The following is a 141,827-nucleotide window of genomic DNA, read 5'->3' as shown; positions in this document are numbered from 1 at the left end:
GTAAAAGAATTGTCATATTATCAGGTCCAACAATTAATCTCCCACGAAAAAATGGAATTAGTAAAACCTGAAAAGGCATGTTTCTGCTATCTAGCGAAATAGCAGATTCCTTACCAAAAGAGGGCCCAAAAATGTCACTTGTGGTGAAGTGGAAGCTATAGGACATGAGAAGACATACCAACTATTAAATCATTGCCTGCGACGCCCTGCCAATGTATTGTCCAGCCTCCACATTGGTAACCCAAATTGTCAGCATGAGTTCCAGCTACAAGTATCTTTGGTGCTTTCTTTGGAATGGGAAGTAATGGACGACTAGTGCTCTTGCCGTTCTTCAAAAGGACAAGTGATTTCCTTACTGCTTCCCTTGCCAACTCTCGATGCTCCTGCAGAGAGGCGTTGAAGCATAATAGATCACACGTAACAGACTTAGATCCCAAGAATTGAAACAGTTTCTGAATATCAAAGTTACCTGGCTACCAAGTTGGTTTACCAAGCTTAGGTCAGCCAGTGGGTTCTCAAAGAGACCCATGGTAAACTTAACTCTCAATATACGCTTTACTGCATCATCAATTCTGCTCATGGGAATGATATTATCTTTCACTAATCGAGTCAGATCATCAATAAATTCTGCATACTTCTCTGGAATCATAACCTGCAGCATAGATGAAACAATCATATAGAGTAACTAAAACTATCATTTTGATAAAAATGATTCAAGATCAAACATAACAAACCAACCATGTCAATTCCTGCTAAAATTCCAGCTTGAACTGAATAAGTGTAATTATCATGAGGTGGGCTTGTAATCCGGTCAATGCCTTCCGAATCAGAAATGATGAAACCCTGAAAAAGATGCAAGGCCAAAATAGGTGTTATACATGGATATATCCTCACTTGACCTTAACTTACTGATTCTGAATGAGTCGAGCTAATCATTCTTACCCTGAAGTTGAGCTGGTTCTTTAGGTAGCTAGTGACAAGTTTTCGGTTAGCGTGCATCTTTTCCCCATTCAAGCTTGAGTAAGACACCATCACCGTTGAAACACCCTTTATGATGGAATCAATATATGCAGGCATGTGGATGCCATGTAAAGTAGTTGAGTTTATTACAGTGTTATTTTCATCGATTCCCCTCAGTGTGCCTCCATCTCCCACATAATGCTTGGCGCAGGCTGCTACCTTTGACCTTAACCAGTTGAAAGTGCAATCAACCAACTGTTCCACAACAAAGGACGACAAAATATAAACATGTCTAGAACTATTCCAGCACCAAAAAACATTATCTTGAAAATAACTTTTAACTCACTTTAACATCACTTAACAATACTTAAACCATTCAATTATATTTGATACAAAGATAAAGGTCATTGTCAAGATAATTACTATATATAGTTGACCATGATAGGACCAGTTATATGTTGTGACCAACAAGTATTGGTCAATAGGGTTGATTCTTAGATCATCAAATCCAAACTTGCCCAGTATGACAGAAACTTCCATGTGATGTGAATAAATGACACATTGTTACTAAAAAGATCACTAAGTCCCACCAGTCATGTTGCCTTCTCATAAAAAATTTATGCTTATGAAGGAGTTTGTAAGATAATCATCATTTGTTATTTATTTTTTTTGGTTTTTGATGAAGTGATCTTCATTTTCATTTCTAAGCATGCAACTGGTGTAAATCACTAATAGGAACAGGAAAGTAGTGGATGTGAAAATTGATAAAGATTCATACTTTCCTCCAACAAAGGGAACACCCTTGCTAGAATTAGCTGGCACATCTCCTTGTAAACCAGGAATTATCTCTGTCATGGTTTGCACAATTTTGACATCTTCGCTGTAGCTTTCATAACAACGGCCCCACCTAGGGTCTCTGCATACCTAACCATAAATCAGTTATTCAGATAACAAAGAAATTGAAATGCAACTTTACCAAAAAGTTCATTCAAATCATATCATATCAACTTACTGCAATGCAGGGAGCAAAAGCATATGGGATTCCTGTGGCTCTAACTTCAAGTGCAGTTGCAGCACCAATCCGTTTCACAAGATCAGGGTCCCTGCATTAAAGTGAAATTTTTAACTCAAATAGTTGAAAGACAAGCATTAGGAGAAGTTGAAAATACATAACAGGATCATTTTCTTTTTGGAACATAATTGACCTCCTGAGGATCATTTCTTGATCCTAAGGTATCAAATGATTGACAAATGTGAAAACTACCTATCATGAATCTTTATTAATCAAATTTAGGAGATGAGCTCTCACTACATTCTAAAAGCACACAAAATTAGTACTTTCCGATAGTCAGAACAAAAATCAGATGCATAATTTATATACTTGCCTGGTGACACCAAGCCCAATATTGTGAGGAAAGATAGTAGCATTATAGACATTGTTGTGTCCATGAATTGCATCAATCCCATAAATCATTGGAATACCAAGGCGGGTCGAAAGAGCATCCTTTTGAATCTTGTTTACCATATTGACCCAATCCTCAGCAGAGGCCTTAGGTGCAGGAACATTCCCTGGAACACTCAACACACTCCCTGCCAGAAGATTTTTTATAAAAAATGAATTCCATATACACTACAGTAAAAAGCAGATCAACCCCCTTTTTCTTGTATCTATAATATGCATATGTTATTACAAAAAAAAAATCCTCCGTTTTCACGATAAAGCACCCTGATTTAGAATCACTTTTCTGTAAGCTGAATGAGATAACATATGTAGTCAAATATACACCTAAAAACGTGATATTGCTAACACCAAATGAGCAAAGTTCTGGAATATCTAGTGAACATACGAGCACGTTTTTAAGAATGGTCATGTCAATCTAGAGATAAAATGAACTCCAATAAGCAGGATAATAATGGATAAAGAAAGTAGGCCACCCCTTTCCCATGTTCTCTTTAAATACCTTTTTTCCCCCTCAAAATAGGATTTGAAAAAATAAAATCTTTTGGTATAACATTGGCGATTCCTGGTACACAAAGCATTTAGCGTTCACGTAGAGTTCTGGGAAGGGAAGCACCCCAAGGGAGTGCAATGTAGGTGTCCTACCCTGAATCAAGCCTTAATTGCTGAATGCACAGCTTGTGCATCCGGCGTTCATGCATGATCCAGGGAGTGGCCGCACCCAAGGGGGTGTGATGTAGGCAACCTACCTTGAGACAAGCCGTGACTAAATTCATGGTTTGAACCACGTAACGTAGATCACACATAAACAACTTTAGCATTTCTATTCACGGTTCGAACCACGTGACGTAGGTCACACATATACAACTTTATCGTTGTTCCAAGGCTCCATTCAATTAAACGCCAATGTTATTACAAAAGATTCTATCATCCTAGGATCAATCATTTTGATTTAGATCACTTTTCTGTAATCTGTATGACATTTATAACAAACAGCTATACACAATGTAATCCCACAAGCGGGATATGAGGAGGTTAGAATGTATGCAAACTTTACTTCTACTTTTATGGGTTAGAAAGGTTGTTTCCAATTATAATCAGCACTATAAACACAAAGGATGAATTTTTCTAAACATACCAATGAAATATTCCTTCATAACATTAGCTGAGGCAAATCTCTTCTCAATCTGAGTCATCTGACCAATCTTTTCCTCAAGAGTCATCCTTTTCATCAAGTCCTTCATTCTTGTAACCATTGGCTGTTTTGAGTCCTTGTATTTTATGTACTCTGCTTCTGAAATCACTGCCCATAGGCAGAACAACACAAAACCCTTCATGGATATTCAAAATCTTCCCATTCTTTTTGTGCCTTCTTCTTGGACAATCTGGTAAAACTCACAAAAAAATAGCACACATTGAAGAGCATTACAAAAAAAATATGTGAACAAACAAGAAACAAGTTTGTTGAGAAGTATGAAAAAGGAAACAGCTATAAACAAGAAATGGATAACTTACTTGTTGAGCTTCTACTTTGAACAAGCAATTTTGTTGAGAATAAGTAGGTGAGTTGGTCAGTATATATACACATTACACACACCATGCACATTGAGTGACAGGGTACTTGGTAGGGGAGAGTAAGGATTTCACTCTTTTGATTTTTTTTGTTTTCCCACTCGGTGTCCATTACTAGCATTGGAGTCCGACTATTCTGGTTCGCATTGCGTAGGGCCATTCGGGGGGAAGCGCTTCCTACCAAGGATTTTTCCACACTCAAGCTCGAACCCGAGACCTCTAGTTAAGGAAGGAGCAATCAATTTTATGGGTTTTGAAATTACAACTTTAAGTGTTAATAACTGAGTTCTAAATTTAATATTGAAAAAAAAGGCATGATATACTCCTAAACTTTACGATTTAAAATTGATATACTCCTCGTTCAAAAGTGGTTCACATATATCCTTTATTATTATAATGGCTCATAAATACTCTTATCGTTACAAAAGTGACTCACATATACCATTTTCATCTAATGATAATGAAAACATTATTTTTATTTTAAAATTTTTTCATGTAGGGATATATATGATCCTCTAGCAAAGTTTAGGTATATTTGATCTCTTTCACACATGATTTTCTTTTGACTTCTTTGATTTAATGCCTAATTTGAATTTTAAATATCTCCGTTATAGATCTATTTGCTTATCATTATTTGTCTTTCTTATTCTTATTTAATTTTTTTAGTTCATTTTTATTGTAAAAGTATAAGAAAAAAATGATGAATGGAAAAAGAGAAAAAAGTAAGAAAAAATTAAAACTATTTTTTGCGGCTATATTGTGACTTATTTTTTGTATCCATAAAAAAATCTGCTTCCGACCTCTGAGGTGGTCCGTCAAGTCCTCTAGCCTAGGGCAGTCAAAATCTATGATTAATTTTACAAGAAAATGAGCGAAAAATAATTTGACCATCAAAATAATAAATACTAAAATATTTAATTAAAAAATTACATTTAAAATTATTTTTTTCACTCGCCTTAGATCAAATAGGTATATCTGGGCCATTTGTGTAACAACTAACAATAAGGGTATATATGAGTCACTTTTATAACGAAGGATATATCAACTTTAAATCACAAAGTTGAGGAGTATATCATCCGTTTTCCCTATAATATTTATACACATTTAATGAATTTCTTAAAAATGCACTATTTAAACAAAAGCTAATTGATTCGATCGAACCGTACCCAAGCTTCTAGCTCCGTCCATGGTGGGGTAATGGGGGTAGAGTGTGATTAGGGACTTAGTAGGCATTTGGCATGTTCCATTTTGAAAAAAAAATAAAAAATTGTCTTTTTGTTTTCAAAGTGAAAAAAAATGTTTTTTTTGTTTTCAAGAATTTTTCACTTATTTCTGGAAAAAAATAGCTTTTTTATTCACCCCTCCACCCTATGAAAAGTTTAAATTTATCTTGTGTTTTTTATATTAAAAAAAACTACACAAAATAGACCAAGGTAGTAAACTATGTACTTAAGCTGGACCTACCCAACTTGTTTATCCTAATTGGACCAAAGGCCCAAAGTAATTACAGCACTGCCCCGCCCCTTTTTTGGCTCGTGTCTGTTTTCGCGTTACCTTCATAATACTGTCAGAGTATATAGTCAGAGTATATATATACTCTGATGGTAGCAAGAAATAATTGAGCACTGTTTTTACTGCAGTGTTTTCTTTTCATGATACTATCAGAGTATATATACACTCATATATACTTTGATGGTAACAAGAAGTAATTGGGCAGTTTATTCAATGATTAATTATTTTTTGCTCCTTGATAACAGTACAATATATATATACTCTTGAGGTATCAAGGACAGTTAAGCATTTTTCACTGCAGTGTTATTCAGATCTTGATACATTCATGATACTGTCAGAGTATATATATAAATTATGATAGCATCAAGAAATAATTGAACAATGTTTTTTTCTTCATGACACTATCAGAGTGTGTATATATATATTCTGATGGTATTAAGAAGACGCGCGAATTCCTTTTTGGGGGCATGAAAGGAATGGGGGTATTCAATGATAAATAATTTTCCTTTTTGGGGTATAACAATAATTATCCCAAAAAAACCTTAATTGCGTGATACTGGTATCGTCGACAGTTGTCTCTATCTATTAATCGACGACAAATGTGTTATATTTGATGAGGACATATTTGATCCCAATTATTTCCTCTAAGTGAATTGTTGAGTCTTTTTTAATAGTACAAAATAAGTGAATAATTCAAAGTTGAAGAGAATTATAAAAACTTTTTTTCATATTTATACGTTGTTTAATGAAGTTCTTATATTCTGTAAGAGAATAGTTTGATAATCATATTTTCGAAGTCCCTCTAACCATTGGCTGTTTTGGGTCCTTGTACTAAGATACTCTGCCTCTGAAATCACTGCCCAGAGGCAGTACAACACAAAAACCTCATGGGTACTGAAAATCTCCCCATTCTTTTTGTGTGTTCTGCTTGGCCAATTTGGTAAAACTCACAAAAAATATCATCAGGTGTTAAGCTTTCGGCGTTTGAAAATATGGATGAATTTTGCTTATTTTAGATTTTTTTTGGAATATCAGCGGTCAGCCTTTGCTCTACGGGTGAGTATTTTGTATGTACTGGGTAAAATTCTCACTGTGTAATACCCTGCAAACCGCATAGGGAATATAAACCACACCAAACAAGTCCTATGCAACAGACTCGACACAAAAGGGCATTGAGGGGGGAAAAGTAACTACTTGCTTTTGTTATAACAAGATATATGTGACTCCATCTGTTGACGGATGGCAAATGTGTTATATTTGACGCGATATATTTGTTCCTAAGTACTCCCTCCATTCTATATTAGATGGGCATCTTACTAAAAATGTTTGTCCCATATTACTTGATCACTTATTAAATCAAGATAGAATTAATTAAATTTTTCTTATTTTATCCCTACAATTAATATGGCAATTTGAATGTGAACAACTCTCAATACTAGTTATTTTTATACTCTATGTATATTGAATTGATATGAACAAAGGAGAAAATAGTAAAGATAATTAATCTATTAATAATTTCTTAATCACCATATAAAATAGAAAGTGTTCATCTAATATAAGACGGAGGAAATATTATTTATTTTTCATCAAAAAAAAATCTCTTTAAAAAGGAATAGAAATTTGTTTGTAGTAAAGTTTGTGTGACTTTTCGGATATTTTCAGAAAAAGCAATCACGTGACAGAAAAATTGCAAATAAGTCCTTTAAAGTTTCGAAAAGAGAAATAGAACTCTTAAGAATAGGAAAATTGACAAACAAGTTAGACTTATAATTAAAACATGTGTGTCATTTTTTTAGTTGTTGAAGTTCTTAGGGCACAAAGAGTTCATATAATATACTTAATGTTAAAATATTCTTAAACATTACATTGCTAGTGATAGTTAAAGATACTATTTTCATTTTTCATTTATTGATTGAGATGTATTTCAAAATTAAATTGATTTCAATAATAAATTACTTGAAATATTAAATAAGAAAAGTGTATTTTTGATTATCTAGTACAACTTAATATAGTTCGAAGAAAGTACATTACTTGAATTTATTTTATTGAAATTTAAAATAACAAGTAAATAAATAACCTTACAAAAAGTATCCTTGTGAAGTTATGATTTAGTCTCCATATATTTCAATTGGCTAATCCACCATTTCATGGCATTATGTTAATGTACTTATTGACTTTGAAATACGTTGAAGGTTAATTTGGTGTGGAAAACTATCTTACTCTCTTTAGAATTTGAAATAATTTGGTAAGTTGCCTGTTTTTATTCCTCATTTTTAATCCTATCTAAAATGGATTTAAAAAAAAAATTACAGAGAACAGGGGAACAGAGAATGAGGGAGAAGTCAGGTAATCAATCAACTAGCTACTAAAATTCCCCTAGAATGAAACTTAAAAACTTATTGAATTGGTATCTATAATATATAAAATAAAATTACATCGAGAATTGTTCGATACAAGTCATAAATAAAGCTTTTGCTAGTTCCGTCAGGCATTTGCTAATAAAGTTGTATGGACATATATTTTAGGAACTACTTTCGAAGCTTAAATTTTGGATTTGTAGTAATTAGGTAGACTACAGGACAGTACTGAACTAATGCCTGCTCCTTTTTGGTAAACTCTTATATTATGATATTAAATATCCATTTAACAAAGGGACTAAGGCAAGGAGATCCAATGTCTCCTTTTTTATTTGCAATTGTCATGGAGTACCTGAGTAGATGTCTTACCACACCTGATAAGGAGCAGCAATTCAAGTACCATCCCAGATGTGCTAAATTGAAAATTACTCATTTTTGTTTTGCAGATGATTTACTATTATTTTCTAGGGGAGATTATCATTCTGTACAAGCTATGATAGAATGCTTCCAAAACCTTTTCAAGTGCTTCTGGATTACAAGCTAATATGGGAAAAAGTTGTATCTACTTTGGAGGTGTATCACCACAGGAGCAGATTAGGATTCTGCAAATTACTAACTTCATATGTGGTGAACTCCCTTTCAAATATCTTGGAGTCTCTTTGTCCACAAAGAAAATCTCTCTATTGCAATGGCAGCCACTAATCAAAAAGATAATAGGAAAGATTTTTTCCTGGACCTCTAAGAAACTATCATATGCTAGCAGAGCACAATTAGTCCAATCAGTATTATTTGGTATTCAGGCCTACTGGGCTCAGCTATTTGTTCTCCCTGCTAAGGTTATCAAACTAATTGATAGTTACTGCAGAAGCTATCTATGGTCTCCAAGCAATACCATTACTAAGAAGGCTTTGGTTGCATGGTCTAGAGTGTATTCACCTCTTTGCTTTGGAGGACTTAACTTGAGTAATATAAGCATATGGAATAAAGCAGTTATAGCGAAAACTTATTAGGCACTGGCAAAGAAGGAAGACAGATTGTGGATTAGATGGGTTCATAGTTACTACATAAAAGAAAAACAACTGGAGAAAATGAGGATTCCTATGCAAGTGCAACACCCCAAATTTTTTTCACCAAGATTCGAACCATTCTTCATATGTGTGTACACTCAAACTAAATGACATGTAATTTTATTTATGAGTTAGATAAATTCATAAGTATTTGAAGGGTATTAGATGTGATTTCGGGTCATAAGGGATCCCTAAAACCAAGTCAAGTCCAAAGAATTTCTATTGGCTAAGTTTTCGAATGAGTTCGTATAAGGGCCAACTTCAAACGACCATATCTCCTAGAATATAATGAATTGGGTGGTCCAAGACCTATCAAATTATAGGTCTTTGAGTCTTCTTTACAACGCCACCAAGATGTCATTTTTTGGAGTTTGAAGTAAAAAGTTATGATTGTTTTACTGAAACATGTCTGGACAGGACAATTCGGCGAGCTCACCAGCCAATTTGGCGACTCACTGAATAGTTCAGCGAACCATGACCTAGCTCGCCGAATAGTGCCCGAAATCCTTCAGAAACTGTTGTATTGGGAGAGCTAAAGCACCATTTGGCGACTCACCGAATAGGTCGGCGAGGAGACCTCCAGCTCGCCGAAATTGCCGACTGAATTTATTAAAAGGTGACTTTTCTCAATCTTTCAACCTAATAATATTCTTATACGTAGAGATACTCTCAAAATCCCAAATTCTCCTTCTCCCAAAGATCAAGAACTTCAAGAAAGGGATTTCTCCAACTTTAAGTTGATCTAAAGACTCCAAGTTCAAGATCTCCTTCACAAATCCATAGAATAGTTTCTCAACTTCAAGCTACAAGATTTCAAACCCCACTTTTATCCAATAATTCTTAAGATTCAGGTATGTAAGGCTAACACAATGTTGGATCGGGTTCGTCCACGTGTCCCTTCATCTTTATTGATTCAAGTTGAGTTGAGTTAGAGTTTTCGAGTTCCTTGAATTGAATTCTTGAGTTATCTATTGTCTTTTGGATTCCTTGTACATATTTAAAATGTGTATTGATGTTGTTCATGGGTTGAGTATTTGATTTGAATGCATGTTCATGTCTTCATTCACATGACCCCTAATTGAAGATTATGAGCCCGTTTGGATGGATTTTAAGTTGGTTAAAACCAACTTAAAGCCTCTTTTTAGCTTTTGGATGTGTTTGCCTAATGCTAACTTTAAGCCATAAAGTTCTTAAAGTCAGTCAAAAATGAAAAGTTAGAATTCCTAACTTTTTTTTTCTAAGTGCTTAAAGTCATTTTCTTTGACCATGGAAATTACTTTTATATCCCTTATATTTTAACTAAATTCCCAAACTACCCTTTTTATTCTTTTAACCCTAAAATTCACATCATTTTTCTCAGTTAAGCACTTTTATCCAAACACTCAACTGCTTATTTATAAAAATAACTTTCAGCATTTCAAAGTTCTAAAAGCACTTCATACATAAAAGATACTTTTTTAAGCTCATTCAAACGGGCTCTATATTTGAATTTGAGCATTGATTGTACAAGAGTTTGAGTTTTCACATAAGTTGATTTTTTTCATTATTTTGAACATGGATATCTTGAGCATAAATGATGGTTTTAAGACAAAGTTTTAATGAGTTGTGATTGATTTTCAAAAATATACTTCTGAAAGAACTTGATGATTTGAGCATAAGTCGAGCCCAAGTTGAATTGAATGAGTATTTAAGAATTTTAACTGTTTTGATCGTGATTTTGCTATGCATTATTTTGAGTCGAAATTGCATGTTTTAAAAAGATTTAAAAGAGTTGAGTATTTAATCTCAATGAATGGATTTGATTGAGTTCATTTGAAAGAGCATAATGATTGAGATAAGATTGAGTTTCGATAGAAGTCCAATGAAACTAGTCGAAAGTTTTGATTGAACTGATTTGTTTAAGTTGCATGAGCATTTTGAGTTTTGAAAGTAGTATCGAGCACCGAATTGAGCGAGAGTAAAACTCAATAACTACGTAGCCAGCATAGGAGAGGATTGGACCGTTCAAGTCGAATGTTTCCCTATTTCATTGTCCTGAAAAGATAGGACTTGATTGATTGATGGATCCAGATTAGTAGATTTGTCCTTTACCTTGGCAAATATTGGACGGATGTGGCAACGACGTCGGTTCGTTGTATATCACCTACTTATAGGTGGTGGGATTGTTGTCGGTTAAGAGAGACTCCCAGATTGTGCATGAAAGTATATGACATGTTTTCAACAAGTTGCATATTACTGAGTCCTTAAAGCATTGTTATATTTTATACTTGCATATCATACTGAGTTGGGTGAGTTTCATTCTATCTTGAGTTCTTTTGATGTATTGTTATTTCATTTTGTCATATTACATACTTGTACATTCCACGTACTGACGTCCATTTGGTCCTACATCGTTTTATGATGCAGGGATAGGTGTTAGAGATCATCAACAGGCGTTTCGTTGAAGATCTATTTTTTTTTTATAGTGGTAAGACCTTTTTGCCTTTGGAGGGATCATATTCATTCTTTCCATTGCTTATGAGTAATTTTTTTTTCGGTAGCCATGAACTTGTCATTGGCACCATTTAGGTAGTAGAGATAGAGGCTTCATAGACGAGATGGTGATGGATTTATTTTGATGTCTTTAACTCTTGATTAGTTTTCTTTCAAACTATGTTTTTGATTTGAATGATGGAGATTGATGATTGAGTTAGCCCCCTGAGATTTGTTTTTCTCTTAAACTAAGTCTTTCGCTGAATTAGTGAATGTGTGATCAGGCCAAGTGGTTCGCTTGGGAGCCAGCAATGGCTTCTGAGTGCCGACCACGCCTAGAGTACCCTCTCGGGATGTGACAGCAAGCATGCTAGATGATAAGAAAGATAATTGAAGCCAAGAAAGCTCTTATTCAATTCCAGGTTGATACATCTTGTGGACATAACCTGATTAGGCAACTATACATGCACATGCTGAGCCTAGAACCTAGAGTTATATGGAATAACTTAATGTACAAAAATACAGCCAGACCAAGAGCTAAAATTATACTTTGGTTAAACTGCAGAACAAGTTATTAACTACAGATAGACTTATACGGTGGGTAAAAGCTGTATCTCCCACATGTTCATTATGCAATGACCTTACTGAGTCTAGAGACCATATATTTGTATCATGTGTGTATGGAAGAAAACTCTGGAGAATACAACAACAATGGATTCAAGCTAAGCCAAAACACTCCATATCATGGGACCAACACCTTACAGAGGTACTAGTAAATGCAAAAGGAAAGACGAGAGTTGCTCAAATATTCAAGATGGTATACACTAAGTTTGTGCACTGCTTGTGGATAGAACGAAACAGGAGAATTTTTGAAAACAAGAGAAGAGAGCATGAAGTCATAGCTAGGGATATTGCATTTGTTTGTTGTGTCAGAGCTCCAAATAGAATTCGATCTCTTATCTGTAGTTTCAAGCTAGATTAGACATGAGTGTTGTTATGATACATTTAGATAGCTGGCTGTATTAGTCTGCTTTGGTGCTTGTAATCGTTTTCCATTGGTGATTAATGAAAATGTTAGTTACCAAAAAAAAAAAATCCATTTAACCAAAAAAAAAATTATGAAGAATGAGCAGCAAGTGAAACTCCAGAGGAAGAGATGTTAGCCCTTCACAGGCTCGGTAGTGAGACCAAATCCAAAAGGAAACAAAGGATCATAATGTGGATCACCAACATTCATGGGAAGCTGATCAACTGACTTGAACCAAGTGCGCGCAAGTTTGCCTGTGAATCCATAGTCACCAAACAGGACATCAGCAACACCTTGGCCTTCACTTCCCGGAAGCCAAGCAGCCACGAGGGCGTCTATATTTGCAAGATATGGCTCCATCACAACAGGACGCCCAGAAATGACAACTACCACACACTTCACAACCCCACAGACATTGGATATGATGCTCGGACCAGGTTCAGCTATTGTAAGGTTTGCACTATCGCCAAACATCTCTGCGTAGGGTGTCTCACCCACGACAACAATGGCATAGGAGAAGTGGTTGGACTTGACAAAGTTTACATCTGGATTGTCCTGGTACACCACTTGTGTAGATGGATGGACTGTGTTTTTCACAGCATTTAAAATGGTAGTTCCTGTATTCGTCCATATATACATGAGAGCTTGTTCAGTCTGATGCTACAAGAAATGATAATTCTCATTTACAATTTTTGATGATCATCGAGCATGATCTCTAAAATAAATTCAAATGTCGCATTAATCTTTACATGCACAGCTTTGTAGATCATTCTTCAAACAGTGCATAAGTTGCAACTGTTCTGGAAACCAGAAAGATATGGTCTAAGGTTCATAGAAGTAGCCAGGCAATATCCAACTATCCAAGACTGATGCTACCAAAGTTTATTTAATTCACCTTCCCAGTTTACTCCATTCCGAGTTACATTATACATTGCTAAAGAAAAAGCTTCACTATCAGATCTCTTGCTCTCTTTCAGTATATAGAAGGATGTTCCTTTATCTGATGTACTTCTTTTGGTACCTTCATGGTAACTTGCAAAAAAAAAATCTCTACATTTTCATCAAAAAAATAGAAGATGAGTCTATGTTATTATACTCTTGATGTCACCCTTGGGTAAACTTTCACACTATCACCCATTTTTAACCAATACTTTAAACGCATCTTTAACTAATTCCACTAAAAAAATGGTGCTAAGATTCAATAGCCCCACTGAATTAGAGTCCAAGTTGTTCTTTTATCACTTTGGTTGAAGCCACATGTATGTATCTTACAAAAACCTAAGGTGTTGAAAAATCAGTTGCATTTGATGTGCATTACTAAAAATGCACACAATAAAAGTTAAGGTTTATTTGTACTTAGAGGTGACGGATGAAATAAAGACAGAAATCTATCACAAACAAATTAAGTTGCAAAGTGGGATCTCACTAGTTCAACATAACTGATAAGTAAGGTTTATGCAACGACAAGATTTTGATTTGCACTGGCTCAAAAAAACTGTGAAGACTTCTAATTACAAGATAACAGAAAGATACCTGTGGTAAGATCATTGCCTCCAATTCCCTGCCAACTTATAGTCCAGCCTCCGCACTGGTAACCCAGATTGTCAGCGTGACTGCCAGTAACAAGTATCTTTGTCACTTTTTTCGGAAGGGGAAGTAGTGGCTGGCTAGTAACTTTTCCATTCTTCAATAGTACAAGTGATTTCCTCACTGCTTCTCTTGCTAACTCTCTGTGTTCCTACAGATAAAAATTATGTTGAAAAGAAAGGAACCAAGTGAAGGACAAAACAGGTGGAGAGAATTCACATTACACCAGAATGAAAACTTATGATCTTGAAAAAAGTTGTCTCGCATCCCCTTGGGAAGCTTTTCATGATCATTTTTGTGGACGGGGGAATTACCTGGCTTCCTAGTTGGTTTGCTAAGCTGAGATCAGCCAATGGGTTCTCAAAGAGACCCATGACAAACTTAACCCTTAGTATTCTCTTAACTGCATCATCTATCCTGCTCATGGGAATGATATTGTTCCTTACTTGGAAAGCTAGATCATCAAGAAATTCAATCAAGTTTTCCTGACCCATAATCTGCAGTAATAAAAACTAAATACATTAAAAAAGGGCAGCCCGGTGCACTAAAGCTCCCGCTATGCGCGGGGTCCGGGGAAGGGCCTGACCACAAGGGTCTATTGTACGCAGCCTTGCCTTGCATTTCTGCCAGAGGCTGTTTCCAAGGCTTGAACCCGTGACCTCCTGGTCACATGGCAGCAACTTTACCAGTTACTAAATACATTAGGAAGTGAAAAGTAATACAGCTTGAGTTGATTAATGATGATCTAATTGTGTCAGGTGACAAGGTGATAATTTAGAGGGAAAACGAGTAAATACATTTTATAAAACAGACAACTTTGGAATTAATCCTTTAGACTGACCATGTCGAGTCCAGCAAGAATTCCAGTCTGAACAGAGTAAGAGTAATTTGCACGGGGTGGTTCAGTAATCTTGTCAATTGCCTCCCAATCTGATATGACAAAACCCTGAAATAAAGGTAACAGAAATGTGATGATCAGTAATCTCCTCAGTATATTTCGACCAATAGAACTTAAAAGAGAGCTGCTCTTTTACTCTGAACTTGAGCTTTCCCTTGAGAAAGCCAGTGATTAGATCACGGTTTGCATGCATCCTCTTGCCATTCCAGCTTGAGTAAGAGACCATTATTGTGGAAACTCCTTTTAAAATGGAATCAATATAGGCAGGCATGTGGATGTTAAGCAGCCCATTCATATTGATAATAGTGTTATTTTCATCAATGCCCTTGGTAGTGCCACCATCGCCCACAAAGTGCTTAGCACAGGCTGCTACTTTTGTCCTTGAGAACATTTAGAAGCACAATCATGTCATTGGAGAACATATACTAGATAGACGTAAAGGCTAAATTTGGTCGAGGATGTGTAACGAAATGACGAATGTTACAGCTAGATGAAAGTTAAATCACAATTCTTTGCAGTCAAATGAAATTACAAACGGAGTCAGAAAGGACAAAGATGTGAAAGATTACAGAGATGTGAAAGACTCGAGATACGTACTTTCCTGCGACAAAAGGAACACCCTTACGAGAGTTATCTGGAACATCTCCTTGTAAACCAGGAATGATCTCAGTCATTGCCTGAACAATTCTATGATCTTCACTGTAGCTTTCATAGCACCGACCCCATCTTGGATCTCTGCAGACCTGTGATAACACGTATCAAGCAAAGACAAACACCAAGACCTATGATGAAAGCTATCAAATAAAGACAATATGTAAACTGTATATGATGTGATGGTACACACTGCGATGCACGGTGCAAAAGAGTAAGGAATTCCTGTGGCTCTGACTTCAAGGGCAGTCGCAGCTCCAATCCTCTTCACAAGCTGTGGGTCTCTATAGCAAAGTTGAGATTATTCCAAGTATCAGCAAATGAGATGAGAGAACTTCAAGAACAAGTTGTAAAATAACCAACTAAATTGTTAAATCTCTTATATATCAACAAAATATCTCTTATTTGAGTACTATTTTCCCAAATTTCCTGAAAGTAACACTTATGGCAAAATAAATTTCCAGCCAGACTCTTGAAACCATGGGTCCGCCCTTATACCGATCAGCAAAGATAGATAGGGCCGGAAGTCTTAGCATCACCCCCATTTATGTAAGTAAAATTGATCAAAGGTTCAAAGACAAGATTCCTACAGAGGATGTAATTTCAATTTTCCTCAAGAATATGCTAGTAACTATTAGGGTTCAAATACTCATCCTCTCGAACTACTCCTGATGAGAGACTCGGAAATTTTCTAATCAACATTTCAGCCATCTGTCAGCCCATCCCCCATGTTTATGCAATGTGATCTAAGAAATCCACAGCAAAGAGCAATAATGAGAAAAGAACAAAGTTTCAAGCCCTATTGTGTCCAAATATTGAAGTATAGACTATTTATCACAAGCACTAACCTCTGTATGTTTCTTCAAATTTCACAATTGTATAAACATTTCAAAATCTGTGAAGAATGCTGCTGAAATGATCATATGTAACCGCAATTTCGCTTACCTTGTGACTCCAAGGCCAACATTGTGTGGAAAAATTGTTGCTTTGTAGACATTGTTGTGCCCGTGGACTGCATCAATTCCATAAATCATGGGAATACCAAGGCGTGTTGAAAGTGAACCCTTTTGAATCTCATTTACCATCTTCACCCAGTCCGCAGCAGTAGCCTTTGGAAATGGCACACTTCCTCCACCACTCAGTACACTCCCTGCCACAATCAATTCACACTTCACTAAAACCATAAAACAGTAGCCTTTCATTCAACCACCATGACAAAAGAGAATCTAAAAGTTAAAGTACGTGAATGCTGAGTACAACAACACCTAACACTCTTGTGCAGCAATTGATACAAACTTTATATACAAATACATTACAACAACTACCATCTCAATCCCAAGGAACCTAGGTCGGCTATATGAATCCTCACTGACCATGTTGTTCCAATTAAACTCATCTTAGTCCAATATTATACAACAACAACAACATACCAGTGTAATCCCACAAGTAGAAATAACAGTAGTGAGAACATCAGGGCAAAATACTACAGATAGCATAACAAAGCATTCATAAAAGGAATTGAGATGGTAGATAGAATTAATATGACTGCCAATATGGAAGGATAAGCAAGACATTTCTCTACTACCTACTAACAGTCTACCCTGATCTTTGTACTCGGTAAGCTGCAACAGAGTCATATTCCGGTAATTTTATCTATATTATCTACAGGCAATTTTTATCACATACATTTATACACTGCTTCAAATGTATACACTGCTTCAAATGTATAACTTTCATAAAATGATTTCTCCATAAGGGTTTATGTAAAACCTCAAGATTTTTGCTCGTTTGTTTGGGAAATCTTACCAATGAAGTATTTCTTCATGATCTGAGGTGAAGCTACATGTTTCTCAATCTGGGTCATCTGACCTATTTTCTCTTCAAGGCTCATTCTGTTCATCAAGTCCCTGATTCTAACATTCAATGGCTGTTTTGGGTCCTTGTACTTCATGTAAACTGCTTCAGTACAGAAGCATAAAAGAAGAAAACCCATCATTGTTATTGCAAGTTTCCCCATTGTTAATCTGCTTATTCAGCTTTCCACTATGAGTATCTGTAAAAAAATGAAGAGCTGAAATTAGTAGCTTCAACAAATAATAGTAGAAATCATTAGTTCAATAAGAAAAAGGTAGAAGAAATAACTTAAAACAAATGAAAAATCACAGCTATTAGAAGGATTCCATGGATAGGAACTCACTGGAGATCCCAACTCACTGCTACAGTTAGCTCAAATCAGTACAAGTGTAGAACAGCAAGTTAAAAAAAATCTTAATAAAATAAAGAGAGTAATGTTTTTATATTTATTTATTTATTGGAGGGCAACACAATATGAGGAATCATACGGCGAGCCTGTTCTACTTTTAATTAGATTTTTTGAACTTAAATTATGGATATGAAAAAGAAAAATTGTTGAGAATTTTACCTCTAAATAAATTTAATAATTATATATTTTTTTAAATAAAATTAAAAATTCCTCTTAATTATATTTTCTTAAAATAAGTGCACGATAGAAAAGACAGACAATTTGAAAATTAATGTCCTTTTACGTGCAAGAGAGAATTGATATGGAGATCATTAAAAAAAAATGTGATGCACTAGATGGTGTTGCTTTTTTTTTAATTAATTAATTGTAAAGAGTGCTTCCTCTTTATTGGGGCCTTACATTATGTAAATTAGAATTAAGTAGACATTAATTAGAATAGAAAATCAAAAAATTTGACATGGAGGCAATATATGAAGGGCGTGTTTGGTACATAGGAAAATATTTTTTAGAAAATAAATGTATTTTTTATTTATTTATTTATTTTTGGTAGATAATCAAAATTATTGATTTTAATGTATTTATATATAATTTAGACAAATATTATTAATAATAAAAGTGAAGATAATATATGTTGGAGATTGGAAATGACATAATCAATATAAAATATCATAAATAAACCTTATTTTCTCTACTTTATTAAGAAGTTCATTTTTCTAATTATTTCAAAATATTTAATCAATAAAAAAAATTAAAAACATTTTTCGAACACCCAAAAAGCAGAAGAAGAATCAGTTGTGAGTGCTTTTGTGGATATATGTGCATTTTTCCCCAAAATGGAGCCCACTGCCCCACATTTTTAGCTTTCCCCAATAAGGGGCAGTGGGGACTGAATGAGATTTTTGTACTGTAGCTGCTTCACAATATAATTTGCTTTCCTCCGTTTTAAAAAAATAAATTTAATTTAATTTAACATTAAAATTAAAAGGCTAAAGAAAACTTTTTCAATTTTATAACTTTAAACTAAATATAGGTTAAATGTATCATTTTTTAAAAATTTTGAAATATACTAAAAAAAATAGATTTTTTTTTTTTGAAACGGAGAGAGTAAATACTTTTTATATGTGAATCAATGAAAAGTATATTATCAACCCCCTTTAGTATAAGAAGTTTGTGTTCACTTTTTCCTTCAATTCCTCTTGATTTAAAAGCTAACAACAAAGACTTGCAATATCACGAAATATATGTCTCCTAAATCACGTTTAAATTCCAACATCTATAAAGTTATCTTTAATTTTAAGCTAATTGATAATTTATTAAATTTATTAATATGTGTGTCTCCTTCATGTTAATTTTAAAGCTAATTGTTCAAAAATTATGTGTGTCTCCTTCATTTTTGGCAAATATTCTTTGGTATGTGACATACTGACAATTGGTGAACGGAGGTACAGTTCTTTAACCCACGCCCCCGCCCCCACCCACCCCACCCCCACCCAAAAAAAAAATAACAGACCAAAATCAAATGTATAAATCCCATATTTTTTTAAGAAGAGTTTGAAATTGCTAGGTTTACATCATAGTCAATTTGATGGTGCTAAGATAGATTTAGTACATTAATGGAAAAAAGTATTGCAATAATAATTATAATATTAGGTGTCTCATATCCGTGAACAAAGTTTCACATGAAATGTAAAAAATTCTCAAAGAAAATGCTACATATAAGGTCTTTATTTGATAATAACGTGAGATATATTTTATCTTAGAAAAAAAAATGAAGAAAAAATTTCATATATGACAAACTTTTTAAGCATAATAATTTTATATGAATATAAATTTTTTTAATTACTTATAATGACAAATTTATATTTGTTATGATCCATTTAAATTTATATAAATGAAATTTTAAGTTAAAAAATACACAAAATTTATTTTAATGCGCGCGATTATATAAATGATAGTTACAATTATACAAATGAAGAATAGAATGTTTAAAATTCTTGAAAGGCCCTAGCTTTTTACAACTTTGATAAAGAAAGTGAACTTAATATTCGTGGGCCCACATGCTGCTTTTAGCACCATAATGGAGAATTTTCTGATAACTAACTCATTTTCTGAAAAATAAAACAATTGAATCAGTAAATTCAAATATTGAATATTAGAAAATAAAAAATTGTTGGTTAGGATATCTGAATCAACATTGTTGTCTCTGACACTGCTATAAGCTTTGTGGGAAATATTGGGTTGGTTTAATTGGAAAATCCTCCCATCACTAAAAAATGAGGTTTTTACAAGCACTTGAGCTCATAGCCATTTTTTAAAATAGGGCTTTCACTTCAATAATAAATACTCATTTACGTCTGTTTGGAGAGCCACCTAGTAATTAGAATTGATATAATTATTAGAATAGTAATTATCAGTATAGTTATACAATTTAGTAATACAATAATCTGTTTATTTGTCAAAATATAATTACAGTGTAATTATAAGTGCACTGTTTGGTTGCACAAGTATAATCATAAAGTTATATTAAATTTTAAAATTAAAAGTTAATCATTTAAAATTTAAAAATTATATTAGACAAATAAGGACCTTTACAAATGATATTAAATTAAATATTTAAGATATATTTTAATTAATAAACATATGTTCTTAACTAATATTATAAAAATAAATTTATTTATATTTTTTAAACTAGTATATTTTAATTAATTTAATCATAAAAACTAAAAGTATAAGATTTTTATGAACATCATGAAATTTATGTTTGACAAAAATGTTAATATTATAAATATAATGTCATAAAATTTTAAAACATTTGACAAAAAAATAATCTATCAAGTTTAACTAAAAAATAAATGGTTTGCAATGTGAAATATCAAGCCAATACTACTAAAATAAATGAAATTGAAAATATGACATAAATTTTCAATTCAAAACAAAAAATTTAACATAATATTCTTATATCAAATTTCAACACAACGTACAGAAATGTGATTTAAAAGAAAAGGAAAACGTAAGTCTATAACTTTATTTAATAATGAATTCTACTTTAGTTTAAAAATTAGAATACTAACAAAATTATGCAAATAAAAAAATAGAATAATAAAAAAATAATATAAAAAATTGTATGGAATCACACGAAAAAGTAAAAAAAATACATTTTTAAAAATATTAGAATAATAAAAATATTTTATAAATAATAGAAATAAAAATAAATTAAAGTGAAAAAAATATAAATATAAATAAAAGATGAATTTTAAAAAGTTTCATGTAATTACATGGTGTAATTACACCAATTCCTTACCCTCCCTTGAAAATTGAAGAGTGTAATTACTCCCCTTCGATTACACACAATTCCTCTCTTATCAAGTAATTACTTGGTTTACTAAATATGCCAAAGAGTGTAATTACACCAAATCTCAATTACATGGTGACTTTCCAAACATGCCCTAAAAGTTTACTTTTGGGGGTAACTTACCCAAATTTCATTATTTTAGGAGATAATTAGTTAGATTCATATTTGTTTGAAATATTATGAATCTTACTAGATTTTGGACTTCAGATACATATATCCTACGCGTCCAGATACGTTTAAATACATATATCTCGGATTTATAGATTCAAAACTAGGTATAATTTATTTTATATATATTGTATCCAAGTGGATCTACATATATATAACTCTCTCACTTTCCACTCTCCTCTCTCGCTTACCCTCTTCCTCTATCTGGTGTCCCAGATACATGTATCTAGTGTGATTCGCATGTAGCTGAGATAATAAACTATCTCGCTCGCGTCTTTCATATTTAGTATATTTGATAATAAATACATGTATCAGGATATATTTAACTTAATTTCTAATATAAAAATTATTAATAAGTGAGATAATATATAATTATTTCAAATTATAAAAAAAATTAATTAATATAATAAAAATATTTGTTTAATTAGATAATTTTTTGCGGTGGGTGCATAAAATAGTTGTGATTACATTCATAAGGGCTCCAAAGATGTTCGATAAGAGCATGATCTTGATTACTATAAGGGAAGGGTGTAATTTGTATTGAGCTGTCATGTTAATGGTCAAAGATTCAAAGAAGGCCTTACACTTTTTAAAAAATTAATAAATATTTTTCTGAGTCAAATGTAAATTTGCAAATAATTTTCTTTTTAAATCAATTTTTTTAGTAATTTTTTTAATTAATAATAGAATCAATTTATTTAATTTTTTTTGAGACATATTACTGTAAATATGTCAAATTTCATGCCTATATCTAATATAGTTTGTAAAATGTTTGTCCAAACAAATTAGTTGGTAAACACTAGAGGAGTTACCAAAAATTGGATCTTGTCACAAGCTTTTTCTAAGCCTCATCTATTTGCACTTAACGAAGTTATTAATATTAATCATTTAAATTTCAGCCATTAAGTCTGTTTATTTTCGAGGTATGAGTCTTAATTATTTAGATCTTAATTATTAAGTATGTTTTATTTATTTTTTACAATCACTTGTGGATTTGGATATGCCTGAATGATAAAGATATATAACAAAATCTTAAAATATCATTAAGATGTTTATTTAAAAATTTCTACAAAGATACAGTTCACCACTATCAACTATTGTCACCAATAGCCATCATTTGCAATTATCACCACAAATCATTATTATATCCACTAATCACTATCGATAAAAACATCATTAGTCAACATAATATATCGTTAACTGTCGTTATCATTCACCATCACCATTAGTTATTGGTATTATTCCACTACTAATTATCACATCACACCAATAACAATAACGGTCAATAACTATTGTCAACTACTGTACCATAAGATACTACCTACGTCACCATCATCAATCAACATCATTCCAAATTGACACACACAATGACCATCGTTAGTCATCACCATCACTAATTAGATCCATTTAATATTTTATTTAAATGTTATATTTATTATTTTTTTAAATGAAGAAAACTTTTATATGTTCATATGTCGAGAAAACAAACAGTCTTAACTATTAAATATTTAGATCTTAATGCAACATCTGATTATTTAAATGTGTATTATTTAAATTTTGATCTCAAAATTTTAATAAATATCTTAATATTCAAATATATATTTAAATTCAAACGTGTTAATCTTAATGATTGGGCCCAAACCTCCTCAAAGTTCTCCAATCTTTGTATTAGCAACCTACACTCAGAAATACTCATGAAAGCTAGAACACTAGAATTATTGATTTGTTTCTAGATGCATGTATATTAGGAAGTGGAAATAAATGCTTATATATATGTCACTATTATAATTTATATTCCACTTGCATGAGCTTTTTCGTCCTTATTATATTCTGTAAAGACCAGAAAAATCTGTATTTGTCTACATGTTCCCTCATTATTATGAAATTTAAACAAATTATTTCTCGGTGTTAATTTAGTAACATAAATTAAGTCATTGAGGAGAAAATCGATTATTACAGAATCATTTTGTTTTCTCTTTATGCCAAATTAGGCCTATTTTTATTCGATTTCAAAATGATTTGATTTTTTTAAAGATGGATATCATTTTATATCGATCATAAGGTTATTTATACTTAATTATTTGTTTTCCAAAAGTAATCTTGAGAATTTTTTTATTTTTAGAGATGATCAGAATTTCATTTAGATTTGAATTCTAATAAGATGGTTCATTTATTTTCAATGGATTGAATTATTTTTGTCATTATTCATTTTCATGTCGGCAAAGTGAGATTTGGCAATAAACATGACTAACATATGCATTATCACTGTTTCAGTGACTTCTATAATTACTGACCAATTCCACTCATGTGACATGTCCCTTCATCCATTTGTAGCTTTCAAAAAAAAAACAAAAAAAACTTGATAATAATAACCCCCTTTTCACTTCTAGCCTTTTTCTTTGTTGATCTTTTGTCCCTTTTTTACTTTTATTTCTTTTGTTCAACATTATAATACTTGTCATGACACTAGTCACAAGGATATTGAACTCGTATCATCCATTCAAAATTCGATTCAAATTCATGTTTAAATAAATTAATATAAATATGTACATAAATTTGCTCAATAATTTTTGTAATATAAGGATTTTTTTTTATCGTTCATAAGAAATATCAGATATTTATAATAAGTTCTCTTAGGTGAGCCAATTTGACAAGCTTCACCTCCTTCTTTGAATAGCAAATTAAATCCATAAGCTTTAGCATTTATATTTGAATAAAAGTGTGATTGCAACGTAGAATGAGCCACGAACCACAACAATCAAGACTTGGTCCAACTAATGTATATGCTAATTGATTTGGGGAAAAGATTTTCTGAGAAGGATGAGGATGATAATATGTTGGATATGTGTTTTGATAAAGTGGCCACGGATGGCGATGACAAAAAAAAAGTGGAAGCAACAAAAAGACAAATGGACGACAACATATATAGTTGGAATGGCCGGTAAGGTGACTAAGGAATTTATTCCAAGCCTCCTACAAGTGCAACTAACAAAGTAAAATCATGCGACTGGAATTTGCTCTCAAGGAAGATTGGATGTAGGTACCTATTACACAATCTCCAATTTTTCTCTTGACTAGCAATTCTCAAAAGAACGACTAGGGGAATGATGAAAGTGTCAACACTTCAACAAGATCCAATAAATTTAAGAAAAAGTAATGAATTATCTCACGTTGTTGGACAATTTTGAAAAAGTAGGCATGAGAAAAATACTTTTGATTATTTTAGATGGGTAAACTAATTCATATATAAAGTTTGAGGTCTCTTGGCACATTTATATTTGGGTAACTTTTAGAAATCTCACTAGTTTAAAAGTTAATTACTTAGATACATGTTAGTTTACAATATTACCAATCTTACCAGATTTTAATGCAATCAATATGTCTAGATACATGTATCTCGAGATATATGGGGTCAAAATAGGCGTAATTTATTCTAGATACATTTTATCCAAGTAGATTCACATGTATTTGAGATACATAGAGAAATTTCGCTCGCGTTCGTCCTTTTCTCGCAACCTCTTTCCCTATTTCAGTGTATCTGATAGTAAAAACATGTATCTAGATGTATCTAATTGTATGAAATTATTAATTAGTAATATAAAATGTAATTATTTCAAACTATATGGAGTATTAATAAATATGATAGGAGTATTTAATTAGATAGTTTCTCCTTTATATTTTTGAATTATTTAAAAATCCTCATTTATAATATTATCATAAAATGTATTATAAACTCTATAATAATGGTAAAATACCCAATTTTCTCGAACATTTATTTTTTCATACTTGTATCCTCTTTTGGTTGTCTTTATTGAGGTTTTTTAATTTATTATTAATAAAAAAATCGCCAGACACTTTGTTCACTAGTGCATAAATAAATTCGCTAATAAAAGAAAGGAGAAAAGGCATAACCATTAAAAAAAAAGTCCTCAAAGAGTTGTGTCTCTTAAAGACAAATGAAGTTCTAATGTTAGAAAATTCTCTTTTCCTTTCTTTGTAGAAACTTCTTCTTGTGTGAAGAGTCTTGGTGCAAATTGATTCATGAGAAGAATAATATGGTTTTCTAAATTATTGGAATAATCTTTGATACAATTTATGTTTTATATACATGTGATTATAATGATAATTAGTGGGTAGACATAGAAATTTTATACAACTTTATAAGACGAGTCATATTTTAGTTAGAGTTTTTTGAATGATACTATATCTTAAATCCTAATTCATGTTTATATAAATGGTATTATATAAATTTAAAAAGGCATCTCCAAAATTTTACAAATTCATGAAATATTCATAAAAAGATCAAAATATGTTAAACTCTTCTTGATAATCAAATACTTTAAGAAGATGCACAAATCATTTAAATCAAGTTCAAAACATCCTACCTAGTTCGAGAAATACGTCACTCACAACCCTCTAATCACAATACAGATCAAATTCAAATCATTCTAGTTCGAAAAATTATTCTTTTTATTTATTTTGTGATTGCAATATATTTTCACAAATTTGTTGCAAACACGGTGAAATAAATATAATATTTTTTTCAATTACCTTTTTGTTAACGGAGAAGATGAGGGAGGAGCAGAGATATTCTATTCGATTTCAAATGTCAGTCATTTTGGAAACTTATTTTTTTTAAAAAAAAAAAAGGGGGAAGAAGAAGAAGTCATTTTTTACTTCTTTTTTTTTTCCAAATCTATCTTGTTATTTTTGTTAATAGAATATTAATGAAATGAAACGTGTAAGGAAATAATAAATAATTAGTGTATACAAAAACTCTTACAAACCAAGGTTTCTTATGGTACGCAAACGTTAAAAACAAATGCAATTCTGTAGTATGATTGGATGTTGTAGAAATTTTTGCTTTATCATTAAGTTGCACTTGCACGTGTGTAGGTATAGATTAGGTTTAAAACAAAGAAAAATGAAAGGGTATTCATCTATAAATCAATAGTAGAATTTAGGTCGATTCCATCCCATAATTGGTTAAATCATAAATATAACTTGAAAAGTTTGAGATCAGTTATAATAGATGATTGAGATTTTTTTGTTTTTAAGATTTTGAATTCAAATTCATAAAAATAAAAAAAGTTTTAGTACAAACGATATTCTTATAAATAAGTCTTACAATATATAAATCAAAATTTAATTATATTCCCATTCAAATATTAAATATCGAAAAAAAAAACAACCTTAACTTCATCAAGAAAATAAGATAACAACAAAGTAAGACATCCTTTTCCCAATGGCCACAACTTGAAGACTTCCTATTCATTGCATTCCCACTTGAAAAGAAAGTTCATCCATCATGACCCCTTGCCTTCTTGAAAGAAATTCTTCCACCAAATTTTTAAAAAGCACACAAATTTCATAATTACTCACTATTTTTGTATTTCACATACATAAAATATATCAACTTTTTTCATGCTTATTCATGCATCAAGGAGAATGCACCCCCAAAGCTCAAAAGACTCTTTTTTTTTAAAAATTCACATACAATATTTATTTAAAATCATATTAACTCGCTCAATTAAGTGATAAAATATTAATAAGATCTTTAATGAATTTAAAATCTTTTATCTTGCATTTATAATTAGTTAATTTTTGTATTTTTAGAATCATAGCGTAATTATGTATTCACAAGCATAAGACAAAAGAGATTGCTCAGATAACCATCTCCAATGCTAAAATTGTAGATTCGAGTTACTAAGAAAGTAAAAAGGTGGGAGTTTCCGGATAGTAATAAAAAAATCAATTCAAAATGGTCAAATTATTTCTAAATTAAAATGGAGGGGAGTAATATTTTACTTTGCATGAAGGGAGTAAATACATTCACATTCATAATTAAAGTTGTAGTTATATAACGTCCTCCCCCCCCCCCCCCCCCCCCCAATTTCTTACTTATCTTTCTCCTCTGCTTCCATATAGAGTTTAACATAGTCAAATTATTCTCCTAAGTAGACAAAGAGTTGAATATTAGACTTTTGAAAGAAAAAAAGCAAAATCATAAATTCAGGTACTCACATACTAATATTTCTTCGTCTGTTAATTAGTGATCATTAATGGAGTGTAAAGATTTGTGCTTTTGCTTCAAGATTGGATTTTTATGTGTTTATGATACTTGATTATTTATATTTACCTTCTCTTATTGTTTATAAATCAACTGATGAATCCAATATATGAATATATTGTGTATTCAGTGTCTTACCACTACGTAGTTGGGTGAATTACAAGATTCTTTGTACCAAACAACCTATTTTCCTTTCAATTTTTTTTGGGGGGTATTTTTAGATTTCTGTTTGGGGGTTACATTAATATTGATGCTTTAGATCTGGGAAAATATGTCAAATTTTCTTGGATTTTTGGGAGAAATAATTTGTACCAGTTTTCTTGGGGGGAGATAATCTTGGCTTTTTCTTTCATGTGCATAAAGGCCACCTTTTTTCTCCCCTTTTTGCTTTTAGTTTAACTGCCTGTGTATTGAGATATTCACATGTCAACAGTGTTTTGTGTTATTTATTTCTGGAACTTGTTAAAGAGATTTTCTTATTTTCCCTTTAAATGTATTTGCAGGATCAAATATCGCGTAGTTTGGTTGATTTCCATAGATGAAAATTCTAAAGAGGACAGGATAATCTGTGAAAAATTGGGTGTTAGCTGCTAATTTTGTTAAGATTTCTTGTAATTTTTTTTTTTGAGGTGTTGTTTTTGTGAAGATGATGATGTTTGAGGAAATGGGGTTCTGTGGGGATCTTGATTTCTTTCCTGCTCCGCTTAAGGAAGTGGAGGTTGCTGCTCCATACACTGAACCAGAACAGGTGGTGGATGATGATTATAGTGATGAGGATATTGATGTGGATGAGCTAGAGAAGAGAGTGTGGAGGGACAAGATGAAGCTCAAAAGGCTGAAAGAAATGAATCAGGGGAAGGAAGATGTTGATTCTGTGAAACGACGCCAGTCACAGGAGCAGGCAAGGAGGAAGAAGATGTCGAGGGCACAGGATGGGATCTTGAAGTACATGTTGAAAATGATGGAAGTATGTAAAGCTCAAGGTTTTGTTTATGGGATCATTCCGGAAAATGGCAAGCCGGTCGGTGGGGCATCTGATAATCTTAGGGAGTGGTGGAAGGATAAAGTGAGATTTGACCGCAATGGCCCTGCGGCTATAGCCAAATACCAAGCTGAGCATGCCATCCCAGGCAAGAATGAGGTATCAAATCCAGTTGGTCCTACCCCTCACACCTTGCAGGAGCTGCAAGATACCACCCTTGGTTCGTTATTGTCAGCTTTGATGCAGCACTGTGATCCTCCTCAGAGAAGATTTCCATTGGAGAAAGGCGTTTCACCCCCATGGTGGCCTACAGGACAGGAGGATTGGTGGCCTCAATTGGGTTTGCAGAAGGACCAAGGTCCTCCACCTTATAAAAAGCCTCATGATCTGAAGAAGGCTTGGAAGGTTGGTGTCCTCACAGCGGTGATCAAGCACATATCCCCTGATATTGCTAAAATCCGCAAGCTTGTAAGGCAGTCAAAGTGCTTGCAGGATAAGATGACAGCAAAAGAAAGTGCGACTTGGCTTGCTATCATCAATCAGGAGGAAGCTTTGGCTCGAGAACTATACCCTGATCGCTGTCCACCTTTGTCGTCAGCTGGTGGTAGTGGAACTTTCACTGTGAATGACAGCAGTGAATATGATGTTGATGGTGCTCAAGATGAGTGTAACTTTGACGTTCAAGAGCAAAAACCACACCATCTCAATATGTTGAATGTCAGTGTTGAGAGATTCAACGAGAGGTTGCCTCTGCAACAACAGTCTCATCCAATCAAGGATGAAATGATCACCAGCTTAGATTTCACCCGGAAGAGGAAGCAATCCAATGAACAGACTGTTACCATGGCTCAAAAGATCTATACATGTGAGTTTCTTCAATGTCCTTACAGTGAACTTCGCCACGGTTTTCAGGATAGATCTGCAAGAGACAATCATCAATTAGCTTGCCCTTTCAGAAATACTTCTCAATTTGGGGTTTCAAACTTTCACATAAACGAAGTCAAGCCAATTGTCTTCCCTCAACAATATGTCCCGTCAAGTTCAGTTGCTCTGCCTGTTAATCCAAGTCCACCTCCCTTTGATCTATTTGGAGTAGGAGTTCCTGAAGATGGGCAAAGGATGATTGATGACCTTATGTCATTTTATGATTGTAATATACAAGGAAACAAAAACCAAAATACAGGGAATGTTGCAGTGACCAAAGAGCAGCAGCCTCATCAGCAACCTCGTGTTGACCAGGTCAATTACCTACACAGTCGAGGGATAATGGAGGGGAATATCTTCAATGACGTTAATGTTTCCGCAAGTCAGTCTATGCACCCACAAGGCAATCTTGTTGATCAATGCAAGATCCTAAATTCAAGTGACAATTTGCATTGCATGTTTGGGCCTCCGTTTAACTTACAGTCCACCAATTACACCGGAAATCTGCAGCCTGGCATTGGATGTGATACCACAGCGAAGCAAGATATTCCAATTTGGTACTAGCCAGGAGATTGGTGAAACGTATATAGTCAGTCAGGGCTTCAAAGATATAGCTTGTTCTCCGAGATTGGCAGATCCCATTAGAATTGGTCTTCGTTATCAGGTTGATTTTTAATCGCTTACAACTCTCTTAGTCATGATATTTCCTGGTACCATATGTTGTAGAAGGTTGAAAGCTATGTGGCAATGTGTAACAGAGGAGAAGGAGGAGATACCCTCAAGTATTAGCCAATGCTGCTTATAGAATGTATAGATATCTGAGAAATAAGTCAAGACTATCTTGTTATATGTGTTACAATTTTGGTTTAATCCAAGCTTTAGTTATTTTCTCTTTAAGTCTCTTTGATCGTCTGCACGTTAATGTTGATCAAAAGCTTGTCGCTTCTTTCAGCATGGGCAGTATCAGTATGAACTGCTGAATTTATAGGCAGGCGAAGGCCTTCTTGGTCCATACAATTCTCAAGGTTGTTTCATGTTTGAGATTTCTGCCCTTTGTAGCATAGTAGTTGATGTTGTCAAAGCTGTGTAGTGAGTAGTTTTCTTCTATGATCTTTAGCTTAATGTAACATTATTGCTTTTTATGAAATGAACTGTTTGATTTTCTATGCAACAACATGACTTTTTATTAAGTATATGGTTTGCTTTGGTCAAGTTTCTCCAGGCTTGTGATATGCTTGTCTTAATTTCATTTCTATGGACTATGCGGCTAAATTATCCTGCTCATATTTTAACAATCTCGAATTAACGGATACCAGACACCCAAGTGTGTTGCCTAGCAGTCAATGTATGTGAAAATCACGGGAGACCAAAGTTTTAATCACTGCAGAGACAAAAAAGCATTACGTGACTTCTTAGTATTTGTTGAAACCTTGATGGATAAAGTTATCTGATAATGTGCTAGTGGGAGATAGTAGATGCTTGGTAGAATAGTCGAGGTACGTGTAAGTTAGGCAATGAAAGTAATATGACAGGGATCATGTGAATGAGCAGATCACAACTATGTTTATTGCTTCATTTCTAACTTAAGAAGCAACACATAGTATTGGCTGGCTCCTTCACATTCAATTTTCTTGTGATTGATTCTACTTTACTGAACTATGTATTTCTTTAATAAGTCATTAGTTTTGCTTAAGATTTCCATCAACAATAATTGACCATTAAAACTTTGCTTAAATGCTATTCCAATTCCCAAACACTTGAAACAAAAAATATCATTAAGATAGTTACAAGTCTTTAGGAGGCACAAATCTATAATATGAAGCAATCTTTGTGTACCTTTATACATGTACATGCATCTGGTCATTTTCTTTAACAGACTAAATACAGAAATAGAGCAGATAATTTTTTTTTAATAAAAAAAAAATGTAAGGCCAAAGGCAAATGCAATGTACATACAACTATGCATTAAGAACTGTCCCCAAAACACTAGACAACTTTTGTTGATAGGCTAACTGGCTTATCCTATTTTCTTAATAGGAAAAATGAATTTCTTAATTAGTTTGTTCTCTAGCAGTTTTGATGAAATCAAAACAGTTGTTAGTGACCTGACATATAATTTTGTTAATCTTCTACGTGGCGAATAATGAGTGGTTAACACCTTTTGCTTAAATTATTGGAAAAAAATTGTTTGTTCTGACATTTTAAGATTTAAGTTTGTTCAGTTGTTATCTAGTTTAATAGCAGTTATCCTGAGATTTTTTTTGTCTATTGTACAAGAATCTTATGAGGGGAAAAAAAAGGCCAAGTAGAAATTAAATTCTAATAGCCATAAATCTATATCTACTCTTGTCTGGTATAGACTAACCTAATACTTTGTGTTATTGAATACTTGGAAAATAAAATGTGCAAGCAAAGTTAAATTTGAGCAGTTTATATGATATTAACATACTCATTATAATTCCACTGTTTGAGAGAGTGTTGTGTATACCTTGTGAACATAGATAGCTTATTTTTGATAGACCCTCGACTCAGCCATGTTGGAAACAATTAAGAAGAGAATAAGTAACTACAAGCAAAGAAAACATCTTGTAGTACTAAAATCGAAGAATGAGATATAATTTGACCAGTTTATTGTTCAAATTAACTCATAATTTTTATTTTTTTAATCAAACACAACAAATAAAATTTCCAGTCTAGGTGGTTAGAGTTTTCGCGTTTAGAAGATGAGAATTACGGAAATGAGAATGTTTTCAATAAAGGTAAAGATATACTGGAAAAATATTGAGGTAGTTTGCCTTGATCCAAACAATTTTTGAGTGAATATAATAACATTCAAATCACTTACTAGATGACGTTTCTTATTCTTATTATTATTATTATTGGTGGAACAAGAATTTGAGAAAGTTTCTGTTATTTAATTTATTCTTATAGGCTATTTTTGTAATCTTGGAGCTAGGATAATTACTCCAAACGGAAAAAGGTCAAATACGGAAAAGAGTCAAATATACCTCTGTATTAATGAAAATAGTTTAAATATACTTTTTGTTATATTTTCGGGCTAAATATACCCCTCTCTTTATACTTTGGTACAAATCCGCCCTTAATTTTAACGGAAGAATACTTAAAAAACTCAAAATTAAATAACTCAATTCCAATTTTAAATATAATTTTTGTAGGAATAATTAAAATTTACAAATAATAATTTGAGTTCTTTTTTCTTAGAAACCACCAGATGTTCAAGAAATTAAAGATTTTTTTTTAAAAGGGCTCAACCGGGTTCGAACCGGTGACCTCTTGATCTGCAGTCAAATGCTCTACCACTGAGCTATGAACCCAACTCTGTATGACTTATAAAATAAATAATAATTAAATGTATCATTCTCATTATTTTCCTTTTTTGTCTATTAATACCTTTGTTCCGTGTTAGTTGTCCCAAATTATTTATCAATTTATAAAATGAATATAGAATTAATTATATATTTTTTATTTTAACTTTATAATTATTATTTTTTGAAAATATAAATATGTTTATAAAGTTCTAAAACAATTTTTTAAAAGATAAATTAATAAAAACATTTTTCTTATTTATGACTTCTTAAAAAACGTATAAAAAAGAAGGATTAATATTAGCATGAAATTTCACTATTGTAAAGTCTTATAGGGACAATAATTGACCACTTGTAGTGATATATCCAAAGTGTTCCCTCAAAACACACTTGATAATAGCTTCTTTTTCCACTTGTTATTTCACCCTTTTTTCCCACGTTTTTCTATCCTTTGTTTTGTGTGTGTGTGTTTTCCACTATAATACTCATTACTCATTAGTAGTATCTTCTAATAAGAAAAAAAGAAAGATTTACTAAACAAGAAGTTAAGCAAAGATTAAGAAATTAATAGTCAAAAGAATTTGGCCAAAATTAGTCTTGTGTTCAATTATATTGGTCGAAGAATTTATTCATTTCATATATCTTTTCTCTCTCTCTTTAATAAGAAAAGTTAGTAGATATAAATTAAACACTAATACTTTAACTGAACCACTCAAGATATTCTTAAGAAATCAAAATATATAAGTATATAATTAAATATCACAATTATTATGTATATATAGAACCTTTTAAAATGATGGATCAAATAACATACCTAAATTGATCTCCAACAAAGAAAAGAGATATTTTTCAAAACCTTTTAGTAAAAGAATACCTAAAAAGGAGTTGCAAACATTGTAGTTATCTTGAGATATGTAATTGAATAACTATAAGAGAACCGTCGGTCACAAATGGGAATAATCATACGCTAAGATTGCTCGGGGTTGGATAATCTATCAAATGTCCTTTCTAGATGTTTCGACGCTTAATTCTCAAATAGGATTGAATCTAAGATTTTTTTTCGCCATTGCCTTTTTTCCGTTTTTTAAGATTTCTTCCTTTGAAAATTCTCACATTTTACTAATTGTAGCTTAAGAGCACTTAGCCTAAATTTGGAATAATGGATCTTAAAATATCTAGACGTGATTATTTAATAATTAAGAGATTGTAATATAACCAATGATAATGATTTGCCATTTTTTTGAGAGATATTTTTGAAAACTCACAATAAAAGATTATCTAAAAAAAAATTGCAAACATTATCGTTATCTTGAAAAATATCTCAAATTTTAATAATTACAGTTTAAAAAGACATAATTAAAATTTGGAATGATAAATCTCAATATATCGATTTAGACGTGACTGTTTAAAAATTAAAAAAGATACAATTTAAATCAAAATATCAACAATAAAGATGATCTCATGTCTACTACCTTTTAGATTTTTTAAAATTATTATATAAATTTCATTTTTAAAAATCTCAAATTTAAAACTAACATTTAAAGACAAGATACTCATTACATTAGTAGTATCTTTTAATAAGGAAAAAAAAGATTTGCTAAACAAGAAGTTAAGCAAAATCAAGAAATTAGTAGTCAAAAGAATTTGGCCAAATTGTGTTCAATTATAATGTTGGAAGAATTTATTAATGCCATGTGCCTTTTTTCTCTTCTCTAATAAGAAAAGATAGCTCTAATTTTTCTTTTAAAATGAGTTAGTAGATATAAATTAAGATTTTCAAGAAATCTAAATCTGTAACTATAGTTAAATATATAGCCTTTTAAAATAATGGATCAAATAACATAATCTAAATTGATCTCCAACTAGGAAAGAGATATTTTTCAAAACTTCTAGTAAAAGAATACCTAAAAAAGAGTTGCAAACATTGTAGTTATATATATCTCACATTTTACTAATTATAGATTAAGAACTTGGCATAAATTTGGAATAACGAATCTTAAAATATCTAGACATGTTTTTTTAATAGTTAAGAGATTGTTATGTAACAAATGAAATCATTTACCAATTTAAAGAGATATTTTTGAAAGCTCATAATAAAAGATTATCTAAAAAGAGTTGAAAACATATCGTTATCTTGAGAAATATCTCAAATTTTAATAATTACAGTTTAAAAAATACTCTAATTTTAGAATAATAGATCTCAATATATCAATCTAAACGTAACTATTTAAAAGTTACTCTAAGAAATTATAATTTAAATCGTAATATCCACTATAAAGAGAATTTTATGATATCGTCTATCTTTTAGATTTTCTTCGTTTATAGATCTTCCTAAAAAATCTCAAATTTAATACTAACATTTAAACACAAAATATTGGAAATATTTTTAATTTTGAAAATATGTTATACCAAACTATTTGGTTCTTTCCAAACTCTTTAGTAAAAATATCCACCTTTCACCCAAGGACATAAGTCAATTTTTCTTAATTACTTAACCAATTCACACTAAATCACTAGCCATAAATGCTCTTCTACATATTTGGTCAAATGTAACTATCTTGCAAAGTCTTTTTTTTTTGTTTCAATTTAGGTGACACCTATACTAAAAATATATACATTTTAATTTAAATACTAGAAGTCAAATATAGAATATCAAAATATTATTAATAAAACTAGTTTACTAAAATATGTCAAGTAATATACACATCCAAAGACTCAAAAGGAGATAAGACACCATAAGGTAACTGCCAGCTCATTTATTTTTATTTAATAAACAAATCAAGAAAGAAAAAAAAAACTAATTACATTCCTTTCCCAATCACATCCCCACAAACATTTAATTAATTCATTGCATTCTCCCTTGAAAAGAAAAGCTCATTGACCCATAGGGCTTCCCTACCCAAAATACACACAAAAACACACACATATGTTATAGAATTACTCATTATTTTTGACATGGAAAAACACATCATGTCCTATAACTAGCATTTGTCTTAAATATATTCACATAACTATCCAATGTTTTATTCCAAACCTTCTAAAAATACATAAATCCTTATGTTAAATTAAGATCAAGCAAATTTATCATTACAATTATCATAATTAAATCAAAAACTTTCTAATATGAAACATATATTTGTTTGGTACAACCACGAGTAAGTAATTTTTTTCCCTCCCAACATTTTGGTAATATCACTTCACATATCATGGGGGTGGGGTGGAGGTGGGGGTGGGGGGCTTAATTGGATATTTTCTCTGTCTTTTTTTTTAGTTGTCATATATGCTAAAAATATTTATTCCAAAATAATTGTTAATTTAAATAATTAAAAGAGAATTAACTATATTTTTTTAATTTTGCCTTTACCATTAATTATTATAGATTAAGAGACACATACATAAAAAAATAAATATATTAATCAAATAATATTTTTTTTTTTAAGATCATGCCAAACTTTATCATGACACAGAGTAAGTAATGAATTAATTGTCATTTTCCATTCATACCCCACTTTAAGGCACACCTACACTTTAAAGCTCTAAAAAACAACTCCCACATAACTTTGAAAATCCAAATCACAATTGATATATGTTAACTATATGAGAAACATTAATCACAAAGTATATTAAGTTAGACTTATTTTTATTTTCTTGAACATAATACCTTATTTTTTGAATTTTTCTTTTTTCTTTTTGTATGATTGAAATTACTTATATTTCGTAGTTTTTAGAACAATAGCTCACTACACTGTTTTTAAGACCGCTATATTTACTTAAAAATTGAAAGCAAGCAAATAAGTATTAAAAGATTCATATTTTCTCATAATTTTAGCCAACACTATATGTAAAAAATAATAATTGTACTTTATTAACTCATAGTTGATATTTGATAATTAATTAAATTAACGCACACTATGTATATATTCGTTTAAAACACAGTACTATGATCAGTCCTCCACACAATATTATTCCCTCCATTATGTAAACGTGGATAATGATTTACATTACAATTATTAGCTAACAATGATTTTAATTGTAGTTTTGTTAAGATTAATGGAGTAATACAGAGATTGTTTTTCTTAATAAATAAATGATACGTTATAAAAATTTACTTAACTCAATAAATACGTGATATATATATCTTCACGTTCGCTCTTAATGAAACAACTTATTCACACACACTAAGTTTACATTACAAATAATAGTGCAAATATATAACACATATCATCACATTCACCCTTGTAATTTAAATATAATTAATTAGATACATAGTCACAATAATGAAGTAGTATATTTTAATATAAATATCGAATACAAGTAAATTTTTACCAAAAAATTATTACACAACTACAAATCAATAAAATACAAAACTTTTGGGCCATTTCGTAATTAGTTAGAGTTATGCAATTATTAATAATATGGAAATTAGTTATGAGTAATAGTATGTATTATTTTACGCACGTAGTAGTTATTATCGTATTGGTTATTCTACTTTTATTCTGCATAAAATAATACATTTTTTCATAATATATATGTATTAGTTATGTTAGGTTTCTACGTTATAAATTAAACACCATATTAATTTTATACATGAATAATTTACTTTCTAACTAACTACTCGCTATGTCCCAATTTATATGAATTAGTTTTACTTGACATGAAGTTTAAGAAAAAAAGAAAAATTTTTGAAACTTGTAGTCTAAAATAAGTCATAACTATTTCATTAAAAATAAAATAGACATTTTAAAATTAAATTATTAATATATACAGAAATGTATCATTCTTTTTGGTACTACTAAAAAGGAAAGTGAGTAACAAACACAATACTCCCTCTATTCCATAACATTGATTTTTTGAGTCTTTTTTCATAGTTCAAAATAAGTAAATTGTTCAAAGTTTAAGAAAAATATTTGTTTTTATTTTTATTTTTATCTTTCATTTACATTTTATAGGTGATAAGTTTAAGAGAGTTAATTGCTCATATTTATGATTTTACGTTGAATTACTTATATTTTCAAGAATAATATGACAATTACTAAAAGAATAAAAATAAAAAATAATATTTAATTTATATCTAAAAATTTTCTTAATAAATATGCATTATCTCATAAATTCAATAAAATAAAATAAATAAATATTATTTATATAAAATTTAATACCTACCTAACTCATATCTAAATCAATATCAAATGACTGTTTGTGTTTTATAAATAGTCCAAAACTCCCTTCTCTGTCCCATTTATCCAAAAAGACGAAAATCCAAAAAAAGAATAAATAAATAAATAGCAAAAGAAACCAAAGTGAAAAGTTAATTGGCTTGGGTTTTACCAAAGAGCCGACTCTTTTCATCTCCCAATACATATTCCACCATCAAAAAAAGGAATAGTACAAACTCCATTATTAAAATTGTATTATTAGTACTATAATATCCTCCTCCTTCTCTCTTTCCATCTTACTGTCGAAAGGGTCAATTATTATTCTCTAATAAGCAGAGTTCCAGTTGAAACAGAGTTTTCCAACAAGGAAAAAAAAAGTGATCTTTTTTTTGAGGTATACTTCTTCCTTTGTACAACCATTTCTTGAATTTTTTTGCTTTTTTTGTGGTAAAGTTGAAATCTTTACTGGGTTTGGTGTTAGTTTTTCCATCTGTTGTTTTCTTATTCAATATAATTTTTTTTTCATATTTGGATTATTGATCTTTGGCCCTGAGTACTGATGTAAATATTTGAGCTTTTGCTTCAAGATTGGATTTTTTCTCTGTTTTCTGTTCTTGATTTTGTTTAATATAACTTTCTTTTTCCACCCCTTTTAGGATCAGCTGATGAATCCAATTTTTGAAAATCAGTCAGCATGAATATTTGATATTTTAGATCTAGGAAAGTATGCCAAATTCTTGGATTTTTTCTGTTGAGCTTCCAAGAAAATGGGGAACTTAAATTTTCTGGAGACAAATCTTGTGCAAATTTATGCTTCTTTTGATGATTGGTGTCCTTGAACTCCATATGTTTGTAGTGATATTCACTTGTTTATTCTTTTGTGTGATTTCAGTTTAAGGAGATTTCTCATGTTCCTTTTAAATGTATTTGCAGGCTCATGTAATTTGATCAACTTCAATAGATTCTTTCCTGAATATTGGATTTTGGGTATTAGCTGCTTAATCCTGTGGAAGTTGCAAGTAGCTTCACCTTTTTTGAGTGGTTACTCATCTTGTTAAGATGATGATGTTTGAGGAAATGGGGTTCTGTGGAGATCTTGATTTCTTTCCTGCTCCACATAAGGAAGTGGATGTGGCTGCTCCGCAGAGTCAGGTTGAGCCGGATCCTGTGGTGGATGATGATTATAGTGATGAGGAGATTGATGTGGATGAGCTGGAGAGGAGAATGTGGAGGGACAAGATGAAGTATAAAAGGCTGAAAGAAATGAGTAAAAGTAAGGAAGGTGTCGATCCTGCAAAACAACGTCAGTCGCAGGAGCAGGCGAGGAGGAAGAAGATGTCAAGGGCACAGGATGGGATCTTGAAGTACATGTTGAAAATGATGGAAGTATGTAAAGCTCAGGGTTTTGTTTATGGAATCATTCCGGAAAAAGGCAAGCCGGTTAGTGGGGCATCTGATAATCTTAGGGAGTGGTGGAAGGATAAAGTGAGGTTCGATCGAAATGGACCTGCAGCAATAGCCAAATACCAAGCTGATCATGCCATCCCTGGCATGAACGAGGGGTCTAATCCAGTTGGTCCTACCCCTCACACCTTGCAAGAGCTGCAAGATACCACCCTTGGTTCGTTATTATCAGCTTTGATGCAGCACTGTGATCCTCCTCAGAGAAGATTTCCATTGGAGAAAGGTGTTCCACCACCATGGTGGCCCACTGGACAGGAGGATTGGTGGCCTCAATTGGGTTTGCAGAAGGATCAAGGTTCTCTACCTTATAAGAAGCCTCATGATCTGAAGAAGGCGTGGAAGGTTGGTGTCCTCACTGCAGTGATCAAGCACATGTTCCCTGATATTGCTAAAATCCGCAAGCTAGTAAGGCAGTCAAAGTGCTTGCAGGATAAGATGACCGCCAAGGAAAGTGCAACTTGGCTTGCCATCATCAGTCAGGAGGAAGCTTTGGCTCGAGAACTCTATCCTGATCGCTGTCCACCTTTGTCCTCAGCTGGTGTTAGTGGAAATTTCATGTTGAACGACAGCAGTGAGTATGATGTTGAAGGTGCTCAAGATGAGCCTAACTTTGATGTTCATGAGCAAAAACCAAACCATCTCAATTTGTTGAACATCAGTGCTGAGAGATTCAAGGAAACGATGCCTCTTCAGCAACAATCTCATCCAAACAAGGATGAACTGATCACCAACTTAGATTTCAGTCTGAAGAGGAAGCAAGCTAATGAACCGACTGTGATGATGGATCAAAAGATCTACACATGCGAGTTTCTTCAATGCCCTCACAATGAACTTCATCATGGTTTTCAGGACAGATCTTCCAGAGACAATCATCAATTTGCTTGTCCTTACAGAAGTTCTTCCCGGTTTGGAGTTTCACACTTTCAGATTAATGAAGTCAAGCCAGTTGTCTTTCCTCAACAATATGTCCAGCAAAAGTCATCTGCTCTGCCTGTTAATCAAGGTCCACCGTCCTTTGATCTGTCTGGTATAGGAGTTCCTGAAGATGGCAAAAGGATGATTAATGAGCTTATGTCGATCTATGATAGTAATGTACAAGGAAGCAAAAGCCAAATTACGGGGAATGTAGCATTGACCAAAGAGCAGCCTCATCAACAACCTCGTGTCCACCAGGAAAATTACCTGCTCAGCCAAGGGATAATAGAGGGAAATATCTTTAAAAACACTAATATTTCCGCAACTCAGTCTATGCTCCCACAAGTCGATCCATTTGATCAATCCAAGGGTTTAAATTCTGCTTTCAATGTAGGCTCCAATGACAACTTCCATTTCATGTTTGGGTCTCCGTTCAACTTACAATCTACCAATTATAACGGAAATCTGCCTGGCATTGGGTATGATACCACACCAAAGCAAGATGCTCCTATTTGGTACTAGCCAGGAGATTGTTGACATGTTGTATATCAGGTAGTCAGTTTTGGCTTCATAGATATAGCTTTTTCCCATGGGGAAAAGATCCCATGTATTCGTCTGCTTTTTCGGGTGTATTTTTAATCACCTATATCCTCTTGCTCTTAGTTATGGTGTTTCCAGTTACCAATGTGTTGTAAAGGTTGAAGAACTAGGCATGGTGTAACAAACACCCTCATATATTTGCCAATGCTTCTCATAGGACATAGAGATATCTTATAAATAAGTTACTGTTTCATCATGGCCAGTTTTATCAGTCTGTATAAGCTGTTGAATTTATAGGCTGTGGATAAGCCTTAAGGTCTTACTCCTTGTTTTAGTACTTGTTCTCAAGATTGTTGAATTTTAAGTCTTGTACCAATGTTGTTATTGTTGTCAAAGGTAGGTAAATCTTATATGATGTTTTTTTCTGCATTATCCTCTGTTTCAAGGCTTTACAAACCACTTTTTATGGGTCAGTTGATTTCGCGAAAAGTGCAAATGACCCCATCAACAGTAGATAACTCTGTCAACCAAAACTTAAAAAGTTGGAAAGAGATCATCTAGTGCTTTGTCTCCTGTGGATATGCCTTCCTAGGTATTTGACATGGAGCTAAGATAAATTGATAAAATTTCAATAAATTTTTAAATTTGTAATTCTAAAAGAAAAATGAGTTTAGTAGCAAAAATATAAAGATTGAATTCATCTAGTATAACTCTCCTGCACCTCCAACACCCCCACCAACACCCCTACCCCAACAACAAATAATAAGTGATATACTAATAAATAAAAGATTTAAATACCTTCACTCTACCCCCACTCTCCAACTCCCATCCTACTAAATAAATAAATAAATAAATAAAAGATAAGGGACATAAAGTAAAGAAAATGAACCAATAAGACAAAGACCATGTGAGTTAGTAGACGTGATAATTATTATTCTTATTACTTTAGTTTTTTAAAACGGGGATTGGAGACGAGGCAATGAGGAGGAGATTACAAGATGAAAAATTAAACTTTCACCAGTAAGATGAGAGTTCAAGTAACTAATCAATTAAATTATTTATTAATTGGGGTTGAAGAAGGAGAAATGAGAAAAGAAATTACAAAACGAATAATCAAAACATTCCAATTGAGCTAATAAAATTCTCCATTTTTCATATTACTTTGTTTATAACTTACGAATAAAAACGTCATTAGCTGTCTCCTTCACATTCAATTTTCTTATGATCGACTCTATTTGTTCTTTGAATTCTTTTTTTTTTCCATTTAATGATTCGAAAAGATTTGAAACTTGAATTGCAAAAAATAGCATTTGACATTTATGAGTAAGTCATTAGGTTTGCTTAATTAATATTCCCATAAACAATAATTGTAGTTGACAATATTTGTTTAACTATTATCCTAAAGAATCAAAGATATACTGAAAATGAAAGCTGAAATAGGAAACCATTTGACATTTTGACTTGGAAACCTAATTAAAAGCTCTAACTCATATAAATATACTCTTAAATAGTGTGGGTCTTATTTTTTTTTTTTAAAAGCCAAAGTAGATTTATTTTTTTCATTTTATATAATTTGGTAGTTGATACTAGAAAATGACCCAAGAGCTAAAGAATAGTCTGTGAGAGGATTTTTTTTTAATTAGACGTTAGTTGCGTGAGACTTCTTTATAATTTATAATTTGGTGGGATCAATTCTTACATATTTGGGTCGATAAACTTTGGATCTACTAAATTGTGAGACAAAAAGAAGTCTAACACAATAAATATTAATTACGTGAGGCACATAATAAATTTTTCCGACTGAGAGTTCATTAAATAGTCTAGTAAATTCCTGGAAAATACTTAATGCCATGTGATATAAAATAACCTCAAAGTGACTGCTGAAGTCATTTTTCCTTATTGGTGAACATTTTTTCCCTTGGGTAAAAGATTAAAGAAAAATATTCAAGGGACCAAATTCTTGAAATGATTTTATCAAGGAAATATTTTCTCAAATATAAAAAATGACTTAAGCAAAATATTTTTTCAGAAACATTTCCTATCATACCAAACACAGTGAAATACTATGAGAAAAAAATTGAATGTGTCCTCGATCTCTATATGGTATGGCCACAAGAGTTAGAGAGATTTCGAATTCGAGTTCTCAGACTAAATAAAATCATGATAAGGACTAAAGTGGCACTTTTTCTCTCAACGGGTCTTATGTGGTGTGAAAATAGATTTTGTCCTATTTTTAAAAGCCATACAAATATAGCGCCATTGGCATTGACATAATCACATATAGTTCAGGATGATCAGTCAAGACACCCTTCATCAAAAAATTATAATATATAAACATACGAAATATATAGGTCAAAAATTATTATTCATACATATAAGTTAAAGGTTGAACACCCTTAACGAAATTTCTGACTTCGTTATTGGCCATTGGAAACTATTTTTTTCAGACAGAAAATGCGAATGTTGCAACATAGATTCAAATATAATATTTACTTATATATTATTTAATCTTACAAGCAAAATATTACAAGAAAAATATCAAATTGCTGTCTACGTTTATAATGACTTTCAAAAATTTATAATATAAATTAACATTTACTCATAAATCTTTAATTTGCTAAAAAAAGGATTAATTCTTAAATTGTAATCTAAAAAGTCTATAAATTGTTAGTGAAAAAAAAGAATCATATATTAAACAATTTTCTCCAAAAATCATAATTGACAAAAATTTCTCTGTCAATTCAAATTATTCGAAACCTCAAAATAAATATAGATGACAAACAAATTTAGAACGTGAAACATCAATTTTTGTCAAAGAACATGTAGGATTAACAGTAAATTGACTTGTCTTTATGCACCTATCTAATAAACATTGAACCTAGACAATTTTTTTTTTCAACAGATCCAATAACAAAATTACAAAATTATTTTTTTAAAAAAAAACTTATATAATTAAAAGGGTAGTATCCAAGACAAATTCAGTGTATATACAACTATATGCTAAAGGCCTGTCTCAAAAATACTGGACAGTTTATATTGATCGGCTAAATGGTTTAATCATATTTTTTTTTTATTAAGATGTAATTTCAATTAATTAATCACATAGAACTGCGATGAGGTACAGAATATATTGTTATATAATAATATGATTATAAAATATTAAGCCTTGATGTGGCGAATCACGATTAGTTAACGCCTTATGCTAAGAATATTTAAGAAAAATATTATTGTTTCAGTTATCTGGTTTATAGTTACTAGCCGCATCTTTCTGTTGTACAGAATCATATGAAGAAATTAAATAACTGAAAAATAAGAAATGAGAAAAAATAGGAATAATATATTATCAAAAATTACAACTTGATTTTTTTCTCTGAAAAGATAAATAGTACTCAAGTGATTTTGCTTATTTGAAACAAGATATTCATTTCTTAGATGACATTATGTTGAATATATACGAGAATTTTATTAATATATTTACAAAGCACACATTATTGATATTAAAAAAAGGGTCAAAAATATCCATAACGCATTTAAAATGACACATAAATACACTCCTTTATATATTGGATCAAGTTTGCCTCTCATTTCATCAATTGGTTCAAAAATATTCTTAACTTATTAGAAATGACTTTAAAATATCCTTCTTCCGCATATTGGATCAAATTTACCCCCAACATATTAGAGAGACGATTTAAAGTCTTAAAATAATGTTAGGTGCAAATTTTATCTAATAGGTGAAAGAAAGGTATTTTTAAATTATTTCTAATTTGCTAATGGCATTTTGAACTAGTAGGTAGAAGGATGGACAAATTTAAGTTAACGGCTGGAAGGACGACATTTTTGAACCGTTTCTACTACCTTCACTGATTGAAGTAGGAAAAATAAATTTTATTAGGACATTTCAAGTTCATTATCGTCTCCTGATCACCTGTCCAACAAGCAACACCCCTAAACGGCCAACCCCTCCCGTTGACCATCCCCTCCCCCCATTCTCGAACCCCGACTCCTCACTTTATCCCACCTCTATAGTGTTTTGTTAGATTACATATAAATGCTTTTGAGATAATATTTTATTTGGCTTACTTATCGACCACTAAAAAATAAGTAAGAAATCCACTTACATTTCAAGAAAAACATTTTCCTACGTCAAACACACCATTAATCTAATTCCCGATAGAAAAACAAAACTTTATTTTTCTTGACAATATTCAGTCAACAAAGGAAAAAAAATAAAAGCAAATTATGATGTTAATTCCAATTATAGAAAATAAGAAAATAGATATATACCACCCGTTCTTCACACAGAGGGTCGTAAAAAAATTTATAATGTTTTCATGTGGTTGAAGAAAAACAGGTTATATATTCGTGTTTTTTTTTGACTATATAGGAATTATTCTTATACATTCAATTTTTCAATGAAACATTTAAAATGTTTCAGAATTATTGGTGTCCGGCCAAAAAAAAAAAAGAAGAAATTATTCGTGTTGACATTAGTTGCTTACCTACAATATACATAATAATTTCTTATTATATTATATGACCTCTTTCTATTAAAAGTCTAACTAATTAATTATTCTTTTCTAACCAATGAATTTCCTAAAACTTTTAAAAATATAATGTAGGTATATGATGGGTATGCCCTCTTTTTAAAGGTTCTGAAAAAATTACTTAAATACGCTTCTTATTTTATCAGAATCTCTAAAATTTCTTACCATTTTAAAAAAATTCAACAATCCATCTAGCTGATACATCTCTATCCTTCTCTCGGCTACATCCCTCTCCTCTCCGATACATCTCTTCCCTCTCAAGTACATCCCTCCCTTTTCGAATACATCTCTCTTCTCTCGAATACATCCCTCCAATATATATCCGGATGTCCTATCCTCTCTTTGATATATCCCTCCCCTCTAGGATACATCCCTCTCCTATGTAGTCGAATGCATGTTAATATATCCGAAAGTCCAATGATGTATCCGAAATTCATAAATTTTAAGAGATTTTTGTAATTTAAAAAAGTGTAGGAAAATAATGTAATTAATTTTTAACACTATGAAATTTATATAAATTATACTTTTTTATTGTGAATTTTGTTGAGCTGTTGTGTAGTGTGACAAAAGAAAAAACATGAAGTGGGCTCAAACTTGAAGTCCACTGGATCTAATTGGGCTTGTAAAGCTTGGGCAACCTCAATGTTCGCAAAAAATTCAACCAAACAGATTATTATGTGTAAAGAAGAATAAATGAAAAACAAAAAACAAAAAAAACTCAATTCTCTTATTTAATATGAAGCAAAAAGTTCTAAGTAGAAAAATTACAAAAATTGAAGGGCATTTAGGTCCACCTCTCGTTGTTTTCCAATTATCATAGCATGAACAGTCATGTTTATGATCATAAGTTTCAGGAGGCACGCATCAACACTTGAAACAACATTTTTGGCAAAAGAACATGCATGGCCTCTTGTATGCTGTCTTTGAGCAACTAATTGTGCATGCATCCCCAATATGATATGATAAAGATGATGTGTGTTTGGTGTAACCAAATTTAGGAATAAAGTGCGATAAAATAGCCAAATGCCTCTCCAATCACATATCGAATTCTCAACTACATACTTATACGATGATAAACCAAAAGCAATTTCATTATGGTACTTACTACTCCACCATACTTTTGACGGTAAATCTATAATAAAATGCCCCCATTAATATTCTAACTGAGTTATTCTTTTCGTTCGGATACTTATCATTTCGATAATTGGATTTAATTAAAAAAAATAGTATTTTTTAAAATTTAACAGGATAAAATGAAAACAAAAATATAAAAGTGCCCAAAGGTTTGAATCGGTGAGCTTTTGATCTACAGTAAAATGCCCTACAACTGAGCTATGGACGCAGCAGCTAAATATCATGCTTAATAAATGTGTGATTTTAATATGTTGCGAATAACTAAAGTTTGTCATCAATGGTAACATAAAAAGTTTAAAGTTAAAAGACTTCTAAATCTAAAAGATGACATTCTTTTGAAACGTATATACTAAAAAAAAAAGAGTGCCTAATATAAAATAGAAAAGGATGGTATGTTAACTTTAGAGAATTTCAAATTTTCAGCTCCATTTGTAAAGAATTGGTGTCTAATATATTGGATATAGACATTCTTTCATTGTTCAACTTATTATTGAATTTCAAGTCCCTGCAAATTGCTATGAAATGTGACAAGTATTGATCGAATTGATAAACATAAACAATAAAATATTTAATGTAATCTCACAAACAAAGTCTGGGATTAATAGCACGAATCAATGCCAAATTGAAATTGCAACAATTTTAAACAAACAATAGTGACTTCCATAAAATTGAACAATCAGAGCTCCCAAGTTGTATTGATTTGTACAAGTATATTTTGCACAAGACAAACGAGCACGTTATAATTTCATGAGCTAAATTTTCATGTATGGTCACAAGTCTAAAAATTGAGTTAGCACTACTGTACTCGCCAAAGCAATAAACCATTGAGAACTCCAAAACCCGCCTCGTAGTGCAAAGTCCTGCATCGAAAAAAATGAATAATAATTAAAACCATGATAACTATTTCTTGAAATCACTGATAGGTAATCTGACATGGGAAAATACCTTTGATGCTGAAGAAGGCACAAGTCCTCTGAATCCAATTTTATAAGCTATACTTCCATCAGCTTTAAACAATCCAAAATTCCTCTCTGAAGTTGGACCGGGTTTCTGATTTTCATTAAACAAAGCAAATACATAAGCCCTCATCACCATTTTTGGCCTATAAGGTGTCCCTTTTTTCTTCAACAACAGTTTATGCAAATTATTATTATAAGTTCTTGCATTCTTCACGTTTGCACCCGCTTCATTTTCATCCCCTTGTGAAGCCCATCCAGTTTCTGAACAAATTACTGGCATTTTTTCGAACCCCGCCTTCTCCAACGCAAAATATGTTGCATCAATCATAGCCTCAAACATGTTGTCGTAATGCAACTTGGTTTTTGCATCATAGATACCACTCGATTTCTTGAATAATGCATAGTTGAGATCAATGTGACTAGGGTCACTCTTATAAGCCAAAAAAGGGTATGCATTTATGTAAAATGGTGAACCAATTTGTCTTGAGAAATTTAATAGTGGTAACATGTAAGGTAGTATACTTTCTTTAAATACACCAGCTGATGGAGGATATGTGTTCTCAAAAACAGCTTCTGAATGTGGACTTGACACTTCAATTTTGTGTGATAAGTCCAATTTGTCAAGTGCATTGTACACATTTTTAGCAGCAGGGACTAAAACTTCCCACAGTTCAGTATCTCCTCCTCCAAGAATTTCGTTTCCAACTGCTATGCCACGAATTAAAGTACCGGGGAGGTAAGGTTGTACGTTTACTTTCACCCATTCAACAGCGCGATCTTCATTCACACTTATGTCTTTCAGGAATTCATTGCCAAGTCCTATGATGATTTGAATTCCGGAATCTTTAAATGCTGTTAGAACGCCATGATCTGCGTCGTAGATTCTGACATTTTTAATCTTGTTCGCCCTGAGAAGCGTTACAACGCTTTCTGGGGCGGGGATATTGTTTGCTATTCTACCATAATTTATCCCATATGTACCTGTGAATGCACCTGCCACCAAAACTGTGTCCAAAAAATAACAAAAGAAGTATCAATACATCTTGGTAAATGATTAAAAAAAAATTACATTTGAATTCTACTGCTTATTAAATTTCTCATCAAATCAAAAGACGCTTGAAATAGAAAGGATAAACAACTATTATGCCTCAATCCCGAGCAAGTTGGGATTGACTGGCTCCATGAATTCTCACTATCCATGTCGCTCCATTCAAAATATGTTTACACATTTAGGTTTGAACTCTATTAGGCGTGTAAGGGGCAGGTTTAGCATCAATTGGCATGCATATGTTGTAGAATGCATTTTACAACATTAACTTGGCCCCAATCTATTTTCAGAACATTCATCAATTGATGCTAAATTGGCGCCTATTGATCCATCTTAAACCTTATCAATGCTTTTCAGGACATAATCATAACCTTATCAATGTTTTTCAGGACATAAATAAGGGGCATCCCAGTGCACTAAGCTCCCGCTATATGCAGGGTTCAGGAAAGGGTCGGACCACAAAAGTCTATTGTATACAACTTTATCCTGCATTTCTACAAGAGGTTGTTCTATAGCTCAAACCCTCAACCTCATGACCACATGACAATAACTTTACCGGTTACGCAAAGACTCCCTTCAGGACATAGTTAGTACTAGTCAAATTATAGTTTGAGATAATATGACCTATTACAAAAAAAAAACAAAAAAAGAGCAGCAAAACAGGGAGAAAAATACCATTAAAGAGAAGGATGAGACAGAGGAATAAAGACAAAGAGGAAGTCATTTTCTTTGTATGGAAAGGTGAGAGAAAAGTAGTAACATGAAATGTATTCCCAGTTAGTAATATTTGTAACAAAGATGGCAACCAATAGAGGTAACTTGGGATATAATGCTTCTTCATTAGGCAAATATGGCATAGTTGATAGTCTAAAACAATAAAGATTCCAAACTTTAGTTAGTCCATTATGAAAGGCAGGGGAAATTATGGTTTCTGCAAAGAGGAAAACATTTTATTCTAATGTTGTTTTAGAATTTATTCCAACCTTTTCAAAACAGCCATTAATCTCTTCCCTCTAAATTCTAATGCTTTTACCATATAGCTTTCCTCCCTTTGTGTTTCAGAATTTGAAATATATAAGTTTTGAATTTTTTGATAAAATAACTTATTGGGTCGTAACTTGAGAAATATCACTTATGAAATTTATTTTTCTACTTTTTATTGGAGAAGTCATTCACTCATTTTTAAGAAACTTGATTTACTAGAATCGCATGTGAAAAAAATTAAAAATAGTTTATACCAAACACACCAGGAAAACGACAAATATTGGTCAAACCATAAGCCACAAAATGAACTTAAATCACACCATATAACATATGTGACACTTTTTATTTTTTGAAATTCAAACAATTTAAGTTTGATTGAAAATTTGCGCATGAAATCGTCAATATTTTTTTGAAATGAAATTTATATGTTTGTAAACTATGCAAAAAGTACTATAAGTCACAATAATTGACCATTCATAATATTTAAAAGATATATGAAAATTTTAAAATAAAAATAGACTTGTTTGAATTTCAAAATTCGAAAAGTGTCACATAAATTGAGACGGAAGGAGTAACTTTTTTAAAAAGTTGATGCACTTCCGGGATATTCGCGAAGATTAAGGGGCAAATTGTTACTCCCTCTATCTCAATTTATGTGACATTTTTCTTTTCTTTAGAGTCAAACAATCTAATTTTGATCGTGAATTCGGGAGTGTAATGTTTAAATTTTTTTAAACAAAACTTATATATTCAAAAACTACATATAAAGTACTGTAAATCACAATAAATGAAAATTCAAAATATTTAAAAGATATATAAAATAAACTTGTTTGAATCACAAAACCAGAAAGATGGCACATAAATTAAGAAGTATAATTTTTTATACATAAAAAAAATGGATACACACAAAAAAAATCTTTATAGAATTAGGGTACAATGGGGCTCATTTCAACTATTTTTCATCTAGAATTATCTTATCCTTTTCATGTTAGTAACACATAGTTTAAGAGCTTGTTTGATCGAAGGAATAAGCATAATAAGTCCGAAACAAAGTGTGAAATTATTTTGTTTTATATTTAGTTTAAATCTTGTATTTTTTTTTAAAAAATAGCTTTAATTTTGTGTTATTTGAGTCGAAGATTTTTCGAAAATAATTTTTCTATTTTCATAAATTAAAAATAAAATTTGAGTACATTTTACGTTCCTCAAACTCTACCTATAAAATCATATAATTTGTTACTGTTATTAAGTTAGAATTTTGTATTTTGATATACATGGTTTTATTTATACAATAATTATGATATAATTTTTTAATCTAAATATAGGATAACAATCATGAAATTAGTTAATCCAAAGATAAAACTATCCTATGATAGAAATGTCCTGCCCCCAAAGTCTTTTTAAAATGTCAATGTTAAAATCAAATATAAAAATATATTAAAATTTATCTAATGTAAAATCTAACTTGTTTCTTGTACTCTACTTTTAATCGAATCAACCAAACATTACAAATGATTATATCCACTAAATAATCTCATAATTTAATTAATTCTCATATTATTATCCCCCATTATAATTGACTAATTAAATCACCTGGATTGCTGTACGACTACTCTGGGTTAATTTTTTCTCTATCGAGGAATCAAATCTCAATACAAATCAAATTTTGAGGACCAAATTGAAGTTTAGACAAAACTTATAAGGATCACTTGTATAATTTACTGGGTACATATTTTACCGCACGACGTCTCACTCTCCTCTTCAGTTCGAGCTTTGAAAACTCCTCGACGATTTTTTTTCGCAGGTAAATTACTAATTTTAGGGCTTAAATTTAGGGTTCTTCTTACTCCGTTGTAGTAACAATTCGTTTATTCGGATTTCTAAGCTCTTTCATGTACTGATTTGAATCATCTCCGCCAATATCTGTTTTTCGGATGATATAATTATCATTTGATACGGAGGAACAATTAATATAGGAACAAACTTCTGTAATTCAGGTACTATATGCACTGTATATCGAACTTTGAAGACGATACGAGGGTACTGTGCTGGGATTTGGGGTTTATATTCAGTGAAATGAAATTAATTTGATTATGTTTGTGGATTCCCCTAGTGTATATGTAATTTTTGTTGTGCATTCTGTTTAAAATTAACAGTTACTGGATTGTAGAGCTTATGGTGCAACAGTTTAAGCCCTAAAACTGTGTTGAGTATAATTTTTAACAGAAACTGGAAACACATGAAGGTCTGTCACTATCCATAAACTATATACTCAAAATATGGATACACCATAGTTTTGAGTTTTATAATTAACAATTTAGTAGGGGGTGAGTAGAAATATTCGCCTAACTTGAAATTCATGTATGCAGGAAGTCGATTATCCAGCTGTTAGAACATAATATAATTTTTACACATCTATATAGATAACAGCATCATTCTTTCCTAGAGTGTTTTCACGGTAGGTCATGTCAATATGATGTATCTAATTCTCTTTGTTCTGAGTTTACCTCATGTATCTTGCACTTCAATAGTCTGCAAAGCTTTACAACTTATTGATACACCATAATTTTTGGAACAAATATAGTAAACTAGAAAAGGTAAGAGTAAGACCTTCCTGTGTTTCCAGTTTCTGTTAAAAAAATTCTCCTTATTGTCTTCCTTATGTTTGAAGCTCCACCATTTTCTCTGTCTGACCCCCATCTTTTGAAATCTGGTCAGATTTTTGGTCCATGACTATCTTTCACTGTTGGCCGTGTGTCATCTTTACTCTTCATGGATGTCTAAGCCTGCTTTAGGTCTTATAATGTCAGAGTCGAAATGACAACAGCCATTGTAACATCTCTATGATCAGTTCCTCTTTCAACAGAAATAAAATGGATATATAGATAGTACTCAATAATTCATCTTTTGTTTACATGAAACCTAAATCATCCTAAATTATAGCTTTTGTTCTTGGGATTTGAGAAAAAAACATTTTGAAAACTGACTGATTAACGGTGGATAAGAAAAAAGGAATTGGAAAATATTTTATGTTCAGCAAAAATTAACCTGTGTTTGCATTACTACATATCTTTTATGGGTATAAAAACAAACGACTATGTTATGATAGTTCAAATCTCTAATTGACTAGGCTGCCTTCCGCTCTTTGTTTGATCTTTTCAATGATTTGTTTCTTCCTAAAAAATGAGCAAATGCCCCACTGGAAAGTTTAGCCAGCAAATTGTTTAATTCCACATAGCTCTCATTTGGTCACATTCTCGCATATTAGTTATATTAAAGTTGCTTAAAAGTATTTTAACTTGTGGACTTTCTTTGATGGTTTTGACAAGGTTAAAGCATCAGTTTACTGTAGAAGCTGACAACTAAGTTTCTGCAACATGTCAACTGGACTTGGGCTTGAGTCTCTTGTTGATCGTACGTTGTCCTTGTATTTATTTTCTTTCTTGCTTTATGAGATTAACTCATGTTTTAAGGAATAACACTCTTTGTTTTCTTTCTTTTGGTGTTTCCAGAAACTATCTCAGTTATTACAAATGATGGACGGAATATTGTGGTGAGATGTTGTTTTGCTTATGTTGCCAAGACTGGGCTGGAGACCCTTTATTTTGCTGACTTGTTGATTCTTTTCAGGGAGTTCTGAGAGGATTCGACCAGGCTACAAACTTGATTCTTGACGAATCTCATGAAAGAGTTTATTCAACAAAGGTTCGTCTATGCCCATCTCAGAATGCATTAATCATGTCTAGACATTTCATTTTAATAGTGGTGTTCAGTTATTTATAAAAATTACTTTTGAACAATATTCTTGATATATGTGGACGTTTCTATTTGCTGCTTGTAATTCCCTAGGATTCTAAGTTTTCTTTCAGCTCATTAATATGTGCAATAATTTATTCAGTCATTACATGGCAGTTTAGTTTGTTGCTTGAAGGAGTACTTTTTGAATGCCTGAAAATTTGAATTTTTAGGTCCTACTTTCTGTCTAAGTAGACAGTAGTCTCATCAAAAATTGCCAAAGAAGTACAAAACAACATGCATCTGTGCCGTCTTGTTAAAACAGGATTGCCAACTGTGGGACCTTAGTACTATTCACTATTAGCATCGGTGTTACTAGGAACAATTCATGTTACTTGGAACAATTCATTTAGTTGTTCAGTGCAATTTAAGAAATTCCCTCATGATTTCATAATCTAGGAATTGAAGAATGAGATTACATCTTGTATTTTGCTGTATCTGAAAATCGGGTAACATAATATCCTCATGGTGGAGTATGGTTTTACTCCTTTTTGAGCCAAGGGTCTATCCGAAACAGACTTTCTACCTCATGAAGGTAGGGGTAAGGTTTGTGTACATCCTACCCTCCCTAGAACTCCACTTGAGGGATTACACTGGGTATGTTGGTTGTGGAGTATGGTTTTCCTGAATGTCGGCCCTGTAGCAGTCTGCAGTAGATCTGAAAGAAGATGCTTTGGTATGACTGAAATTGTGTTTGCTAATTAGAGATTCATGCTATATTGGGCTTTTTTCGCATTAAGATTCCTTTTTTTTCCAATGCTTATACCTCAAAAGTAAAAAAGGATTCCTTTTTCCTTCCTTTTCCAATTATGCTGTGGTTTATTTGCATCATTGTGCCTGGTGTGTTGAGTACTGCTAATCTTTAGCTTTTATGTGCAGGAAGGTGTACAACAACTTGTGTTAGGTCTTTATATCATAAGGGGCGACAACATGTATGTATACTGTTTGCTGCCACTTCTTATTTAAGCATGCATATGGTTCTACAAAAACAAGGATTCCTTCAAGCTCTAATAGGTTGCTCTGTTTCATTGTCGCAGAAGCGTCGTTGGGGAATTAGATGAAGATCTGGATAGTAACTTGGATATGTCAAAACTGAGAGCACATCCTCTAAAGCCCGTCGTTCACTGACCTGCAACTTGGTGTGAGCTTGTAATCCTGATAAAGGATGGATGGGTCAAACATGTCAAACATCAGTTTAGTTGAAAGACTTTGGTACAACTATCAAATGAAAACTTCAGACATGTTCTGTAGCTAAGAACACGAACTGTTTTAGTTCGTTGGTCGTCATTATATGTCTTATAAGTTTCCCTATCTGATATTAGCTTGCGGAAGATTTTGAACCCGAGTGCATGAAACATCAGTTTAGTTGTACAACTATCAAATTAGGCATGTTCTGTGTCTAAGAGCACAAACTGTATTAATTTCTCTCTCGTACTGTTTACGCTGGATGAGCCTACAAGGATAAATGTTTCTATTAAAAAGGTCTCTATATGTTAAAAAAGAAAATGATCAAATTGGTCCTTATTTTAATCCTTCATATATTTATACCAGCTAGCTTAAATGAGATAGGGGTAGGTTTGGGTATACTCTACTCTTTCAAAACTTCACTTATCAAATTTTATTGAGTATGTTATTATTGTATATATATACTAAGTCATTGAAATAATTCTCTGTGTTTAGAAAAAATGATTATTTTAATCCTAAATCTTAAAATAGAGATACAATTAATATCCTTAATTAAGTTTAACCAGCAATTCATTTGAGTTGCATAAAGACATTATGCATAAATAGCAGCGAATCCTTTCAACCATAACCAAATCCTATATGATTGGAAGAAAGGCTAACTTTTGCCACTAAAAACTCTTGTACTAATTATCAAGTATTTTTTTGTAAACAAAGAAATTATATAATATATATTATTAAATAATTAATAAAAAATAATATCTATAATTACTTAACCGTCCAAATTTAATGAATTGGTCGTTTGCCACCAAAATTAAAAAAGAAACCCATAAACCCCTAAAACCCCAGTTTGGGTTTCTGAGACCATACACACAAAACGAGAGAGAAGCTCTCTAAATTATCAAGAACACGCCATTGGAGCATGTAGTTTTATTGTCAAATCAATTCAAGGTTGTTATTTTCAGCTCCTTTTGAATGATCTTCCATTCTCTATTTCCAATTTCCCCTTTTTCTTTTCTGTACAAGAATGGACTCTTGTTATGCTGTAGAGAGAGTTTAAAATTGTTGACATGTTTCTCAGGATTCACAATTTTGGTTCTGGTAAATAACAATAATGTCTTCGAGATTTCAAGCTTCTATATTGGTGGCTTCTCCATCTTACCCCAATTCTATCGCTTGGTCAGAGGAGAATTTAGTGGCAGTGGCTTCCGGTCATATTGTTACCATATTGGTAAATTTCATTCTCTTGTACCTTTCTTGTAATAATATTTGTAAAAGTTTGTATCTTTGGATATTTAACAAGCTTTTGATTTAGTATCATTGATTAGACATTGAATCAACAGACGTGCTACTGAAAAGTAATATTTTTCTTTCTTTCAGAATCCAGCTAAACCATTTGGATCACGAGGTCTCATTACCATACCTCCTGGCAAACCTTTTTCTATTGGGTTGATTGATAAAAAAGGTAATGTTATTTGTGTATTACAGTTGATTTTTAGTGCATAAATGAGATCCTTGTTAGCACAAGATGATGTTGTCTGTACAGAACCATGTTTTGTATAGGTTCTTTGCTTTACTACCACTTTGGTATCAGGAAATTACCCACATCAGTAAACTTATTAATGGTCCGTATATATGTTCCAACTATTAATGAATTTCTACTTGGAATCTTCACAGATTTGCTCTCTGATTGTATGTTACATATTGCATTATCTCGAGACTCCTCTGCTCAAGAAAAACAATATCGGGAAAATCGGCCATGTGTCCGGTCAATATCCTGGTCACCTATTGGATATGCTTCAAATTCTGGGTATGAGCAATGAAGCATATCAGTTTAATGATCTTTGGTCATTCTCAACACTAATTGTGAATAACAATGTTTTTGCTTGGTGTAGTTGTTTGCTTGCAGTATGCACTACTGAAGGACATGTAAGGCTTTACCGGATGCCATTTCATGAGTTTTCAGCAGAGTGGGTAGAGGTATGAATCAAGGATGCACAATAGTATATTCATAACTTTTTGGTACTCTACTTGTTTTTGTTTGTTGGGGTGCCTCAAATGTATAGACAAGAAAGATGTTACTGTCTAAGATTTCAATATACAAATTGAATCAACTACATTAACCTAAATGGAAAGAACCACAGTTGACGATATGGAAGAGTATATAATTTCTTGAGTTCCGGTGCAGTAAGGCTTCGCCGGATCATGTGAATAGAAAATGTTCAACATATGACTAAATTGATGCTGTGAAGAACTATAAAATTCTTTATCCTAAAAAATAAATAAAAAGTACCAGTGTAATCCTCTAGGCGGGGTCTGTGGAGGGTAGAGTGTACGCAGACCTTACCCCTACCTTGGGGGTAAAGAGAGGTTGAGGGATTAGCATTATTGAACCAATGATAAAGCACTAACATCTTCCTCGTTGGGGCTCCATGCACTGGGAAAAGGCTGTTTCTGGAAGACCCTCAGTCCAAGTAATGCACATCAAAGCAGTTTGAAAAAAAAATACAGAGTGCCACTGGTACATGTCCTTAATCTCCACTGGTACACCTCTTGCCTCTAAAAAAAAGAACTATAAAATTCTTTTGTTTCATTTTGATCTAATTTTTGCTTTGTGTGCATCATTTTTGTGGCTTTTCAAACTTAAAGAACCAAGTACCATTGGAAATGCAAAGGAGATAAAGCTTACGTACTGAATGGGAATCTATCTTGAATAAGATCACCTAACACTCCATAGTGCTGATCCTGTACTCTTGTAGACCCTTAGTTTCACTTGGTGCTGAGTTTAACCTGCCTTCCACCGTTTATAAAAGACCTTAGAGCTGCCTAACCAGTAATTCATCTTTGCATGGTTGAAGAATGGGCAACTTCCTCACAGATTGAAGACTTTAATACCCAGTAATATTCTTTTGAAACACAATATTTTTCTACTTCAACAAATGCCTGAAAGCATTCAATTAGTTCATGGCTTTAGTTTTAGATTGTATTCCTGTTCAATTCTTATTCCAGATCCTTTATCACTTTGGTGTGAATACCACTCTCCAATTCACATCTAGAAGTTCAGGTTAGAACTTTAGAGTCCTCAGTGATCAAGCCACATGGTTCTCTTGAACAATTTCCAATGGCCTTCTCCCGTTTCTCCATAATGTTCTTCCGTCCTTTATCCTTCTAGTATCGCTCATTGATCTAATTATCAAACTTCAACAGGTCATGGATATATCAAACATGCTGTATAGCTATCTCACAACTACCAATTTTCAGGCAGCAAGCTTTAGAGTCTCTGAAGTTGCTGATGTAAGTTAAATTCTTTGCTTACTCCATTGTTTGTATTTTACTCTTTTCACATGAAACAGTGCCTCTTCTCTGTATATTCAGCTGTATTTGATTTGACGTAGTTTCTGTTCTAACAGCCTAGTCAAGCTTGCTTTGATGAGGGAGATGATGATGATCTGCCAATCTCTATCATGAGAAAGGAACTTAAGCGTCGGAGACTGAACGCATTGCCTGTACTTGCTGATCTCTTTGGTTCCTCCAAGTATTTTCACAATGCATGAATGTTGTACTATCACATGCTATAATTACTTAGACTGCAAATAATGTAGACGGCAATAGAAAAGAAAAGAAGTGAACATTTAAGAACTACCTTTACTAAATGATTATGTACTTATTTAGATGACGAAATTCGCTTATTACCAACTTCAATACGAGTTTTTCTTGTGATGCTATTACTTTTTTGCTAGGCGATGGAGGTCAAAGCATGCAGTCAGAAAGAGAAAAATACTTTTACTGCTCCTCGCTTAAGAGCAAGGTTTTCTAAGAAAGTTGATGGAGATTGCAGCCAATCACTAATCACTGCCGAGGAATATGCCTCTCGCAATGCGATGCTGTCCTCACTCATTGTTGCATGGTCACCCTGTCTGCCACAGACATCTGAATCTGGTATATCTACTGCTAATGGCTTGACCAGTAGTTGTTCTGTACTTGCAGTTGGAGGGAAGTCTGGCGTACTATCATTGTGGAGAATTCATAAACCAGAAAGCTACTCTATTATGAACAGCCCTGACTCAAATAAAATATTGCTTGTTGGACTTCTTGATGCGCATGATACTTGGATCACAACAATCAATTGGGGCTTGTCCATTTCTGATGCTTCAGATCCTCTGCTTTTATTGGCCACTGGATGTTCTAATGGGAGGTATGTATCTATGTTGATATTATTCAATATTCATAGCAAAAAAGCAGTGATGGGTGCAGTATACTTCAACACATTCTGCCATGAAACTAAAAGAAGTTAAACTGAAAAGAAGTTGTTAGCATGCCGACTCCACTATTTTTCACCTGATTGTCTAGAGACTCCTCTGCTTTGTTTTTCCACCTTAGTATTAATCTTATCTTCTGAATAAACAAATCAAGAAAAGAAAATCCAAAATAATCTAGAGTACGTGGCTTCTAGATGAAGAGATGAGGTGGTTTTATAATTGCCAATGAGTACAGAATAAAGTGTCAAGTGGGAAGAACAGTTGAATGACAGCCTTAAATAAGCTAAAAGAACGTTATTAATAGTTAACGTTTTATTGCCAATGAGGGAGAAATGAAGTAATCAATTGGTAAAGCAAGAGGCCAAGAACAGTTGTGTCAAAGTTTCCAGGAAGAGATATGTGTTAGTGCCATCCTGTATTATAATGCTAAACTTCCTTGTTATTCAGGAAGAAATTAAGTAATCAAATGGTAATAGAACAGAAGAATGGAAGCTTTGAAGGACAGAAGTTTTAGTTAACATCCTAAATCAAACTGTTGGGAGATAATGAAACAAGACATCATGGATGCATTCCATAATTTTCATGAACTGGAGATATTTGAAGAGAGCTTTGATTCAACTTTCATAGCTCTAATCCCCAAAAAGAAAGGAGCTAAGGAATTGAGAGATTTCAGACCTATCAGTTTGATAGGAAGTATCTATGAACTGTTTTCAAAGGTGCTGACTGACAGACTAAAAAAGGTGATGGAAAATCTTGTGGACTCTCAACAAATGTCATTGATTAAGGGGAGGAAAATTATGGATGCTGTTTTGGTGGCTAATGAAGCTCTTGAGTCAAGGATCAAGCAGAACAGACCTGGCATTCTATGCAAGCTAGATATAGAAAAGGCATATGATCATGTTGTCTGCTCCGGTCATCTTTATCCTTCTCACTGTTTCCAGAATTTCACACCAAATCGGCAGTTTGATGATGTAGCTGTCAGTTTCCATCTCCATCTCTCTAGGGACCTCTGAACCGTCACATCTAACTTTAAACCTGGTCCAGCACAGATGATTTTTGTGTGAGGTTTCCTCCTCTGTTTGAATCCATCCCCCACACATCTCGTCGATCTGCTTGAAAGTGGTTTGCAACCACATGTTCAGAGGCAAAATGTAGATACGGTTCCAAAGCCAGCTTCTTGCTACCTCTTCTGGCTAACATCCAACAGTGGGTGACCACCATTAAAGCGTCAATTTGGATTTCTTCCATCTCCAATCCCCATGGATGACATGATCTGCTTCCTTTCTAGATGGAAGTTCAAACAGAAACCCGGAATCATTCATTGCATACACATTGATACCGTGTGAAGAGTTCCACTCACTGCACAGCATCTCCGTATGTCATAACATCCTGATTCAAACTGATGCTAAACAACCATACTAATTGCAGAAGACGCCTATAAATGTAGATGTTGGTGTCAATTAATGCAATGGCCTGCAATATATTGCATTTTTGCACGACTTAATAGCTTCAACAATTTATTCTTCTTACTTTTCATTTTGTAGTGTGAAGATATGGCAGGCGTGTTGCAGAAGACTAGTAGAATCATCAGAACTTAGTGATTTACCCTTTTCGCTATTGAAGGAGGTCTCCTTTTGACGTACAATTTTCTTTAATATTCCTTTTTCACTTTTTCATCTCATTATCTGTTTCTTTTGTCTAAACAGGTAAAGGCCGCCGACTTTGCGATGGCCTCTATGGTTTCCCTCACTGTATCTGGGCAGTCACCTAACAAAATGCTTTTAGCCATTGGCAAGGGATCTGGATCAATTGAAGTGTGGACTTGTGACATTCTTGTTCGTAGATTTGAGAAAGCTGGCTCCTGTGATGCCCATAACCATGCTGTGAGTTCTTGTCAATACTCAAATCCTTACCTCTTTAGCATCTGGAGATATTAACTTGTGTTGATGTGTTCTAGGTTACAGGTCTAGCTTGGGCTTTTGACGGACGTTGCCTATACAGCTGCAGCCAGGTAAGCTGCTTTATTATCTGGTGTTTCTACTTGGACTATTTTATGTCTGTTTTCTGACTTTCGTCCTAAACATTTAAACCACAATGTACCATTCTCTGAGTAGTGTTATCAACCTAATGGAGAGCACTCTTTGGATATCTCTCTGACTATGATGGCTGTGAAAGTAATGTAGCATACAAGAATTTTCCCAATTCCGTTCCCCAAATCCCTATGTGAGATTATTATTTTTGGTAACCAAACAGTTCTATTTACCAAACTCGATGTGAGATTTACATGGAAGTTCTTGCATTTTGAGCATAATTTAATAATAGATAAACTTTCTTCCTGAATATTTTGCAGGATGACTCAACACGCTGCTGGATTTTACATGAAAATTCCCTGTGTGAAGTACCTATCCCTTCCAATACACCTGGTGTGGAAAGCTCTGCTGATGTACGCACATGTATCTTGGTTAATGCATCTCTATCACCAGCTGTTTCATAAATGAAAAATTCTTTGCAGGTGCCAGATGCATTTTTTTCTTGTTTTGGTCTAGCCGTATCTCCGGGGAATCTGGCGATGGCTGTGGTAATTCTTCATCCCTTCAGTCCTTATTTTGAGTGTGGTTTGTCTGCATACTAATTCACAATTTTCAATGAACATAGTAAACAACAATATCCTGGTTAGGCAGATCATATTCAAGAGGGATGTTGCCCCACTCCATCATCCATTCAAAGTTTCCAAACTGCTCCACTCTGTATCTGTTCCTTGTTGTTTATTGGTCTAGTTGAAAAATTCCCTCTCCATTTCAATTCATTCAACACAAGAGTGGTAATACACTCAGCAAAGTCTTTTACTTCATAATAACTCACTGAATTACCACCAATTCTTATCAGCAGAGGAGAGAAACAGCATTAAAATCACCTGAGACTAGTAAGGCCTGTGGCATATTAATAAGGCTGTGCCATAGAGTTCTTCTCTGTTCCACTGTATTGAAGCCATAAAGAACTGCCATGACACATTGAAAATTGGTTGTAACATCTCGAACTTCACAATGGATAAATTGGGCATCAGCCTTAAGAAGTGTGACATTGTAGTGTCAAGTATCCACAAGATCCAAATCTTTACCATTTACAGCATGTGGTAGTTATTTAGGAAGCCCCATCCTGGGGCAATGAGTTTGGAGATCCTCTTACTTCTATGTTGTTTGACTCTGGTGGCCAATAAACTTATTTTTTTGGTTTTCATATAATTCCTCAGCTCCTTTTGCTTATAATTTTTATTCACCTCCCTGATATTCCACACGAAGAAAGTCATAAGGATGTCGAGGACTCTGATTGACATTGTGATCTCCCCTCTGCAATAGTTGGAAACTGTTTCTAAGCGGCACGTTCTTATGAACAAGCACAGATCCAAGCATTGGAAAACTATCAAGATTGAGTTCTTGACTCTGTGAACTCTCCTATCCTCTTGAAGTTTGTTGAGTTTGAAGCTTTTCAACCTGGGGAACTACAGGAAACCCCTGATGTAATTTGCTTACTTCAGGCACTGTATGCAACTTTGCACTACTAGGCCATTGTATTTGCTTGCAAAGGGATAACATCTTCTTGTTGATTGGCCTGGATGGGCTGACTAGTGGATACAGCGTTCTTTGATTTCCATTCCTGGACCACCTTCTTTGGTGCACCTTGCCTTCTATTCTGGTCACCTTGTTGGACATCAACTTTTTTATGGGCAGGGCATATATGTCCAATAGTTAAGCATTGAGAACTATATTGTGGTTTCCAGTCGAAGTCAACAGGCTGCCACAACTCCAACAACTCATTGATAGATTGGGGAACTTTACCCAAAGAGGAATATCAGTCAAAACCTCCTCACTGAAGTTAAAATCAGTGTTCCATGGCTTCAATATCATTGGTTTATTCCTGATGATGTATGGTCCGGAGTATAGAATCTCAGTCATATCAACATACTTTGGAATCTAACTACATAGTATCCTTCGTCATGTAAGAACAGTTCGGATCAGCAATCTTATTCCAAGTCTGCTTGATATACCTATAAATGAGGGAATATCCAGGAGAGTCTCTAATCACATAAACAATTAATGAGCATTTCCACTTCTCTATTTCAGGGTCTACTTCCTCCTTTTCCAGTTGAACAACAGCTTGTCCATTAACAAGTTGGGGAGGGAAGTAGGAAAGTGTCATACCATTATCCGTGGATCTATTACCTGAGAAAAGAGTGGCCCGCTCAGGGTTAGGTTCCAGGTCTGTCACTTCTTCCATCACTTTGGCACTTACTGGGGTTTCTGGCTCCCGCTCAATAGGTCTCTTACTGTGCACAATACTCATTATTGGGGAGCTGAGATTTGAGTGAGCCGCCCCCAGTAGCTCATGGGGTTGTGAATCCCCAGCTTGAACTTCGTCTGCCTCATTACTTGTATCCTCCTGTGCCAATTTGCTGGAACTGGATGAGGGTTTCAGCGGCGTCAACTGTTCCATATGATAGGGTGCTTTGAATATGAGGCTTCCGCTGACAATCGAACCCCTTATTTTTGAATGATTGATTTTGTTTTTTCTCCCCTGCCTGCACAGAATAACCTGACAACTTTATCCGCTAATATTAATCTAGTAAAATCACACTGAAATATCTTACAGGAAACTCTCCCATAAAAGCTCAGCAGATAGATAATTTTTGCCAGCATCTTAGGACCATCTTGGTATTTGTTCTTAGAACAGAATACGACTAAGTCATGTTAAATCTTGATCAGTATAGGTTTTCAGCAGTTAAGTTCAACTAGAAACTCCCTCCTGAAACTATTATACGCCCTTTATAAGATCTACTTTTCTTTCGTCAAGCTTCTTGCATTATAAACAGATCATCAGGTAAAAATCCTTCTTTAATAATGGTAATTAGTGAATGAGATGTTATTCTTTTATGTTCTGTTTTAATACTTCTATACCAACAAAAGTTATATACACCGTGCAGGTAAGAGCTTTTTCTACCGAGCTACTAAATCAAATGTATGAGGCAAGGTATGCTAGTTCCCCTTTTTTGGCTGTTTGTTGTTATGTATTTGTAGATGCCAACTTTCACCAGGATCTACGTATATATTTAACAGGTTACAGGCTAAAGTTTTATCATCTACTAATAAAAACTCGTCCATGCTCTTGATAGTATTTTTTACAAAAGAAGGGTCTGGAAGATTCTTTTTTTCAACTATTAGTATTTTTTTTATGACAGTGGTGTTCTCCACTGGGTACGTTCAACCTCCCAGTTTCAACAAATTCCAGAGTTCGCACTTTTAGAATGCTTAAAAGTCCATATAGTTTTCTAGATCCCTTTTCTCTTCCGTTTCCTCATCTTTTGTGAGGGAAAAGTAGGTTTGATTGTTAAAGCTATACCACTATCATTCTCAAAAAAAGCTATACCATTATAGTAATCAATGAGTTCTTCTCTCCTACACAGATTTCCATATCTGCTAGGTGAAACTGCTACTTTCCAATGTCCGTAGATCTATCTTTCAATTAAAAGTATACATAATCTACATGATCAAAGCATGGATGTCTATACTTGGAACTGTCATTCTGATAAATGATATTTCGTTGATTATTGACATGTTGTCTTCTGTAAAGTTAAGGTTTACATCTTTTACGGATTCACATTAATATGGACCAGAAATAATCTGACAACTGCCCTGTGCTTCTGTCTAATCTATTTTTGAAAAAAGAGACGATAAACTAGTGGCAGTGCTTTAGTGGGAAGGATAGCTTGCTTGAGAAACTAACATCACTTTGTTCAAAACTTTCAGAGCTCTGAAAGCTGCAGTAGAATTTCTATGGATTGGAGGACAGCAACTGGAGACTTCCTCTGCTGTTTGTCCAGATTTTGATGTTAAAGTATTCCCAGATTTTCCTGAGAAAGAGCTAATTAATTGGGAGAATAATATATTATGGTCATTAAATCAGCATGAACCTTTGGATAAACCACTGATTGTTTGGGATGTTGTAGCAGCACTCTTGGCCTTTAAACAGTCTATTCCGAAATATGTGAAACATATTGTACTTAAATGGTTGAAGTCTTCTGTTGGAGTTTCTGCAAACTTGTCTGAAGCAATTAAATGCCTCTCAGAAATCTCCTCACGTAAGTTGCAACTCCTCAACATCATCAGCAAGCTGGTAGTCTTGAAAAAAGTGGAGACAGATAAATTTGATGGGAAATCACAGCTTTTGGAGGTCTTCGGTGGTGCTCAAGATGAAAGATTGGATTGGACACATCTTCATTCAAATAGTGAAATGGAACTGAGAGATAGGCTGGTTGGCTATAGCTTTACTGTCTTTCTTGATGCCGCCTCTGCTTCTCATGGAAAGGGTAGTAAACCTGGTTACTGGGTCCCTATTGGAACAGCACAGATGGAGCAGTGGGTTGCAATTCATCGTAAAGATATAAAGAATCATCTGAGACTTCTTGCAGACGAAGTACGAACCGTTGAGAAGAGGTAGTCCCACCACATGCCTGCTTTAATAACTTCTCTTATGCATGATCTATGCCATTTGCATTGTCTTTGTATTTTCAACGTTCTGATGTTTCAGTTTTTTTTCCAGCTATATTTAGTGTATATTTTTTTAGTGTAAAATAGAGTAATATTTAGTGATCTAAAAATGGTGCTCATTTTCTCCTAGATCTTAACTATATACGAACATTGATTGGTTTAAGGAATATAAAAGGAATTGATGAAAGAAATCTGCATTTTATCTTTCTTAATGTTTGAATTCTATCTTAACCAGTTGATTAGGTTTTATCACATTGATGCAAATAAAACTTCTTTCTTAATGATGGAAACTTTGAATTTTCATGTGCCAGTTAGTTATTGTTTATTCTGTAGCTATTGACCATTAGTATTCAAGTTGATCGTGGCGTGATGATACATATACGAGTAACATGTTCTTGTTGATGTTGTTGATTCTGACTCAATGTGTCTTATTTTGCAGTCAGCGTCCCCCCTTTTGTGAATATGTGGAGGAGGAGGAATGTAGTTTCTGCTCAGCATCAGTACCATTTGATTCTCCAGATTCCGCCGTCTGTCAGGGGGTGAAGTGTGATACTGGAAATAGTCCGAGACACAAACTATTTCGATGTGCTGTTTCTATGCGTATCTGCCCAATTTCTCCAGTATGGCATTGCATGTGCTGTCAGAGATGGGCTTCAAAATTAGCCCCTTCGCCCCTTTTCAGAATGTCTGGATGTCCTTCAGATTTCAAGTCTAACACAGATGATGAACATCCAAAACCTTGGTGTCCCTTTTGTGGGATTCCTTTAAAGAAATTACTGCCAGAATTTCTACTCTCACCATCCTTTGTATAGGTCAAGTAAATAGAGACTAATTACTAGTAAGTTGTAATGTTAGTTGACTTCATCAAAAAACCATAATTATGTTTGTCAAAAGTAACTGATGTAGAGTGAATTACTACTTGTAAACAATTGCTTTAATTATGGTTTTTTCCTATTCAGTCTAAGCATTATGTTGCGTCCCCCATTTAGCCTGGTCGTGATGGGGTTGCACCAGGGGTTGGTCTTTAGCCTGTTTTTATTTGCTTTAGCGATGAATAGATTGATACAACATATTTAAGGGGAGGTGTCATGGTGCATGTAATTTGTAGGCTATCTATGTAAATATTCTCCCTCTTGCCGTGGCAAATTTCAGGATATATATTCATAGACACTTACATTAAACTGGGAGAAATACAAAATGATCATGATATACTATTGCTGCTATAAAATTTACCAGCGTGCAAGCTTTTGGGTCAATTTCTGTTTAATGAGAAAGGAATTCACTCTTTTCAGTACAACTTTTTCGTAATTCTATTGTTTATTACATTTGTATGAAATCAGACCAAGATATTAGACAAATCAATTTGAAATCAAAGGAGAACAAATGTAAGTTCTTTAAACTCTTTTATTTTAGGAATCTTTACATAGATACCTGGCCAACGCTAGATTCACTTTTTACGTTTCCTAACCAATACATATTAGTATGCAAATTATACATGATCTACACATATGTTACATATCCACCATGTATTCTAAATTTGAGTAGTTAGAAGAACAGTCATTTAGGTCAACTCTTCTTAATAAATATTTTTTAAAAAAAAGAATTGAGCAAGTCTTTACAAACTCAACAAGCTCTATAATACCACGTCCACCCAAAGTTGGCAACTAATTCAATTTAGAGGTTGGTTAACTTAGATCTAAAAAAAATTATTGTTCAAACAAAATTTGCAGATTGACAAACTACATGATTATATTTCTAAATCGTAGTTGTCTTACTTTTTATAGCTACTTGGTAAATGCAAGATGTAAATTGTATTTTTATTTCATCCTCTCAAAAGGCAGTTGTCCCCAAAAAATCCACTTCAATTCTTGGCGTTTGCTAAAAAGTATGACAAGAATATAGCCTGGCTATTGTAAGCAAGAGTAATGGCAAAGGAATAAAATTACCTATATTGGGGTGTGGGGTGAACCTAAGCAAAACTAATCAGGTTGTTAGGCATACCTACATCAGCATAAGTAGCATTACTAAAGACCGTCTTTATTCCCAATTGCCTAAGCTTGCTGGTCGGAGTTACCGAATAGTTGTGCTGGTGGGATGCAACATGTATGCGTTTGAACGCCAATGTTTAAAAAGGAAAAAAAAATGGCCTTGCATTCTTAAAATTAATAATTTACATGTACAAATAATGCAGAAAAGGCAAAGCATGTAAAACTGCTATCCTACATAAAGCTCCACAATGAGAACTTGGAAAATTCCAAATTCAACCATACTAATTACATGTTTAAAGAAGAATGTCAGCAGCACCCCAATCCGCGAGGTTATCTATTCACACAACTGCCTATAAATGGTAAAAGGACACAACTTCTATTTCCTTTGCTTTTTTGCTGGAATCTCCAGTTGCGACTCAACCTGCCATCCAAGTTGAGGTGAATGGTTAACGTCTAGTCCATTTGAGTGGAACAAGAGAATACTCCATAATGACAAAGCAGTGAAGTCAATTTTATCTTAAAATGTTTCAAGTTGGATAGATAAAAACAGATTATATATACTGAAAAGGCCGAGGGAACTTACTGTATTTGACAGTTGCTCGCGGATATATGCCATTGACCTCAACATGGCACCTAAAGTATCTCTAGAAACCTGAAATTTCACCTCTGACTCTCCTAAAGTTGTTTCTGTATCTTGAAGCTGAAAAGAAAGAGATTCTGAATCAGTAAGACAAATCACAGCAGAAGCTAATGTGTCTACTTAACTTTACAAGATAACAGCTGAACACTGCATTTAAACAGTGTTCAAATCTGAACATTGCTGCCTTGAATTCTTAGCACTCTCTACATGAAAGAAGTTTCAATTAATTCACAGGCTGACAATAAGTTTGCAGCAAATTCACAACCTTATGAAGAAACATACAGGAAGTAGGCAAAAACGAATTAAGACTTAACAATGAAAGGATATTTTGACAATAATAAAAGCAAATAGACCACACCCCAAAGCACTACAACTCAACCACATGCTCTGACTTGTGAGCTCTCTCTCATCAAAGACAATTGTTTTTGTACAAACAAACTATCAACAGATGTATTACTACAGGACAACCAACCATTCCATTTTGACTAAACTTAAACAAAGGCCACTTCCGAACAAGCAATGAGAGAATACAAAGAAAATCATCATAAATGCTTGAATTTTATTGGATAATCTTCATAAGCGGCTTCCAGTCAGAAAATTCAAAGTTCTCCTTCCAGCAGATAACAGAATACACTTTGACAGTGCTACACTCTCCGAGAAGTCAAAAAGGGATTTAGGTTCTGACTAATAAGGTTCATGCATGGTCTAGGAGATTCAGATGAATGAAATCTTCTTTTTTAGAGGTACTCCCAAATTTGAACAAATCAATAAGTTTGAGAGAAATTGATGAAAAAAATGCAGTGTTTGGTGTTATGGGCAATAAGGACTAGGACACCAATCAGCAGAAAGACTGAGGTGTTAAGGAGGAAATTGTTGGGATTATACTATTGCCTATTTGTCAATCTATATTGTGTATCCAGCCTCAGTACTGCCTAAAATATGAACTATATTTACGTGGACCATTCTGGGGTGTACCACAGGATTCATTTCTAAGTTTATTTGTCTAGATTTTGCACTTAAAGTGTGTGGACATGAGTATTAGGAAAAAGTATAGTGCTACTTTGAGGAATGCTCATTTATCCTTCATACCGAGTTGAATTTTTCATTTTTTCCTGATAGTCCCCTTACCTGGTTTACTTCAGAAAAGAAAAGAAAAAGTAATTTTCTGATGACGCAGTTGCCTAAGAGATGTGCTGGCATTGTATGTCACAGAAGATTAAATTTCTTTTGTGATCCAGACAGATTTACCATGTCCTTATACCAACTGCCTGTTCCTCTCCCCAAAAAAAGAGAGTAAATAACGAAGCAAAACAGCAGGATAAGAAACATATTGGCACTTAAATGAGGAATATGATAAACTGGAGGAGAAAGAACATGACAGAGAGAATTAAGAGGAATAAAAAGGGAATTGACATCAAGAGAAGAGGAATAGATAACATCACCTTCTCATCAGAAAATAAATAAATTATAGTCTGTGTACACACCTAATAGTTAAATTATAATAGAAATGATATTACTTCAAATTTTCCACACAATACCTTCAGATTGATGACAGCAACCCTATTAGCTGGGGCAGAGAGTTGCTCGCTGATATAAGCCATAGACTTCAACATGGGCTCTAGTGTGACCTGGGATAGCTGAAACTTAACTTCTGATTCTCGTGAAGGAGTCCTAATGTAATCTTGCAGCTACAACCAAAGAAACTCAGTAAACAATAATTGAATAATCAAATCCGTGACATATCAGCAGTAGAGAAAATGATAACTGAAATTAACCAAAGGCACATGTGGTCAAAAAAAACAAAGGAAGAACACAACCCTGACATCCCTATCCAAAACACATCAGTCACATTATCAAAACAACAATGAATCAATTTACCAACATGATGGTCTTTAAAAAGAAGTTAAAACAGTGAACTAAAATCAAATTATACATAAAGCTCTGAAATACACCTTCAGGTTGATGACAGCAACTCTATTCGCAGGTGCCGAAGTTTTATTCTCCATCACCCAAGTCATTGACTTGAGGCAAGGAAGAATCACCTAAGAATCCCAAAAAGTCAATAGTGCACACTGTGTTGAGAAATCTGTTAGTGAAATTAAATAAGATAAAATGAATCTCAGTACCATGTTATCTGCATGACCATCATCACGGTGAAGAGAAACAGGGGCCATGCGCTGGGGATTTAAATCAGCAACAGCCCTAGCAGGACTACCAGTATCATTAAGATTAAAGCGCTTTGTCATTTCATCTTGTCTTGGCCACAATAATGGTGTCATTTCTGAAGCAGAGGTAGACGTCCTCGGATCATCATAGCCAACACAACTGGCTTGTGAGCTAGGAGGTGAAACTTTAGCAACATTTCTTTTTGCAAGAGCCGCCTTCTTCACTCCTCCTTTAAGAGCACCTAATGCAGCATTATATGTCTCTTGAGATACAGCCCCTTCTTCAGCACATCTTATGGCTTCCTTGCAGAGGCTGTTGTACCTCTGTGCCATTGATTCAGTACCATGAAGTTGCACACGTTCATCTGATTCAGCACCACACTTTGCATTTATTGTCCACCGCTTCAAGATGTAATGAGATGGCAATGTAAGAATATTAGTTACTGTAAAAACTGTAAGAATATGTCTACAGAGGATACCACTACATTCAAACATCTGGCAGCTACAATTTGCTTTTAGTTCAGATATATTCAATGAGACAAGGTATGCTTTCTGGTCATCCTCAAATTTTGCAACTCTGAATGTGCTGATAACACCATCTCCATCAATTCTGTTTGCAGTGTAGACAAATGTCTCCACTAACTCTTCTTGAAATTTTAAGAATATTTTCTTCGTGTATAAAGTTGCTGCCTGTTTCTCCATTGGAGATGGTGTCCTTAGTGGTGGAGTGGTGCATATTGTATCAAAATCAGCTTCTGTTTCCTTCTCAAATGAATTCTCCAAAGCTCTTTCATACTGCCTGAAGAACAATGGCAATGTAATCTGTTGACTCACATAGCCATCGAAAAATGAGCATTCATATTCCTGGTTACAAGAAACGGCTGCAAAGAAAGTATCACGAAAATAAACTGGTACCCACTGGCGACGTGTATTATATATGGATTGAAGCCAATCATTCTTCTTCAGGTCATACTTATCAAGAATTATCTCCCAATACGATTCAAACTCTTCAACTGTCTCTGTCAAATTGATACAATTATAGAGTTCAACCTGGAAATTTGGGAACATGTGACATACATGAGCCATTCTGTCCTGGCCACCCCTTAATACATGCCACTTGTTGATACAGTGCCGTGTTTCCGGAAAAACTTGAGCAACAGCAGATTGTATAACAGTGTCCTGATCAGTAATTATTGAGACAGGGACACGGTCATTCATAGCGGCAAGGAAGGTCTTGAATAGCCAGACAAATGTCGCCTCAGACTCATCTAGAAGAAGTGCACAACCAAACAAAATTGTCAGACCATGATGATTTACTCCTGTGAGCGGAGTAAATGGGACTCTGCACTGATTAACTCTGTACATCGTGTCCAGTACAACGGCATCACCAAAATGACTGTATGCATTTCTTGACCTTGCATCAGCCCAAAATACATTAGACATGCGATTATCTTCGTCCAATTGTATGGCATAGTAAAATCCAGGATTCTCAGCCTGCATTTTCTTGAAGTAATCAAGAAGATTCTGAGCATCTCTCCCTAATGTTCTCCGTTGATTGCAATGTCTAAGAGAAAAACTCTGAAGTGTAGTATTCTTAACATTTTGATCCGACTCTTCAGGACGAGTTCTCTTAGCTCCATGGTTCATCTCTGCAGGGATGCGGTTACCGTCTACTGAGACATACATTACACCACTTGGAACAATTCCAACACCCTGATTATTCTCAGGTACATTCTTTTTTGTCACCGAAAAATGCTTGTGCGATCTCCGATAATGCACCTTATTGGGATACACAAGGGAGTGACTATGGTCCTTCACATATTTGGTCACAACCCACTTGTTTTGACCTTTTAACTCCACTCTAAGCATTGCATCACAGGATTCACCCGACACTCTTCTCAAACCAACCTTGTCACATAAGAAATCAGTCTTCAGTCGATTAAACTGAGAGACACGTGTTGTAAAACCCAAACGCCTAGCATACTCATCATAGAATTTCTTTGCTTGATCTCCAGAAAGAAATACCATACCCATTTGCGGCTCAACAATGTTATCTCCATCAGGTGCATTTGATCTTCCGTTTACATTCGCTTCTCCACTCTCACCGGGCTCATCATCGCCGTCATCAGTTATGCCACCTTGCTGGTGCATGTTCCCTACTTCAACATCGATCACTTCAACATCCATCCCGGAACATGTAAACCACTTTAGGAAAATAATTTACATTCATAGAGGTACTCCAGCACATATCCTTAAAGATGCCATACATAACCACGTAATGACCTGCAAAAGGTTGTCACTTTTCCAGTATTCACCATAACAACCAGCTTTAGCTAGTACTTTTCCTTTGATCCTACATTTCCTTCATTTACCATGTCCTCATGTATTCAGCTATCGAAATTGAGCAAAGTAAAGCAAGCATGAGTACTTGCCTACAAGTCAACAACACATTAACAAAGTACCCAATATAATAACATAAATCATGCATAACCAACTCAAATAATTTCAGCTCAATAATGGATTAAGAAACTCTACTTCCGTCAAAACCAGATGATATACTAGCACAATGTTTTTTTGTTGTCCTCAATCACAAACTATTCCTTTTAAGAGTTCATACAAAGTACTTCCTCTATCCCTTTTTATATGAAACTTTTACTACGAGAGTCGAAGCAATTTTTCCTGCGACCACAAGTTTTTGTATCATAAAAGTCGTATTGGCACTTTCATGTAACTTCTAATTATGTGCATTTTTGTCTCCGGAATTTTGAGATAACGAAGCTAGAGCTTACACTGAAAATTAGACTTCGCCAATTCAAAACAATTCACCTAATCAAACTTAAAATCATACTCTGTTAAGAAAATTGAGGGGAAAATATAAACAATACACTAAATACACAGATAGGCAGACACTCATGCAGATAAAAAGGTCCATATCACCATATGTATAGTCACGAACACGCACACACACAGCGACATATACATAGGTACATACATATATACATATACATATACATATATGTGTGTATATATCTCTATGTACAAGAGAGAGATAAACCTATGATCAGAGGAGAGAGAATTAAGGCCAAACGGATCTCAAACAATTTGCGATAAAACTACTTCCGGTATGGAAAGCTTTAAGTGAATTCAAAAACGACGACGTTTGGAAGCGTTTTTGGGAAGCTTTTGGGCACCGGCGAAGTTGCAAAGGCCGGAGGAGGAAGAAAACGGGGAGAGTTAGTGGGTGACCTGTGGATTACCAATGACTCTTAGGGTACATCAATTTTGAGCCGTTTGATTAAAATTAAGGGTGGAGATTAGTCTACAAGATACCTACTTGTAGTTTACGTCAAACTTATGCTCAGATGAAGATGTGGGTGGGCCCGGAGGATGCTGTTTTAGTACAAAAATACAACCACACTATGATATTTTGGATCAATCAAAACAATTTATTGAGGAAATGATGATATTTAATGACAAAAATTTTATAAATACCTATCGTTTAGAGGGTAATTATGAATATAGTTATAATTTTTGTATTTATTAAATGTAACAATAATTGTTATATCATGTGAATATCAATTTTATTAATGAAAGAGGTGTATTCAGGCGATAAAATATCAGTTTATCGACGCATGATATCTGAATTCTCTAACTATATAAAAGATATACAAGAGACAAATACAAATAGTTCAAGGCATTAAATTGTAATAATAAGTTAATTTTTTTATAAAAAAAAAACACTATTAAATTCTGAGAGGGGTAAGGAATAAGAAAAAACACTATTAATAGAATTTGAACCCTTCATTTTCAATGATGAAAGCTAGTGCTCAATATGTTAATTTGTACTTTGAAATTTAGAATTATAACAAATGTTATATGAAATAATTGAATTACAACTATCTTTTATTACTAAACCAACTTATTTTTCTTGTTTGGCCCGTGCTTGGAATCATCTAGTTACTTAATAAAACTAACCAAATATTATCGTCTTCATTAGACTCGGGGTGAGTTAAATTTCTCTCTCCATAATAACTTACATCATAAACCTTCTTAATATAATTTTATAAGTGAGGGTCTAGAGAGGAGAAAATATAAGTAGATACTTTTGTTGGATAGAGACGTTGTTTCTGATAATCCCTCGACTCAAAAGAAATATAACAACGCAATATCCGTAATAATCTGAATGTGGAAAAGATACAGAGGAAATTACAGAATAAATAGTTAAATATTTATGGGTACTTCTCTCTACTGATTCAAGTTGGTACTATTTTCCTACCAAGAATTGTTTCAAAAATCAAAGAAGGCTTGTGAAAAACATAATGGTCATGCCAACAAGGAATTGCATCTTGGAGAATACAATGATTGAAGCTGCATTATCTTTGTTGTCAGATGTAGGACTAGTTGAAAGCCCTCCTGAAAAAAAAAACTCATTATATTTGTAATTCCCAAATATTAGTAGTACTTTCCATATAAAGAAAAGAGGGCGGAAAATTTTAGAAAAATCAATAACGAAAGAATGCAAGAGTTTACCTGGTGATGGAGCAGGGCTTTCCTCACTTGCTATTGGAGCTCCGACTGGGATGCCAAGATCTTAAAAAAAAAAAAAAAGGAATTTTATCAGTTACAGATTGAATTTGATATTTAAAAAACACAATAAAATTAGTATTACTTTATTTATCCCAAAATGCATAACATATTTTTTTTAAAATCTCCAAAAAGGAGGGGAGGAGTTCGGCGTACGAGTGTCAGTTCATATACTTCTCTACGAGAATTCGAGCATTAAGTTTTAAAATATTTGGAATAAAATTTATATATTAAAATGTCACATGGGAATTATTATTTCACAATTTTCTTATAGTTGTACGATTTTAATAGATAACTATTTGATTTTCAAATAATAATGTCATCAAATAGGACAAAAGAGTACAAATATATATATTATGAAATGTAAATAGTATTCCTTTCGTTCTAAAATAATTGAATTGTTGGAGTATTTTTTAATGTTCAAAATAATTGAATTGTTCACTATTCAAGATAGATGTTGATTTTTTTTTTCAATTTTACCCTTCATTAATTAAATTTCAAGATTGAATTTCAAAAATAAATTAAATGGATATTGAGAAGTTAGCATGAAATTTGAAAAGGACAAAAATAAAAAAACATCACTAATTTATGTCTTTATTTTTTTAAAAAAAAAATGTATGTCATATTCTAAGGATTCAATTATTTTGGATTTCTATTTCCACAGATGTATTCAACATAAGTTAGTTTCAATATCTAACATTGTTGTCAAAAGTTTTACAAAAATCATTCATTAAGCGATCTGGTTAAAGGCAAATCCAAGCTAAAAAAACAAAGTAGATCCCCCAATTTCCCCTTCACAAATCTACAGTTCCCCAAATTGAAGATAAGATACAGAGAGTAAAACCGGTACCTGAGCAAGTGCTAGCTGGAGGAAACTCCAAACTACAAACAGAAGGAAGTTTAAGTGCCTTATCGACATCAATATTGAACCCAATTTTAGCACCGGCGTGAGCTCGGCCAAGCATTTGGCACAAGCAAATAGGATTACTATCTAGCAATCCAGCAATTTCCGGGCAACATCCTTTACCCGGTTCAGTCGAATTGCTTCCTCTTTCTACAAATGTGAAGCAATCGGACATGTTTACTAAGACTCTAAAGCAATCAACTCCAGGGCTCGGTGCCGGAGCTGCTGGTGCCGGCGGCGAGTCTTGTGCTTTGGTGGACGAAATCATGGGGGAGAACAGTGAGAGAATGAGAAATGTGGTGGCAATGGTTGTGGTGAATGTGGCCATTGTTATAGATTTGAGAGGAATGTGTTTAGCAGTGGGAAGTGAGTTGAGCAGTGTTGGAAAATAAAAGTGATGACTTGTACTCTTTAAAAGTTTCTTTTCAAAATATGAGCATCATAAAATAATGTTACAACCCATTGAGTTGGATCCCATTTTAAATGCTTGTTATACAAGTAATTTATCTTTAATTAAGAACATTGTTTGATTTTATAAATGTGATAAAAAATAAAGAATTGTGATGAAATGTAAAGAACGAAGAAAAAGAGGATAACGGGTGGGGTGTGAATAAGAAGAGGGTAGGTGGGTTGAAGAAGAAAAGATATGGGGTTAGATTTTTTTTTTTTAAAAAAAAAAATTTACTTCTGACGCACTATATTTTTTTAAAAAATTTTTTGCCACATCAGTTTTAGGGAGTAATAAATTTACTTTTAGGTAGTTTAGATGTGTAATATGTCGCCATGATAGTTTATGGGAATTTATGCCTTTTCCCTTTTGAATTTCGATCACAAGTTTGAACAAAAAGGTAGATTTGCTGCTTTTTTGTTAGCTGGAAATCATGCATAATTTTAGGAGATTTGAGTGGACTTCCCTTGTATATGTAATGGCTATTAACACCAGAAGGTAATTGTCCCAGTTTAATAATTGTCATCATGTTACTGTGCTGACTGGGTTTTGGAAGAAGGGTGTTTCAACAGGGAACTGGTAAAGCTCAGCAAATTTTAAGATTGTGCCTTGTTATCAGAAATTGGCTACTTTGGGAAGGGTGAAACACAGAGAACAAAGTTCAATCTTCAACATGTAATCTCTGTGCTGGTTGCATGATAAATCCAAGCAAACACTTCCTTCTAGGCTAGGCCATGACTTTAACGAGTGCACGAGTAGACTAGGGAGGCTACTCTTCTTTTTTGTCGATCGAGCCACTTTCATGGGCGGGTTGTCCCTCGCTGCTGCGTTCTTTTAAGCTATGGATTGTTGAATCTTCAAAGCAACTTCGTACCTCCTATTAGGATCAGTCTCACTAAATCAAATATCCAACACCAGAAACTGAACGTTTTGTCGATTGAAAGAAGTTAAGAGAGATTAAAAGAAAAGGGATGAGGACTGCCAATGCTGAAGTTAATGAAATGAATAACGTCATAACAAAAGGGCAGCCCGGTGCACTTAAGCTCCCGCTATGCACAGGGTCCGGGGAAGGGCCCGACCACAAGGGTCTATTGGACGTAGCCTTACCTTGCATTTCTGCCAGAGGCTGTTTCCAAGGCTTGAACCCGTGACCTCCTGGTCACATGGCAGCAACTTTACCAGTTACTCCAAGGCTCCCCTTCAATAACGTCATAACAAGAAGCTCAAAATTTGACAGTAATATAAAAGCAATTAGACCTAGTTACAAGTCTTGCACCATCCTCGTGATATATTTCGAGTAGAATAGGTTTCAGCAGACTGTAAGATATGGGTGTACTCCTTTCTTGCTTATCTTTATCAAATTTGTAAATTCACAGCAAAAAATAACTAGCTCAGTCAAGGGGAAAATCACAAAACAACTTCTCTGCTTTGGTTCATCAAATCAGAACTAGTCTTTAAGAAACCATTGTGTTTTAAAGCAACACTAAATTCTGTGTCAACTATAAATTCCTGAAATGGCATTTCATGTCAAATTCGGCAAGATACTACTGATCTAGTTTCTCAATGTGCCAGCACAACTTTGAAAACAAAAATCTCATAGCCAACATCAGTTGTTTTAACAAGTAAAACTCTTGACAGATCAAATAAGAGACACGAGCCAAAGTGTTGTAAAGGATACAGATTGTACCTTCAATTTTAATGTATCTACGGAAGCTTTCAACAAAAAAATGTATTTTCAAACATGATTAGGTATTGGTAAAATAGAATTACTCCGAGGATCAATGACAAACTGCAGTCACTTCTAGACCTTCACCTTCCAAACCATCTTACGCCTGTTGTACCAGCTGTTTCTATCACCATCCATTTGGTTCTTCTTTTCTGTAAATGAGCACTCGTCACCACGTCTACCTTTACCATTCGTTTCCAGCTGACGATTACGCCTTCTCATTCTATTCTCTAACCTTAAACCTCTTAGAGCTCGGACCCGCTTCTCGATCTCCAAAGCTTGAGAGAAGTTCCAGATCCTGACAACACCTTCTTCACCAGCACACACAATTCGGTTAGATCCAACATCCACCGCAAACAAATTGCTCCCAAAACCATGTAGCATTCTTTGTGGTGGTTCGACATTGTCAACCAGATTAACAGCTTTAGAAGAATTATTCAGTGTGGAATTCCGGCTTGTTCTCAACAGCTTTCTCACATCAATAAGTGAAAGTTTTCCATCACTTGAAGCTGAAACAAGCCAAGGGAACTCAAATGCAAGAGAGTAAACAGCACTCGAGTGAGGAATCCAAGTTACAACCCGCCTGACATGGTATGTAGCATTTCCAAAGATTTCAAACATGTGAATAGCTCCATCTTCACCACCAGTGAACAGAAGCTTCCCGGTGTGGCTTCGCGCCAGAGAGTAAGTGTAACCAGCATGAGCATTGTTAATGATAGCAAGTTTTGACCCACTATTAGTATCCCAAACATATAGATCCGAGCCTGCTGTGCTTGCCACAGTTGTATCATGGGGAGCAAGATTCCAAACCCAGTCACTGTGTATCAAAACTTTCAAACACTCCAGGGAAGATCTATCCCAAACACGAATACTCATGTCCCATGAACCACTATACATCTTATTGAAATCCAACGCAAGGCATGTTATTGGCCCATCATGTTCCCAAACTTGGAATTCCATATTCTGGTTCTGAGGTGCTCTAAGATCAAACAAATGAGGATTTTCGTCATTCGCTTTCCAACCATGTATGAATCCACCAGTACCCGCAGCTACTAACAGCCTTGAATCAGCTGCAACTGCACGGATAGTGCAGCCAAGAGGGTCAGATGAGGCAATTGACAAGCCTTCTTCTAAGTCCCACATTCGCACTATTTGATCGTAACCTGAAGTAAACACAAGCTTCTTTGAAGATAAAACAAAAACTGTTCTAACATCCTCGGTATGACCATACAACATATCAATAGTATAGCGTCCCATGAATGTTTTACTCCGGAACTCTCTCTCCACAAACAGCTCCTTCCACGACTTCTCATCTGAATGCCCTGCACCAAAAGATGCCTGCAATATTGGCTGCCCCCACCTCTCACAATAGAACTCCTTCCACACATGGTGCTCCGATGCAAGCCTATACAATAACGTACTAGCACACGAAACAATACCTAACTCCTTCGGTTCTAACAAATTAAGTATTTCCGAGATCAATGCCGGAGGAAGCTCAGTAATAGACTGACAATTAGGAACAACCTCATTAACGGTAATCAACTCTTCACATTTTGAATTCACAACACCACCTTTAGCATCTAGTTTACATAAAAGTGTTCTTTTCTCCGAATCTAATCCCAGATTATCTCGATTCTTAGAGGATTCAATTGAACAAATTCTCAAACTCTCAGAACCTTTTTGGCATTCAAATGCCATAAAAATAGCTCCCTAAAACTCAAGAACACAGTAAGAGAGCTCAAATACCCAAAACCTAAAACCAATTGAACACCAAAAATTGGGGAAAAATTCAAAAACTAAAAATTGAGAAAGACCCAGAAATTCTAATACAACCCTAATTAAATTTCAACAAACAGCTGTAGAATCAACCTCTACAGATGAAAAACACTTCTGTATAACCCCAAAAGAGATATAAAGTATATCTGAACAGATCGCAAAAGAGAAAATAAATGGAGAATCGAATTGAGTATATACCTAAGTTATTATAGTACCTAAAAAGGGAGCTATTCTTTTTGCAAATTGCTGCGCATGAATTAGGGTTTTGAATATTTGGGGAAAAGTTACGAGAGAGACTTACAGAGACATCGAGATCTACGGTGAAAACGGACGGTGGGACATGACTTTGTGGTGCGTGATAGTTTTGGAAGGTAAATTTCACAGATGATCGCGTAATTATAAATATTTTGAATTAGATTTGAGTTAAATTTGGATTAAAGTTACCTAGCATTTGGATGAAATTTGAGTAAAGCTTGGATTGAAATTTTAATATACCATGATCGTAATTAATTTATTTTTTTGTGCTACATCGTCAATTGTGATGATATTTAATTTATTTGGATCATTATCATTTCATATAAAAATGTGTGTCTTTGAAATTTTGATAAGGGGTATTAATGAAATCTTTCTTTATAATTTTATTTTCATATATTAAATATCTCAGTCTTCACTTATTGGATCAAAACTATCTTTAACAAAGATTACATGGTTGATGGTAAGTAATTCCTTAAAGTTCTTGTATTTAGTCTATCATTATTAGGTAGTTATTCTTTCATTATCAAAGATTACATGGTTGATGGTAAGTAATTCCTTTGGTTCATTTTACTTATCATGTTTTGTTTTATATATTCGTTCAAAAAAATACTAACTAGAGATAATTTCACTAAATTGTCTTTATTTATTATTATTTTTTAAATTGATATTTTTCTCATTTGCATCATATTAATATATCTTCATGTTTATGATCAAGTAAAAGTAAAAATAGATGATTGATTTTATCTTAATTTTTTAAAATAACAATTTTACTTTGCATAATCTATTTTTTAGTAAAGGGGACAAGTAAAACAAATCAGAGGTAATAACAATCGGTATTTAATTAGAAATTTCAAATTTAACTTGTAAAAATAAAATTATTTTTAATAAATAGTTATGGAATCTCCATGAATATAATTAGTTTTCTTGATCTATCCAATCAATTTTAAAGTAAACTTATTTTTAATAGAAAACACATTTACTTTTAAAGTGATACTTCCAACCAAAAGATGGACGTAGAACTTTAAATTAATGGGTGGTAAATAGCCATTAATTTAGATTAGTTATTTTATAAGTTTGGGTGTTCAATCAATATTCTTTTTATTACTAACTTTTCATACAAAAATAAAAAATCGACTAAAGATAAAGAATCGACTAAACTAACTTAAGAAGCTCTTTTGACAGAGAATTATTATATACTTTTTGTTTCAAAAAAAATCTTTAAAAAGCTCATACAAAATCGCTTTCACAATCTTCACTCCAAATCGCTCATGAAAAAAATTAAAACATAATATCTATGTTTATACGCAACTTTAAATTTAAATACTAATTTCAACTTAAAAATATATATTACGAGTATTTTTTCTTTTTCAAATTTCACAATTCTCAGGCCTAAATGTTCACTGAGTACTCCAACTTTCACATAGATGTGTTAGAAAAATAGAATTTTTGAGTATGAAAAATTTACTCCGTGTGTTAGAAAATAGAATTATTAACTAAAACTGATTTAATTTAAATGATTTTTATTTATTTGTTGATCTCAGTTAATATAATATTTTTTTCACCATATTTATAATTCTCTCCACACTTATCAAGCATAAATAAAAGTAAGAATTAATAATTAATTATATCTTATTTTTTTTAAATAATAGCTATTTTGTAAAGCAAGACAATTAAATGGATCGAGGACGGCGTGTGTGTGTGTGGTGGTGGTGGGGGGGGGGGGGGCAGTCACAACAAAAAGGAATTCAATACAACAATATCTTTAGGTATGTAAGTAGAGTTTAAAGATAGTATATATCGTATACCTACTTCAACTGAGGTAAAATAATTATTTTTATAAGTCACCATTCTCTTGAAGAAATTACTTATCTATTGTAATTCTGTCAATTTTAGGTTTATTCTCAAAAAAAAATTATTTTTAAGAAAAGATCGACTAAAGAAAAGTGTTTAATGTAAATAGAAAATAGAAATTCTTTTATAAATACAATTGATGACTGAAAAGGTCGGTCACCTCCATACGTTAGTTTTGTCTCACAAGAACACGCCACACACTAGCCTTTTTTCTATATATAGCAAATACGTAGAGAGCGACTATACTTACACGAAGCTAATATTTGAATTTATAATTTTGTGAATCGTTTTTTTATAAAATATTATTGCACAATACTTGAGTACAACAACAACAACCCAGTGAAATCCCACAACATGGGGTCTGGAGAGGGTAGAATGTACGCAGACCTTACTCCTACCAAGGTAGGACGGCTGTTTCCTGGAGACTCTCGGCTCAGTAAAAGCATAAATGCATAAAAAAAATGTTATAATAGAATATATATATTATAATAGAATAATGTTATAAAGAGTATGTGGCTAAATGAATGGCATTGTTATTATAGGTAATTGTTGTAGAATAATAAATATAACATGAAAAATGAATTTTGAAGAAAATTAGAATGTTATAGAGAAATATTGGTATGAAGAGGTTTGATGCTTAGATGTTTGTAACTGGATTTTAAGCGAGTCATTCGCACAGATACCTCTATTTTGGATGACGTTTAATTTTTGTCTTCAATACTTTAAGTAATAAATAAGTGATCAAAAATATTCTTGCCATTAAAATAACAAACAACTTTTTACAAGGCAAATTTATATTTTTCATATCATATTATCTATCAAGTTATGCCGTAAGCCATAACAAATTTATACCCCTAACACTGAAACAACAATTATTTTTTGGTGCTATAAGTTTATATTTTCATATAGTTTTTACCATCTTCACATTAGCTCTCAATTTAACGGTATACGGCGTAATGTGTTAAAAAAAACCCGTAAATTCACGAATATATTTTTCCATCTCACACTAGCTCTCACTTTTTTCTCTCTCTAAAAATAATAAAGAATATATGCCCCAAAATTCACAACTCTAATTTTTTAACATTATAACAAGTTATGAAAAATACTACATACCTTATGTCACATAATTTAACTTTTACAAAATTTGTGTCGAACAAATTAAGTCTAAATAGATAAGACTATGTTGGTCCACATATTTATATTAAAGGAATAATAAAAATTAAAATTAAACACCTTTAAATATAAAGAAATCAAAAATTAAAGGTAATCCACGCAAAAGCTGAGTTTAAACCTATGAAGTAACAGATTTATAGAAATAAATTATAAAGTATTGGGTTGTAATTGAAGCTTGAGACTCCAAAAAGTAAAAAGTTGTTTGATGTCTTAAGACATCTTCCATCTATAACATCAAATTTTATATTAAAATATTACTACGATAACAATAACAACAATCTAGTGAAATCCCATAACGTGGGGTCTGGGGAAGGTAAAGTGTACGCAGACCTTACTCTCACGAAGGTAGGACGGTTGTTTTCGAAAGACCCTCGGCTAAATAAAAGCATAAAAAGTGGTTAGATAAGGCTAAGAAGTTCAAAGCGATATGAGAAAGCAAATAACGAGATCGAAACAGATAAAAAAGAGTAATCAAAGTACAGAAAGTAATAAATAATAACATAAATCAGAGCACAAGAAATTATAGTGCGCTAATGCGCCTACTAATAAGGGAGAACAACAAGACTACGTATTGGCCTTCTACCCTAATATGGGTCCTCCACACCCTCCTATCTAAAGTCATGTCCTCGGTAAGCTGTAGCTGCGCCATGTCATGTCTAATCACCTCTCCCCAATATTTCTTCAGCCTACCCCTACCTCTTCTGAAACCATCCATGGCCAACCTCCCACACCTCAGCACTAGGGCATCTGTGTCTCTCCTCTTCACATACCCAAACCATCTCAGTCGCATTTTTCACATCTTGTCTTCCACCGAGGCTACTCCTACCTTGTCGCGAATAGCCTCGTTTCTAATCCCGTCGCTTCTGGTATTCTCACACATCCATCTCAACATTCTCATCTCGGCAACTTTCATCTTTTGAACATAAGAAACCTTAACTGACTAACATTCCGCCCCATATAACTTAGCGGTCTAACCACCACTTTGTAGAATTTGCCCTTAAGTTGTGGTGGCACCTTCTTGTCACATAGCACACCGGAAGCGAGCCTCCATTTCATCCACCCTGCCCCAATATGGTGTGTGACATCATCGTCAATTTCCCCGCTGCCTTGCATGATAGACCCAAGGTACTTGAAACTACTTTTCTTTTGGATGGCCTGGTCACCAAGCCTAACTTCCGCTCCAACCTCCTGAGATGTCTCACTAAACTTTCACTCTAAGTACTCCGTCCTGGTCCTGCTCAGCTTAAACCCTTTAGACTCCAATCCTCCAGCTTAGCGTTAACTCCCCTACGAGTCTCATCGATCAGGACTATGTCGTCCGCGAAAAGCATAAACCATGACACCTCACCTTGAATTTGTCGTGTCAAACCATCCATCACCAAGACAAATAAAAATGAACTGAGAGTTGATCCTTGATGCAACCCCAACCCCATCACAACTGAGAAGTGCTCTGAGTCCCTTCCTACTGTCCTTACCCTGATTTTGGCACCCTCATACATGAGGTGATATGTTGTGCATAAATAACCAAACCAATAAATGAGTAACAACTCTTAAAGGCACTACTACATAAAACTTAGTTTTCTGAGATGAAGCATGTACAAAATCTTCCAGGCACGAATTATTAACATTTCAATTCTAGTGATGAGGCATGTACAAGCTGAGAACTGCATCTTTCTAACAGTGCAATAAGTGTTGTTTATCCTGTAATTCTGCATCTGATTGATGCTTTTTGACGAAATACCTTACTTCATCAAAAAAAAATGTTTATAGGCCGAAGTTCAACAGTGATACATATAATTGGGAGAGAGAGAGAGGGATGATACCACACAGGCTAAAACTAATGCACAAACAAAGAGCGGTCCCCCGAAGCCCTCCTGCAAACCAACAGCCACAGCTAGAGCAATTACAGTTGATGAATGGTGATGGCATTCCACCAGATCCAACAAGTTGCTTATATTAAACTACTATTAATATTATTTTAGTGTTAATCAATTCGAACTATTAAATTAAATTTTACGCTAAAAAAATATATTCTCTTTATATTCTTCTTTCTTTAATATTATATTATTATTTTTTATTTTATTTATATTATTATTTAAAGTACGTTATGTTATATTATTTGTCTAATAATTTATTATATTTGTATTTTTAATTTTTGCGAGGATTAATTATGGCTATATCCAATTATAATTTATAGTCGAATTAATATAAATTATATATATATATTTACATAAAAAATAATTAAGTATACAATAGATTTAATTAAAACATACAATTTATATAATCTTACTTGCTAAAAAATTGATTTGTGAGGTGATTAGACATTTAACATGTGTCCAAACAACTTTACAGCTAAATTTAAGGATATAATGATTTAATATTTTCCAAACTAAATTGAATAATTAGTAACCCAAATTATTCGGTAACTTCAAATTTCAAATACAAAATAAAATAATTAGTAACCTAGATTATCCGGTAAATTCAAATTTCAAATTTTTAAACTTCAGTTTTCACATTTCTAAACGTATTTATATGTCTGCTATATACATGATTAATCAATTTAATTTACTGAGTAAAATAATAAATTTAATAATAAGAATCACAAAAATCGGAAATATATATCATTTAATCACGTTAAATAAAAAAAAAAGGAATAATTATTGTTATACCCCAAAAAATGAAACTATTTACCATTGCATATCTCATTACTTTCATACCCCTTGTTTTTACTCTGATAGCATCGGGGTATATAATATACTCTGATAGCATCAAGTAGTTTCGCTGAAATCTCTTCCTTCTTTATACTCTGATGGTATCAAAAAAGAGCTGACATCAGCATGACGTCATACGGGAAATTAAAAAGAAAAAAATGGGGTAAGAGGGGGTAAGAGGATAAATAATTTGGGTCATCGTAATTTTCCCATAAAACAATATATGCCAGTTTATTTGTTTTGTGTTCATTTATTTGGTGCAAACGTTATGGGTGGAATAATTTTTTTTTGGAAAAACTATAAATATTAATACATATTTAAATTAAATAGCTATAGTTTACCTTTTTAAAATTATATGAATACACTTATAATACAAAAAACAAAATCAATTAATATTCCATAATAACTATTTATTTTAATTATATATATTAATAATCAAATATTAAAATAAAAAATTAATCCTACCCCCATAATAAATCTGGACCTTTTTTCAAGCGCTGATTCCATAGGTTTGTTACTTTGTATTCAATGCTTTCTCTTTCCATATCAATCTAACATATCTTTTCATTCGTTGTCTCCTTTGCTGCTTTTTTTTTCTTCATCTTTTCCTTTTTATGGAATAGTTTAGTTTTCACTTTAATGTTGTATTTGCAGTCCAAATCTCTCACAGGAATCAGTCATTTTCATAAGTTGTTTTAGAAAAATCACATCTTTTTCTTTTTCCCCATAGTTGTATAGTCAAATTGATTGGAATACTACTTGTATAAATTAAAAAAAAAAAGTTACACGAGCTCTGGACACTCAAAAAAAATACACATAATTTCAATTAACATTGATTGTGGTGCTGTGGTGGGACTGCTTCACTCTTAATCAGAGATCTCGAATTCGAGCCTATGGGTATGAAAATAATCATGTTGGGAGCTGGTACTTAAACTTATTCGGTATACTAATGTATTTATACTTTAACATGTCTACTTTAACTTGTTAGTTATAATAACACTTTAACTTTCTTACTATACTAATACTTTAACATGTTTGATACTCTGATACTTTAACTTATTCAGTATAACTAATACTCTAACTTGTTTATTATACTAATATTTTAACATGTTCGATATACTTATACTTTAACATATCTGATATACTAATACATTATTCGTGGAGACTTGAATACAAAGTATTCCTACGTGACATGTATATCTATATTAGTAATTGTTATTAATAATGGAAAGTTGAGAGATTTAGGGACATAATTATAGAGAATTAGTTATTGTAATTGATATTACATCATTTAAATACATAATATATTATTAATAATTGTATGTCTGTGTAAATCAATGAAAAAAATATATATACATATATTCAGCTGTTTTAGAAGTGTAGCCATTATTTATAAATATGATACTTATAACTATCCAATTTTAATAACCCCTTAGATATAGCTATTTATGTAAGTTTCTCAAAAAAATTCTCCCAAAATTTCACATTTTAAACATTGCACCATGGGAGAAAGGCCTTATTATTATTATTATTATCCAATTAAATTACAAACAGTTGTCAAAGATTGACCTCAATATTTTATTTTATTTTATTTTTTGAATTTTGGACTCTTTTTTTTTTTTTTAGATTTTTTTTTTCTTCCACCCATTCCAAATTGTCTTTCACGTAAGATGACCATGCTACTTTGTCCAACATCTTTTTGTTTTTTCACTTAATATTTATATAAAAAAAAAGAAAAAAGTTTTCAAAATTGTTCCTTTAAGTGAAAGTATGTAATGACTACTAGCTTTTAATCTTATAGGATAGAATAGAAAAGAATAATATATATATATATATATATATAAAGAGGGGTAAAAGGGCCCCCTACAAGTTTCTATTTTTCATAATGCATGTTTTTTTTTTTTTCCAAATAGGTAGACATCTTTTTTGGACTACCAAATAAACGAAAAGCTGGTATTGAATATACTATAGTCAATAAATGGTAAATACTTACCAACAAGAGGTGCAGTGGAGTAGCAAGTACTTTTTCATTCTTAATTAAGAGGTTTCGGGTTTGAATTTCTTTGGATACGGAGTCGCTTTTGTTAGGGAGCACATTGGACTTCCCGATGCGAATCCGAATTTAGTTGGACTCCAATGTGGGATCGGACATCGGGTGGAAAACCAAAAAAAAAGGTAAATACTTTTTTATTTTTAACTAGATTTGTCATATTTGAATCTAGAATCACATTTATTAAAATGCTTTATTTTTCAATATGAAATTTTTTGATATAAATCTCAATTTAATCGAATTCAATACAAACATTTGACATCAGATTGGAAATCAAAATGGAAATCCTTTATAGGTTCCTCCATAGGATAATAGACAATTATTTTTCAAATGAAACATGAATTTAGGTTGCCAAAATAGAATTTTTATGAAATTTATTTGAGGTGATGAAAGGAATTATAATAATTCTTATAAAGCAAGAAAAAAATGACACTTTTTTTTACCCATTTATAAAAAAAAAGGAAAAAAATAATAAATTCCCCTGGTCTGGCTTTCTTTAGACAAGTTCCAAACCCCTTAACAACAATAGTAAAACATATGTGGACAATAATACAAATATAGAAAAAGACACTTTATCTCTATACTAGTATTAATTAATGTAAAAAGACTTAAACTGCACTATTGTAATTAATTATATTCTTCTGACTATGTTCCCCAAGTGGGGTAAGTTTGGTGTGACTAAAGGGATTATTAAACTTTCCTTTTTTAAATCAAACACACTCTTCACTAAACTTCCTTTGTTCATGGTAATTATTGCTTAATTAAAATCATTCTTTGTAAGTATGTATTAATTAATTAACTCTACCTTTCTAATCACCCCTCCTTAATTAAATAGGATTACTATATTAAATTAACCACTTATCCCCCATCAAACATTCCAAAAATAATTAAACACATCTTTTAGTAAAACTCTAGAACATTAAATTTTCTTTCACACCCCAATGTAGAACTTTTCATTTATTTTTTCTCAAGGTTAAATTACAGAATTATTGAACTAACTATTTTACAAAAACTTAGCATTTATTATATCTCTTTGTTATTTATAATTTATTATATTTTCACCTAGTTATCACTTATAAATGAGTATTAAACAATCAAACAGAATTCATAAACAATTGATAAGTGAGATTTACTTCTCTATAAATACTTTTAGTATAAATTGAGAATTCGAGATGTGTGAAAGATAAATTGCCAAATTTTATATTAACTAATAGAGTAAATATTTGAATCATATAAAAAATAAATAGGTACATCATTAATTATTTCTCGCATGAAGAAGGAAAAAAAATCATAAACAACAAAATTCTTGAATAATAAATGAAACTCCAATTATTTTTACCCATTTATTGTCATGTTGTAGGTCCCATAATTTCTACAACTAGCTCAATCATTTAGTTATAAATAAATAATCAAACCAAATGCATATTACTTTCTTCATCCATTTTTATTTATTTAACACCCTTTAAGAAATAATAACTCGAATGACAATTTTGCTACATCATTCATGGAATATAATAAATCTATTACATTGAGAAATGATTATAATTAATTATAAAAGTAAATTAAAAAATAAGTGATATATTATCTCTTAATATTTTAAATTGAATAAATAAAAATGAACATCCATTAAAATAGTACTATCTTCATTTCAAAATAAGTAAACTATTGAGGCAATATACACCCTTTAAGAAAAAACATTTAGGATATAAATAATTTAACGAAGAATCATAAATATGAACAATTAGTTTTCTTGAAATTATCACCTAGAAAATGTAAATAAGAGTCAAAAATAAAAGAAAATTTTAATAACAACAATTCACTTATTTTAAACTATAAAAAAAATTCAATAATTCACTCATTTTAAATAAAATGAAGAAATGAAGAAAGTAATTAATACTTTAGTAGTTAATTCTTTTAAACCCACAGAGATTAATTAATTCATTAACCATGAATATAAATGATTAAACCCCACCACATAAAATAAACGAGTGAATAATAAATACTTAATTTATTAAGAAAACTCCCCACATGTTAAAATCTCAATATTTTTTAATTTTTGGTTACAAGCTGGTCCAAGATTTTCTCTGTCTAGAAAATTTCGAAATCTTTCTTCACAAGTGCTATTGCCCATTGCTACGCGTAGTTGTTGAAGAGACTAGAGAGAGAAAAAGAGAGAAAATGGCGGAAAAAAGTTAAAGGGGAAAAGAGAAAAAGATCCCAATAAATCAAGCAAAAAAAAAAGGAAAAAAAGTTGCAGAAAAAAGAAACTTTCTTTGCTTCAGTCTTTTTTCTTTCTTTGCTTTGTTTTTCCCCTTTTAATCTAAATGGTGTTGTGGTGTTAGCCATTCCTCATATTTCTCTTCTATATTTCCTCTTCTTTTGCCATCTATTTTGATTTTTTGTTTTCCTCTCTCATTTTTAACTTTTTTTTTTTGAAATTCCATATTCAGCTGACTGTCACCTTTTATATTTCTCTCTCTCTATTTTTTTTTAGTTTTTGTTAAAAATCTCGAAAAATAAGTGGATCTTGCTGCTACCCATTTCATTTTTTCACCGACCCATAAGCAGGGTTTCGAAAAAAAAGTGACCTTTTTTTTTGGCCCCCTTGTACCCCATTTCTGGATTCACATTTGAGTTTCTGGGTTTGGGATTTTTGGTGATGAATTTGAGGTTCATATTTGCGTGATCCATATTTAGGGTTTGGGTTTTTGATGATTTGGTATATTGAGGAGGGTTTAAGCCATTTTTTTTGTTTTTGGGTTTTTTCTGGGTTCAATTAGATTGAATCCTATTTAGTGTTTCTGAGTTTTGAAGGAACTGTGTAGTGGTCCAGTTACTTCAAAGAGTCCTTGGGCAACTTCACCAGCTTTCTTCATTCAGGTAAAAATTAAATGCAAAAAATGTAAATTTTGTGTTTATGCTTACTGTATGTTTTTTTTTTCCAGTCATGTTAGGGCTGTTAAATTGCTAAAATGCTAAGCATTTATTCATCATGATAATTTGTATTTTTGGAAATATATCATGATTTGATTGGTGTTTTAGTTGTTATAGTTTTATTGATTTGAGGGTTGGAGGGTTTTTATTTGTTAATACTATAAGTTTTATTGATTTGAGGGTTGGAGGGTTCTTATTTGTTAATTTGTATATTGCTTTTACAGTCATTTGATGACATATATCAACAATATTTGAGGCATTTTCACACATTGGATTTGACATTTCAGTATTTTTAAGCTGAGGTAAGCTGAGGAATCTAATAAAAGTGTGCATTTTGAGCTTTTTTTTGTTTATTGTTTATTCTGATCTTTGTTTACTCATAAATAGTTTTGCAAACCAGTGCCAATTGGTTCACGAGGTTCCCTATGTTCATTGATTTCGTTATCAGCAAAATTATTGATTTTGTTGGTCGATTCGAAGCTAAATGATTGGTTGATATTCTTCTCTTTATGTTGTTCAGTTGCTATACGGCTTACAAAGTATATATTTACTTGAGTTTTCGGACAAATCATTACTTTTTTTGTACAGATGGATGTTGAGCTAGTGTTTTCTTTGTACGAGTATGGGATTAAGGGGTATTTGATTGATTGATTTGGAGATAAAGAACTTGAACCCTCTCCTCGGCAGATTTCCTTCATTTTATTTCAAGAAGTTGTTGTGTCACACTATTTGGCAGCTAGATGTAATAAGGTGATGTGATGGCTTTTTAAAAGTTAGGTTCCCTGAATTATGTGTTCAGGAATTCAAGAATAGGCTGTATTTTTTGGAATTAATTTATGCATATCACGATTTTTGACTGGTCTCAAAATGACAAGTCTTTTTATCGAGTTGAGATGTAGGGGCTTCATTATTGGTGTTGCGGAAGTCCCTAAACTGTTAATATTGGAAGTTCCTTTTACCTTATTTCTTAGAGCAGCACTAATTTGTGTCATTTGCACACATTGTAGTTATTACATTTGACTTTTCAAACTTTTGAGGCTGATAAACTGGGAATTTTGAGTTTCTTTCTAAATGTTTGCTTAATTATAATTTGTGTGGAAGCTTGGATGTCTTTGTGTAGAAAAAGAGCACAAAGATTATGCTATGACTTGCATCAGGATCCTTACAAGTACCCAGATTTTTATTATGCCACTTCAATTGGTGGTTGTGATAAGGTGATCTGATGGGTTAGAAGTTTGGTACCCTGGGAAATTTCAGAATAGGTTATTCGTTTTTCATCATAAAATATTTTTCCATTTTTGTTACTATTATTTAAGAATCTCAATCTTTCTTTTAAAGATTGGCAGTTCCTTCATTGTAACTCATTTTTATAGTAAGCTCAACTGGCTTTTTCGTGAATGATGTCACTCCTCTTGGACGTGTTGCCCTTATTACTTCCCTTGATTTAGTTAGTAACAAACAATTTTATATCCCTTACATCCCCGTCACTATTGTTTACTTTTTCAACTTTTTAGGATATGAGTATGACAAGTGAAAGCGATGACAGGATGACATCACAAGATGGGATGGATTCGCCATCTGTCGAAGAAGCTTGTGGTGGAGGAAATACTGGAGGAGGTCTACCACTAAAAAAAGGCCCCTGGACTTCTGCAGAAGATGCAATTTTAGTGGAGTACGTCACGAAACACGGTGAGGGGAACTGGAATGCTGTCCAAAAGCACTCAGGACTTGCTCGGTGTGGTAAAAGTTGCCGTTTGCGGTGGGCCAATCACCTGAGACCAGATCTAAAGAAAGGTGCATTCACTCCTGAGGAAGAGCGGCGCATAATTGAACTGCATGCTAAGATGGGGAACAAATGGGCACGAATGGCTGCTGAGGTTTGTATCACCTGAAGATCTGATCTGTCATTGCCATCTATATATGCAAATGGCTTATTTCTCCTCATATGTTAATTTTATAATAAAATCCAAAATGTGATCAGATGTTATTATGTTAGCTAAATTATTCTCTAGAATTTGGTTAAATTGACAGTTCAAGATAAATTTTGGTAAAACAGCAAAGTTTTTATGTTTAACTTTCTGCCTCACCTACATGATTACAATTAATATACTCAAATCTTTTTATGGAAATTTTGTGAGTTACTTTCTTGGGAAGAAAAAAATAGTAACAAAACATTCATATGTAAAGCTTTTTTTGATTTTAAAAAAAAGAGAAGATCCTTGTCTTGAAATGATTTGACGCATTGCTATTATATAGAGGGCCGTTGAAATTTCATTTCCTAAAGTTGGTGAATTGTGCTAGTTTAAAAGCTTTGTATGTGCCCTTAAATAATCTGAACACCAGTTTATAATCACACATTCACGCTTCTGGGAAATGATTGTCCATCCTTTTACTTTTAAATTCTATTTCAATTATGTGTTTTAGCTGGTTGCTATACCTTCCATTAAATTTCAAAATCTAATTTGGATTGACAATCAATATTAGCACTTCCCAAACAATGTTTAATGGTCGTCGATAATTATTCTGCTTTTGGGAGAAGCAATTACAAGCTTTCAAGTGTGATGTCACTTACCTTTCAAAAAATCAACGTATAGGAACCAAAACTTGAATCAAGTTCTCTTTGTTTTTGTTTTTTTGAGAAGGAAAAGTGCTAACTTGAATCAAGTTTCAAGTGTGATGTCTAGGAGTCTTGCTTATTGCAAGTTTTTTCAAGTGTGATGTCTAGGAAGCTTGCTATATAGAAAAAGCAATCAATGTTCGTGCAGTCTGTATTCTTATTATGTGCTATCTGCCTGTTCTTAATTTTTTGGTGTGATGTATGGAAACCTTTCTTATTGCAAGTTTTAAACATTAGACATGCTTATCTTTTCCTTTCTGTTTTCTCCTGTTTGTTAATATTTGTATTCTCCTGTTTGTCAATAAGCTCTATGAACTTCTTATCTTTCGTTTTGCTATTTGTCGTCAAATATTGGGGAGTTGTTTGAAGTTATATCTGATCCTCAATGATTCTTGGTTGTAAGAGTATAAGACCGTGATCAGGTAATTCCACTAACATAGGAGACAAGCTGGTCAACTGTACTTTTTCTAGAACCGGTCTGGATGCTTGGTCCATCTGGTTGGAACGGGAAAGTGAATCTTGTATGCCTGATTATTGATTCAAAACGGGCGACTTAGCTTGGATTGTGTTATTCCCATCTATTTTTTTGTCAAGCTATTGCTCCATTATTTATAAATATAAAACCTTTCTCAGTCTTCATTGCTCAATAGGCTAAGCAGAAGAGACATGTATATCCTCTTGCCTGCCTCTCTTGAAAGAAATGTTCCAAGGCAACTCCCTTTAGGTGTTGGCCAGTTTGTTTTTTCATTTATTTCCTTATTTTTCTGTTTACAACATGTGCAAAAAAGGTGAATATTTGTTAATACTAGTGTAATTAGTGATATAAGTTATAACTATATCTCAACCCCCGATAGTGGGGACAATAATATTTTTGCAACTAATCGAAAAGAAAGTGGGAGTGGAGACAAAGATGTTGGTTTCATTTTTCCAACTTATCCACTTCCACAAGCAGTTATCCATAACCTTAGTTGACATTTAGGAGCTATATGTCTAGATATTCCGAAGGTATGTGCTGCTTATGATATATTATGAAACCTCTCTTTTTTCTAATGTATTGGATTTTATATTTGATGACGGATGTGGGTTCTGCTTTAGATCCTGATCAGGACATCAAATTTAAAATACTATGATATTATTTCGTATGTCCATTTGAGAAGTTCATTGTACTGTTGATGAAGTGGCATACTTGTAGTTTCTAGCGCTATTGTGTATTGGCATTGTGCTGTTTCTCTTGGGAGTAAAGCCAGTACTTTCTGATTAGCTGTCGTCTGCTGTACTCTTCTTGCATCTCTTCAACTCTTGATATGTCATCATTCTTAACACTGAGTGGTGAAAATGTGACTAGTCATGGCATGGTGAGAAGTGTTATGATATGAATGTAGAGCTTAGCAATGTTAATCATATAAGTTTTCGGAAACCAAGACGTAAAAGTGTCTGGCTCATTGGGATTCATCATATCACAAGGGACTTCTCTGTCTTAACATATCAATTACTATTTATATAATTCAATATTACACTTGGCAGTAATCTCCTGACATGGAATAGGAACTATCTTGATCCAGTGAGTAAAAAAGGTAGGGTATAATATAGAGAAAGGAAAAGTACTCATAGTGAATGCTTCATTGTTGGGACCCTGTGATAAATCTCTCCACTCTTCTGAGGCTTTTGTGGTGTTCCAAGTCCATTGTTTCGTCATAAGGTGCACATGATTTTGCTTTAGGTGGTTTTCCGCAATGTGTGTAGCCAGATATAAATAGTGCTTTGTGCTTGGTAGAACTTGTTTGTATGGGCATGTTTGAATAATGTTCTTCCTGGACTAGAAATGTGGATTTCCCCTCTTTTATCAGTGCATTTAGCTCTTCATCTTTTATGGATTTCAGACGAGTTTCTAAAATAACAACTGTGACCTCATCACATTATCAAATTGGAAATATTGTGGTATACCATTCATTATTGTTTAAATTCTAATGACCCTATTCTTCTCTTTTCAGTTGCCTGGGCGCACAGATAATGAGATAAAGAACTACTGGAATACCAGAATAAAGAGATGTCAGCGTGCAGGCTTGCCAATTTACCCTCCAGATATTTGTTTTCAATCGATTAGCGAAAACAAACAAAATGAGGAGTTGGGTACAGTTTCCTCTGTAGATACACAATATCCCGATTTCTTGCCAATGAACAATTATGAGATTCCAGCAGTGGAATTCAAAAGGTTGGAGTTCAATCAGCAGTTGTGTCCACCAGCACTTCTTGATATTCCCACTGGTGGTATACTTGATATTCCTGGAAGAAGCCTGTTGGCACAGGGTCTTAATTCTGCTTATTACAGTCGATCATTCCTCTCAACAGTGCATCCAGCCAAGCGTATACGAGGCTCAGAATCTCTGTTCTCTGGTTTAAATGGTGATTGTTCTCCATCAAAAAATGACGGTTCTTTTCCAACCTGCCATCAATATCAGGATCGTGGTTCTTTGCTTGCTCAGCCCATGGGATTTTCATCTTCATTTAATCAAAATTTAATATCTGATCATCACCCCTCATCCTTGGGTGTAATTCCTGGCAGCCATGCCTTTTTAAATGGCAACACCTCTTCTTCAGAGCCCTCATGGGCAAAGAAGCTCGAGCTCCCTTCACTCCAAAGTCCGATGACAAGCTGGGGCTTACTCTCTTCCCCTCTTCCTTCACTACAGTCTGTCGACACTTCAATTCAGTCCCCTCCAACTAAGCATACTGAATCATGCAATCTGTCACCTAGGAACAGCGGTCTGTTGGACGCTGTACTTTATGAATCACAAACTATGAGAGCTTCAAAGAGTATCTTGCACCAGGAGAATTCTGGTGATGTGATTGATAATTTATGTCCTGATCTCATTGAGACTGAACGGGAAACATATGGTGATCCAATCTCTCCTTTAGGTTATTCTGCTGCATCGGTGTTTAGTGAATACACCCCTACTAGTGGAAGCTCATCAGAGGAGCCCCAATTAGTGACAATGCCAGGTGAGACTGATTATTATAGTAACTTCTAACAGTTGAAAACATATAGTTTATGTAATTTGATTGTTTTATGGTGGTGAAGCTTGCAAGGTTAAGCAGGAGAAGTTTGATTTCGGACCCTATGATGGGAAGGACGACCCTTCAAACCTGATCATTTCCAGGCCAGACTACTTACTTGAATCCAATTGTTTTGGTTATATGCAAAACACTGTAAGACCCATCTGGCACTGAAATATGGCTCTGAACTTTTTGATGATTATACTCTGTTAGCCACATTATCAGGTCAAGGCTGTGGACATATGGTTATTGTGCACGGGATGCCAAGTCTATCATCTAGTCAATAAGCTCAACAAGATTATGGTACTTTTAACGACTTGCAAACATTTTTGTGATGCAAACTTTGATTGTTGTGTCAGCTATTAAACGACTATAGAAGACTGTAATATTTTTTTTTTATGTTAGATTGTCTTTAGATATTGAAACACAAAATACTGCTTGTATGCGGCTTTAAATTGCCCGCCTTTCAATTCCATTGTGTTTGACCACGAATGCAACACATCTCCTTTGTGCTGGGAGAGAAGTGACATTAGAGTTTGAAGTGTTGCTTTCTCTTATACTCCCTTTTCCTCCAAATGAATAGTTTACTTTCTGTTTTGGGTTATATTGGACATATGATAGAGGGTTGCAGGCAGCCCCAGACCTTAATGATTGAATGTGGTAATGAAAAGTTGTCTTAGAAGACGCACGTTTTTTGTGGAATCAATGCAGACTTAAAGATAGTCTGCAGCGGAAACAATGGGTTCATGAAGGCAACGATATCAAGCAGGGACTAATGTTTACTCACTGTTCTTACACTTACATTAGGATGTGGATGTATGTCATGAGCTCTATAATTGCTTTCCTAATTATTGGATGCAATGAATTTGTGATTGTGATATAGTCGATTAATTGAGATGTGTAGTTAATGAAAGTCTTGTGAAATTGTATCTAATAAAGTAGATCGGTATTTGTAGGTAACTATTTTTTTGTCTTGTTGGGTATGAAGTCGCTTTTGTTAAGAAGTCAGACTCTAATTCAAATATCAATCTGCTTTACCTCCAACGTGAAACTTCTCACAGAAAAAAAAGAAGAAAAGGTTAAAAAGGCAACTTAGAGTTAGATATGAGAATGCTTTTGCTAAGCCCTTTGGCGAAATGTTCACGTAAGTCCTTCAGTTAACGTGCTCACAATTCCTAACGTCATCTTATCTTTTGGGATGATAATTGTAGACCCTTTCACGTCATCACAATTGCTATTTGATTGAGGTCATTCCATTCAGAGATTTCGTGTTCGAGTTCAAGAAATGATTCTCTTTTTTTGGTGTGGAGTGTTTCTCCTTAAAGAGTCAGACGTAAAATGAATTTAAATTAGTCGAAGAGCTGATGAGTTCCAAATCCGATATGGTTATACCATGGAAAAAACTACAGAGTTGAAAAGGAAAATATTTTTGAAACTTGTGGTCATGAAAATGCCATTACATTTCTTTGAACTTTCATAAAAAAACAAGGGATAATCTAATTACAGTTGTATGGCTACAAAAGCGTGTCATTAAGGGTAAAATAAAGTTAAATTATTTTTTTAATTTAAAAAGATATCATCCTTTATGAAACAATAATTATATATAAAAAAAAGAAATAGAATCACATAAACTAAAGAGGAAAGGAGTAATAATTTTTAATAACGAAGGAAACCTATGAAAGTAAACAGAATACTTATACTAAAAAGGTGTTAGATTTTTTCTTTCATCATCACTTATGGACAAAGTTTTCTATCGTCAAAATTATTAAAGTGAATATTGTTTCCATATAAAGCATTCTTATGTGATGTCATATCTAATTGTTAAGTAGTAGATTTGATGGAATAACATTGAAGTTAGTCGATTTTCCTGCCAACCTGGGATTTTCAATGTAGTAAGATTCCATTTCTGCAAAAAGTAGACAAGATTCCTTTTATAAAAACACAAGACTTGTGCATTGAATTGACGCACCATATTTAAGAAGAAGTGCTATGGTGTATGTTATTCGCAGATAATATAGTATTAATCGATGAGACACGTATCAGATTTAATGATAGACTGAAAGTTTGGACACATATTCTAGAATCTAAAGGTTTCAAGTTAAGCACGACTAAAACAGAGTACTTGGAGTACATGTTCAGTGGCGATGCATGAAGCATAGATGGAAGTGAAAATCGATACACAAATTATACTTAAGAGAGAGTTTCAAGGTAATGAGAAAATTCACGATTATGTCGCACATCATATTGGAGCGGGGTGGATGAAATGAAGGCTCGCGTCCGGGATATTGTGTGATAAGAACGTGTCACCAAATTTAATGATAATTTCTATAGAATGGTGGTTAAACCTACTTTGTTATATGGAACAAAGAGTTGATTTAGTCAAAAATGCATACACTCAGAAAATTAAGGTAGCAGAGAAACGATAAGTCCTATAGATTGGTGATTAGACCTACTTTGTTATATGAAGCAGAGTGTTGATTTAGTTAAGAATGCACACATTCAGAAAATTAAGGTATCAAAGATGAAGATGCTCAGATGAATTTGAGAGGGGGAGATGATTAGACATAACATGACACATCTTTAGTTTACTGAGGAGATGACCCTAGATAGAGAGATTTAAGGATAAGGATAGAAGGGTAATAAGTAGCCGAGCGTTGCACTATCTGTGGGTTTTGTGTAGTTTCTTACCTGTTGTTTCATTTCCCCACAAAAGGGTAAGATATGCATACGCATATCCTTCCCACTTGTGGGATTACAGTGTATGTTGTTAGTTGTACATTGCATTCATGAAATTTATGATCAACACACTTTTCTTTACTATAAATCTTCACTGTTCTTCCTCTTTGAAATTCTCAAATTGCTTCTTCCAGTCCTCTGAGAGGATTCCCTGCCCAGTTTTGCAACATTTCAAGTTCTTTAGTTCATGCTTTCCTAACAATTGGTAACACGGCGTTTGATTTTAATACGCGCACATACACATTATACCATAAAATACATGACAATCTACAGAAGTCTAGAAATATTTACAGGCGATATGGCTCATCTTTTCAATTAATTCAGCTCACAAATATAAAAGAGCTGTTACACATTTGGATCTCAATTTATGATTCGCATAGGAGTAAACTTCAGTATTCAAACAAAAGGAAGATTCCCCACAAATGGATGAAATAAGTGCTCCTTAGCAGAGTATAGTTTATGGTTGTTCTGTTCACAAATAAATTTTGGACGTGGATAGAAACATAAGACAATGTCCATAGAACATAACATACATATTTTACGTTACCTTCAGCATGACAACTTTCCATATAAACAGGTTCATTCGATGCCCTCCCACACGCTGCCTCCCTTCTCTTGCCATGCATGAGGTGGATCAGAAAATCAATGAAGTGCGCGATATTCCAATCCACAGTTCACTTCTTTTTATTTCACATAGATTGCACATTTTGCTTACCATATTGGTAGCAGGAATGAAGCATTACTGCTGCCAATTGTATTGTTGTTGGTTGCGATTCACATTTGAGCCACGTCCAGTACCAGACGACCCATATGGGGCACCGTGGGGATAATTTGTGCCTCCAACTCCCCGGGGACCACTACCTCCTGGCATTCCTCCTGAACCATATTGGGTACCCCTTCCTTGAGGTGGATATCGACCACTGCCATAAGCTCCACCTTGGCCACGAGTAGGGTGACCGTATCCTCCAGAAGGATTTCCACCAGCTGGATATCTGCCTGCTCCTGCTGGAGGCCCATGAGACTTTGCATAGTGGTGGCTAGGTCCGCCAGCAACCTGAGGATGGGATGCATGCATTGAGGGATTTGGCCCTGGTCTCATTTGAGTATGTCCTTGCCCTGACTGCTGAACCGGTGGAAGCCGACCATGCTGCTGCTGGTGATGCAGTTTCTGACGTTTAGCTGCTTCCTCATGCTGCCTCTGCTGCTGTCGCTTTTTCTTTGTCTGGAACTCATGTGAAGCTTCATAGGTTGGCAAACTGCTCAAGCAAATAAGTCCTAATTAACAAAGTTGCTCACTAGAACATATACGGAATTCATAGAGGAACGTTTTTTGATATTTTTAAGGAAGAACGATTATCTAGAAAGACATACCTCTTTGGATCGCATGGTAATGGATCAGTCCAGAAATACTCGGCATCAAGTGCATCCTTGGCTGATATTCTCTTGACAAGACAAAAAGTAAAAAAGCAAGTCAGTGGGACATCGACATCATTCAAAAGAATTAATCCTTAACATACAATTGACATTGGAATAGATAACCACACATTTTTAAGGTTCACTGATAGCAGTTGCTCATGCAACGAGACTACTGCAGGGTATTCACACTTCAATTTGTTGACAGTTACAAATCGCACGAGCAGATTCTGGGTGGGTGGGGTGGGGTGGGGGTGGGGGTGATATTGGAGAATGTTGACTTCCAGATTTAGCCATGTTGGTCTATGGTAATGGCACAATTACTAGCGTCATCAGTGGCACTGAAAGCCCAAAATCAATGTAAGTTCCACTCGGTCCACAATTTTAAAGATAGGATGCCCCCCCATATACACACAAAAAACAAGGTTTGAAAGGAGTGACAACATAAACTAGAAAATGTGATGAACTTGGCACCTACATGCTAGCTTTGGTCTAAAGAGCACCATGACACATGAACATCTGAATAAACCTTTTCAAATATGAGTTTCAACATTGTCTTGTACTCCACTACTTAGAACAAGCATAAGAATGCCATACATGCCACAGAAACTGATACCTGAGACGGGTCAAGGGTCAGCATCTTGTCAAGCAACTCCAAAGCATGTCGATCAAAGCTAAATCCGGAGATGCAAGAGTATAAATACATGAAAATCTATTCAATACCAATAACTATAGTGTGGAACTAGAGCATTTATAGCACATCATGTACTTTTTACTTACTGTCTGAAAACCTCCCTTAGACGTCTTTTCAATGGCCTTGATGGTTTGAAATTGTTATACCATGGAATCTTGGAAACTCCAGGCCAATTAACCTCGTCAGGAGAGCCACACAACTCAAAAATCTTGTTCAGCTGCTCTGGCTGAAATCAATGTAAAACTGGGTTATTCACCTGAGCACACTAGAAATTCAACACAACCTAAAGTCACATTCACACATGTACTGCTTTTAAGTAGGTCATTTGGGAAAGAGAAAATTGTTAAAATACACGAAACATCAAACAAGTCAAGGTCTTGCTTTAAAGCTCCACAAGTGACGAGGAAGTTTGAAAATCCTAACTAATTTGGATTAATGCAGATACTGATGTTAAGTGTTTTTTAAAATTCTTGGCCAACAGGTGTGGAATGAAGATCTATTACCTTTCCTATCAAAAAAGAAGTGTAGAATGAAGATCTTTAAAACAAGTCATAAGCGGGTACACCACAGCTCAAACATAAAAGAACTCCGACGGTGATTATTTAAATCTAAGTGATGCAACAAATTATGTGTAGAAGTAATCAGTTGTCTTGAACAGTCTTAAGCCACATGATTAATCAGGCACACCATCAGCCAACCAGAAGTGATACATAAAGAAATACCAGCCACGTAGTGGCGGAGCCAGGATCTCTGTGAAAGGGGTTCAAAGTATGAAGAACTAAGCATGCGAAATTTACACGATGAAAAACAGAGCGAGATGGAGAAGGGAAAGGGAAAAATTACCCTTAACCCACTAAATTTAACTTGCCTTGTCATACCGCATTTGGTGTTTCTTCCTACTTTTACACTGCTCATTGAGCCGCCTTAAAAAAATTTGTATTAATTTTGCAATGTTTTACTTTATTTTGAACTTTTTTTAAATTCTGAATCGGTGAAAATCGCATTCTATAAAAAGAGGTAAGGATTGAGTTATTAATATTATAATGCATATTCAGAAGATAAATAAATGGCATCGCCGATTTTTTAGTTCATTTAGTTTAATTTACTAGGTTAGTTTTTGTAAAAAAAAGGCAAATAATGAATAAATCAAATACGTTTAGTTTAGTTTCCATCTCTCTAGAATAGACTTGGAAAAAATAGGAAAGAAATAATATGAAATTAAAGAAATAAAATTCAATTAAATAGATTTTGTTAAAAGGATATTCATGATTTTAAAATTTCTTCATTCGATTAAATTTAATCTGCTTTATTTTATATAAATATTTTCTCTATCTCAGTTTCAAGTTTAATAACAATTCATCATTGTTTTAATGAGTTTCTTCGAGTTAGTACATGAAAAGAGAGTTACGAAGAAATAAAATGAGCAATAGAAATAAGAAGAATAAAAAAAAATGTGTCTAATAAATTTAAACAAGGCAAATTGAGAAGGAGAAATAACATAGAAGAGAAGAATAATGAAAAAGAAGAAAAATAAAGCTATCACATTAAGCCCAAAAATAATGAGACTTTTTTATTGGGTTGAAATTTTGAGCCCAAAAGCTGAGTCCATCTTAGGAACTTTCTAGAGGGAAAAATAGAGAGGACAAAATTATGCTCTGAATAGGATTCGAACCCAAACGTTTTAGCAAACTTTGAACCCCCTTAACCACTGAACTAAGTTTCTCTTTGAAGTTAAGGGGGTTCATTTTAATACATATACTCATAAAATCAGAATTTGACCTTATATACAGTGTAATTTTTCGACGAAGGGGGTACAGGCGAACCCCCTAACCACCACATAGCTCCGCCCCTGCAGCCACGTACATACTTAACCCCCCAAAGCTAAAAAAAAGGGCATACATTAGGCAAATATCACCATCACAATTCTTTTCAAGCACAAGCTGTTACTATTATTCCTTAGACCATAGACAGTCTTTGTAAGGCCAAGAATACTGAAGGAAGTGCATTTTAGTTAGACTAAAAGCTTACATCTTCACTACTTTTGTAAGATTTAGGACATTTAACCAACAGAAAAAATCAGCTACCTCATCCTTCCCCGGAAAGATTGGTTTTCCATGAAGCAGCTCAGCAAAGATGCAACCAACAGACCACATATCAACGGCTGGACCATACTTTGTGGTCCCAAGAAGCAACTCAGGTGGTCTGTTTGATATACCACAAGTCACCACTCACACAAAAAGAGAATTTAAAATGAAATTCAGCTTATCCCATAGGATTGGTATCCCACAAATCATACCTGTACCATAAAGTAATCACACGATTTGTAAGATTTGCATTGTGATCATTTGAGAAGGATCGAGCAAGCCCAAAATCGGCAAGCTTCAAATTGCCTTTGTTGTCAATCAGAAGATTGGAACCTACAAGGAAAGGGAGAAGCCTTTATCATTTATCACCACACTTAGAGAATTTGAAATTAGAAAATCAGCATGAATTTCCTAAACCGAACCTTTAATATCACGATGAAGTACTTGATTTACATGACAATAATGCAGTCCCGTCAAAAGCTGCCTCATGTAACACTGCAAAAAATAAAGTGAATATCAACATCCTACTCACTCTCTTCTTTCAAGCATCTAATTTTGCCCAGCAGTGCTACCAGACTTGTTAGTGCCAAATTATGCTACCTTAATCTGCGGAACTGAAAATCTCATTCCAGGACGATCAGCAAGCCCAGTCAAATCATGGTCCATGTACTCAAAGACCATGTAGATTCCACCTTTATACTTGTTACCATCTGCAAATGAAGAATATGTTTACTTCAAATATGACAAACTCAATTAAATCAGAAGTGACATCAGGCGCGGGGTTTGGGGAAGCAGTGAAGGCACAATATGAAACTAAAACTGAATTTAGAAACACTTGCCTGGCCTTCCTTGCTCATCCTTCTCACGACCTGCAACAATTACAAATTGATACTTTCACAGGATTTTTACCACAAAATAAAGAACAACAAAAAAGGACACATAATAATTACTAAACTTTCACAAAACTATTTGAATCTTTTTATAATGTCAAATCTGATATCAAAAGGACCTTTTTTGCAATTTAGCTCTGTTTCATAGTTGAATATATTTGGATATTGACGAAGATCACAGTCAATTAATACATTTGCTGTGGAAAAGATGAGAAATGTTTAATAAGGTAAAAAAATTCTTGCTGGCAATGCAATTGCAAGGCAGAAACTTCTGTACGATTTTTTTTCATTACTGAAGGAAAACCATAAAAAGAGCACGTAAGAAGGAAAAAGGACAAGTAACTTTTGTATGTGGTTTTTCAGTTCACGTAAAAAGGGGACCGTTAATAAATAAAAATGACACAAGATGAAAGCATGTATATTATTCAACTCCTACCTGGAGATGTTACAATCTCTTTCAGGTCAATCACATTTTCATGGTGCAGCTTCTTTAAGATTTTAATCTCACGTATAGCAGTTATTGGAAACTGCATAAGAAAGTTAAGAAAAGCTTCAGCAAGAAGAGTTTGAAAGAACTAACAAAATGCAAATCATATTTAAAATAAGAAGCTCACCCCTTCTCTTTCATTGTCCATGCGTATCTTCTTCAAAGCAACAATTTCCCCTGTTCTAATTTCTTTTGCCATGTACACTTGACTGCAAGGTAAAAGATATGCCACATTAACAGTTGTACATCTAATGAACAAATTGTTGAGCACCAGTTAAGGTAGTCATCCTTTTTCTACATTTACAGTTCAGACTACAAAAATGGATTAACTAACTACTTCCTCCATTTAGAATCTAACAACCATGTTTGCCTTTTGATTTTTATTAAAATCATATCCACTTTCAGAGGCACAGTATAGCACATCAAAGTACATGTTCCCACCTATACACTTGCCAATGACAAACTTCTCTTCCAGAACATTCAAAAGAAAATTTGTGACCCATACATTGCCCTGCAGTGATATGGTTATGGCAGATGATTCTGAGCATTTGTTATGTGAAGGGGGTTATGCCAGGATCAGTGAAGGAAGACTTATTTGGTTGGACAAGAAAAAAGAGTTGGAGAAGGCAAGAAGAGGATTTGGGAAACTATACCAGCATGTATATGGTGGTCAGTATGGAAATGAAGGAACTAAAGATGTTTTGGACAAAAAAGGAGAATATATGAGTTGAAGTATAACAGTCTCTCTTTCAGCATTTTGGTGTAAGTTGCAAAATGGACATGACGTAGATAGTTTAAGACAACTTCTGAGTTACCTCTCCGCTTATTTATAAAAGAGATGAGCTACTCTTTTGATGAGATACAAAAAACTGAGAACTTTGATCTGAATTTTCTGTCTTCGACACTATAAGCCAAAAAAAATAAGACCTTTAAACTAATCTACTCTTTTGATGAGATACAAAAAGCTGATAACTTTGAACTGAAATTGTTGTCTTCGACACTATAAGCCAAAAAATGAGACCTTCAAACTAAATTTTCTTTTTCCGCCATTCTATTAGCTAAAATCCTGCTCTACTAACTTTTGAGTTCACCTGCGTTGCTTGGACTCTCCAACATTGTTGCCATACCCGTGTCGGATCCTCCAAAATGCACTACTTTTTGGAGGATCCGACACACACCCAGCTACATTTTTGAAGAGCTTAAGCATCATAGGAGCTCACAAACACCAAATGTCTTCTATTTGCTAAATACCTACATTTTCCACATAAAGTTTCAAATTTTCAATTAATTCTGGACAAACGAATACACGTGAAAGGTCAAACGTAGCCCAAGACTATAACTTACAGCAAACAGAGTCCTAATCCTCAAATTCTCTTAGTACAATCAATGAAATATTGAATACAGAGAATTTCAGGTATATAATTGAGGTCTACTTATATAAATCCTATGTATTCATTCCGTTCTGTTCAGACCCATTTCATTAAACAAACAAAAAAGTGATAACTTTTAAGTCTTTTAACACACACACACTACAGCAACAACAACAAATCCAGTGTAAGACTGTTTCAGATAGGCCCTCGATTCAAGTAAAAGCACACACAACATATAGAAGAAATAATTCAAAATACAAGAACTGACCCATAAGTGCCTTCACCAATCTGCTCCAATTTCTCGAAACAATCAACGGTTCTAGACCCCCAAGTTGGAGCTTCCGTAAGATTAAGCTGTTCTGGTGCAGCTATTGCCATCTCTGACTGATCTCCAATTAAATTTTCTTTTTTCCTGATTCAATTCCTCCAAAATACCGTATAATTCAGCAAGAAAATACTAGGGTTTTGCTTAAATTAAAAGAAGATCAAATCAAGAATCGGGAATAAGAAGAAAAACAAGCAGTTTTGGAGGACTCTAAATTCAAGAAAAGAATTATATGGAATCTGAAAAAGGAAAAAAAGAAACAAGGCACAATTGATATTTGGAAGTTGAACAACAGTGAAAACAGTAAAGGCTATAGTTATTTTCCTAATATATATACACTTTTACAACAGTTGAGGTGACCAACATTATTATTGTGCAAATTGTTTTACTTTAATTAGAGGTTTCGGTTTTTGATGGTTAGTGAGAAAATTTTATTAAGAGCATCATTTTTTAATGGGCCCTGCAATGTTGATTGGAATTTAATAGAAATTTTACGAACTCCGAATATTAAGTGGAAAATAAAAAAATAAAAATTGAGGTGTATTTTTATGTTGTAAAAATAAGTTCATAAGCAAAAATCATTATTTTTTTTTCCAATCAAAATGCAAAAAATATGATTTTGATAATCTGACGGAGTTGTTCATGATTTGGGTAGGAATCAATTCAAATTAAAAAAAAGGAACTAAATTAATTAAATAAATCTGTTTTTATCTGATTTAATTTTGATTTTTGTTCCAAAAAAATTAAAGAAATAATTGAATTGAACTTACAAATTATATACATATTTTTATATATATAATATATTATTTTTATGAACAAATTTTTAAGTAAAAAATGATCCACGCTGAGTCAGTTATGATGCATTTTTTATTTGTAGCAATATCTGTAACTTATGCATTATTCATTAAGTTTATGTTGTTTAGTATATTGGGTTAGATAACAAAATCAGCAAGAAGTCAAACATAAATAGAGTTATGGTATAAAAATTATAAGATCCAAGTATGACACAAGGATAATTCTTTTTCTTTTGAATGAATTGTTGTCTTTTATTCTTTTTTGATGAATCGGTTATGTATGATTAATAACCGAACTATACCAAACCAAAATCAATAATAACCAAATCGATAAATGTCTATTATATTTGATTTGATTTAATTTTCATAATTTAAAAATTAATTAAGTTAATTTGATTTTAATTTTGATCAGCACCTTATCTAAACCAACCCGTGGACCTCCTCAATCTCAAAATTCTGTAGAAAAAAAGTGGGTTTTTTCACACTTTCTATAAAATTTAACCATTAAAGTTTGATAAATATCAGAGGAAATCAAAATTGTTCATTTTTAACAAAGTTAAATGATCAAAACTGCATAATTAATACTTAAGGAACCATTTTGAACCTACTACAAAAACTAAGGGATCATTGTTGTCATTTTCTCTTCCAAAGATTGTCAACTTCCTCTGCAGCAGAAAGATAAGCTCCAAACTAAAGCTGCGGTTTCAACAACCAGCCACCAGCCAGCCAGCCGCTTCATTTTATAGGTAAGTTTTCAAAGATTCAATCTTTAAATTCGATTAAGCATATGGTATATCATGATTATAATTGTTAATTATCTCAAATCCTTGTATTTGAAATCAATTAAGCAAAGATTTTCCTATAATCTCAGACACTTGGCCATGAGTTGACTTGAGACATTGATTTATGATACCAACATCTCAAATTATACTTTTTTTGTCTACCATGACTATTTGATTACTCCTTCTGTCTCAATTTATATGACACCCTTTGTTTGTCGAGATTCAAACAATGTGAACTTTGATCAGAATTCAACATGTATTCTTTTAGTGCCAATAACTTATGTAGTACCTTTTGTATAGTTTTTGAACATTTAAATTTAGGTCTTAAAAATACTTGGTTGATATAATCCAGTTTAGCTTCAAAGACCAGTCAAATTGATTATCGATAGGCAAAAAGAGTCACATAAATTGGGACGGGGGGAGTAAATTGCAATTTGTTGGATTTAGGAGTTCATGAAAGTGGTCTTTGAGAATTGTAATCCAAGATCATGAGCTGAAGTTGATTGTTTTAAGGTATAGTTGAATGTTAGTTGTTTCTAGTTCAACTAAGAAAAACTTTTTGGATTTGAGGTGAGGTTAAATAACATGATATGGATAATGAGGATTCATATTACCAAACCCCAACTTCTTTGGAATTGAAGCCTAGTTGTTTTTGTTTTGAGGTGTTTTTTTTTGGAATTACAGGTGATTCAAATGGCTGATAGAAATCTCATTGAGATCTTGGAAGAGAATAGCTCAATAGACTTCAATAAATATATTGGTTATGTTAGTTCTCCAAAATGTGGAGCTATAGCAACATTTGCAGGTACAACGCGTGATACATTTGATGGTAAAGAAGTCTTAGAGCTACAGTATGAAGCATATGTTCCAATGGCAGTACGTTGTCTTAAATCTCTCTGTTCGTCTGCCCGATCATCGTGGGATATCCACTCGATAGCAGTTGCTCACTGCTTAGGTACTGTTCCTGTTGGAGAGACTAGTGTATTTGTTGCAATCTCGTCTGTCCATCGAGCAGATGCATTGGATGCTTGCAAGTTTCTGATTGATGAGCTTAAAGCATCAGTTCCAATATGGAAGAAGGAGGTATATACAAATGGAGAGGTGTGGAAAGAGAATAAAGAGTTTATCGAGAGGATGCCAGATCTTGGGAAGGCATCACATGATCATGATCAAGGTGGCGCTTACTGTGGTAAAAAGAAAGTGGAGGCTCACGAGAGAAAGAGCTGCTGTGGGACGAAGGTTAAAGACAATGACTAATCTGCAGATTCTTGTAGGTAGTTCTGAAGCACATGTTTTTGTATTTCGTTCAAGCCCCTTCACTTTTAAACATGCCTGAAAACAAAGAAATGGTTAATTTGTTCTTCTTTTGTTGTGTGTGCAATACTGACTATAAGACGCTCTAGCACAACAGATTTGTAGCTGAAGGCAGTTTCTTGTATGTGTACATACTATAATGTGCTCCCAAATAACTAAACAAGTTTGCCCATTAATAGCTAAATCAATTCAATCTACTTTCTCGAGTTCCTTTTGCCTATTTCCCCTGTCACAGCAATAAGAATTGTTGAATAATTCATACATTAAGCTCCAATTTATTTTGCTTGAGAAGCCTTATGTATAGAGCCAGACCATTCTTAACAGTATGATATACTATTAGATTGTAATATACACCGAACTACTACTTTGTACTATCATGATTGGGCGGATTTCTCCTCAGGGATGTTTACCATGAAGTTTAAGAAGGCTACCTACCATGTATAAAGAGCTTACTATGGTAGTTGCTATTTTTGAGGCTACTGCATATATATGTTCATGAAAGAGAATAAAGAGCCTAAGTCTAATGAAAATTTGGGAACATGTTGTAGTGTACTATGAAAAAACCTTCTCCAGAAAATGAGTTTCATTTCATTTTTCTCATATTTGTCAATGTTCCATTCACTGGAAACTCCTCTTCTGTGGAAGATTCATCAAATGGTTTATTATTTTCCTATTGAATACAACAATGTGAGTGAGCCGTAGAATAAAAGTGGTACATTGACACCAATGGATAAACTGTCACTCAACATTCAAATATTCACAAGAACCATACAATGTTAAAAGGGCCATGACTTTACTAGTAAGTAAATCATATAAAAGTAGGAATTTTCCAGACTTCAAAATAAGAAATCATAAAGTTTGACATGATCTGACTTCACACATTCACAATCTTTGTTCAAGAACTTCCTATATGAACATCTCTTGCAGGGGGCAAGAGGGCAACAGCACCTCTATCTGGACTAGAAAACTTCCTATAAACTGCCTTCAGCTTGTTTTCAGCAGCACCAGAGTGGAAGCTAACTAATTGCTTTGCGCATTCCCTGCTTCAAACAATACATATAACACAAGTAAGTTAATACATTTTTGGAGTCACCAATCCTAAATGACAAGTGTTTGTGCTTTACCTCAGCTGGTCTTCTGAGTAACCGGTGTGGTGCTTCAGAGTGCCAGTCCATCGAGGGCTCCTGTTGAGAGTACTGCGAGCAGCATAAACAGAAGAAGCTGCAAGCTTTGACGGACAGTAGGATATCACGGTAGTGTAGTTCATCAGCCCGAGCTCAGCCAAGAAAAATGTCATGTTCTCCATCTATAAACCAACAAAGAGAACGCGTATCAGCTAAACCAGTCTTCATTTGCTTAACAGAAAGTTCACATTGAGAACAGATCAATACAATACCTCCTGATCAGATGGAACTGCAGCTTTAATGTAACGAACCAGAAAGACATATGGCGTTGGAACAGTTAAATACCACTCCAGCTTTCCCAAGATTGCTTTCTCCATTAGAAGTATTTGGTCCCTGACATAAGCATTGTCTGTTATGGTTAGGAAGTCATTAACCTGCAGAGACATACATAACAGATAATCAGAGATTATGATAAATTTGAACTAAATAGATTTAACATATTTTCAGAATACTTCATTTTTATACCTCTGGAGCCCAAATCTCTTCATATTTGCAGGCAATAAGCATTGAGCTGATGCAAAGTAACTGAAGTTCCCTTCTAGGAACGGTCTCTTCTGACAGGAAACGGTCCATTATGTTAACTGTGAGGTACAGGCTTTCAGGCCTCAGCTCAAACCTTTTGTGTGCTTCTATTAGCCAGTCCACAAGAATTGCTCTCACCCTGGCATTGATCTCTGGCTGTGAATCCATGTAATCACATGGTCGACTCTCGTCCTGAATCGGCCAAATCATCAAAATAACAAGATCAATTTTACGAACGGTAACTGAACTTTTTCTACTATAACAATAAAGTCACAAAACTATTTCGTTACATTAAAGTGGACACCGAGACAGATGTTTTTCACCGTACCTCTGTGAGCTTATAAAATTTGTAAATGTCCTCAACATATTCGACAGCAGCCAAGTGATTATCAACATCAGCAGCATCAATATCAACAATCTGCGTTCTTGCTTTGTTGGAGAGTCCACAAACAGCCTAAAAGATAATTGGTCAATAACACTATATACAGATCTAGCTTACTACATTTTCACAGCAAAGGGAAGAGGTAAAAAGACAACCTTGCTTCGCGCAGTTAGGATAGAATTTAGAGTCTTTTCACTCTTCCTTACTTTTCTTTCATTCAAGGGGATCTCTTCAATGGTTTTCACATCCTCATCAGGGCATATAACAGTAATTGTTCCAGCTTTTGCTTTGACAGAATCCTTTTTAATAGCTTCTGCTTTTGCTGGAACACCAACTTTCCTTGCTGCAACTCCTTTAGTTACTTCTACAAGAGGCTTCTTCTACAAACAAACCACAACCACAAGCCAATTGGAAAAGGGGTTCTTCAAGAACTAAAATCAGAAAATATTACTCCTAATAGGAAAAACTTTTTCAAGAACTAATATTTACACAGATAATGAGGAAATTACCTTGTTCTTCTGCACTGGTTCTTGTCCCTTTGCTACTAACTGGGCAGCAGACCTCCTGAATGGTGAAATTTCTCATTCAAGTTACACAGGCATATACAGGATAAAACCAACAGCAACAACTACACCTCAATCCCAAGAAAATTGGGATCAGTTATACAAGATAAGCCAAAATGCATAAAATGTTGAGTTGTTTGTCGGGCTAAAAGGGAAGTTGGCCTAGAGAGTGACTGAATTCTACCTAGTGATGGGGCGAGAAACCTTAGTTTGAGGCTTTGCTCCAACAGCAGGACGAGTGGCAAGGTTTCCAATATCTCCCAAAGCACGCCTAGTTCTTCCATCTGCTTGTCCATTCTTCTTTTTAACCTCTCCCCCTCCTCCTACTACATAATTCAAACTCACATATCAGTAAAGATTCTAAACTCACTTATAATATACAACCTTGGCCAAGAAATGAATTATCTAATGACAATGAACAAACGTAAAACAGTTAAATGACACATCTGGAAAATGGTGATAATTGTAATATGAGATCACAGCTAGAGAATGTCTAAACATAAGAATGTCCTTCTAACAACAATTATACCAATCCAACGCAAGAAAAAGTGCGGATAAATGAGATGAACAAAGTAAATTCAAATAGCTATTTTGTCAACCTTTCATAATCTTCCTTCTTTATTCGGACTTGGAATAGCAATGTAATCAAGAAAGTAAAACGAATCATAAAAAGGAAAAAATGCAGCTTTAGCAACTCTCCAGAACTTCATTACTAGTGATCAAGAATCTAAACAATTAGCTCATGTCATGATCAATCAAGATTCACTCAAAAAAAAATTGCATTAACATAAACCTCAAATAATTTTTTACAATACTAATCCAAGAAAATGAAAAATCAAGAACAAACAACTAGTAATTGGGTATATGAATCCTCAAAATTGACTCTATATGAGGAAAAAAAAGAAGAAGAAATTGACAATAAGGGGTGTCGAAAAAGACCATTTTTTTAATCACCTTTGGGTAAAATTTTTGGAACTGCGTCTCTGTTAGCCATTTTTGGAAGCAGCTGAAGATTTTTTTTCTTGATATTTTCTATCTCTGATAAATCTTTTTTTTTCTCTATGGAATTTTTTTGGTTTTCACAGACTGTGAATGTAAAGAGAAGGGTTAATTTGAGAGTTTTATACTGTGGGTAACGTACTTTTAACGGTCAAATTTTCATATTTTTTAGCTTTGAAATGAGGAGCGTTGGATGGATCTGATTGGGCAGTTCCTCAGCGTTGGATGTTGTATGTAATAATCTGTTGGTTTACACAAATCTATCGTTCTGCAAATTTAGCTCTTGAATTATCGTTTAAATCTAGAAGATTTTAGACATTGGTTTAATACTTTCTTATAATTTTTTTTGATTTACTAAAAAAAAAAATCTTTAAATCGTGATATAAAAAATTCATAGATTGTAAGTAAAAAGAGAGATATTTTTACTAAAAAATTGTCACAAAAAGAGATAATAGGTGAAAAGATTCTGTAACAATTTTTATAATCTAATTATTGTTTAAAAAAATTAAAATTTAATATGATTAATTTTCTCCTTTTAATATATTCTTTGTTTAATTAATTTTGTAAACCTCTTTCCACAAAAAAAATCATTAATTATCTCAAAGTTCTTGTATACACTTCGCTTTGCATCATGAAAACTATAGCAACGGAATGCCATGAATTAACGGGGTTGGAGCCAAGTGAGAGAAAAAATGTTCAAAACTTTTTTAGCAAAAATTACAACTTTATATATAAGGTATTATTATTTTTATGTATATTTCGTTCCTTAATTTATTTTGTGTGTTACTTTTCATATTGGAATCCCCCCATTGCCATGAAATCAATATCAATGGATCAACGGAAACTACAACTCATTCCAACATGTTAAAAATATAAGTAAGTAAATAAAAATATTCTATCTCTAACAACTTAAATATTTTATTATGAGTACGTAATTTCTTTGCATCTTTCCTTTGATTGAGTTCTTGTGGTAAAAAAACCTTTTTAAAAAAAAATGCTATTTTTTATTCTTTTTAAGATTTATATCATGTGGATATAGTTTTTATCAACAACTAATTGCACATTCAAATTCTTCGAAATTATATATTTTATCAAAAAAAAACAAAAAAAGGTAGAGACAGACTCTTAAAACAAATGGAGATGCAGGGGATCGAACCCTGTACCTCTCGCATGCAAAGCGAGCGCTCTACCATTTGAGCTACATCCCCATCTCTGTACTTTACTAACTTAATAACCATTTCGCAGACTTAAATCCTAATAGACACTTAGGGATCGTGGGGGGTGGGGGGGTTGGGGATGGGGTGGGTGTATAATAATAGCATTGAATATGATATATTAGTAAAGTTGATATTAGTTACGTTAAAATTATTTGTTATGTAGTATTTGGTTTGATGTACTAAAAATAATACATTGCATAATTTCTCAAAAAAATTATTTGTTTACAAAAATACTCTTCACAAATGTGGGGGTAAGGATACAGAAAAGATTTTGAGGAACAGTTTTATCTTTAAGCATGCTAATGCAGTAAAGGTTCTTGTATATTGTGCATTGATATATGTATTATTAATGCATGAAAATTCATGATATTAGTAATGCTAAGGATTTTAATGCATGCATTAAAATAGTTAAAGATTCAACTGCCCTTGAAAACTTTTTTTTTTACATTTTTTTGCACCATATTTGTCGATGGTATTTTTATAAATAAATATTTTCGAATAAATTATGCAATGCATGTTATTTTTAATACACTATATCAAACAATACATAAGAAATAATCTCTACATAATTAATACAAGCATTATTAATACACTTTGTTTAGCATTATTCTTACATACCAATGTATAATATTATATATTAAAAAAGCAGCCAAGTGCACTAAGCTTTTGCTATGCGCAGGATTCGAGAAAGTATTCAACCACAAGAGTTTATTGTATACAGCCTTACCTTGTATTTTTGGCAGAGGGTGTTTCCACCTATCAGATTCAATCTTTTTCCTCAATTCCACCTATTTATTGTCCACCCATTAGCTTAAAGGATTTTCTTCTCTTTCAATTCTTAAAAAAAAAAAAGATCTTTCACAATATGGGTGCCTTCAAGGTTTCACCGGAACCTTCAAAAACCCAAAATTCAGCATCTTCTCAGTGATAACCACCACATTAATATCTCTGATCGATACAATTAGAGAAAGTTGTGTAATGTCTCGGTTCTCATGTATGATTGACGATGATATTCTAGTTTTCATTATTTGTTCACATACTCTGTGTGAGTAACATCCTTATGATTGACCTAAAGGATTTGTAAATAACTAAATTGTAAATCTGATGCAAAATATGGAGGTTCACGGATGCGTACTTGCCCATCAGACTCATTAATATAGCTATCCCTGTTATTTGAATTAATAGAACCAAATTGACAGATAGAAGAAAATGAATTAGTGGAGAAAAAAGCTTTTTTGAAGAAATGGGGAAGAAGTCGGGGCTTTAACATTTGGGTGCTTATGTGCATGTTTTTACAGGATGCCATATAGGTGAGTAGTTGACATTTAGTTTAAAAGGGGTATATGTGATTCGATAGTTAAATATGTATATGTGATTCGATAGTTAAATATATAAGGTATGTTTCAAATAGTGAGACAATAATTTTAACTATTTTTCTTATATTTTATGATCATCCCTTTTAAGATATGTACCTAATGTGTTATCCCAAAGTTAAGATCAGTACCCAACTTTCTACTAAAAAAAGAAAAGACATGTACCTAACTTACACGGGAGCATTTTATTTCCCATACCTACTTATTAATTACGGTATATTTTATTCATTTTTACTTGTTTATATTTGATCTGATATAATTTTTAAAAAATAATTAATTTTATTTGGATATAATAAATTTAATATTTTAAAAGTACACCAAAAATAACTATAATTAATAATAAGAGTAACTTAAAACTAACTAATAAATTATTTCTTGATTTTTCAAACTAAAAAAGTTAAAATGGATATATATTTTTAGTATAGTGGACAAATAAAAGTGAATGGAAAGAATAATATGCATTTATTAGATAATCTTTTGTTGTTAATCCCTTAATAAAAACAAATTGCTCATAGATAATACAATTTCATGATAATATATTCGTTGCTAAATAGAATTAACTAATAAATTTTACCACTTAGCTATAAAATTTATATGTTAATTCCTACATTTTTTATAGTGAATCTATATGAAACTTGAGTTATGAAAAGCCATGCAGAAATAAGTAATGAAAGATTTTAATTTCTACCATTGTAAAAGAACTTTTAAACTATTACGTTAGAAACAAATTCAAAATTAAAAGATTATGAATTACTAAAATACATAAGTTTGTCTGACTTCACATGATTTCTTAGTTTGGCGCAGAATTTGTAAAATGATCGATGAAGATATTGTTTCTTAATTTGAGAATTTTACTGATTAAAATGAAGAGATTTTACGAAGAAAGGGGAAAATATAAAGGAATAGAGAGATTTTAGGAGGAGAGATGAAAAGACAGAAGAGAAATTTTAGGAGGAGACTAGAGATGATTTTTTTTTTTTTGAATAGACAAAAGAAGTTGTGAAACTTTTATATATATATATATATATATATATATATATATATATATATATATATATATATATATATATATATATATATATATATTATATTACTAAAATATATATTACATTAAGAAAATATTTACCATTTATAAAAATAATATTTTTTTCACTGGACACTTATAATACACTTATAATATAATTTTAATACATATTGCCGAAAATAATTTATAAAACACATATAATACAAGTTTTATTCATGAATAATACATTTATCACACACTTTAATACACTTATAATACATTTTTCAATTTCTTACCAAACAAGCATAATATATTTTAAAATACTTATAATACTTTTATATTGCATGCATAATTCACTTTTAATACACAATAGATTTATCATAATATTGCTATAGATGGTAATAAATAAAAAATATCGTTAAAATCAGTAATTATTTATTAAGAAGTAATCACCCAAATAATTTTTCCAAAGAAGTTTAAGGGTTATTGGTTGCTACTTTTACTAGCTGAAAAAGGTGATAAATGACCATTTTGTGCCAACATTTCAAAATTGGGCTTTTTAATTGGTACATCATGCCAATTTTTCATTTCCTTTTGCATTAAAGGCTTCATGTATATATAGCCAGCTTAGTTGTAATGGACTGATAAGGAAATGTCAAAAATGCTATCAATAATATCCAAGAAAATCATGAAACCTTTCACTCTCACCCCATCTACTCAAAGATGGCACAAACTTTCCCTTTTAGATCAATGCCTCACTCACTTTTATATGCCCCTTGTTTTTTTCTACCCCAAAAATCAAGTTAATGCCATCCCAAATGGGCCTAAGCAACAATCAAAAACTTTTAACTTATTACCATCCATGGGCTGGAAGTCTAAAAGACAATGCCACTGTTGAGTGTGATGACCATGGGGCTGAGTTCTTGGAGGTCCAAATCAATTCTACAATGGACAAAGTTGTTAATCACTTTATTTACTTGATGAGGACATATTATGGAGGAATTGAAGCATTTGTTAACTTGAATGAAAATCAAATGTGTGTGTTTGAGCATGACAAACAACTTGTTGAATTTGCTACTCCTATTAATGGAGACTTTTGTTATGAACAACAACACTAGTACACATGATGATGAAATGTGGGGCAACTTCATGCTCCTACTAATTTTCTTCCTACTGCAAACAAATAAATTTGATTCAATTTCACTTTAATAGTGAGTGACTCATAAGGTTCAATTACTAAATATGATGTTAACACTGAAATTAATACTTTTTTTTCTTTCTACTGGAATGCTCACAAACATCAATTATACAAGTACCTGAAAAGAAAAGGAAAAAAGTCAACAAGGGATTGAAACATACTTAATTAGTTCTTGTCCATCCATTTTATTGTTTGTTGGAGCCAATAATTAATCAAGCACAAGTAGTACTATGGAGGAAATACCAGTAGTTGATGGAATTCGAGCAACTTCGTTGAGGATCAATGATTATCCGTCACCATTACCAGATAGTACTGTCTTTTTCGTCAATAATTGATTATATATTCTAGAACATACAAATTGAAATTAAGTATATAGTTTCTACTTTTCTTACTAATAGAAAAATGGCAAATGCTTTGTAAATAAAGTAAAAGTCAACGGATTTGTGTTATTGGCGTGATTTGTTGGCATGTTCAATTAAAGAAGAAATACCATGTTTGGATGAACTTGTTTTAAGTAATTTATAAGTTGAAAACTATTTATAAATTTTAAAAAAAATTATGAAGAAAAATACCTTTTTAATAAATAATTATTGATTTTAGCGATATTTTTTATTTATTACCATCTACAACAATACATAGTAATATTATAATATATCTGTCATGTATTAAAAGTGAATTATGCATGCAATATAAATGTATTATAAGTGTTTTAAAATATATTATGCTTGGTTGGTAAGAAATTGATACAATGTGTTATAAGTGTATTAAAGTGTGTGATAAATATATTATCCATGAATAAAACTTGTATTATATGAGTTTTATAAATTATTCTCGCTAATATGTATTAAACTTGTATTAAAACTGTATTATAAATATATTATAAGTGTCTAGTGGAAAAAAATATTATTGCTATAAATGGTAAATATTTTCTTAATATAGTATATTTAGGTAAGTTTCTCTTTAAAAAAATAAGTAGGTGCAACCCGACTTATTTTTTTTGACTTATAAGATGTTTTCAACTTATAAGTTGCTTAAAATAAGTCAATCCAAACAAATCCAATTATTTAGTGAGGCTTATTTTAAGCACAAAATGACTTTAAGTTGCCAGTCAAACACTCTAAAAAAATTGAAAACAACTTATAAGTAACTTATAGGGCAATCCAAACGGGCTCGAAGTAGCATCACTTACAAGTTACAGCCTACACAAGAGAGCAAAGCAAATAATATAAAAAATATTTAATTATTATTATTGCTGCCATGTGACCAGGAGGTCACGGGTTCAAGCCTTGGAAACAGCCTCTGGCAGAAATGCAAGGTAAGGCTGCGTCAATAGACCCTTGTGGTCGGACCCTTCCCCGAACCCTGCGCATAGCGGGAGCTAAGTGCACCGAGCTGCCCTTTTTTTATTATATATTAATATCATCATCATCAGAAGAAGAAGAAAGTCAACGGCCAAACATAGAATGAGCTTCTATAAAACCAAGAAAATTAAGTTGGAAAAGATGTACTTCAATATATAAGCATAAAATGGATTCAATAAAGAGGTAATTAACACAAATTCTAATGCTTAATTCTCTTGTTAATTAATCCATCGTTATACTAATTCGTTTCTCATCGATCTTATAATTATTTTTTATTCTTTTCATCTTAATTTATATTTTCATCTCTTTGCTATTTCAGTAGGTGAATCATATTAGTCATTTTACTAATTAATTACATTACTCAAATAATTTCTAAAAAATAGAAGTTTTTTTTGTTTTTTTTCTGGGCAGCAATGAGGATGTTTCAAATGTTGATGTGATTAGTGCAAAGGATCTGCTCTCTTCAGGTCATACTTACTTAGATGTGAGGTGAGTAATTAATTGAAAAGTCTTTAAAAAAATCTAGTAAAAGTAAACTAATTTGCATTATATATATTTTAGTAAATTTTAGTGATTTTATTTCATTATTTTGATAAAGGCTTGTTTTTTTTTTAATTTCTTCTTGGGTTTACAGGACAGTTGAAGAGTATAACAGAGGACATATTGATAAAGCCATAAATATTCCATACATGTTCCTCAATGAACAAGGTGTTTTTTTTTTTTCACTTTCATTATTTTTCTGTTTTTTTTTTAAACTTATAAACTGTTTTCTAGTGTGAGCCATTTTTTTTTCACTTGTGAATGCTATTAGGAAGGGTAAAAAATCCAGATTTTCTTCACCAGGTCTCTTCAGTGTGCCAAAAGGAAGATCATCTGATTGTGGTAAATAAACTTATAAAAACCTTTGAACTTTCTTCTTAATGATTTTAGTTAGGTTAATACTTGTAGCGATAAAAGTTTTTTATACCATCAGTATACATTAACATGTTAAAGTAGTTTACTTGTCATTTATAAACACCTCTCACAGTTAATGCCAAATCCATGAATCTATAAACTTAAAACATAATGATTGAGTACACTAACAAGACATTGTGATCTGTTTTGAAGGGGTGCAACAGTGGAGGAAGAGGACTTCGAGCATGTGTCGATCTCCTTAATGCGGTTAGTGAGCCTTTTAATATTCCATTCATACCCTCAAAAAGGACAGTTTGGTGCATAAAGCTTATGCGAGCTGCACATTAACTAAAGAGTATGATGTAGAGAGCCTATCAGTGGCTGAAAGTTAATTATTTTTTTCCGATTTGAGTGTAGGGGTACAAGGATGTAAGAAATTTGGAAGGAGGCTACTCAGCATGGGTGGATAATGAGTTTAAAGGAGATGATCAAACTGCTCAACAGTTCAAAACTGCCTGCAAATTTCGTCCATGAGCCAACAATTGAATACTCACAAGAATTATATAATTTCTAAACTTCAAGTTATTTGTATTGATTTGTAATAAAGAAAAATGGCAAATTTCAAATAAGCATATGTAAAATTTCTGTTACATTTTGATTCAAGTTTTTGTGTGCAGAGGATTTGTCAATGTTGTCTATTTGATCACTCCTATAATTTATGTGTGCAATGCTATTCTTAGCAAATTTTATATGGTAGTCTTAATTACCTCTCTCACTAACATAAATATCGGATAACTCTGTCCACTAATGTTTGAACAAATAAAACGAAAATCATTGTAGACCTAGTATGTTTATCTCTGCTGGATTTTATTTGAATCCTGAAACCTTGTTGTTTTTATGAATCCACCTAATTGATTACTTTTTGACATCTTTGAATAGGCTTAGGAATGAGGTAAAATGCACAACTTAATATCCATTTTTGCAGCTCGTATAACCGAAAAATAACCACTATATTTGAAATTTGAAACTATATATATATATATATATATATATATATATATCAATGAATATTTTCCATAAATATGATCGAAAAGTGACCAATATATAAACTCTATTTTCACAAATATTGTTCATTCGACAAAATTCGTATTAGACGACACCCAAGCAGGCTTACAGTGGCCAAGGTTTCTTCTATCAAAGTCCATGCTTAAAATTTAATTAATTAGCATTAACATTATACAATTCTAGTTTTTGATGTCTTTAATGGAATAGTAATTGATGGACAAACTTAACACTTAATTGGAATTTCAATGTTTTTAATGGACAAGTTGTTATTAATTAATCTGTATTACTAAAATACTAAGAATAGAAAATTTGGAAGATTTGGTAAGAAATTATAAGGTATAAAGAGTATTTTCAAAATCGGAAAACTCAAAATCAGTAAAAAAAAGAATGTAAAAATATTTTTCTCATGAAAGAAAATTAAGCCCACTGAATGCACAGTGTTTCCTAAAAGAAATTATTTTCCTCAAGCACCCGAGGTTAATGGAATATATCCTCCCATGATAGAATGATCTTACTCCCCGATGTATTGATACCTAAACTACGGTGTCAGCGAATCAATCAACAACAGTAAAGTACACTAGAATTTGTTTGTGCAGAAGAAGAAAAGGCCCAGAAATTCATTATTCAACAATGAGAGGAAACCCCTCTATTTATACATAATAAAGGATAATATGAACATGTGTTTATTGTGCCTTATCAGAAAGGTCACAACCTTTCGAAAAAGTTACAACCTTTCGGAAACGACACAACTCTTTAGAAAAGTCACAACATTTCGAAAAAGTCATAATTTTTCAAAAAAATCACAACTCTTTATTTTTCATTCACACTTTTTAAAATCCAACACAATGTTTCTTAGACACCCAATTAATTCACCATTGATTTACTCATTTCATTGAAAAAAAAATAAAAACCATTATAATGAATAAAACTAGGCGTGGATTTAATTTAGTTTAACTCATATCACAACGTGTAATTGACTCGGTGGGAGCTACGCTTGTATCAATTGATATATGTAAATCCTAACTTTTTCTTTGGGTTCTAAATTTTACAAAAGATAGTTTTCTGGATTTTAAACAAATTATCCACATATATTAATTTAGTAGATTTTTTAAATATAAATTTAAAAAATAAAATTAAAATTATTGAATTTTGATAAATTCGTAAATGTGCTTGTAGCTTCGTCTCTTCTTCCGATTCAATTATTTTGTATGTTGATTGACTTTGAGCTTTTATCATACGTGTGTTTGACGTTTACATGTGAATTGTTTATGTGTAGTGGCTAAGAAACTCAATCATATATTATGTGCTTGAATGTTGGTGTTAAAAAAAGAAAAACAAAAAACTACCATTTGTTCAATTAATTATAAACTGCGAGAAAGTCAAAAAGAGAGGTGCGCACACACCGTCTAGGAAGAAAATGCGTATTTTATGTGTTTCAAAAGTTGTTGCCTTCTTTAGCAATTTTTGGCAAGAAAATGCGTATTTTACACAAAAATGTGTATTTTACGCGTTTTCAGTTTCCTATAAATAGAGGGTCTCTTGCCTTCATTTAGATCATCCCACAAAAATACAATCCAAAAGAGTAAGAACACAAAGAGAGATACACCATGATAAATATTGTAGTCTTGAGTGTACTTTTTTATGAGTTATTCATTTTACAAGAGAGAAGTATTTATTGTTGTTTTCTCCTTATATTTGAGAGTAGTGTACTCCCATATTATTATAGTAAAATTCTTCTACCCCATGGTTTTTCTCTTCTATCTGTTTGAGGGGCTTCCACGCAAAATTTTCCTCTCCAATTTATTTTCATTATTTATTATTATATTAAACAGTGGTGCTTCCTCCCCTAACATAAACTAATTACGACTTAGTTTAATTAATTATTTGAGAACATGTCAGAAGACGTGCGTCATAAGTCGACCATATTTAATTAGAAAAAACATATTTAAACAACTTAATGCCTATTTATTATAATCACCATAATCCATCCAGTACCATTCCACAGTTTTTTAAAAAAAGTTTCGTCAACTTCAATTATTCAAGAACCTGAAAAAAAGTCAACTAGGGACTCAAAAAAGATTGGAACATGCTTAATTAGATTTAATTTCTTGGAGCCAATAATTAATCAAGCACAAGTAGTACTATGGAGGAAATACCAGTAGTTGATGGAATTCGAGCAACTTCGTTGAGGATCAATGATTATCCGTCACCATTACCATCCGCTATTCCTACTACAGCTATCCCTCAAAAATACTTTATAAGCGTGCAAAAGGTATTTTAAATTTTCTTGAGTTAATAGTTAATAGTTAAAAGCTATCTTAAACTTGTACACTTTATTAAATGTACACCTAAATTATGAGAAGTCTTAATTACCCCCTCAAATATGAAATTTTGGAACTATTTACCCGCTAAACTATGAGACGTTTTAATTACCCATCAAACATGAAATTTTGAAAATTAGGTCCCCTTACATAGCCATAATAGTCCGTTTTTTCGAAGTAGCTGAACAATGGAATCGGCATTATTTGCCCCCCTAATATGCCACATGATTAAAAAAATTTTTTTTACTCTGTTTCAATTTATATGATTCACTTTCTTTTTTAGTCAATCCAAAAGGAATGACACATTTTTATATTTAGTAAAAAATTAACTTTAAAATTTTTATTTTACCCCTAATGAATTATGATTTATTTTAGACCACAACTTTTTTAAATTTCATTTCAAGTCAAACTACATTATATAAATAGGAACCAAAACTAAATTTTTACTAAGTATAGAAATGTGTCATTTCTTTAGGAATTGTCTAAAGTGAGTCATATAAATTGGACATATGACATATTAGAGGTAAATAGTTTCAAAAATTCATGTTTGAGGGATAATCAAGACTTCTTATGGTTTAAGTGTGCATTTAACAAAATGTGTCAAGTTTAAGGAGACTTCTAACTATTAACTCATGTTCTTTGTCATATTCTATATCCAAATTCCTTCACAAAATTGATCTTATGCTTGCGATCTCTATTGAACACAAGAATTGAATCTGAGTCTCGATTTTCAAGTACGTAGAGTGTCAGGTAAGCAGGTTGGGTCAATTTTGGGTTAGTTAAGAGTAATAGATTTGATCAATAAATGGTCATGTTCGAACCTTCCAAAGTTTCTCCAATCAAAATGGATTTCTTCAATTATTTTTTGGGGGCAAATCTCTAGCTATAAAGTCCTTGGTGAGTTTTGGATCCAGAACACTTGCTTTACTCGTCTATTATTGTTGAATTGTGTGATCATATTATCTAAAAGCGAAAAAATATTGTTATTATTGCAGTTGATGGCAGAGCTCGTGGGAACGTACATGTTGATATTTGCTGGTTGTGCTGCTATATTTTTGAATATAAACAAGAACAACTCTATCCACATTCCGCTAAGTAGTCTTGGAAAATGAAGAAAATAATTTGGTCCATTAATTGGATAAAAATTAGACATAACTCTATTATATTATTAGATCGTCATGAATACTAATTGATTTGAATATTTTTTTGATAAGGATAGTATCTCAATTTTCAAAAAGATTTGGTCGTGTACCTAACTTTCTACCAAAAATATAGAACAGGGGAGGAGCTATCCATTCCATAAAAGAACATGTGATCTGTACTTTTCGAGTAGCGTATGTAAGTTCCTATTATTACAAGATTTGGCAACACATTTTGCAGTTTAGCTTTAAAATTTATCCATCGCTAATTCCTTACTTTATTTTGGGTAGTGAATCTACATGACGCTTGAGTTATAAAAAGCCATGCACAAATATGGAATTACAGACTTTTTAGAGCAGACTGGATTGTTGAAAGCAATGTGGTTACTTCTATAGATCTGACTTTGAAATTCAGCAAGGTGTTGGAAAAAAAAGGGACTAACAAGAAAATATATATGGTCAAAATAATAGAAATAAAATGAAAAAAATAATGATACCAAGAATTTTACGTGGAAACCCAAATAAGGAAAGAACCACGGGCTAAGAGGAGCAATTGATATCACTATAGTAAGGAATTTTACACTGAGTAGTATCGAGTACAATACTCAAAAAAGACTACCACACATTCAAAAGGAATAACACTCTTTTGATTTCCACCTTGCAAAATTATCGCTCACACTCTATTTTTCTTCGTAGACTATTTTCTTATAATCTATGAAAGTCGAAAAACAACCTCTCTACAAGAAATAATCTTGAAGAAAACGAATTGCTTAACGAGATGCTAGATGCATATAGAACAGGGGAGGTGATGTACCATCAAAGGAAATGTGATTTGCACTTTTCGAGTAGCTTATGTAAGTTCCCATTAATACAAGATTTAGATTTTGGATTTGGAAAGCGTATTAGGGCAAGCATTGCAAAGGGTCCACTTAACAAGGTTATTTACTTGATGAGGACAAATAATGGAGGAATTGAAGCTTTGGTTAACTTGAATGAACAAGAAATGTGTGTGTTCGAGCATGACAAGCAATTTCTTGAATTTGCTACTCCTATTGATCAGAATATTGGAGTCTTAGAGCAATAGTAAACTTGTCTTTGTATGGACCTACCTATATAAGCACAAAAATTCTCATCTTCATTACCAACGAGAAAGAAATAAGGTTTGATGAATTATGTCTTTTTTACCAACAATTACATCAGAAGTAGCGAAAATCTGAGTTAAGCTGCATCTGAATCGGCATCCCTATCCATATATTTATGCACATGGGCATCCAAATCCGAATCGGTGAAGTCTTTACTGGCCAAATCAAGGATCTGGATCGAGGAAAATTCCAATTCATACTTGAATTGGAATTTTGAATTGGACCATGTACCCAAGGTGTTTGATTTTTTGTCTATGACTTTTGAGCTCGGCAAGTGTCAGTTACGCCTAACGCTGCACTTGAAAAACAACAACAACAATAATATACTCAATTTAATTCTACAGGTGAGGTTTGAAGAGGATAAAATGTACGTCTACCTCTACTTCAACTTTCTTAAAAGTTCTGTTAGGTAAAAACATGGAGAAATTGAGCTCCAAGTTAAGATTAACTTGGAGGCGACTCAACAATTTGTGTAGGTTATTGCAGGAGGGGCTATAGTTAGTTCATAGGCTGCAAGTGTTTGTAGACTAATTTTTGTTGAGGCTCGTTGTTTTAGTTAAATTTGTGACAAGCGATAGGAAATGGGTGCTTTTCACGATAAAATATTATGTCGTTATTTTACTATGTTGTACATTCTGCAAAGTAATCATGGAAAACGAATAAAATAATCCAGTTCATAACTTACATAAAATTTAGGCATAACTCAATCTACCCCTCTTAAGTCTTATGTTATTAGATCGTCTTGAATATTAATTGATTTGAATATTTCTATGACAAGGATAATATCTCGATTTTTGTCAAAAGATGTGGTCATGACAGTAATAATTTAATAATGTACCTAACTTTCTACCAAAAAATAAAATAAAATATGTACCTAACTTACATTAATGTGCGTTTACTTATTGGGGCGATGCATATAGGAGCATTTTAATTTCCCCTCCATACTTACTATGCATTTATTAGCTAGTCTTTTGTTGTTAAGCACCTGATAAAAAATGAAATTAGCTAGAAACTTCATGTTAATTCGTCGATAAATTGCTGATAGCTAATATAATTTCATGATAATATATCCCTCGCTAAGTAAAATTAGCAACAAATTATGCCGTTTAACTATAAAATTTATTTTTTGCTAATTTTAAAAAAATTATATAGTGAATCTATATGACACTTGAGTTATGAATAGCCGTGCACAAATAAATAATGAAAGATTTTAATTTCTATCATTGTAAAAAAAATTAAACTATTACGTGAGAAACGAATTTATAATTTGAAGATTATAGATTTCTAATACATAACTTTATCAGACTTCAAATGGAGTTTTATCTTTACGCAGAATTTAGAAAATGATTGATGAAGAAATTGTTTCTTAATTTGGGAAATTTACCTATTAATTAAAATAAAGAGATTTTAGGACGACAGAGGAAATAGAGATGGAAAAAAAACTGAATATATGAAAAAAGTTTACGAGTCATCATTTGCTATTTTTACTAGCTAAAAAGTGATAAATGACCATTTTATTCCAACTTTTCAAAATTGGCTTGATAAACACCAGTTCCTTCTTGTCATTGGATACGAGACGTTTGGTTGGAAAGCTTATCTATCTGATTCTAACCTCCTCCACACTTCTCTTTCTTCGTGTCCGTTCAGCATGCGCTTCGATTGTCATTGGTACTTTGCTCTCCTCTTATTTTTTATTTGACAGTTTAGATGGACTTAGTTGTTCTGTCCCAACAAAAATCAAAAAGGCTGTATCACATCGAGATGTTGATTCGTTTTTGGCCCCCAATGAGATAGGAAACTTTTTACGCCTCAATATACGACCGCACACAATAACTGGGAGTCCTATAACACCTATTTAGAATTTGGGGCCCTTCATCATTCTAAATTGAGCCCCCTGCCCGACTCGCGTCATTCCAACAACCGGCGGGATCACCTTAACATACAATCACACGCAAAAATTGGGAGTCCTATTACACCTAACGCTAACTTGTCTAATTTTTCTTTTCCTTTTGCATTTAAGGCCTCATATATATATATATAGCTTAGTTGTAACGATTAGAAAATGTCAAGAATGATATCAGTAATATCCAAGAAAATCATCAGACCTTTCACTCCCATCTACTCAAAGATGGCACAAACTTTCCCTTTTAGATCAATGCCTCACTCACTTATATATGCCCCTTGTTTTTTTCTACCCCAAAAACCAAGTTAATGCCATCCCAAATGGGCCTAAACAACTATCAAATCTTTTATCAAACTCTGTCAAAAACTTTAACTTATTACTATCCATGGGGTGGAAGTCTAAAAGACAATGCCACTATTGAGTGTGATGACCATGGGGCTGAGTTCTTGGAAGTCCAAATCAATTCTACAATGGACAAAATTGTTAATCACCCTGATTCAAATGTCAAAGATTTGACATTTCCTCAAGGTGTACCTTGGGAAATGGCATGGATCGCGCCTTAATTGTAGCTCAATTAAGCCACTTTGATTGGGGAGGAATAGCACTCAGTGTCTGTTTGTCGCACAAAATAGGAGACGGAAGCAATGCCTATTGCTTCTTGAGAGATTGGGTTGCATTAACTCGAGGTTCAAATACAAATCCATCTCCTTATTTCGTCGAGGACTCCACTGTACCATCACCAATTGGCGATGGTCCATTGGTTTCCCCTGTTTTTGGATCAGACGCAGACAAGTGTGTCCAAAAGAGGTTTAATTTCTCTAGCACAAAGCTAAGTGCATTATAATCATCAATTGGCGTGCAAAATGTAACAAGCAACGAGGCCGTGAATGCACTTCTCTACAAATGTGCTGCATCTTTTGCCACCATAGTTGATTCAGGCTCGTTCAAGCGCTCTCAATTGGTTCAGTTCTTCGATTTACGAGAAATAACATCACCTCCACTACCCCCAAACTCTATAGGTAATCTCCTCACCAATGTACGATAACGAAGAAGAAGTTAAGTTACCAAAATTAGTAACCCATATAAGAAAATCGAAAAACATCCTCTCCACAAGAAATATTCTTGAAGAAAATGAATATGTTATGGAGATGCTAGATGCATATAGAACAGGGGAGGAGCCATTCCATAAAAGGAAATGTGATGTGTACCTTTCCAGTAGCGTATGTAAGTACCCATTATTACAAGATTTAGATTTTGGATGCAAAGGGTCCACTTAACAAGTTTATTATCTTGATGAGGGCATATGATGGAGGAATTGAAGCATTTGTTAACTTGAATGAACAGGAAATGTGTGTGTTCGAACAAGACAAGCAACTTGTTGAATTTGCTACTCCTATTAATGGGGACTTTCATTATGAACAAGAACAGGTGTACGCATGATGATGAATTGTCATGTTTATTTCTCAACAATAACGACATACTCAGTCGGTGTAAACATACGCAGACTTTATTCCTACCTTTATGGGATAGTTAATGAATGTTGTGGGACTGGGACTAGTTTTCCATTCCACTGTATTCCTGATGTGGCTACTAACTTTCTTCTTACTGCGAACGATTACATTTGATGCAATTTCACATTAATAGTTACTTATAAGGTTAAATTCTTAATATGATGTTACAGAGTAAACTAAGGGACTGGGATGCTCTTCCACTTAGATGGATCACATATATGAACAGGGAGATAGCATCATATAAAAACCAACGCCAACATCAAATTCAAGCAACATTGGACTTAAAACAAGTCTACTAATGCAAGTATTTAGCATCTTTGTGCTAATTATCAACCTTTCATAACCTTCCTTCTTTATTCAAACTTGGAATAGCAATGTGATCTACAACAGCAACATACCAGTGAAATTCCACTGCTTGTTTGGATGATGGTGGTTTTTCGTGGTGTGGTATGGTATGGTTAACAAGAGAACTACGTTTGTTTTGATTGTTTCTTTATTTACATGGTATGGTATGGTTTGGTTTCATTATTTTGTAACCATGAAAATCCTCACTTTTCGAAACCACCAAAATTAGTAACCGATATAAAAAAGTTGAAAAATAACCTCTCCGCAAGAAATAATGTTGAAGAGAATGAATTTGGTATAGAGATGCTAGATGCATATAGAACAGGGGAGAAGTCATTCTATAAAAGGAAATGTGATGTGTACTTTTCGAGTAGCGTATAAGTTCCCATTGTTACAAGATTTAGATTTTGGATTTGGGAAGCCTATTAGATCATGCTTTGCAAAGGGTCCTTTTAACAATTTAATTTACTTGATGACATATGATGGAGGAATTTAAGCATTTGTTAACTTGAATGAACAAGAAATGTGTGTGTTCGAGCAAGACAAGCAACTTCTTGAATATGCTACTCCTATTAATGGGGACTTAAGTTATGAACAAGAACAGGTGTGCGCATGATGATGAATTGTCTTGTTTATTTCACACCAACGACAACATACATGTAGGTGTATACACACTTTACCACTATCTTTGTGGGATAGGTGTTTATAATAACGAATGTTGTGGGACCGGGACTAGTCTTCCGTTCCACTGTATTCCTGATGTGGTTACTAATTTTCTTATTACTGCGAAAGAATAAATTTGATGCAATTTCACTTTAATAGTTACTCATAAGGTTAAATAGCTCAATATGACGTTAATAAAGAGATTCATACTTGTTTTTTTTCCTCAACAGAAAGATCACGAATCTTGTTAAGGATTCACGATTTTTTTAAAACAACAAAATCGATGTAACACACCATCAATGTTTGTGTTCATTAATGCTTTCCCCTGAAATTAAGAGGCATTTTCCCTTTTTTTTCTCTTTGGGGATGGGGTAGGGGGGTGGATTAAAGATTAGTTCCAAAGAGTAAACTAAGGGACTGGGATGCTCTACCACTAAGATGGATCACAAACATGAACAGGGAAATAGCATCATATAAGAACCAACATCAAATTCAAGCACATTTACTGGTCTCTTCCATTTTTTTTCCTCCTTTATTTCATTTCAAATCCTCTCCTATAAAGCCTACAGGGAGGGAGAAGAAACGAATTGTCTTGGTAAGCTAAAAAGATCTTTCTCTTCAAAAGGAGAAGTCCACTCACGAGAACCACCAGTAGATGTTTCCGCTGTTGCAGCTCTTTCTTGCAGCCCAGGTATCAAGACACCACCACCATTGGACAGAGCAGGTCTCATGGCAGATGTAACACTGAGTCCAGGGTTAAATGAATCATATGTACGTGCATTGTTTTGCATTAAAGGGTTCATTCCTGGCCACATGCCACCTGTTCTTGATAATGAAGACCCACGATCTAAACTCCAGTCTATGTTAGCATAATCTAGCTGCTCCATTGAGCCACCACCACTGTTCCAATCAACTGGAGATGATGACCCAGACACACCATTGGTGCCCAACCCAGAGAAGAGACCAAGTGAGGAAGCTGCAGAAAGGGTTTGTGTCTGCAAAGAACCTGTTCTACTCCACAAACTATTACCCCGGCTTGTTCCTGGCGTATCAAGTGAGCCGTTGCTAGAAACAAATTGTTGAGGCTGCTGGTGTTGTTGATACTGAAGTTGGTTGTACAACTGGTTTGTGCTGACACCATTTGGGCTCAGGCTTCTTGTGCCAGGAATATGTGGCATCAGTCCATTGGGTTTCACTGTCTCAACAGCATTGTTAGGAAACCACCCTGCTGTAGTTCCTGGCGGAGAAGAGCTAACAGTTGAGGTGGGAGTCTGCTTAGGATTAATTGATTGATTGGGTCGTTGCATAACTATAACTGGTTCTCTCACTGTTCCTAGCTGAAGATTCTTCAATTCATTTCCTACAGCAACATAACGAGCTTCCGACTTGGAAGATTGGGGTAATGCCTGCAAAGGAGATGCCAAAGAATAGGAAATAGAAGGATTTGATCCTGCATTTAGCCACCTTTTGTCAGCCGGCACTGCCACTTGTGGTGGCTTGGCCCACTCCAATTTTGGCAGAACCCGTTTCAATGATTGCACACTTTTGCTTCCATTATCCACAGAAGATCCTGATGTGGCTGCCACTTTAGTATAATTGAAGTCCCTATCATCCCTTTTAGGCAATATTATGTTGGGTGAAGCTTTTACAGGTGCTCTTAGTAAGTTCTGGCTGGTGGTATTTGGAAGCTTACCATAGCCCACGGTAGGAGGATCACCACTTTCTTCAGGCTTGGATGGCGCAGAATGAGGTTCCTGCTTTTGTGACCTCAAAGTCTCCTCAGCCTTCTGAAGATCACCCTCGCAGGCAACTAAGGCTCTTTCAACCTCCTGCTTGGAGCACTTATACTTATTTTCCATGTCTGTAATGCGAGCAAGCTCTTCTGAAATGTCAATTTTCAAATTACCCCCACCATCAAGTTTATGTTCCTTATGTTTATCTGCTTCTTCACCACCTTCAAATAACCATGAAACTGATTCTTCTACTCTGCCTTCATTTAAGATAAGAGCCATGGTAGCTCTTTCTGAAGAGAATCCCATAGCCACAAGCTGCTGGGCAAGTGCTTCCAGCTTTCTCGACATGAGATAGCCATTGCACTTTTCATGCAATTCTTGAGCTCGTCTCTCCTTTTGACGTTGATGCTTCTTCTCATTTTTCTGACGGATTTTTTCCCGTTTGTCATTATCAGAGCCAGGTACCGTCTCTGCCCGGGGAGGAGGATTGGCCATTTTCTCTTTATGGTCCTCTGACTCACCAGACCAGCTACCATTATTGGAAACAGAATCATACTCAATGCTAGGTCCAAGTGAGTGCCCACTGTGGTCATCTGTCTCGTCAATATTCCTGAAACGACCGTTCACATGAAGAGCAGCATTTGAAGTCACAGGAGCTGTCTCAAGTGTATGGAATGTTCCTAAAAGAGGATTGTATCCACTAGTCGGTGTAGTAGCACCTGCATTTACACTTGAAGGTTTTGAAGCAGCTTTGGGTGGTTCCTTGCCACCTTTTTTGTCCTTTGATTTGGACCTAGATGCTGGAGACATTGCTGCTGCTTCTAATTCGAAAATCTACAGCAGAACAGAAATCATTGCGTAAGCCAAAAACTGCTGTAAACTTAGGACAAACTGTTAAGAGACTCTTCATCAATTAAATTTTACAATATTAAGTTTGAAGAAGAAAACATCTTTTTATCGAAAAAAGTGTACAATAGTTGTAGTGGCCACTGGCCTACACATAACCCCTTAAGAGAGAAGAAGAATTAACAAGTTCCATAATAACATCAATGACACAGATACTACTTACCAATTGTCAAAAAAAAAATACCATCAATGACAGATACAAAAATATTTAAAAACTAAAGTTCTTAATTTACTAGGCTTGATGTGCACATCTCAGTATCAACTGATGGACAGGGATGCAAGACATAACTATAGATGAAACATGGATCCACTTTTATCTGTTAGGCAATTCATTTAATTCCTGAAAAAGTTTAATTTAATAAGTTGATAATGATATAATGAAAACTCACATACACGGGAGACATGAATACAAACATGAACTAAGAGAGAGGTAAATATATGTTACTATTGCATGTCTTGTGCAATTCTTTTAAACATGCAAAAAAGCTAATGAAGAATACTACCAGCAAGAATACAGCTGGAAGTCTTGTAATACAACCAGGAGACAGATTCTAATGTCACTGCAGTTAGAGAGCAAAAGCAGACTGATAGCATACCTAATGAAGGAAGTAAACCTCATTCTATCAGAAGCCAAAGCCAAGGAAAATTTATAGAAAAGCATATCACTAATTAATATAAAAGGAGTGCCTATCCAGGTAATCCTAATATCGGTGCTTCCAATACTATTTTGCTAATCACTTTTCATGTTTTTGATTTCTCAGTGCTGAAATGGCAGAGATATACCACAATCCTCATCCCTTAAGCATGTTGAACTTGACATTGTAGTATGTTTCATCATTCTTTCTTTTTTATGTTAGAATATTTTCTCTGGGCCAACCACATTCTTCCAAATTCAGGGATAATGGGTCCGCCCTCTACCCTTCTACACACATGAGTGGATTTTTTCGGTCATGCAGAAAACTGCATTATAACAAAGAAGTTCCTCTGGTTGGTTAGAAGAAAGAAACCTCTTCAAGCAGCAAAATCCAAACTCCCATCCTTGATCTCAATTGAACCACCATCCAAAATTTATATCTTATACATCAGTAATTGCATAAGTGAATGAACCTCACTAAACATTTTCCAAACCCCAAAAGAGAGAAACAAAACTATTAATACAAATATGCATTCATCTTCTTCCTTTAGCTGTTCTACTAGAATTGACAAGCAAGTCACAAGACGTGGAGCCAGCATCATACATGAAATAGAAGTAGGCAAGAAGCTAGATAAATTGCATTTTTCCCATACAGAAAAAATAGGATATAAGTACAACTGACAAACGATCACTTTTAATTCAACAATAGATTCTTTCAGTAAGGAAAAAAATTAGTGCAATCAATAGGCAATTGCAGCTTTAAATAACTGTAGAACCTAAAGCTTCCAATACTCAGTTAGGTGCTTACAGCTGACTAATTTCTCAACTCCCAATCTATTATTTCCCAAAGAAACTCTTATGTAAGTTCCACAATCCCTGGAAACCTAGGGACACAAAATATTCCATCTAAAATTAACTACAAACATAAAAAAGACTATACAACAACAACATACCCAGTAAAATCCCACAAGTAGGGAAACATAAAAAAGACTATCGATGAGAAATTGTTTTCCCCCCTTAAAAATGTGGAATGATGAATTAATAGCATGTCCATGTGATACAAAAGTGATCTTAGCAATAAAAGAATGTACTATAGAAGTGAATGCTAGAACCCTCAGAAGATATGCATAAAAAGAAGCTTCAACTTGAATAAAATTTATTTACAAAATTACCTTCCTACTCAATGCCAAATGGATAAGACAGAACATGAAAATCACAGGGAGCTAGCATAAGGACATAACAATTATGGTCGAAACTGTCCTTGTACAACAACCTTTGGGTGTGGTCTTATGAAATGATAGTCTCCACATTCAAAACCCATAATCACCCTTGAACCAAAAAAGTGGATATTCGATGAATTGTGTTTCCTCTACCAAGTACCTCTAATATTTCTTTCATCGACATTGTTTAAAGTAGCATACCCTCCCTAATAGTAAATAATATTTGAAAGTGTAGCACATATCATCCATACTCAAAAAAGCTAATACCTACTGAAATATTTTATACAATAAAGAGCATAGTCAGTCGCACAACTGTTGATTTCCAAGCAAATGCAAGAACAGACTCTAGCTTGATTAGAAATCTGGCAAACTATCATCGTCTGTTATAAGGTTGAAATTATGAGCCATTTTCCAACTATTGCCCATGATTTACTATTACTGTATATGTTAAAATTACTTCCACGTTACATTTTTGATTGCCAACAACAAGATGCCAGTGAGTTTCAGAAATATCCACATTCATAAGTCCGAGATCTACATCTATGAATTGAAAGGTTCGAATAATCAACTCTGCAATCAGTTGTTAGAATGGACAGGTATTCAAATTGTTCATTTGAAAATATTGGAACCCTTCTTATAGGACGATCATGATACTTCCAAAACATTTATGATCCCCAAAATGGTTGAAGCTATTTTAGCACAGTATGGTCAAATCATTTCTGATCCTTAACAGTGTTATATTTGGACCCATTAGCGAATGTGAGGCTAACCGGGGGAGGGGGGAGAATCCCACCCTTCTTCTAGATAAATAATAATCTCATTCCAACTATGGCATCCAAATATCTCACAATCATTTAGGCTTTCATCATCTTTTTGTTGTGCAAATTTTGCCCCAAGAGAAAAATAGAAAGGAAAAAAAGGGAGAAGCGGATCAATAAAAAGAACAAGAAGATCCAGCTTTTCTGATAGAAGCATGTATCAAAAGACATTCCATTTCCTTGGGAAGCTTTTGCAACCGAACCCATCCCGACCCCATAAAACCACAAATTCCCAGGCATAACAACATCAATAAATACCCAAAATGCCTCAAACCCAAACTAGATGTGTCGGGTATATAAATCTTCTATACCCATTCCGCTCTATTTGAGACCCATCTCTTTCCAAGTCCCATCTCTTCTTTCCCCTGCATAACATCCAATGAACGCCAACTATATAAATCATCTACATCCGTTATGCTCCATTTGGGCCTGTTTGATTCCAATTCCCCCATCCATCGTTCCCTGGCCGCATCCATCCTCTTTATCCATGTATCATTCATGTTCACATATCGATAATTCTATTCAACACAAATCACGAACACAAATCCGAACAGTAAAATTTACATGACTTTATAATCAACACACCACGCAAATTCATCGCCGTCAAATATCAAACAAAAATTTCATAAAACAAATTCCAATCCACCAAACGGACATCCAAATAATGAAAAAATAATCAGAAAAAACTGGAAAAAAATCACCAATCAATCAGCTACAGAAGATCGGTAAGGGAATACCTGTTAACGCAAGAAGGAGGGGACGGATCGATCGAGAAATCGTTGTCGCTGTGAAGAATTCTGCGAATTTTAGAGAGAGAAAGTGAGATTGGGGACTGAATATAGAGAGAGAAATAGAGAGAGATAGGTAATGCGAGGCTGAAATGAAACTGAATGACGAAATTAGGGTTTCCCTACAGATGGATTTTCACAATTCGTTTTTTTTTTCCTTTTTATATAAGTACCTTTTTATTTCTATATACTATATATTATATTATATATGTGCCGTTTATTTCCTTAAAAATAAAATCAAAATATGTGAAATGTATGACATTTGGATAAGAGTTTATTCAACTATTAATTGATTGTTCTTGTTTATTTGAATTTGAACATTCATGGATATAGCTATTCAATTTTATTTAAAATATTATTTGACTTATTTTTAATATGATAGTTCATGCATTCTAGTATGTATAAAAAAAAAGAGGGTGTTGACTGAGGCGAATTCAGAATATCAAGAAGACGGATGCACAATTACTTTAAAAATAAGATGTAAAATTATAGGAAAAGGACATGATATATCTCTTAACTTTATCATCTAGTTGATATAATTCTCATTATAAAAGTGATTTATATATACTTCTACTGTTAAATATATGGATCACATATACTCTTTTCTTCTATCGAAAATGTAAAAATAAATAAAAATAAAAATAATCCATGTAGAGATATATTTGATCTTTTTAACATATTTTTTTTCATTTTTTTTATTTAACGGCTAATTTGAATTCATTATTTGGTCAAATTTATTTTTTCACTAATTTTATTGTAAAAATTTACTATAATTGCCCCAACTTTTTTTCATAGATACAAAAATTAAATTACAATATAGCCAGAAAAAAATATTTAAAACTATAATATAGCCGCAAAAAAATATTATTATTTTTTTCTTACTCTTTTTCGATTCACACTTTTTTTTTATTTCTCTTGATTTTACAATAAAGAATAAAAGAAATAAAATTTAAAAACTCAAATAACGAAAATTAAATAAGTCAAAAAATAATTTATGTGAAAAAAATATAATATATACCCCTACATGATTTTTTATAAATGAAAATTTGAATCAGAGCCCACTGGCCTTTTTTACAAAGATAAAAATTAATGGTGAATTGTGATGTTGGCTAGGTTTGAATTAGAGATCATGACGCTGAAAACAAACACTTAAACCAATGAAACATCTCATCACTTTGAACATAGGTTCCTTTTGCTAATATTTAATATATTCTTTAAGAATTATACAGGTAATATATCAAATTTAGTTGGATGACCATGAATTTCGATGACCCAAAATTTGCTCATAAATTCGCCCCTGGGTGTTGGATCGTATTGATTCTAAGATGTATTATTGTCGATTATTACTGGGTTATGAATTAAGCTAATTAGGTCAGGATGGTTTAAAAATTGACTATCATTTTCAATTAGTGTCGGATTACAAAATATGAAACTTGAAGGATTAGCGCCAATGATTTTTAATTGTGGAATCGCGGGTTGCTCCATAATTATTTGTATTTGTAGTGAGTCGACAATATAGTAGGGTTGCCTATTGGGCGAATTAGGTGGATAATTTCACTTAACGGTTTGTCCTATAGGATATCTGTTTTTAAATTTTCTAATCCACTAGTCAATTTATAAGATTGTCATTGGTTCGGTAACGAATTAGCCATTATCGAACGGTTATCGAGCGATATATCGGCTAATCTCTAATTAATTTTTATGGTACGTTTTTTTTTATGAATGCACCTTACAAAAGAGATGACTTATTTTCACTGTTTTAAATGCAGTGACTCAGGAGTAAGGGTGGCAGTGGTACCGGAACCGGGACAACCAGACTGGTATCTACCAGAATCGGTCAAGAAAATAGTAGTTCCATCTGAAACCGAACCTGACCGATACCGATACGGACCGGTAATTACCATAACTTTCGTTCCGGTCCGGTACATACCGGGACGGACTAGACCGATATTTCGGAATTAATTTTTTTTAATTAGTTAAATTAAGTTAAATAATGAATAAAAAATCTAAAATACATTATTTATTTAATATTTCTTTTAAAATACATGAACCTGACCGATATCGGTATGGACCGGTAATTATTGTAACTTTATTCCGATCTGGTACATACAGGACGGACTAGACCGGTATTCCGATTTTTTTTTAATTAGTTAAATTAAGTTAAATAAAAAATAAAAAAACCTAAAATACATTATTAATTTAATATTTTTTCAAAATACATTTTTAAAGTTTAAATTTCAAATTTTAAACTTTAAAAATTTAAAATTTTCAAAGTTAAATTTTAATTTTTTTTAACTTTTTAAAATTTAAAATTCTCAAAGTTTAAATTTCGAAGTTTAATCTTTTAATGTTTAAAATTTCAACTTTTAAACTTTGAAAATTTAAAATTTTTAAAGTTTAAATTTCAAATTTGAAAATAGAAGTTTAAACTTTTAAACGTTTAATTTTTAAAGTTTTAAAGTTTGAAATATTTGAAAATTAAAATACATGAAAAATACTTGAATTAAATTGAAGTCAATAATACAAAAAATTAAGGCGAATAGCCTATCATTTTATTTATAAAAAAGTAATTAGTACAATTTATATTACAATTTAGAAATATTAGAAGAGTACTTAATCTACACTGCCACCTTCTAGGAATGGTTTTGTTTTAATTAGGCCTCGAATTATCTAATATTTGGGCTCTCCAAAATAGTCTCGTCTTAATTCTTCTAACATTTCTCTAGTTACTTGTTTTAGAAGTGGTTGTATAGCTTGTTCCTCCGATGCATCAATTTTGTCTTCACTTGAATCTATCAAAATATTGTCAACATCATATTCAAATTGGTCAGGTAATGGCGGATGCCCAAAATTTCTACGCTCCACATTAATTCAATCCCTAAATAATACTGATATCTCTAAGCTGTCAGATGCTAACGAATACTTATGTTCTCCTATTTAAAATTTAGCCGCACTAAAAGCTCCCTCCGAAGCTACTGAAGATGCCTGAATAGCAAATAAATCTCGAATAACCCGTTGAAGCTTTAGAAATGCCTTGTCGCGGGTCCACCACCAATTCAAAATGAGTGTGTAAAAATTGAGAAGGGGTGGAGGTTTTTATAGTTAAAAAATAAGACCTAAATGATATTTTTATAAACTTTAGGGTATAAAAAATAAAGGGGGGGTACGGGGTCATTTGGAGGGCTGGGGGTTGTTCTAGCCGTTGGGGTGGGCCCACTCAACGGCTAGTTTAACGTCTATTTTATAAAAAAAATAAAAAATTCTAGCAAAAATTATCGGACCGGACCGAGACGGATCGGTAATCCGACCCCTACCCATCTCTTTATCCCTATAGGAGCCCCTACCCCTAACCCCTACCGACACTTATCGGACCGGAATGGAATCGTACCCGGACCAGAATGGAACCGAACCTGGACCAAAACGGACCGGTAAGTGTCGGTTCCGCTGCCACACTTACTCAGGGGCTTCTTTACGCATTTACCTCTTTTAAACTTTAGTTATTTTTTTTTTTGAGTTTGCTGACTTGCTCTCTATTCTTAAAGGCAAAATATATAATCATAGAAAAGTAAATAAGTTTTCCTGATTTTACGAAATTAGCCTTTCGGGGTTAGGACTAACAAAGGAAAAATATACAATTACTCCTATATATTATGGTAAAATATTAAATGAGGCTAATATATCTAAAATAAAAGTGTAAGTATGGTAATTCTTAACAAATTAATAGTTTACCCGATAAGAAAAATGAATAATCCGTTTCCACATCAATAAGCCGTTAATTATAAAATTTTAATTTTTTCCCTAACTGTTTATTCAATAATCCAATAACAATAAGCCAATAATCCAATTTTGTTATTGACTTATCGATTATGATTCGATTTTGAACACTCCTATAATGCCCTTCACTATCACTAAGCAATAACTCATAGACTGATGTATGTGGTTTCCAAAAGATCAAAACATTAATTGATTGTTCGAGTTATGTGTACCAAAATTGTTATTACAAAAGATAAAATTAACGTTATTTTTCCTCATGATTCTAATTAGATGATTTTATTAGTCAATGGATATAAAAGTGTTATGTTGGTCACTTTTACTAAAATCATTATACTATTTAACTCAAAATGATTATTAGACTATGACATTTTATTTCTTTAAGAACAATTAAAGGCGAGCCATCATGTGCTTGACATAAATTTGGTTTTGGCGAAACCAAAAACATAAAAATCAATCAATGGAATTAATAGAATGTATTACATAAAAGCAAACACTAAAATTAATCAATTATTCAAATATTAAAAATCACGTCACCCTCTCTATATCTATTTATTTTTAATATTTAATTTATTCATTAAATCAAATTTAATTTGTTATTATTAATACATCTTTAACTATACAATTCCAAAATTTCTTTCTTTTGGTTTATTCATGTGAAGACCCAATTGTGTGCACGTTCTAGAGGCTTGTAGAATCATTTTTGTAGTTAAAAATCTTTGTCACCTAATTGGTCATGTTCATGTTTGACTTTGACCTAATCAAAACATGGCTAGCTTTTCATTTAACCATATAATTAAGTTTTCTTTGACCAACTTTTTTAAAAAGAAAACGATACCTATTATATTTAAGTTAGAATCAACATTTCTTCTTAAGTAATGTTTTTTGATGTTAAAATATTATCTTATATTGAAATTAGTGAGTTTTTTAAAAATAATAATTGTCAATGATCTAGATGGGTGTTCCATCTATACTTATAGGTAAATACCTTTTACCTATACATAATTAATTAAATTCATCGAGTTGTCTAAAAAAAATCAGCAAGATATTATAAATTCACTAAAATTGCGCGATACATGTAGAATTATCAAAAGGACCACGATAATCAATATTGTCTCAAGGAATGCAGAAACTCATCGTCAAAATTTAAAGAAATAATAATAATGGACTCTCAATTATTAAATTATGATTTTAGTCCTTGTGGTATTTTAATAAGTACATATTAATTCAATTTACTGAAATGTTTGTTTTTTATCCTTTATATAAGAAACATAATTTATACGTCATTTATATTATTATTTTTTAAAAATTTGTCCTTTTCCTAAGAGATTTGATTATTATATTTTGTTTTTATCAATTTTATAAACAATCAAGAGATCTTAATTCCTCAAATTGTCCATCATCTTTTGTTGGACATAAATAATTGTTATTTTGTACTATAGAGAGTTTGTGTATCTTCAACTTCTATCTTATCTGCAATAGTTGTAATTGTGTGATAAAAGCAAAAACCACCAATTGTACTGTCACTTTCTGAATTTTTAACTGCAATTTATATTTTGTACCTCTAATATCCTACAGAGTAATTATACTTCAAATTTTCCATTCTTTTTCAATTTTCTGCTTTTTCATTAATTGCTGAAAAATTGAAGAGATGCATTTTGATAATATGAAAAGAAAAGACTACAAGTATTATGCAAGGAAGTAGGAACATGGAATTTCAGGTAACAGGTAATCTTAAGGTAATGGGTAATGGATAATGTTTATTTCTTTATTTATTTATTTTTGGGTTCAAGAAATTTTGTGATTTGGTTAAATTTATCGTTATATCCTGGTAAATGATGAAAATCCGTAACTCGAGGGCAACCACGTTTACACATCTTCGATGATAATATGAATAATATAGAGTCTGATGTGTCAAATAGGAAGGTAAAGAAAGTAAAATTTAATACCGATAATGAAACTATCTATTGAGTTCACCAAATCGACTCAAATGAAATTATTTCTATCACATTATTTTGGATGTTTTATGCTATCCATGCAAGAAAGAAGGGAGTGGTGATCAGGATTATTTAATTTTCCTTAGCAAAGAAAACAAATTTTGAAAGAGTCAAAAAAATTCTTGAGGAATCTTTAATTCGGTAAGTGGATTTGATTTTCATGACTATTGTTTTCTTCAATTTTTTTGATCACGTATTCTTTTTGTAGGACAGATGAAGTTCTTGGGTGACCTGGTGTATC

General features: G+C 33.1%; 16 protein-coding genes, 2 non-coding genes and 1 pseudogene across 26 annotated transcripts in view; 8 read left to right on the top strand and 11 right to left on the bottom strand.

Moving 5' to 3' along the window:
• Nucleotides 1–3,838, bottom strand: part of LOC129901574 (uncharacterized) — a 4,548-nt gene extending 710 nt beyond the window's left edge. Inside the window, exons 1-8 of the mRNA XM_055976808.1 lie at nt 3,558–3,838; nt 2,346–2,550; nt 1,973–2,063; nt 1,739–1,884; nt 943–1,186; nt 739–843; nt 470–652; nt 179–383 (exon numbers count right to left, since the gene is read on the bottom strand). Of these exons, the coding sequence (XP_055832783.1) occupies nt 179–383; nt 470–652; nt 739–843; nt 943–1,186; nt 1,739–1,884; nt 1,973–2,063; nt 2,346–2,550; nt 3,558–3,756 (1,378 nt within the window). The 5' untranslated portion in view covers nt 3,757–3,838. The remainder of the gene's footprint in view (nt 1–178; nt 384–469; nt 653–738; nt 844–942; nt 1,187–1,738; nt 1,885–1,972; nt 2,064–2,345; nt 2,551–3,557) is intronic.
• An 8,454-nt stretch (nt 3,839–12,292) lies between these two features.
• On the bottom strand, nt 12,293–17,862 carry LOC129899250 (uncharacterized). 2 transcript variants are annotated; one of them, XM_055974136.1, is made up of 10 exons: nt 17,760–17,862; nt 17,369–17,615; nt 16,508–16,712; nt 15,756–15,846; nt 15,509–15,654; nt 15,048–15,291; nt 14,855–14,959; nt 14,328–14,510; nt 13,960–14,164; nt 12,293–13,043 (listed from the first exon to the last, which is right to left on the bottom strand). In XM_055974136.1, exons 2-10 carry the CDS (start codon nt 17,577–17,579, stop codon nt 12,559–12,561), a joined length of 1,875 nt encoding a protein of 624 aa, XP_055830111.1. In that variant the 5' UTR covers nt 17,580–17,615; nt 17,760–17,862; the 3' UTR covers nt 12,293–12,558. The 2 variants fall into 2 exon arrangements, with proteins under 2 accessions (XP_055830111.1, XP_055830112.1); XM_055974137.1 differs by lacking the exon at nt 12,293–13,043 and adding an exon at nt 13,100–13,458.
• A 9,390-nt stretch (nt 17,863–27,252) lies between these two features.
• LOC129899265 (protein ETHYLENE INSENSITIVE 3-like) lies at nt 27,253–30,218 on the top strand. Its single transcript, XM_055974159.1, has 2 exons — nt 27,253–27,361; nt 27,919–30,218. Exon 2 carries the CDS (start codon nt 28,062–28,064, stop codon nt 29,883–29,885), a length of 1,824 nt encoding a protein of 607 aa, XP_055830134.1. The 5' UTR covers nt 27,253–27,361; nt 27,919–28,061; the 3' UTR covers nt 29,886–30,218.
• Nucleotides 30,219–32,584: 2,366 nt separating this feature from the next.
• TRNAC-GCA (transfer RNA cysteine (anticodon GCA)) lies at nt 32,585–32,656 on the bottom strand. The gene has a single exon. It is a non-coding gene; the product is annotated as a tRNA-Cys (tRNA).
• A 5,336-nt stretch (nt 32,657–37,992) lies between these two features.
• On the top strand, nt 37,993–41,151 carry LOC129899115 (protein ETHYLENE INSENSITIVE 3-like). The gene is made up of 2 exons (XM_055973937.1): nt 37,993–38,194; nt 38,734–41,151. Exon 2 carries the CDS (start codon nt 38,860–38,862, stop codon nt 40,699–40,701), a length of 1,842 nt encoding a protein of 613 aa, XP_055829912.1. The 5' UTR covers nt 37,993–38,194; nt 38,734–38,859; the 3' UTR covers nt 40,702–41,151.
• Nucleotides 41,152–46,979: 5,828 nt separating this feature from the next.
• Nucleotides 46,980–49,168, bottom strand: LOC129900424 (glucan endo-1,3-beta-glucosidase 14). Its single transcript, XM_055975399.1, has 3 exons — nt 49,083–49,168; nt 47,346–48,364; nt 46,980–47,260 (listed from the first exon to the last, which is right to left on the bottom strand). Exons 1-3 carry the CDS (start codon nt 49,129–49,131, stop codon nt 47,171–47,173), a joined length of 1,158 nt encoding a protein of 385 aa, XP_055831374.1. The 5' UTR covers nt 49,132–49,168; the 3' UTR covers nt 46,980–47,170.
• Nucleotides 49,169–51,089: 1,921 nt separating this feature from the next.
• LOC129901189 (sm-like protein LSM8) lies at nt 51,090–54,610 on the top strand. Of its 2 annotated transcripts, none has more exons than XM_055976309.1 (6): nt 51,090–51,195; nt 52,721–52,805; nt 52,904–52,944; nt 53,022–53,096; nt 54,066–54,118; nt 54,224–54,610. In XM_055976309.1, exons 2-6 carry the CDS (start codon nt 52,769–52,771, stop codon nt 54,312–54,314), a joined length of 297 nt encoding a protein of 98 aa, XP_055832284.1. In that variant the 5' UTR covers nt 51,090–51,195; nt 52,721–52,768; the 3' UTR covers nt 54,315–54,610. The 2 variants fall into 2 exon arrangements, with proteins under 2 accessions (XP_055832284.1, XP_055832285.1); XM_055976310.1 differs by lacking the exon at nt 51,090–51,195 and adding an exon at nt 51,229–51,388.
• A 555-nt stretch (nt 54,611–55,165) lies between these two features.
• On the top strand, nt 55,166–66,127 carry LOC129900996 (uncharacterized). The gene is made up of 16 exons (XM_055976096.1): nt 55,166–55,319; nt 55,450–55,599; nt 55,749–55,833; nt 56,046–56,178; nt 56,264–56,348; nt 57,576–57,662; nt 57,779–57,874; nt 58,109–58,563; nt 60,172–60,253; nt 60,334–60,510; nt 60,585–60,638; nt 60,978–61,070; nt 61,140–61,205; nt 63,606–63,652; nt 64,429–65,115; nt 65,609–66,127. Exons 2-16 carry the CDS (start codon nt 55,483–55,485, stop codon nt 65,979–65,981), a joined length of 2,637 nt encoding a protein of 878 aa, XP_055832071.1. The 5' UTR covers nt 55,166–55,319; nt 55,450–55,482; the 3' UTR covers nt 65,982–66,127.
• Nucleotides 66,128–67,293: 1,166 nt separating this feature from the next.
• LOC129898935 (protein FAR1-RELATED SEQUENCE 3) lies at nt 67,294–73,251 on the bottom strand. 4 transcript variants are annotated; one of them, XM_055973646.1, is made up of 6 exons: nt 73,018–73,251; nt 69,924–72,245; nt 69,750–69,839; nt 69,336–69,485; nt 67,741–67,857; nt 67,294–67,578 (listed from the first exon to the last, which is right to left on the bottom strand). In XM_055973646.1, exons 2-6 carry the CDS (start codon nt 72,147–72,149, stop codon nt 67,534–67,536), a joined length of 2,628 nt encoding a protein of 875 aa, XP_055829621.1. In that variant the 5' UTR covers nt 72,150–72,245; nt 73,018–73,251; the 3' UTR covers nt 67,294–67,533. The 4 variants fall into 4 exon arrangements, with proteins under 4 accessions (XP_055829621.1, XP_055829620.1, XP_055829619.1 ...); XM_055973645.1 differs by having other exon boundaries at nt 69,924–72,353; nt 73,018–73,247; XM_055973644.1 differs by lacking the exon at nt 73,018–73,251 and having other exon boundaries at nt 69,924–73,005.
• Nucleotides 73,252–74,115: 864 nt separating this feature from the next.
• LOC129900285 (non-specific lipid transfer protein GPI-anchored 12-like) lies at nt 74,116–76,009 on the bottom strand. The gene is made up of 3 exons (XM_055975222.1): nt 75,397–76,009; nt 74,493–74,552; nt 74,116–74,375 (listed from the first exon to the last, which is right to left on the bottom strand). Exons 1-3 carry the CDS (start codon nt 75,776–75,778, stop codon nt 74,257–74,259), a joined length of 561 nt encoding a protein of 186 aa, XP_055831197.1. The 5' UTR covers nt 75,779–76,009; the 3' UTR covers nt 74,116–74,256.
• Nucleotides 76,010–77,476: 1,467 nt separating this feature from the next.
• Nucleotides 77,477–79,825, bottom strand: LOC129901053 (F-box/WD-40 repeat-containing protein At5g21040-like). Its single transcript, XM_055976172.1, has one exon. The coding sequence runs from the start codon at nt 79,320–79,322 to the stop codon at nt 77,700–77,702; it is 1,623 nt and encodes a 540-aa protein (XP_055832147.1). The 5' UTR covers nt 79,323–79,825; the 3' UTR covers nt 77,477–77,699.
• Nucleotides 79,826–89,510: 9,685 nt separating this feature from the next.
• Nucleotides 89,511–96,572, top strand: LOC129900925 (transcription factor GAMYB-like). Of its 4 annotated transcripts, none has more exons than XM_055976008.1 (5): nt 89,511–90,320; nt 90,599–90,676; nt 91,921–92,251; nt 94,983–95,991; nt 96,071–96,572. In XM_055976008.1, exons 3-5 carry the CDS (start codon nt 91,922–91,924, stop codon nt 96,217–96,219), a joined length of 1,488 nt encoding a protein of 495 aa, XP_055831983.1. In that variant the 5' UTR covers nt 89,511–90,320; nt 90,599–90,676; nt 91,921; the 3' UTR covers nt 96,220–96,572. The 4 variants fall into 4 exon arrangements, with proteins under 4 accessions (XP_055831983.1, XP_055831981.1, XP_055831984.1 ...); XM_055976006.1 differs by having other exon boundaries at nt 91,889–92,251; XM_055976009.1 differs by lacking the exon at nt 90,599–90,676.
• Nucleotides 96,573–99,049: 2,477 nt separating this feature from the next.
• LOC129899408 (cyclin-dependent kinase C-2-like) lies at nt 99,050–106,328 on the bottom strand. Its single transcript, XM_055974367.1, has 12 exons — nt 105,988–106,328; nt 104,477–104,558; nt 104,299–104,389; nt 103,812–103,841; nt 103,573–103,682; nt 103,395–103,467; nt 103,185–103,305; nt 102,973–103,090; nt 100,975–101,114; nt 100,811–100,868; nt 100,153–100,223; nt 99,050–100,037 (listed from the first exon to the last, which is right to left on the bottom strand). The coding sequence occupies exons 1-12, from the start codon at nt 106,095–106,097 to the stop codon at nt 99,521–99,523; spliced, it is 1,521 nt and encodes a 506-aa protein (XP_055830342.1). The 5' UTR covers nt 106,098–106,328; the 3' UTR covers nt 99,050–99,520.
• A 1,135-nt stretch (nt 106,329–107,463) lies between these two features.
• Nucleotides 107,464–109,118, top strand: LOC129900712 (molybdopterin synthase catalytic subunit). The gene is made up of 2 exons (XM_055975732.1): nt 107,464–107,584; nt 108,305–109,118. Exon 2 carries the CDS (start codon nt 108,314–108,316, stop codon nt 108,875–108,877), a length of 564 nt encoding a protein of 187 aa, XP_055831707.1. The 5' UTR covers nt 107,464–107,584; nt 108,305–108,313; the 3' UTR covers nt 108,878–109,118.
• Nucleotides 109,119–109,661: 543 nt separating this feature from the next.
• Nucleotides 109,662–112,673, bottom strand: LOC129900711 (G2/mitotic-specific cyclin S13-7-like). Its single transcript, XM_055975731.1, has 9 exons — nt 112,540–112,673; nt 111,770–111,911; nt 111,532–111,586; nt 111,178–111,402; nt 110,969–111,094; nt 110,584–110,832; nt 110,331–110,492; nt 110,059–110,240; nt 109,662–109,974 (listed from the first exon to the last, which is right to left on the bottom strand). Exons 1-9 carry the CDS (start codon nt 112,577–112,579, stop codon nt 109,830–109,832), a joined length of 1,326 nt encoding a protein of 441 aa, XP_055831706.1. The 5' UTR covers nt 112,580–112,673; the 3' UTR covers nt 109,662–109,829.
• Nucleotides 112,674–113,719: 1,046 nt separating this feature from the next.
• TRNAA-UGC (transfer RNA alanine (anticodon UGC)) lies at nt 113,720–113,792 on the bottom strand. The gene has a single exon. It is a non-coding gene; the product is annotated as a tRNA-Ala (tRNA).
• A 3,037-nt stretch (nt 113,793–116,829) lies between these two features.
• On the top strand, nt 116,830–128,683 carry LOC129900160 (acyltransferase Pun1-like; annotated as a pseudogene).
• Nucleotides 118,854–120,259, top strand: LOC129900366 (protein HIGH ARSENIC CONTENT 1, mitochondrial-like). Its single transcript, XM_055975323.1, has 6 exons — nt 118,854–118,919; nt 119,148–119,225; nt 119,371–119,444; nt 119,548–119,618; nt 119,844–119,897; nt 120,048–120,259. Exons 1-6 carry the CDS (start codon nt 118,903–118,905, stop codon nt 120,162–120,164), a joined length of 411 nt encoding a protein of 136 aa, XP_055831298.1. The 5' UTR covers nt 118,854–118,902; the 3' UTR covers nt 120,165–120,259.
• A 1,490-nt stretch (nt 128,684–130,173) lies between the features above and the next one.
• On the bottom strand, nt 130,174–135,961 carry LOC129899095 (uncharacterized). Its single transcript, XM_055973901.1, has 2 exons — nt 135,768–135,961; nt 130,174–132,286 (listed from the first exon to the last, which is right to left on the bottom strand). The coding sequence occupies exon 2, from the start codon at nt 132,260–132,262 to the stop codon at nt 130,283–130,285; it is 1,980 nt and encodes a 659-aa protein (XP_055829876.1). The 5' UTR covers nt 132,263–132,286; nt 135,768–135,961; the 3' UTR covers nt 130,174–130,282.
• Nucleotides 135,962–141,827: the final 5,866 nt, after the last annotated feature.

Source organism: Solanum dulcamara, chromosome 8 (assembly GCF_947179165.1).
Source record: "Solanum dulcamara chromosome 8, daSolDulc1.2, whole genome shotgun sequence".
NCBI classification, from domain to species: Eukaryota; Viridiplantae; Streptophyta; class Magnoliopsida; order Solanales; family Solanaceae; genus Solanum; species Solanum dulcamara.
The sequence above is the reverse complement of the archived record's forward strand: the minus strand, read 5'-3'. Positions and strand labels throughout refer to the sequence as shown.

Excerpts from the sequence above, each read along its gene's own strand:
- LOC129899250 (XM_055974136.1), bottom strand. The coding sequence starts at position 17,579 with ATGGGGAAACTTGCAATAACAATGATGGGTTTTCTTCTTTTATGCTTC. Across the intron at positions 15,655-15,755 it reads CTTTTGCACCGTGCATCGCA|GTCTGCAGAGATCCAAGATG; the intron begins GTGTGTACCATC and ends GTGTTATCACAG. Across the intron at positions 14,960-15,047 it reads AGGGAAAGCTCAAGTTCAGA|GGTTTTGTCATATCAGATTG; the intron begins GTAAAAGAGCAG and ends CCTTTATTTCAG.
- LOC129899265 (XM_055974159.1), top strand. The coding sequence starts at position 28,062 with ATGATGATGTTTGAGGAAATGGGGTTCTGTGGGGATCTTGATTTCTTT.
- LOC129899115 (XM_055973937.1), top strand. The coding sequence starts at position 38,860 with ATGATGATGTTTGAGGAAATGGGGTTCTGTGGAGATCTTGATTTCTTT.
- LOC129900424 (XM_055975399.1), bottom strand. The coding sequence starts at position 49,131 with ATGACTTCCTCTTTGTCTTTATTCCTCTGTCTCATCCTTCTCTTTAAT. Across the intron at positions 48,365-49,082 it reads TCTCATCCTTCTCTTTAATG|TTTTGGTGGCAGGTGCATTC; the intron begins GTATTTTTCTCC and ends TTTTGGACACAG. Across the intron at positions 47,261-47,345 it reads TGCCTTCTTCAGCATCAAAG|GACTTTGCACTACGAGGCGG; the intron begins GTATTTTCCCAT and ends TTTTCGATGCAG.
- LOC129901189 (XM_055976309.1), top strand. The coding sequence starts at position 52,769 with ATGTCAACTGGACTTGGGCTTGAGTCTCTTGTTGATC. Across the intron at positions 52,806-52,903 it reads GCTTGAGTCTCTTGTTGATC|AAACTATCTCAGTTATTACA; the intron begins GTACGTTGTCCT and ends TGGTGTTTCCAG. Across the intron at positions 54,119-54,223 it reads ATCATAAGGGGCGACAACAT|AAGCGTCGTTGGGGAATTAG; the intron begins GTATGTATACTG and ends TCATTGTCGCAG.
- LOC129900996 (XM_055976096.1), top strand. The coding sequence starts at position 55,483 with ATGTCTTCGAGATTTCAAGCTTCTATATTGGTGGCTTCTCCATCTTAC. Across the intron at positions 57,663-57,778 it reads GAGTCTCTGAAGTTGCTGAT|CCTAGTCAAGCTTGCTTTGA; the intron begins GTAAGTTAAATT and ends CTGTTCTAACAG. Across the intron at positions 60,511-60,584 it reads GTGATGCCCATAACCATGCT|GTTACAGGTCTAGCTTGGGC; the intron begins GTGAGTTCTTGT and ends GATGTGTTCTAG.
- LOC129898935 (XM_055973646.1), bottom strand. The coding sequence starts at position 72,149 with ATGGATGTTGAAGTGATCGATGTTGAAGTAGGGAACATGCACCAGCAA. Across the intron at positions 67,858-69,335 it reads TTGCTGTCATCAATCTGAAG|CTTCAAGATACAGAAACAAC; the intron begins GTATTGTGTGGA and ends CTTTCTTTTCAG. Across the intron at positions 67,579-67,740 it reads GCGAGCAACTGTCAAATACA|GTTGAGTCGCAACTGGAGAT; the intron begins GTAAGTTCCCTC and ends CTTGGATGGCAG.
- LOC129900285 (XM_055975222.1), bottom strand. The coding sequence starts at position 75,778 with ATGGCCACATTCACCACAACCATTGCCACCACATTTCTCATTCTCTCA. Across the intron at positions 74,553-75,396 it reads TCCAGCTAGCACTTGCTCAG|ATCTTGGCATCCCAGTCGGA; the intron begins GTACCGGTTTTA and ends TTTTTTTTTAAG. Across the intron at positions 74,376-74,492 it reads AAGCCCTGCTCCATCACCAG|GAGGGCTTTCAACTAGTCCT; the intron begins GTAAACTCTTGC and ends TTTTTTTTTCAG.
- LOC129901053 (XM_055976172.1), bottom strand. The coding sequence starts at position 79,322 with ATGGCATTTGAATGCCAAAAAGGTTCTGAGAGTTTGAGAATTTGTTCA.
- LOC129900925 (XM_055976007.1), top strand. The coding sequence starts at position 91,892 with ATGAGTATGACAAGTGAAAGCGATGACAGGATGACATCACAAGATGGG. Across the intron at positions 92,252-94,982 it reads GGGCACGAATGGCTGCTGAG|TTGCCTGGGCGCACAGATAA; the intron begins GTTTGTATCACC and ends TTCTCTTTTCAG. Across the intron at positions 95,992-96,070 it reads CCAATTAGTGACAATGCCAG|CTTGCAAGGTTAAGCAGGAG; the intron begins GTGAGACTGATT and ends ATGGTGGTGAAG.
- LOC129899408 (XM_055974367.1), bottom strand. The coding sequence starts at position 106,097 with ATGGCAATAGCTGCACCAGAACAGCTTAATCTTACGGAAGCTCCAACT. Across the intron at positions 103,842-104,298 it reads AGAGATTGTAACATCTCCAG|GTCGTGAGAAGGATGAGCAA; the intron begins GTAGGAGTTGAA and ends TAATTGTTGCAG. Across the intron at positions 100,224-100,810 it reads TGACCCTTGACCCGTCTCAG|AGAATATCAGCCAAGGATGC; the intron begins GTATCAGTTTCT and ends TGTCTTGTCAAG.
- LOC129900712 (XM_055975732.1), top strand. The coding sequence starts at position 108,314 with ATGGCTGATAGAAATCTCATTGAGATCTTGGAAGAGAATAGCTCAATA.
- LOC129900711 (XM_055975731.1), bottom strand. The coding sequence starts at position 112,579 with ATGGCTAACAGAGACGCAGTTCCAAAAATTTTACCCAAAG. Across the intron at positions 110,241-110,330 it reads CAGTTCCATCTGATCAGGAG|ATGGAGAACATGACATTTTT; the intron begins GTATTGTATTGA and ends GTTGGTTTATAG. Across the intron at positions 109,975-110,058 it reads TACTCAGAAGACCAGCTGAG|GGAATGCGCAAAGCAATTAG; the intron begins GTAAAGCACAAA and ends TGTTTGAAGCAG.
- LOC129900366 (XM_055975323.1), top strand. Across the intron at positions 119,445-119,547 it reads CATGTTCCTCAATGAACAAG|GAAGGGTAAAAAATCCAGAT; the intron begins GTGTTTTTTTTT and ends GAATGCTATTAG. Across the intron at positions 119,898-120,047 it reads GTGTCGATCTCCTTAATGCG|GGGTACAAGGATGTAAGAAA; the intron begins GTTAGTGAGCCT and ends ATTTGAGTGTAG.
- LOC129899095 (XM_055973901.1), bottom strand. The coding sequence starts at position 132,262 with ATGTCTCCAGCATCTAGGTCCAAATCAAAGGACAAAAAAGGTGGCAAG.